Raw genomic sequence first — 137602 nt, 5'->3', positions numbered from 1 at the left:
CACAGCACTCTTTTCACTAACGAAATTATTCACGATTTTTGGATTACATGGTTAGCCCTCTATATGCAGAGATAAAGAAGAATTACACATTAGGTCATCTGAATGTGCTGTGATTATTTGTGTAAGATATCACAAACCATAAAGTCTAGTCACACCCTAGAGGGAGTGATGTTTGAAGAAGGACATCTCTTAGGACTTGAGGACTTGCAGATCACAATAGTTGATAGAGAAGTGGGAATACTTTACTTTTGATATCTTGTTCAAGACTTTTTCTCTATCACTTCGAGTGCCTTTGTTTCCTTGAGGCGAATGTTGAAATGGAGTTTCATCCCTGGAGAAAGGTGTGCCTATTTGGATTCTATGACAGATATGAGCCAGCGAGACTGAAATCTACTATAGCAAGATTAATAAAGGGCACAGGTTTTGGGTTAGATACAGTGTGGGCTTCCCAGCTGTGCCTCTTACTGAATTTACGACACTGGGTAAATTACTAGATTATGTTTAAGCCTTAGCATTCTCCTCTGGAGCAAAGGGCCTACCACTCTTTGTGAGGTATGGGCAGGAAACATATTCTGCAACCAGTAGTGAATAAGGAGCATCTGGACTCTCAGTACTGGAAGTCACGTCCCTGGTGAAGAGAAACAGTGGCTGGAGGCTCTGTTCCAAACAGCCATGTGGATGGATGCACTTTTGACTGCCTGGTCCCCATCTGTTTGCTTAGGACTGACAGTTGAGATAAGGGAGGATGATGACCTGTTCTCTCCTGAGCCTCACTTTAGGGCTTTATGCATAGATAAACCCGCTCTGAACAATGATGGGGAGTTGTTAGGGAGTATTTGGAAAGTGCTTTGTTGCCTCGCTAGCTGTGAGCGTTGCTGACTTGGGGATTTGTGGAAAGTAAGCCCGACCTTGTCACCATCATGAAACCTCTTCTGCCTCCACTGTCTTCCTATATAAAACTGTTTCTCATTCAAGTTTTGGCTCAAACCCTATGTCCTTAGTAAAGTATTCTGGCCATTCCAGAAAACCGGGGCATCCTGTGAATTCTTCCCCTACAGAAAGGCTGTCTTGAGTATTTCATGAAAGAACAGAGGCAGTGTGCAATGTGCAGCGTCTCCTCTTCCTACTCTTTGGGCCCCCAAGATGGGTGCTTCCTGGTCTTGATGAAATATTGTCTGCCGTAAAGAGTCACTCAGAATGACCCACTATTCGGACTAGTTCTCCATTCAGCTGCAATGTAGCAAGGGGTAAGGGCCACAGGTTGCCTTTCTTCATATTCTAAGACTAAGTACTACAGTAAATTGTAGGAAGATCTTTTTGTTGGACACTTTATACTATACGGCTGGCACTCTGATTGAGACGTTATGTATACAGTGTCTTCACCGGTGAGGGAGCAAAGGAGGCAGGAGAGAGAAAGAACTGGGTCTAAACACAGTCAAGCAGAAGCCTCTTCAGATTCCAAGAAGAGCCCTGGAGGTAAAATGATCCATTATAGAAGTACTGACTTCCCTTGGGAGGAAATGTCATTATCTTTATACTGGGGGTGGGGTGGGGGGCTAAAACAAAATGTCAAAAAATTTGGAACAAAATTCCTCACTTTCTCACAGTCAGATCCTAGGTGCCTAAAGCCTGACCCAGTGATGTGTGATGTCTTACACAAATAATCACAGCCTAAATTCTAATAACCTTCTCCAATAGCCAGGGAAGGATTAATCTAATAGTGCAATAAAATTTACTGTATAACAAGAGAGTGAGCTTTAGGCTTATCTACTCAAATTAAACTATGCAAACGGCCCAGAAGAGAAGGTCAGGCAGCTTCTTTAAAAAAAAAAAAAGAAGTTAAATTTATTCTTTGTGGAGTTCAGGCATGAATAAAATATAATTTGAACACACCTGCCTCCCACTCCCTGCTGCAAGTCTTAGCAGATACCAACCTTACTGCATCCTCCTCCCTATTGTCTGTGCTCTTTTTTATAACTCACGGAGTCAAATTAGTACTGCCCTTCTGCACACAGTTGTGGCGCCATCCCCTGGTGTATGAACAATGTACCAGGGCCGCATTTCGAAAGCAAAGTGTCTGTTCCTCTGCCAGTAGTCACCAACTGCCAATAGATTCTCAGCTGGGGGTGGGGCCTCCTGCGCCCCTCCTCCAACTCAGACTGGAACGGACTAACATGTTCTTGTGCATGTTTCTAACTTTCCTCAACTGCTATCAAAGGACTCTATTTCCCCTCAACAGTGTCGCTCTTTCATTCATTCATTTTCTCCCTCTCAGAATTTGCCCACTGTGTTCGTATGTACAGTGCCTATTCCGTATTAAAACTTTTTCATTAGCTGTAGTCTGGTAAACTCTTTTACTTTCACATCTTGAATTGTTCTTCCTGACACAATATTTTAGTGGCTCAGCCAGGGAGCTCTCTCCTTTTCTACTTTGGACTCTCCTCACCGTAGTGTTTTTATGGCAGTTAGTTAAAAATCTCATAGGTAAGTAAACATCTCTGGCTGGTACCACTTTCCAGTGAGATAGAAAAGCCTATGGGCTGAGACTCAGAACTTCTTGGCCACTATCTGAGGTGCGATTCCCCTCTGGATGTTGTGGATACCATTGGTTAATAAAGAAAACTGTCTTGAGCCTGCTCAGGGAATAGAGGTAGGTGGAGAAAACTAAACTGAATTCTGGGAGAACAAAGAAGGAGTTGAGGAGAAGCCTTGTAGCCCCACCGGAGCTGGACAGAACTTTACCCAGTACGCCACTGCCACGTGGCGATCCACAGACCAATAGAAATGGGTTAAATTCAGATGTAAGAGTTAGCCAATAAGAAGCTAGAGGTAATAGGCCAAGCAGTGATTTAAATAATATAGTGATTATTAATAAATATAGTGATTTAAATAATATAGTTCAGGTCTGAGCAGCCGGGAACAAACTAGCAGCCTCTTACAACTATCACCATAGGGTTACCAGCTACGGAGCTCATTTCCACTCCTCCCACAATAGTAAGTGGCTAATTTATTCTCTTTGGGAGCCAGTCTTAAAGCATGTGGCACAGGGACACAGATAGCTTGACCAAGGCAAATGATCTTCATACTAGACATGGAATACCTTCCTATGAGTCAGGACAGGGATACTCCTAAAACAATATAGGCTGTTACAATTGATCTTGGTTGCCCACCATAACTAGATACAAGATCTTATTCCTGAAAACATCACTCAGTTTGGGTACAGGGCTTATAGAAATTAACTTCAGCACACCAGAAAAACATCTTCCTGCTAGCTAGCTTACATGGTACCAGAAAGTACTATATAGGCTGCTGGGTGACAAAAATCTCTAATGGACTTATCCAGTGCCAGACCTTGCAAGTTGTAATACTGACCATCTGGCAAGATGTGCCCACTGGTGCAGTATTGGCATGATGGTAATCTGAGTAACCAGCTACTTTCTAAGAGGATATGGGGCCTGTTGCACAGGAAGAATTTCGTGCTGGTGCTGTAAATGATCAAAATCTCATGACTATGGAACATAGAGACCTTAAGGGGAAACTTGTTATTTTGCTAAAAGGTCATGCTCTCAAAATGTATTCTATTTACTTAATTTTTGTGTATAAATGTTTTGCCTGCATGTAGTATGTGTACCATATGTGTGGTGTCCTTGGAAGTCAGAATATGGCATCAGATCCCCTGAAACTGGAGTTATAGATTGTTGTGAGTTAACAAGTAGGTGCTGGGAACCGAACCCAGGTCCTTGTTGAAAAACGCAACAATTGCTCTTAACAGCTGATCTGTCTGTCTGTACTCTGCTTAAAATGTCCTATCAATACTTAGGTTTACAACCCTAAATATGTGCTGCTCTCAATTTAGGTCAGAGCGGCGTCTTTTTGTAGCGGGTAGTGGGTAATACAGAGACACATAACTGGGAAAATGGGTTACACGAGAGTAACTGAGTGCTCCACTGTGGCTGAGTCATCGGTGCCAACCTCCTATTAGCCAAGGCTCAGGAAACTCCATGGAAGACGACCTGGAATGATTGTGAGAGCCAATGGGTGAGGAGGAGAGCTGCTAAACACTGACTTCTGCACACAACACGGCCATTGCACACATCAACTCACAGCAGCTGTGGTTACCAGTAGGAAGACCCACACAAGGACAAGTCAGTCAACATCTTAGCTTAAATAAGGGAGGGGGCCTCTGAGCTTCCTGTCAGAGAAGCTGTTTGCAGTTGATGGCTTCTAAGGGAGGGGAAGTCACTTTGGTGATGTTGCTGTTGACAGAGTGTTCGTTCATGCCCTAGTGGGTGCCCCCAAACTTATGTGCATGCTAATTAGACTCAGGGGTTATTAATCATATAAAAAGAGGACATGAGGTTGGGAGTGAGGTGGGGTGCTGGGCAGCAGGAAGTAGTTGGAAGTAGTGGTGGATGGATATGATCAATATACGTGTATAAATGTATGGAACTTTCAGAGAATAAAAATGTTATTGAAATGGGAGTTTAAAGGCCCTGGTAAGGTATTTCAAATGACTGAAGCTTGAATGGCACCTTTGTAAAACTGCTAATTCATCAAGTCATCATCTGAACCAATAAAAATAAGAATCATGGTGGGGGACTGGTAGGACTTTACTTTGTAACGCTATTGTATTTGCTTGTATTTTCCTATTGTGTGTCAGTTTGCTTCCTATTGCTGTAAGAAACACCATGAACAAAAGCATCGAGGAGGAGAGTGTTCGTGTAACTACAGAGGTTAAATGCCCAGCACAAAGGGACGTAAGGTCAGAATTTCAAGGTAAGGAACCTGGTGACAGAAACCAAAGCAGAGACCATGGAGAAATGCTGCTTACTAGCTTGATCTCCATAGCTTCTCAGTCTCCTTTCTTATGCCAACTTCCAGACAGATTTCTAAGGTTGTTTCACTCGTTTATAGTTCAACAGTGTATAAGGGTTCCCCTTTCCCAGCATCCACACCATCACTTATGGTTATTTGTGCATCCCTGAAGAAAACTGACTCTTTGTCTCCCAGCAACCATCAACTGCCAATTTGATAATTTTAAAGTGTTTGTTAGCCATTTGTATTTCCTTTTTTTTCAGAATTTCTATTTATTTGTTTGTTTGCTTATTTTGCATTCTAACCGCAGTTTCTTCTCTCCTCTCCTCTCAGTTCTTCCCCCACCTCCCCTCTGCCTCTCCGTACACTCCTCCCCTGCTTCTATTCAGAAAAAAGCTGTTCTCCCATGAATATCAATAAAACATGGTATATCAAATTGCAGTTAAGTCTAAGCACCTCCCCTTGTCTTAAAGATGGACAAGGCAACCCAGTATGAGGAATAGGGTCTCAGGAGTCAATAGAAGAATCAGAGACAGTCCCTGCTCCCACTGTTAGGAGTCCTACAAGAAGACCAAGCTACACAATGGTAGCATATATGCAGAGGGCAAAGGTCAGTCCTATGAAGGCTCCCTGATTGTCGGTTGAGTCTCTATGAACCCCTAGGAGCCTGGGTTAGTTGAGTCTGTAAGGTTTTATGTGATGTCCTTGACTCCTCTGTCTCCTACCATTCTTCCCCCTCTCTTCCACAGGATTCTCTAATGTTTAACTGTTTCCATCAGTTGCTGGATAATGATGCCTTTTTGATGACAGTTGGGTTAGGTACCAATCTATGAGTATAGCATAATATTTTTAGGCATTGTTACAGTGACATTTTTTTCTCCAGCCAGGTTTGGTTCTTTCCTAAGTCTCCAGGCCATCCAGTCTCTGGGTCCTGATGTTCCAGGCAGTGTCAGGTGTGGGCTCCATCTTGTGGCATGGGTCTCAGGTTGGACCAGTCATTGGTTGTCCACTCCCACAATCTCAAGGCTACCCTTCCACCAGTACATCCCATAGACAAGTCAAAGGTTATATGGCTGGTTTGGTGCCCCAGTCTCTCCACTGGTAGTCTTGCCTGCTCACAGGAGGTGGCCAGTTTAGGCTATGTATCCACTACTGCTAGGACTCTTAGCGGGGTCATCCTTGTACCAGGTTGAGAAGTTTTTAATTCTATTCCATAGCTGACTTTTAATTGGATTGTTTGTTTGTGGGGCTTTTCAAGTTTCATTTTATAAAAGTTGTTTGTAAGAGTTATTCTAAACACCAGTCCTCTGTCAGATGTACAGCTAGCAAAGATTTCCTCCTCCTCTACAGGATTCTCTAGATTGACAATTTCCTTAGCCACACAGAAGCCTCTTCATGAGATTCATTTGTCAATTATTGGTCTCCACGTGCTATTAGAGCCCCTTTCAGAGCTTGCCTGTCCACCAACATTATGAATCCAGTTCCATACAGTACCCTACACCACTGCAGCTCTCAGGACAAATTGCTTGACATCAGTCCCCTGCCAACAACTCTGCCATGATGGAGAATTTTAATGAGTGCAGTAACATAAACGAATTATGAGGCAGAGACAAGATCCACATCAGTAAACATCAGCACGATGATGGTAAAATGTTTATAGGATGCTTCCGCTGAGACACAAGCAAGAAAGCTCTGGCCAAACATTCATCTCCATTTGGGAACATTGTAGACTACACAAATTTAAAAAGAACCAGTTACTGGAAGATCAAGAGGATATCAATCTGTGATTTTCAAAAATGCATGTCAGCCATCATCAAAATGATTGAAGTATTTTCTCATGAATTCTTACCAAGCTGTATTAAATTGTGTGGTATGAGTTCTTATGAAAACTTATACTATCAAGTCCCACTTTTAGTGTAATTAGTATATCAGCCGAGTAGTTTAAACATTTGCTTATTCAGACATAAGACAGGAGCAGTGAAAAAAAACAATGCTTAAGTCTTTGATTTGATAATGTTATTGTTACAGATATATTTAACTTTAAAATTATTTCCTCAGTGCTGAGTGAGACCTTTATTCTCTTTAAGATTTGTGTGTGATTTTTTGAAGAATTTAAGAATGAATGAGGATTTTAATCTATTATTTCTAGTGAGAGTTCACTACCACTAGATTTGAGAATACGTTTTAGAATCTAAATGTTAAGAATATAATGTTAATCATGATAAAATCTAGTTAGATATATTTAGCTTTGACTGACCTAGAGCTCACTAGGTAGACCAGGCTGCCCATGAACTCACAGAGATCCTACTACCTCTGCCTCTTGAGTTGTGAGGTTAAAGGTGTGTGTCACCAAGCCTGGATAAAAGCTAATGATATTTTATAGTGTTGAAATAGTCCTATTTCTCTTTATGTTCTGTGTTTGGCAACTGGCTTTGCCATATCTCCTTTCACCATTCCGTGGTGGTTTTATATAGAGCTGAATGCTTTGGCTTAAGTCTTATTGTTTCTAAGATGGAAGTGGGGATCTTCAGGGCTCAGTTTTACCCACAGAATACCTGGTAAGCAGCACCAACTTGATTAGTGCAGAAGCCATGTGGAGATTAGCACGGTCCATGATATAGTGGGCTTTTTGGTCTCATAAACCCAGGGATTATCTTTAGCCTAGCACAACCGAAGTCCTTTATACCCAAGCCTTTCTGAAAAGAAGGCAGCACTCTCAAAGTCTTACTGAAGTCCTGAAAGGGGGAAATGGGCACGTGCTCATAGCTAAAGAACATTTTAACGGGCACCTACTAATGAAGGCTGGGTGCCCACCTCAACAGTTGCTCATACCTGCTTCCCACATTTCTCCACCTAAGCTACCCCTGCCCTTCCTCCCACAGCAGTGACTCTCAACCTTCCTAATGCTGCAACCCTGTAATACGGTTCTTCATGCTGCGGTGACCCTCTACCATAAAATCATTTCCTTGCTACTTCATAACTGCAATTTTGCTACTGTTTAGAATCTTAATGTAAATATCTGATATGCAGGATGTCTGACATGTGATCCCCATGGGGTCACAACCGACATGTTGAGAGCTATTGGCCCAAAGCTTGCTGCAGTCTCACAGATACTGTGACCTCAGCACTCCCCTAGATCATTTGTCTCCAACGGTTTGGCTTCTTTGGATAGTGAGCATGGCTTCTTAGAATCTTCTTTCAGTCTTCACTATCTGTCAGCTACCTCACTGACAACCCGGGCTCCTTCCAGCTGCTTGTCCTAGAATTTATACCGGAATGTGTCCATGTCAGGAATTCTCAGATTAACAAAAATGAAGATATAATAGCTGGCTGAAGATACGATGACTCCAACCTTAACAACATGCCCCATCTTCAGTTACCATTTCACGCCTCTGCCTAGTGTTCATACACTGTGTTTCTCACCCCATTATCCCACAGGACCAATATAAGCATTTTAAAAATCACTAAGCATTAATGCTTTCCCATGGTTTGCTTTTCAGTGAACCACACCAATAGATTACAACTGCTCACTGACCAAATAATCACTGAAGCAAATAATCACACTTACTCAGATTCACATCCATCCTTCAACTCTATTACTTTTTTTCACTCTCGTTCAGTCTTATCTCTATCAGTCCCATTAGGCTTCAATCCATGTACCCACTGTGGGGTATATTAATGAATGTTCCTATTTCTATCCGGAATTTACAAGGGCAAAGCACCTATATCACCATCAGATTAATCTAATAAATGTGATGGTCATTTTCAATTGTCAACTTGCTTGGCTTAAAAGAAATTCTCAAACATGTACAGAAGACTCAAAGAACTAGTAATACTTAAAGATTTATTCATATTGTACTAGAACAAAAACAACATGAATATTGGCATTTAAATGAGGAGAAGAGTAAAACCAAGAAACCTTAGCTTCCTTAGTTACTTGCCCTTCTCATAACTTCACACAAAGGGCAAGATATGCATTTTCTGCTCAGCTCTGGATTCAAATTTTAAATTACTGAAGTTAAAAATCATCAACTTATAAAACAAAACACAGCTTCTTCTTCTTCTGGAAAACACCAATGGCGGATGACGCCGGTGCAGCAGGAGGGCCCGGAGGACCCGGGGGCCCAGGATTAGGAGGCCGTGGCGGCTTCTGCGGAGGATTCAGGGAGTGGTCTGAGGGGCCGAGGCCGTGGCCATGGCCATGGCCGAGGCCGCGGGGCTCGCGGGGGTAAAGCTGAAGACAAGGAGTGGATTCCCGTCACCAAGCTGGGCCGCCTGGTTAAGGACATGAAAATCAAGTCCCTAGAGGAGATCTACCTGTTCTCCCTGCCCATTAAGAAGTCCGAGATCATTGACTTTTTCCTGGGAGCATCCCTAAAGGATGAGGTTCTGAAGATCATGCCCGTGCAGAAGCAGACTAGGGCAGGCCAGCGGACCAGGTTCAAGGCTTTCGTCGCTATTGGGGACTACAATGGTCACGTAGGTCTCGGTGTTAAGTGCTCCAAGGAGGTAGCCACTGCCATCTGAGGGGCCATCATCTTGGCCAAGCTTTCCATTGTCCCTGTGCGGAGAGGCTACTGGGGGAACAAGATTGGCAAGCCCCACACTGTGCCTTTCAAAGTGGCAGGCCGCTGTGGTTCTGTGCTGGTGCGTCTCATTCCTGCCCCCAGAGGCACTGGCATAGTCTCCGCTCCTGTGCCCAAGAAGCTACTGATGATGGCTGGCATTGATGACTGCTACACATCAGCCAGGGGCTGCACTGCCACCCTGGGCAACTTTGCCAAGGCCACCTTTGATGCCATCTCTAAGACCTACAGCTACCTGACCCCCGACCTCTGGAAAGAGACTGTGTTCACCAAGTCTCCTTATCAGGAATTCACTGACCACCTAGTGAAAACCCACACCAGAGTCTCTGTTCAGAGGACTCAGGCTCCAACTGTGGCCACCACATAAGGGTTTTTATACAAGAAAAATAAAAGTGAATCAAGTCTGTTAAAAAAAAAAAAACACAGGCAAAGATTCACACACTGTATCTCACCAACCTCTAGGCTGAAACTCCCAGAAAGCCACAAGGATGACCCCAGCTAAGATTCCTAGCAATAGTGGAGAGGGTGCCTGAACGGCCCTTGCTCTTTAATCAGATTGATGACTACCTTAATTGTCATCATAGAATCTTCATCCAGTAACTGATGGAAGCAGATGCAGAAATGCACAGCTAAGCACTGGGCCGAGCTCCCAGGGTCCAATTGAAGAGAAGAAAGAGTGATAATATAAGAAAATGAGTCAAGACCATGATGGGGATACCTACAGAGACAGCTGACACAAGCTAATGGAAGCTCATGGACTCTGGACCAACAGTTTGGGAGCCTGCATGGGATCGACCTAGGTCCTATGCATGTGGATAACAGTTGTGTAGCTTTATCTGTTTGTGGAGCTTTTAGCAGTGGGATCAGGACCTGTCCCTGGCTTGAACTGGCTTTTGGGAACCTATTTCCCCATGCTAAGCTGCCTTGCCCAGACTTGATGCAGGGGAAGGAGCTCAGTCCTACTTCAACTTGATGTGCCATGCTTTGTTTAAGCCCATGGGAAGCCTGCCTCTTTCTGAATGGAGAAGGAGGTTGAATGGAAGGGGAGAGGGAGGGAGGCAAATGGGAAGGGGGGACTGGGAGGAGAAGAGGAAGGGGAAATGGTGGCTGGTATGTAAAATAAATGGAAAAAAGGTTAATTAGCCAAGTAATGGTGGCTCACGCCTTTAATCCCAGCACTTGGGAGGCAGAGGCAGGTGGATCTCTGTGAGTTCTAGGCCAGCCTGATCTACAGAGCTACTTCCAGGACAGTTAGGACTGTTACACAGAGAAACCCTATCTTAAAAAACCAAAAAAAAGTTAATTAAATAAAAAAATTAAAAATGAGTTAAATAATTTCTTAAAGAGGAAAGAATCAGGGTGCAGTCACACTCAAATCAAAGCAAAACCAAACTCCAAAAGTATAACTAACTCAATTCATTCACGATCTTCTGGGCTCCTCTAAGGGGCTTGGGTCACTTCTCTGGCTCTGCCCTCTGCTGCACAGACAGCTTGTCTTCTAGGCTCCAGCTGGCTCCGTTCTGCTGTTGCTGCTCTTCTTAGTGGTCATCCCATGGTACTGGAATCTCCAAAATGCTGGGGTCCCTTTCTGCAACTGGCCTGCACTTTCACTAACAGCCTCTCATCATGGAGTCAAACCTCCACTTCTCTGCATGACCCTTTCAAATCCTGGACCTTCAACTGCCATTGAGGCTGAACCTTCCCCAGTGGCCTCTCCTGGCCTCCCATAGTACCAAGCCACACACGCTTTTCATGAGCCCTTCATGCCTTCAAAACCAGTACCACCTGGGTGACTCTTGCACTACCAAGCTTGGTTGCCAACAGCAAGCTTGGCTACCTCTGGAACACGGCTTCTGTGTGCTGACTCTCAGGAAACACTTCCCAGAAGATTTCTCCTTAGTGATGCTGGTCTTTTCTTAATTACCACTAAATTCTCAGCTCCAGCTAACCAGCATCAATTGTCCCAGTAGAACAAAGGCTTCACTTTAATTGTTCTAGTCTCTTATTAATCACAGCAGCTTCTTTTGCTCTGGCTGACCAAACACCATAGATTCTTCATACACATGTCCTGGCAGAGTCTTTGCTTCCCTCTGAAACTCGTAAGCCAGGACCCCATCGTCTCCAGTGCTTTCAACATTCTTATCTTCCAAATTCCTATAGAATAGCCCACTGACATCTCGATACATTGTCCTTCCACCATTCTCTCCCCAAACACAATCAGGTCTGTCACAGCAATACGCTACTATCCTGGTACCAACTTGTCGTACTTCCAATGATGGATGAGTCCCATTCTTGGTTGTCCAATGTAGAGTTGTCAGCCTTGAGATCATATACACACAAACAGCAAAAGTGGACTCAATTCATGCACATACATACATGCATGCATACATACATACATACATATATAACAATAATAAAAAAGAGTCTATCAACTTGAGGCTCTGGGGTGGAGCATGGGAAAGGTTCAAGGCAGAGTAGCTGGGAGGAGCTAAAGGGAATAAAAAGGGGAAAAGTGATATGGTTCTTCTTCAATAAAAGACATATTTCAAAAAAGAGAATAGCATGTTTTCACAAATAAGTCCATGATATTTATAGTCTTCTGGGGAAGGCTGACGCCTCCATGAACTTTCCTTAGTACCTTTAGGAAATATGTAACAAAACTCTCTTTGTCTGGGGGCAGCAGTGAAGGCAGTGGTAGCAGAAGTGCCTTGTCTTCTAGTTGAGGTTTTCCAGCTAATCTTCTCAGGCTCTTGGGAAATAAGGACCTCTTCAGAAGATGCATCAAAGACTGGGTCAGCCGTCAGTCACGGCAATGCTAGTGGCTGTGAAGAACACGTCATAGTGACTGCTGAAGCATGGGACCCATCACTATTTGTGGCATTCCCCCATGTCAGGAGCCTAGTTAACATCTGACTGGATGCTATCTTGCAACAAGCTTGCCAGTAAGCTACCTAGGAGGTGCTTAAAGTGATTGATTGGTCCGTCAGCTCAGGAACAGCGCGGTTAGTCATGATAGAATCTCTTGAGGCATAGAACCATCCTGTTACCTTGAACGAAGGAAGGAAGTTTGGGGGGCTCAGTTGTTAAGAGCACTTGTGGCATAATCATGAGGATCAGAGCTGGGATTCCTAACTGGCCAGGAATCCTGCAAATCTCTGTAACTCTAGCTTAAAGGAATCCATTGCCCTCTTCTGGTCTCTGCATGTGCACACAGGAATGTACACTCCTATGCACATGAGTGTGTTTCTTCATACAGATACATACACACAAGCATAAAAAAAAATAAATCCTTAAAATCAAATAAAAGAAGTTGTGAAGATACCACAGGGAGCAAAAGAGTCTCTGGACAACATCAGCTCATGGATGGCATGCTCTGAGCTTTTGGGGAAAAAATAACCCTTACGGATAGTTCATAAGGTGTACATACCTCACCCACGATTCCTGGAAAAAATGTGACTGCAACATTCCAAATCCATAATCTCAGTGGCATATTTGGCCTGTTTATCTTTCTTTTCTATTATTTTTTTATTAATTTATAAAAGTTTCCACTTCCGCCCCTCCTCCCAACACCCTCCCATTCCCCCCACTCCCTCTCCTCCTCCCTCTCCAGTCCTAAGAGCAGTCAGGTTTTCCTGCCCTGTGGGAAGTCCAAGTTCCTCCCCTCTCCCTCCAGGTCCAGGAAGGTGAGTATCCAAACTGACTAGGATCCCAAAAATCCAGAGCATGCAGAGGAAACAAGTCCCAGTGCCATTATCAATGACTTCTCAGACAGTTCCCATGCCAGCCACATTCAGAGAATCCGGTTTGATCACGTGCTCGTTCAGTCCCAGTCCAACTGGCCTTGGTGAACTCTCATTAGATCAGTCCCCTTGTATCAGTGGGTGATCGCACCCCTCACAATCCTGATTTCCTTTTTCATATTCTCCCTCCTTCTGCTCCTCATTTGGACCTTGGGGGCTCAGTCCAGTGCTCCAGTGTGGGTCTCTGTCTCTATCTCCATCTATCGTCAGATGAAGGTTCCCTCTGATCTTGCCTTCCTTGCTCACGTTCTCCCTCCTTCTGCTTCTCATTTGGACCTAGGGAGTTAAGTCCAGTGTTCCAATGTGGGTCTCTGTCTCTATCTCCATCCATCGTCAGATGAAGGTTCTATGATGATATGCAAAATTATTATATTCCAAGAATAGTTCTCCCTGATCTAAACTTTATCTCACTGACATGTTCAGCATGTTCCTATTGGAACCAAAAGGCCCTGGGTATACACTTCTTGTGTCCATTGCCATTCAGGTGGCTGGGGGTTTTGGTTCTACCCAGATAAACATCATAAGTAAGGCAAAGAGAATCTTGTCATGGTAGGTATTTTCTTTTCCTCTCCTCTCCTCTCCTCGTCTCTCTCTTTCTCTCTCCTTTCTCTCTCTCTCTCTCTCTCTCTCTCTCTCTCTCTCTCTCTCTCTCTCTCCTCTCTCTCTTTCTTTCTCTAGACTTTCTGAGAATTTTATATATTCTGAAGTGTGTGTGTGTGTGTGTGTGTGTGTGTGTGCATGATTTGTCTGTGTGTGTGTAAGTACAGGTGTGTACATACACAGCACACCTGTGGAAGTCAGAGTCTTGTTTTAAAAAAATCTTATTTATTTGTTATTTGGGGATTTGGTTCAAATGGGGAGGTCAAAGGACTTTTGAGAGTTAGTTCACTTTTTCCATTGTGAATTCCAGAGATAAAAGTAAAAGATAAAAGAAAAAAACCCTGTAAGTCATCAGGCTTACATGGGAAGTGCTTTTAACTGCTGAGCCATCTCACTGGCTCCAGGGTCTCTGTTTTGTTGTTCACCTCTGTGTATATTGGGCTAACTGGCCAGAAAGCTCCTGGGATCCTCTGTCTTCGCTTCCATTTCAACATAGGAGCATAGCATTTGCAAATGTAGGCTACAGCACCCAGCTTTATTCGGGTTCTAGGGTTTCACATGGCTGTCTTCAGGCGTGCACAGCAAGCACTTTTCCCACTGAGCCAGCTCCCTAGCTCCCTGCTGTGTAGGGTTTTTTTTCCAAGGATGCCGTGTAGTACAACATTATTGACTGGTACAAGGGTAGCCTGTCTGGTTCTTTGACAATCCTTTTGCTCAAGACAATCAGGGCAGCAAGGAAGAGTCCAACAGCTGCCAATTCTGAAGTCGAGTTACTGTATCCCTCAACACTTTTGCTTTAGTTAAGGAAAATGAATACCAGTTGGAATGCTTACAGTAACAATTTAAAGAGCTTGTCATTAACAGTCGGGGATTCTAACAGATTCGACAATGCTTAAACCAATACTATACACTTCTTTCTTTTTGCCTCACTTCTAGATCTGATCAAAATCTTCACAAGGCAGAAACACAGGGAAAAGAATAAGGATGTTTTTGTAGATATTAAGAATTCTTAAACATCTGCCAAGTTTAAAACTAATTCCTTACAATATTTAGATGCTAGAGGTATTCTTAATGTTAGTGTGAGTGAAAAAGAGCTATTGGGAAAAACTAAAACCAACTTAATTCTCCATGAAACATTCTTAGAGAAAGTCAATCAAGTTAATGGGAAATATTTTCAAATTAAAAGGCTATCCTTCAAGCATGTATAATGATTAATACATTTTAAATAATTGTAAAAAATATGTAAGTAAGCCAAGCACGTGACACATGTCTGCAATTCTTCCACTCAGAAGATTAAAGCATCACAATTACGAGTTTGAGGCCAACCGGGGCAATGAAGTGACTACCTAGCTAGTGTTGGCCACACAGGGACCCTATCTCTAAAGAGGGGTATGTATGTCTGTGTGTGTGTGTGTGTGTGTGTGTGTGTGTGTGTGAGAGAGAGAGAGAGAGAGAGAGAGAGAGAGAGAGAGAGAATACCATGATTAAACCCATTACTTATGTGCTAACTTTTAAAAAATGATAATGGCATGACAGGAAAATAGAATTTGGAGCATAGAGAATGTAGGGATTAAGAATAATAAACTTTACTTTGTAAAGTTTAGGGATCTGAAACTAACTGGACAGATGGAAGCATCCAGTGAGCAGCCAAAGCTCCAAACTCCACTGACTTATCTAAAGAAGGACACTCAGCCCCTAGACCACAACTAGTAGCTCACACTTACGGGAGAGTGACTTAGCCTGAATCAGTAATTGTCTCCCTGGGTGTTCTGTCCCCAGAATGAGAAAGGGATTGGTGTTTGGCTTTGTTATTATTTGCTCTGTTTAGTTGTGACAAATTAAGAATATAAATTCAAAGTAGTGACTCCTATCTTTACCATCATATTAGGAGAATGATGGGAAATTATTACAAGAATTAGGTTGAAACTGCCATTCATTTTCTCAAGCTCTTTCATGGCAGTGCTCTATCTTCACTTTCAAGAATATTTGTATAACAAAATTCACCCACTGGAGTCATTACCCATCCCCAATGTGATTGGCATGGTTCATCACTCTACATAATAACTTTCCTCATTTATCATCCATTTCCACTAGAGTAAAGGGAAAATGAGTGTTGGATTAGTTGGGAGGGTGTGCAGAATGAGCTTGAATAAATGGCGGAATTAGTTACTTATCTCATCACTGGGACAATGCCTGACAAAAACAACTAGGAAGGATTTATTTTGGCACACGTTTCAGAGACTATAGTTCACCTTGACAAGGAAGGTATTTGTGGAGTCCATTCTGGCAACAGTGTGCAGTGGTAGCTCTTTATTTCTTAGCTATCCAGGAATCATGGCATCAAGCTGGCATTAGCCTATCTAAACAGCCACATTGAACTAATTCTGCTCTCCAGGTCCGACTTTCTCAAAGGCTGCGCGATCAGCGGGTCATTAAAAATTGAGAACATAAACCTGAAGGAGGTATTTCAGATTGGAACCATAAAAATATTTTTTCCAACCACCCCACCGCAAGGTTCAGGTACCATATTGGAAGAAGTGGTGGAAAGATTGTTAAGAATGAAAAGTTAGGGAAGACCAAAATAAACTAAGTGTCTTCTGGACATGATATGGGCTGTGTTTTGAATCACTGTAGCTGTGCTTTCCTGCACAAGAGCAAAAAAGTCAATATTCCAGTATGAGGGGTAAGAAGTTCACGGGCTTACCCCTAACTGAAGGGCTGTGGACAGTTGATGGCTTTCTGAGGTGGGTGGGGCTGTTTTCCTTAAGGGTGTGGGTACTGGCAGGTCAACCACACTCCAGGGTATGACATTTACTCTCAGGAGACTATGAGCAGCACAAATTGGATTCAGTAGACTATTAATGAAAAAAAAGTGCCGGGTAGTGGTGGCACCGCCTTTAATCCCAGTACTCGGGAGGCAGAGACAGGCGGATCTCTGTGAGTTCAAGGCCTGGTCTTCAAGAGCTAATCGTAGGAGAGCTAGGGCTGTTACGCAGAGAAACTCTGTCCCGTGAAAACAAACAAACAAACAAATAAATAAATTTTAAAGTGGCACAAATTTAGGGGGAAGAGGATGTAGGGCAGATTTTGGAGGAGTTAAAGGGGTGAATTTGATTAATGACCTGGAGGGGGTGGGGGGAATCAAGATCATGACAGGGAAACCCACAGAGACAGCTGACCCAAGCTTGTGGGAACTCATGGACTCTGGATCAACAGCTGAGGAGCTGGCTTGGGACTGAACTAGGCCCTCAGCATGAGGGTAGCAAGCAATTGTGTAACTTGGTCTGTTTGTGGGTCCCCTGTCAGTGGGACCAGGATCTATCCCTGGTGCATGAGCTGGCTTTTGTAGCCCATTCCCTGTGGTGGGATACCTTACTTAGCCTTGATGTAGGGGGGGAGAGGCCTGGTCCTCCTTCATCTTGATGTGCCAGGCTTTGTTGACTGGCCGATGGAGGCCTTCCTTACCCTTTGGGAGGAGTGAATAGGGGGTGGGGAGAGGTGTGGGGGGAGTGAGAAGGAGGGGAGGAAGGGGGAACTGTGGTTGGTGTGTAAAATGAATTTAAAAATTCAAAAAGAAGAATAAAAAAGTCTTTTAAAATTATTGTATATATTCTTGGATATTTTCACTTGACATGTCTAAATATTATATGTTGTGACTGAGTATAATTTTTAAAATATTGCATATTAATATACAACATAGTACAGAATGGTGCTGCTGTTCATTGAGAGAGGATCTCATGTAGCTGTAGCTAGTCTTGAGTTAATTTCTGCTCCTCTTGTGTCTACCTCCCAAGTACTGAGACTATAGTCATGAACTACCACAAATGGCAAAATTGTAGCTTTCATTGTGACAGTTTTAATCTATATACTACTCATGTATATACACATGAAGCACTTTGATCATATCCATTTCACTACCCCTTTGAGTATTTCTTATAGCATCCTTTTAAAAAAAAAAAAACTAGGAAACATATTCCAACTTATCACCCCGTATTTCCACTGTTAGCCAAATCATGAGGAGTAGCTCTCAGATATTTGTTTAATGGAAGATAAATGCAGAAACTGCATATGAAGGATAATATTGCTATTAATTGTCAGCTTGACTAGATTTAAATCGTCTAGGATACAGAGAAGCATCCTTTGGATGGATCTGTGAAAATGTTTCAAGGTATGGTGAAATGAGGGGAAAGAAAAGGAATGCGGTTGCACCATCTCATGCGCTGAAAGCTGGGACAGAATTGTAAGTCGAGAGCCAGGCCCCCAGCCCCCAGGCCTGAGAGTTGTATTGGTCTGGACTCCAAAGCCCAGCATGCCAGGTCCTGAACACTCCCACGGGGTATTTAAGATAGCTCCTGAAGGAGAATCACTTGGTCTCTTTTCCTTCCTCCTGGGGGTCCTGTTCGCGGCCCTCGGGGCCACCTGAGAGCACAGGAATCCCATCAAACCTGGATATTTTTTAATTGGCTTATTTTTATTTGGCTTGATTGGGATTTTGTGTCGGCAGAGAGCTCGCATTAGGAAAAATTCCTAACAGAATAAAAGGAATAAAGGAAAAAACCAAAGAAGCCCAGCATCTCTGCCATACTCTTCTGGTCATGACTGACTGAAACCCCCAAGACTGTGATCCAAAATAAATCTTCCCTCATTTAAGTTGTTTATGCCAGAAATTTTACAAGGCTAAATTCAAACATATTTCTACACTATGACACCAAGTCATATATTCCTCTAATTCTAGGGTGTTAGTAAAAATCGTTTTGCACTTTGGAGTGTTACGTGAGTTTCCTCTATTCCTTTTGCAAAGACATTTGAGATTATGCCTGAGGCTCTTAAATAAGATTTTTGACACTTCCAAAAGTACAGGGAGCATAACATAGTTTTGATGTATTTGGGGGGGTGTTCTTCTGATTAATATCTAATTTTTTAATTTTCACTCTTTTATATTTTAAATAGTCACCCATGCACACAGACAAAATAAAGGCATAAAAACACTGATCCCTAGCCAGGTAATGGTGGCTCATGCCTTTAATCCCAGCAGAGGCAGGTGGATCTTTGTGAGTTCGAGGCCAGCCAGGTCTACAAGAGCTAGTTCCAGGACAGCTAGGGCTGTTAAACAGAGGAACCCTGTCTCAAAAACAAAACAAAACAAAACAAAAAACAACAAAAAACCCAACAGCAACAACACACAAACAAACAAAAGAAACACTGATCCCTAATTTTCAAATGATATGAGATGAGAATTTCACACATTCCTTGTTCCTAACGACTTCAGGCTTCAAGAAATCTTATTGCTGTCAGTTTTGCAAATAACAGCTATACAGCCCTAACACAGGCAGCAGGCAGGTCTCCCTTTTGTTGGTAGGGCAAATGATTACAAGAATAGCCCAACATTGTGGCCAGGCGGTGGTGGCACATACCTTTAATCCAAGCACTCCGGAGGCAGAGGCAGGCGGATTTTTGTGAGTTCGAGGCCAACCTGGTCTACAAGAGCTAGTTCCAGGAAAGGCTCCAAAGCTACAAAGAAGAAACCTTGTCTTGAAAAACCGAGAGAGAGAGAGAGAGAGAGAGAGAGAGAGAGAGAGAGAGAGAGAGAGAGAGAGGAGGGATGGAGGTAGCCCAACATTGTGTATTCAATAACTTCATGGCAAAGCTATACTGGATAAGCTGTTGGCTTCCCCCATTTCATTACTACATTAGTATTCACTAAGCAGCTGCTTTTTCCCCTTTCTCATCTATTCCCACTTGGTTTGGCATGTGTTCTATCCAGGGTAGAATTACTACCTGAAATAAAGGGATAGTTATCAAATACAACGGAACACTAGACACTGTCATCTAACTCCAGCTCAACTGACAACGTTCCTGGTTCCTTTGACCTTCTTGAGTGTGAAGTGCAGAAACTGCTGAGTCTACCATGGGTGCATAGCATCATATACAATTTTCAAATAGCCTGTTGAAAGACTTTTTCAAATGTGCTGTGTGACTTAATCAGGATCTAGAAATTTAAAGAGTAAGCATATACAAATGTGGAGTCAGGATGGCTTCCCAACTGTGGAACTTGGGTCAAAGGATCTGAGAAGACTTTGAATATGGGTACAAACTTAACATCTCACTTCAAATTGATTATACTATGTGAGTTTCCAGTAAATAGCTCCCTAACTATTATATAGATGCTATAGGGAGCCAGGTTTGGGTACCGTACAAGCTTGTCACTGCAAAGGACCAAGTGACTCTGTGGAACACTGTTGCAGGCTAGGAGTATGGGTGACCAATATGGTTACTTCTAAGGTCCACATCCTCCAATCCCAGTACACTGTGCCTACTGTGATTGTATTACCACATTTGTACTTGGTCCTAGTCGTCCTTCTTAGTCTTTCACTTGGGGAATTTTATGATAACACACAAAATCACTTCTAGTTCTTGTGACCACAATTGTTATTTAGTGATGTAAGCCCCTCAAAAGGATAAAGCATATTAACATGTTAGGTTACAAATAGGTAACCTTTTAAAAAGAAGATATGTGAATTAGGATAACAGCCTGGCTAGTTATCCTGAGTGGCGGACATCTCTACTCAGTGATATTTAGGTGGTTAGCTTTATACATTTAAAGCAGTAAAGGTATTAAAGGTAAGGATTGAGGCATGGCTGTTTATGTGTTTTCCTAGGTATAGTAGTCAGTTCAAGCTGCTCTAACAAAATCACTGCAGACTAGGTGGTCTAGATAACTCAAATGTAACCTCACAGGTCTAGAGGTTGCAAGTCCAGACAGACCAAGGTCCAGCAGGATTGAATGCAGAACAGGTGCATTTCAGTTGTATAGGCACCTTTAGACTCAGCATCTTGCCAAGATCTCTGTCTCTCTCTGTCTCTCTGTCTCTGTTTCTCTCTGTATATATGTGTGTATGTGTCCTGCCTTCTTTCCCCACTCCCTCTTTTTATAAGGCTTCACTCTTAGAACCTTATTTAACTTTAACTACCCTTAAAAGATCCTACCACCATGCATAAGCATATTGGGAGCTAAACTATATGCATACGAACTGGGAGAACACATTTAAGTTAGTAACACTTATGTCACTGAAGATCAAAATGCTCGGTTTGCAAGAGAGTAAACCCTATTCAATGCAAGGACCAGAACAGAGAATAAGTAATACAAGTCATCAGCAGATATTAAATATCTCATTGTACACTCAGTAGAAGACCCTGTTGTATTTAATATGGTGTGTTTTAGCAAGTGTTTCCTGCTACCTCCCCATCCAACTCCAGGTTTGGGTGTTTCCATTAAGGTGAAAAAAAAAACACTTTCAAGAAGGCAAGGCTATCTTTTCACATCCTATACAGATCCTTTTAGGTTCTATGGTTCCATTTCTTCATTCCCAAATAAGGGCATTAGTTCTTACTACCACCTTAAACTTCACATATATGTAATCTGCTCAAGAGGTTTTCCTTCATTTATCTTTAATTGAAAACGTACCCTTATGTAATTTCATGTCTTAGGATACCCAGAATGTACCACAGGAAGTTTGTGGTTGTGTTTGTTACATCGGAAATGCAGATAAACTCGAGGAGCTGCAAATAGTTGTGAGTACGACTTCACAAAGATGATAAAGCATTTGAGGGCCCCACTCTAGGTTAAAATCAGCTTGTCTTGTAGCAAGTGAAAAACCACATGTACACACCAGTGGGCAGTTTACAACCAAATTTAATGATCATTGACAAATGGTGACCTTTCATCCAAGGCAGTAGAAGTGAGACTACATCAGTCACTACCTAAAATCTCTACAATCATAAAACCATTACTATCAGGCAAGGTTGGAGTAGGTCTTGAAAGGATGTCTTCATTTTATGATCTTTTAATATCATCTTTCTCCTGCTGGATAGCTAGGGAAAAAAGAAACATCGAAATATTGTTAGGAGAGACTTTTTCTAATATGTTTAGTTTCTTCCTAGAGTTCCTTGCTGCCAGACTGTGTGGTGGAGCTCAGTAGTACAGTGCTTGCCTAACATGAACTAGGACGTGGGGTTTGAAACCCAGCACCATTAAAAAGAATCTGTGCTAATTCTTTAAATAGTTATCATAATGCCCTAAATTCAGAATATCAAGGTACCACCCACAAAGCCTCACAAAGTGATATGAGAGTACACATCAACCATTTTAATACCTATTAAAGTTTAATATTAAATTAATATTAAGATTTAATATCTACTTAAACTATGGGTTTCACATTCCATTTGATTTATACAGTTGCCATTATTTGAGACGAAAAGGTAAAGGAAGCATTTCCCTCCAATACATCTATCAAAATACAATAAAGAAACTTTAAAACAGTTTCATCTAGTTTTGGGACTCTCAAACACTGTTGGTGTAACAAAAAGCATAGCACAGCATTTGTGAAAATTTTTTTGAAATTCTCCAGTAAGATGTAACTCTAGGAGTAACAATGATCCCCTGAGTCTGGGAGCATCAAGTATATTCAAGATCTGAATTTACTCCATTTTATTTGTCATTAAGCAGAACAGATCAGAAGAGCAGCGTCTGCAGAATTCATTAGCGGGACAGAATCTCAGGCTCAAATTGAAAGATTAAAAGAACACATAGGGTTTTCCCTAGTGATTAGTCAAAGATTCCAAAATTGATTTTAATGTGAATGTTGTAATTTTCAACAAGAAATTACTTTTTTATTTATACTACTGATGCCTATTACTACTATTATTGCTACTGGTTCCTATTAATGCAGAACACTTATGTAGCCCCAATAACGAAATCAGCTATTGGTTATTTTAAACTGTTAAGTATAATAGGATACTAATTATCATCATTTACTTTGTGGAAAATTTAATAGAGCATAGGTTTGTTAACTGACTCTGCCAACTTTCACCACTGTTCCTCTCAACTAGAAACCTCCATGACTTACTTTCCTTCGATGGAAGTGTATTTTTTTCTTCAGTAATGGTTTTCTTCAGTTTTGATCTGTCAAATCGTTCCACTTCAGATATGTCCAGTTTGTCACACATGTTTACTGAAATAAAGAACAAAAAAAGTTACCTACTAGAATTATGATCAGATTAGGAATAACAGTTAAAATTCATAAAAATATCAATGAATACTTTGCATGGTAATTTTCAACAAGGAAAAACAGATCTTAGAAAGTCATGTTTTCTTAGAGTGCTCTGATTACAAAGCATTAGTCCATTTCTGGTGGCAGCAAATGACAGCAGAAGAAGATGCTCCAGAAACTAAGATACTCTAGAAAGCCAGGGGAAAAGAAAAGCCTGACTTTTAAAATCCCAGCAAAGGTAAAAGGAGACTTTGAGCATCTTCACCTTCCAATCAGCTACTTTTAGGGGATTTGGGAATGGTGGTGAGCATCACACACTAAAAGAGAGGCACACAACACTGTACTAATTTCTACTGAATGTTCAAAGTCAGTATATTAGAACATTGCAATAAGACAGGGAAGGGTTTAACCTAGTCACTGCCAACTACAAGCCTCATAATAACCTTCTTGTAACCTTAGAGAATATGTAAAAAAAAAAAAAGAAAGAAAAGTCACTATTTATGATCAAGAATCAAAAGCTTTAGTAGAACGAGGAACGCTAAATACAGCCGAGTCCTATTTCCAGAGATAAGAAGGCAGAGCTCTTCAACCAGGGCCTGGTTCTATCTTAGCTTGGGGTAGAACACAATCTAGTGACCAGGATAGACTAGAGAGCCCTCCACCACACCCCACCCCCCAGCTCTGAAGATTTCACCTCTCAAACATTTTCAGTCAAGGGTATCCTAAGAACCTCCTTTACCTGGTGAACATTGCTGATCTCAAAGCTGGGGAAATTGGGATTCACACATTTATAACTGCAGGGCAGGGCAGAGGCATCTGTCTGAATTGTGTCATCTACAAATAACTTGTCACTGCCCAGTGCCCAGCTTAAGGGACAGAGGGGCGAAAGCCAAATCTAGAAGGCCGTTTCCCACCCACACCAACTCTCTTCCTAGCCTTCAGTACCTCCTCGGAGCAGCTCAGAACCCCTGGATCTCCCAAAGTGAGAACCCCCGAGGACTGCGCCCTGAATTCGCGAGAAACAAAGCCTCCGCGAACTCGGATGCGCAGACAGAGCCCGGTCCACCTGAAAGCGCGAAAGCGCTAGCCCTAGCGCACGCGCCAGCAGTTGCCACCGCACTGGCCCCACGGGGCCACTGGTTTTTACCTGTTGGCTTCAAAACTCCTGTCAGGTAAGTCTGCAGCAAGGAGACCAGTTTGGTGCTCCTCAGTGCAGCTCCGAGCTTATAAACTCTGTAATAGATTCCCCCCCCCCTCCATCCCGCCCACCTTTACGATTGGACAGCTATTTCTGACATAAGCCGTGCACAAGATGGGAAGTCCTGACTTGCCACGCCCACTCCCCAGGTCTAGTTTTCTGGGTGTCAGTCTCTGTTCAATTTAGTGCCTCAGCATACCTGCCATTACAAGGCTTGATGGAAGAAATCTGATGGCTGAGGGGCGAATTGTGGGCAAAGTTCAGTTCCCTTCCTCTTCTGCAGCTTTAGCCTGAGGTCCGTGATTCCTTCTTCACAAATACATTCATTCTGCAGTCAATTTAGGAGCCTGACATTAAACAGCTACATCTTACCCACTTAAATTTTAATACCTGGACTTCGAGGGTCAAACTGAATGAGTTGTATTCTGCATTCTTGGCTTTTTATAGCCTTTGGTAGGGACTATACTTTGATGACCAGTGAGTGGTTTTGAAACTATGCTCAGGGACCTCTCTTCTGATGCCTGACCTGCTAATAGTGCAGGTGGGAGGGCCAGTGGGTCAGGGCCACTCACCACTGAACATTTTCTACTTAAGTATGTGACATTTTAGACTTTTTGTGCCACCGAACATGAGAATAATTAATATGGTATAATCACAAGAGAATCTGACACAACCTTTCACCTAGCACTTTGCTTGTCCCGTAAGAGGCAGAAGATGAAAACCTATGTAGACTAAAGTCACCTCCTCCCAAGGCTCAGGAATTGTCACGGGAGGGGGCGGAAGGATTTGGAGATACAGAGTCAGTGGATTCGTACAGTGGAACTGTTTTCTGAACACAGCGGGGCGATTGTACCACATGAGCTGACAGTAGCTGTGACTATGTGTACACGATCTGCACACAATTAAATCAGACAAAATACCAGCATGGAGAGGGAAGGAGGTCAAGAATTCTTGCCCCGTCTGAGAACTCCTGACAGCTGATGTTGAGAAAGGGAGAACCAGCTTTCTTCAAAGATGAGGCTCCTGAGGGGCTACCTATGCTCCAGGAGATGGTCCTACTCCCATGTACATACTGGCAGCACTAAATGGAATCCTTGGGGTTTTTATTTGTTTTTAAAGTGGAAAATATATAAAGTAGGGAGGGAGTTGTAATTGGGGATAGATGAATTGGAAGGGAGAGAATGGGGTGGCATCCTTGTTCAAAGCATCATACACAAGTATGAATCTCTCAACCAACAGAAAAGACCACAACAGTAATTAATTATACTAATAAGTGGTAAAGCACAACTTTCGGACAATACCCTCCCCCAGTATCTACTGGGAGAGAACAGTGAAAATCTGATAGTTACTGTTGTGGAGTATCCACGAGGAAACTACTCAGACAAGAGCCTATAGAAAGCCTTTGCTAGCCACCCGACAACTACACTGGGTGGCCAGGATCCCAGTGTAGCACCAAACCTTTCTCAGGGTGAGCTTTTAAGCACAAAAACTGTATCCTGAATTGGCATACTTCAGTTAACGAGAACAGTAAGCTAGAAGCAGAATTACAGAAGCCAAAGGCAAGGTTAGTACATTTAGAGATGTTCTCAGAACTATGGACCTTGCTGGATTAGGTCTTTGTTATAGTGTTGGCAGACGGTGCTGTAACCTGTTGAGTTTCACAGCTTGACTATACTTCCACCATGGAGTCAGTTGTGCTAAAATCTGGGGGCATACTACGTTCTGGGGCCCTGTTACATTACCCACTTAGTGAATGAGTCAAGCCGTGGACTCATCCTGCTGTAAGGAGGTAGTTAGACCCAAGGACCATTAATTTTACTGAACTGATACATAACTGGCCATTTAGTTTAAGATGCAGGGCCCACAATTCATCCAATTAGAATGAGAATTAAAGGCCCAGCCGGTGCTGATAGCAGAGTAGTTAGCCAGGCAGACCAAGAGAGCAGAGACTGATACCAATTATATCTTGTTCTCTTTTTTTTGAAGCTTTCTCCAGCCATGGCAAGAACTTTTCTAATTACTCCTGATCAAGTAACATAGAAACAACAAGTTTCTCCCAAAGTCATGCATAGTCTCCTTTGCAGGAGCATTTCTGTAAAGGAATATGACTGTTGTTTTAATTCAGAAATGGAAACTTAGTATCTGTAGGTCCTAATCAACCTGACTATTTCGTTTGGAAAGTATTAGAAGAGGTATGTTTAGTCAAATCATTAGTACATGCCCACCAAGTAGTCTCAGGGGCTCAGTAATATCACTGTTATCCAGATGAATTAACCCAAAAGGCAGAAGAGCAGGCATCAGAATAAGGGGAAGTGCCCAGTTTAAGTCCTCTAACATTAATTTGGGGTGCCCCAGTCACAGTGAGTTTTGTCAGTCAATGGCTGACAGTCTGGTTAGTTCCTATCTGTCTGTAGTACAGCGAACAGGTGTTTAAGCATAACCAGCAATCAAGGCCTCTTTCTGGCTGGAAATGAGTAACTGAGTGGCAGACATTGTCAAGAGTAGAAAAGAGGAATGGGATCACTCAGCTACTAGGACAGAGGGGGTGGTCTTCCTGGGCAGTGGCTCTGGGTGTGTTAACTGCTTTGCAGGGGCAAGTTGGCCTGGGCCTGGCATGGAGAGATCTTTGTTAGGACCCAAGGGCCTGGGGATCTCGAGGAGTAGTTTAAATGTATTCAGAGGTCCCTTCCTGCGACATAAAGTTGGGTCCCTTCAGGTTATCCATGTTTCCCAAAACCCAGAATTGTTTGAAAGGATTGTTTTAGGAGTCCTCTGTTTCACAATGACAATTTTTGCGATGGAAACTCCCTTGTTCCTAGCAACTAAGGGGTCCAGCTGCCCAGCATGAAGAGAATTATAACTCTATATCCCTATCTCAAAAGACAAACTCCCATATATCTCCCCAATACAACTAGACACTTGAAGTGGGTATCAGTGAGCAATGGAATATGGGTTGCTGGTCTGTGGCCACATTAGCTATCTCCTACCTGTATCTGTCTTCCTCAGTTCCCAGGACCACGTCTGTGGGTGGTGGCTTTGGATCACGACCCTATATTCATACCCATAGGACAAAACATAAGACTCATAGAGAGGCAGGGAGTGGAAAGGCCTGTGGTCTGATGAAACCTTAATTTTAATGGGTCCATAGTCCAGGAGGCAGTTCATTTGACAGTGACATCCGTGGCTTCCACATTTTGACCTGGATGTGGTGGATCCTTGGTGGAATACCAGCTACCTTCATAGCTATAGCAGTGGAGAGAATCACTATGTATAGATTTCAGTGCTTCTTTGGATACCTGCTTGACCCAAACTGTCTCACCAGAAACAAGGGGAAACAGGTAAGTGATGGATCTGAGTTTGCCTGGGTCTCTCGGTCATCCAATGAGTAGCCTTTATGGAGGACTGGAGGGCCTGTAGTGACTTGAGGAAGGAGTGGTTAGACAGTTCTGCCAACTGCTGGTCTCTGAGCCTAGGAAGCAGTGTGGGAGGTCTTCCTAACATTATCTCATGGGGGCAAATCTCTTCTAGATGGGCTGCAGTGGCCCAAATCAAAGCAAAGGAAGGAGGCCTAGCCATCCTTTGTTGGACTCTAATGAGAGATTTGTTAGAGTTTATTTTGACGCCCTGTTTATTCTTTTTACCTGACCATAAATCTGTAGTCAATATACACAAGATGTTTTCATTCTCTGCCTAAAGCTTTAGCTATTAATTGAGGTTTTGGTTATAAAATTCAGACTACTGTCAGACCCCATGGCTAGGGGTAGGGCATATCAGGGGGCCAGTTCCGGGAAGAACTTTTTAAGCTACTATTTGAACAGTTTCGGTCCAGGTGGGGAATGCTTCTGTCCACTTGGAAAAAGTACATATAAGACTAGGAAGTACTTGTATCCTCCCCGGAAGGACAGATCTTGGTGAACTTAGTTTTCCCATCTCTTGGGTGTTGATTCCTTTGTAGGTATGGGCTCTCTCTTTTGGATTTACTTGAACACAAACTTGGCATCTGGCTAAGACATCCAGCACTAGACTGTCCAGGCTAAGTATAATATACTTTGGTCCGCAGAAAGTTCTGTGGACCCCAGATGAGTATCCTGGTGAAGGTCAGTTCCCAGAGTCCTGCCCGCTGTTTCTGTGAGAATGATCTTTCCCTCTGGTGTACTCCACAAACCTATGGATTCAAGCTGTGTAATTTTACATTTTGCATTCATCCTGGTCCAGAGTCTACTTGTTTTGTTTTGTTTTTCCATTAAACTGGCAATAGTCACCACAGCTCTTAAGTAGGTGGGCCATCCTGTGGCTGTAGGGTTCAATCATTTGGAAAGGTATAACACAGGGTGTTTCTATAGCCCCAAAGTTTGGGCCAAAATCCCCTTTGTAAAGTCTTTTCCTTTGTGGACAAACAGATGAAAAGGTTTTGAAGCATCTGAAGGTTCTAGGGCTAGAGCCAGATTAGAACTATTTGAAAAGCCTCAAATGTCTTTTATTCCGTCTCAGTCCAGATTAGGGACTCAGTGTACCTTTATGCTGGTACATAGAGGCCTTGCTATTTCCACAAATTCTGGAATCCATATGCAGCAATACCTAGCTGCCCCTAGGAACCCTTGAACCTGTCTCTTAGTCTTCAGTTGGAATCTGAGGAACGGCAGCAATCCCACTCTGAGCCAGGCTTCTTTTGCCTCCCCTCAGCTGGTAACCAAGATAGGTAGCCTCTGATATACAAAGGTGGGCGTTCTCAACTGTTGTTCTATATCCCAAGGTCTGTAACTCTTGAAGCAGCCCCTCGGTGGCCCTTTTATAATCTATTTTCCTGGGAAACCTCTCATGGAATGGCAGGAGGTCATCATTTATTGTCTCATCAAACAGGGTTGGAGAACTTTTAAATCTTTGAGGCAACCTGGTTCAGGTAAGTTGCCCGCTGTAACCTTCCTGTGGGTTCATCCATTTAAAAACAAAGATGGGTTGCCGCACTTCTGGCAATGAGAAGCTGAAGAATACATCTTTCAGGTCCAAGATACCTGTTTCTCTGAAGGATTTAGATTCATGAGCATGAAAGGTCCCAGGTTTCATTACAGGCAGGAGAGGTGTATTCCAATGTGACTGCAGGGCACCAGGATTCCTGTCTCTCTAAGCCATGGACTGCAAATTTTCCCCCTGGTTAATTGAGTATTGTTCAATCTGAATGGGAGTAGCTGAACTAGTTAGTTGAGTAATCAATCTGAGAGATAATCCAAGTACATCTTTGGTTCCAGGCAGTACACTCAGCTTGGTGATATTCTCGAAGTGGGTAAGACACAATATTTTGTGAGGTGTCTAAGCATGTCTCATCAACAGAAAAGGTGACAGTGACTTTCAGTTTATACAAAAGATATCATTCCAGTCAGTTCTCTGATGTTAAACACCTTGTGAACCTTCTTCATCAACTAGGACCTACTTTATATTTTCTAACTTTTATAATTTGTCTAATATTTGGGGCCAATGGGCTGACAAGGGAAGTCATTTTAGCAGTTGTCTTTAATTCTTCTAAAAAGGATCTAGCAAAAAATTGTTTAAATTCTCCTTGGTCAAGGGAAAATCTATTCTGTCCAGGTTGCATTGCCCATCACCTATCCCCTTATCTGGGCCCAGTGATATTTTTTTCTACTTTTTTCAGAGAATGATAGGTTTTGAGTTTTCTAGTTATACACATTACTAGTAGAAAAGCAGGCACAAATCATAAAAGAGGAAGAAATGGAATTTGCTCTTTTTCTTTCCTGGGGTGGCTTAGAGAAGGTGGTGAGTGGAGGGAGTGGGCACCTTGGGGAAATTTTTTTCTGCTTAGGTGGCAGGGGACTCTGGAGGAGAGGTTTGGCCCCTCTCTGACTCCACATTGGGACGCAGAAAATTGGGGACTGCCAGTGGGAGTCAAGTGAGGATACAAGGAAGAGTTGTTTGTTTCTCTGGGTGACCTGGCAGAGCTGAAAGGATCCGGGTCCCCAACAGAAGGGGGCACAGGTCTTAAGCTGTGTGTGTGTGTGTGTACTGGGTGGGGGAATGTCACACTAAAGAAAGCCATTGCTTAATAGAGTGAAATAGAACTGATAGAAATACATAGAAAAACACAGTGAGACGCACAATAAAGACAACCTAAAACAGACAGGATAAATCTAATGCCTGGATCAGCAGCGACATCTGACTTCATTTTCCTATTTGTCAAATTTCCAAATGTTTGCTATGTTTAATGTGATGGTTAGTATTAGTTCTCTAAAATCACTTGGGATTTTAATTTAGCTTCTGGGTATGCATCTGGATGATTGTCTTGTTTGTACCAATTAAGGGGGGGGGGGACTCACCCACTGTAGGTGGTACCATTCCCTGGACAAATGATCAATTATTCAAGATTGTATAAATGGAAAAAATTGAGCAGTGCCATGCATTCATTTCTCTCTTCTGACTGCAGATGTAATATGACCTACCAGCAGCATCACGTTCCTTCTGCCTTGATTTCCCTGCCACAGTGTGCTATAGATAGCCTTGAACTGTGAGCAAGCAAACAAACAATAGTAAAAAAAAAAAAACAAAAATTCCTTTCTCTCTTTCCTCTATTAAGTTGCTTTATTCATAGTATTTTATCACAACAGAAAAAATAATATATATATATATATATATAAATACAGGTAAACGGACCTACCTTAGGTATACATCTTAATGAATGTTTAAACTAAAGATATTTATCTAACTATTCCACAGATCAAATAACCCACCCTCACGAGGCCTCCCTTAGGCTCCCCTCTAATCCCTATACTGAAGGATGATAGCCTCCTTCCTCCTGACTTCTCTTGACTCCTTTCCCCTTCTCCATCTGTACTTCCTCTCCTCTCTTCTCCCTCCCCATTTCTCCTTTCCCTATTCTCTCTCTCCACTTCATGTCCACCCATCCTCCTCCCCACTCTTCCTTTCCCTCTCCCTTGTACCAAAATGCTAGGAATGAAACCCAGGCTATCAGACATTTTAGGTAAGCACTCTGAACTCCACCACCCCCTGTTTGGGACCACTATAGATTGTGGTGTTATGTACATATTTAATATGTCTTTCAGTTGTCAACTGAAATCCCCAGGGGAAAAGTTCACCTGTGATAAAGATTTAAAAAGGATGGTTCACTGATTGGAAGTTCTCTGATCGTGAATGCTGGCATATGGCATATGCAGAGCTGAACTATCTTTGGGTGTCTTTATCCCTTAAAGATACCCATTTATCTGCTGCCTCTGTGTTTGACCTAACATCCTTGTAATTATTGGGATAAATACTTTCTCTGCTGTATAAACAGACTCACAGCTTTCACCAACCCAACACCTAATAGTGATGTCATCGCATAGGCTCTAAGTGAGGCCTATAACACCCAATAGTGATGTCATCGCACAGGCTCTAAGTAAGGCCCATAACACCCAATAGTGATGTCATCGCACAGGCTCTAAGTGAGGCCTGTAACAGAAGCCTCCTCACGTTTCTGAAGCCACCTATGGGACGTTCCCACCTACGGGACATTCCCACCTACAGGACGTTCCCACTAATGCGCTTTGAAAATACCTTGATCTTTGTTTAGTTACCTTAAAAAAATCGTGACCTGTTTCCAGGTTGAAACATGCCTTTTCTAATTACCTGAATCTGTGTTCCCAGGCCATGTTTGCTAATACTTCTCTCCAGAATAAAATATCTTGTACCCTGTGAGGTAAGATCTCTGTTTTTGTGAAATAGAAACCTAGAGTGTGTTGAGAAGCAAATCTATAAAAGAGAAGAGAACGCTTGGCCTTTGTGTTTCTGCTTCCAGAAACATGCTTGCCACTGGAAACTTTCCCTTGTGCTCTTCAATTACTAAACTAAAAAGCTGAACCTACTCATGCCAGAAAATGTCAGAAATGACTCAAAATCACCTGTAATTGCTGGAAGAAACCCCTGAATGGGGCTCAGGCTTCAGAGGCTCCTGTCATGGATCTGTGCTAGCTGGAATAGTTTTGATTCTCCACTCAGTCTCTAGCGTCTGCTCTGAACATAACAATTCCTGTTCCTGTTTTCCCATAACATTGGCCAGGAAACCATGCTGTACACTAAGATAGAGTTAGCCCTGTTTTTTAAATTTTTCTTTTTTAAAAAAGTGTCTTCATACGTTTTTATCAATCAATATATCTTGATCATATCTTCTCCCTCCCCCAATTCCTCCATAATCCTTTTACCTTCCTATCTACCCAAGTCCATGTTCTTATTCTCTCTCTCTCTCTCTCTCTCTCTCTCTCTCTCTCTCTCTCTCTTTCTCTCTCTGTCTCTCAACAAAAGTGAAAGTCAAAAAAAACAACCAAAAGAACCCAATAAGACAAAAAATATGAAAACTGCACAAGAAAACATGGAGTCCATCTTCTGTTGACTCACTGTTCTTCGGCATGGTGCATGGAACTGTTTTCGGATGTGCTTTATATACCCAGTGACATTCTATTAGGGAAAACTGATTTTCCCTTTCTAAGCAGGTATCAGTTGAAAAGGCTTCTTGGTTAGGGATGAAACATTGTGTCTACTTCCCCTTCTGGGGTTTGCTCTGGTTTGAACCTGTAAGTCCTGGGCATGCTGCCACAGTCTCTGTGAGTTCATATGTGCATCAGCCCTGTTGTGTCTGGGAGACAACTCTTTTCTTGGAATCATCCACCACCTCTGACTCTTACAATCTTTCTATGTCCTGTTCCCCGCAGATCCCTGAGCCTTGAGAGAAAGGGCTTCATAAATACCTTCCATTTAGTATGAAATTCCCCCCCCCAAAGTCTCTCTTTCCCCATACATTGTTCATTTGTGGATCTCTGTTACCTACCATCTACTGCAAGAAGCCTCTCTGACGAGTGTTGAATAGTGTGTTAATCTGTGTGCAGCAATATGCCAGTAGGAGTTATTTTATTTCTATGTTCCTTTAGTTCAGTGGTTCTCCCCCATTCTCATGCTGTGACTCTTTAATACAGTTCCTTATGTTATGCTGACACCCCCAACCCTAAAATTATTTCATGCTACCTCACAACTGTAATTTTGCTACTGTTAGGAATAATGATGTAAATATCTGATATGCAGAATATCTGATATGTGGCCCCTGTGAAAGGGTTTTCAACCCCCAAAGGGGTCATGACCCACAGGTTGAAAACTGCTGCTTTAGCAGGATACTAGCACTAAGTTTTTCTCCAGGGTCCATGCCCTATCAAGTCGTAGATTATTGGTCACTTTTATAATGTCAGGTATGGATTCTATCTCATTTAGGGACCCTTAAAGCCAGTTTACAAAAGTGGTTGGTTACATCTGTAAGATATCTCAGTTGTAAGTGGAAGGATTTGTAGCTTGCTGTAATTGATTACTTTTCTCCTCTAGCAGAGTTCAGAATACCTTCCAGCACCATGAACATGAGTCAGTAGCAGTGAAACTTAGAGTTGGGCACTTGCTCGATTTTGCCATGTTTGATAACTAACTTAAGTGCTATCTTCAGTGTAAGATGAAGGGCCGGCTTGTTGGGGTTTCTGTCCCACCCGGTAACCCACAGTCAGCAAGTCCCAAAGAAAATCACACAGAGGACTCCATAAGATTATAAACTGATTGACCCATTAGCTCAGGCTACTTATTAGCTCTTGTAGCTTATATTAACCCATTATTCTTATCTATGTTAGCCACATGGCTCAGTACCTTTTTTGGCAGGGCAGGTCACATCCTGCTTCTGTGGTGTCTGGACAGGAATGGGGAGAAATGGGCTTCCTGTTTCCTAGAATACTCCTGTACTCATCACCCCGCCTCTACTTCCTGTCTGGTTGACCCGCCTATACTTCCTGCCTGGCCAATCAGCATTTATTTAAAACATGATTGACAGAATACAGACAATTATCCCACACCACTTCAGCAATAGAACTTTACTGTCAGATTACAGAGGATAACTAATAGCTTTGGCAAGAGCTCGTGATGTTTGGAAGAATCTATGGTACTCCAATGCTGATCTTTTGAACCACTGATGTTGGGGGGACTTTATCATGGCCAAGTGTAGCCCAAGACTCAGCAGAAGGTGCCACCTGGCCAGTTGCCCAGGATCCAGACTCCATATGCCACAGTCCATCTCATCAGGCCATGTTCCACTTGGTGAACTTGACAGAGGAAATGACACAATTGACCTGGACTTCAGGGAGTAGTAAGACACCTACCTCAGGGTGCCCAGCTAGACAGTGTCATATGGTTATTGAAAAAAGAAGCCTGAACACCTCCTACCAATTTTTATTGCTGTCTCCTTTAGGGTCTCACAGGGAGGTTCCTGTCTGAATTAGGTAGAAAGGGGAGTGTATATAGTGTAAAAGTGTGTGTGGCTTCATGGTCCTGGGACTACTAGAGTCTGATTGAGTACCAACCTGCAGTTCCATGATGACCTCATACACCTAAACATTGATGTCTGTCTCTGGAAAACTCCTTTTTTCCCAATGAATCTGGCCCTGGTCTGGGGGTTCTATTAGCCTGCATATTGCTAATAGGCATCTAAATGGCTGTGAGAGGAGCAGCAAAGCAAGAGAAACAATTTCTTTCCTGGACAGTCCCAGAAGTCATTGCTTCTGTTCTGTGACACAGATATGACAGGAGGCATATGAAGAGAGAATCTGTCTCAAAACCCATTGTTCTTGACTGTGTAATCAAAATGTCAAGAAAGGGTATTCAGGAAATTACGGTGTCAGGATATATCCAGGAGGACTGAAAACCTTCTGTGAACTAGAGTGGCATATTTTTGATGTGTTAAAGGCAGTGCACCAGGTGATAACTGGGAAATAAGGCCACACAAGACAACTTCTATATATAAAGTTTTAGCTACAAGTTGCATTGTTTTGCCCCCTTATATACAATTCTGCATTGGCAGGTAGTACCAATATTTAAAAGTCTTCCTAGTCAAAATATGATGTGGGATTCCCCTCTGTATGCTGTGAATACCATTGGTGAATAAAAAAACTGCTTTGAGCCAATTGCAGCGCAGGGCAGAACAGAGGTAGGTGGGGAAAACTAAACTGAATGCTGGGAGTAAGGAGGCAGAATCAGAGAGAAGTCATGGAGCAGCCGCCAGAGACAAACGTGCTAAAACTTGCCAGTAGGCCACAAACCTCATGGTAAAATACAAAATAATAGAGATGGATTAATTCTAGATATAAGAGCTAGATAGCAATACACTTAAGTAATTGACCAAGCAGTGATTTAATTGACATAGTTTCTGTATGGTTATTTCGGAAGTCTGAGCAGCCACCAAATGAACAAGCGGCCTCCATACTACAAATTGACACCTAATGTGAGGCAGCTGGGATGAACAAGCAACCCCTGGCTATAACATTAAAACCTTTCTTATTATTTAAACAGAAAAGGGAAGGTGATATGGTATTCCCCTCTGTATTCTGTGAATACCATTGGTTAATAAAGAAGCTGCTTTGGGCCTGTGATAGAGTAGAGCATAGCTAGGCAAGGAAAACTAAGCTGAATGCTGGGAGAAAGAAGGGCAGAGTCAGAGAGAAGCCATGTACTCCTGCCACAGCCAGACGGAACTTTACCTGGTAAGCCACAGCCACGTAGCCATATACAGATTACTAGAAATGGATTAAATTAATATGTAAGTTTTAGCCAATAAGAAGCTAGAGTTAATGGGCCAAGCTGTGATTTAGTTAATAGATTCTGTGTGATTGTTTTGGGAGTTTGGGCAGCTGGGTGGTCGGGAAGCAAACAAGAGGGCTCATACAACAAAAATACAATCTCAAGGGGGCTGGAGAGATGGCTCAGCGGTTAAGAGTACTGCCTGCTCTTCCAAAGGTCCTGAGTTCAATTCCCAGCAACCACATGGTGGCTCACTACCATCTGTAATGAGGTATGGTGCCCTCTTCTGGCCTTCAGGCATACACGCAGAAAGAATATTGTATACATAATAAATCAATAAATATTTAAAAAAAATACAAACTCAACCAAGAAGCAGAGGCCCATTGAAACCCCACTGATCCTCCAGGGAGACTCAGAGGAGCTGTTATTACCACTGTCCCCTTGCACCATTCTGCCTATACCAGAGACGCCTACCATTACCCAAGAGTCCGCCACATTGGTATCTCTGCCAAGGCCTGAGAAACCCAAATCACTGTGAAGGTGCCTCTGTTAAGTCCAGAACCAACATCCTGTCCTCCATATGTCACTCTGAGATCAGGGGCCCTCTCGGAGTGACATGGCATAAGACAGAAGCATCCAGGGAGGACAGTTATGTCTTACCAGCCTTTCTCCACTACCAACCTGCTCAATTGGAAGCACCATACTCCCTCATACTCTATGGAACTTTAGGCTATGACTGACCTAGTAGAGTTCATCTTTCCCCCACCTATAGATTTCCCAATCCAGAGTGGCTGCCACCAGTTCCCATTAACTCTTTCAACACCAAGGAGTGACAAACAATAATGACTGAGACCTGGAAATGGTGGTGGCTTGTGTTCTGTTAGGAAAGTTAAGGGCAGAGTCATGGGTCAGAGCCCCCTTTCCAGCACAAGATCCCCCAATAACAAACAAATTCAGATTATTATAGAGCCAGCTTGGAAAGATATTAATATACTCATCTAAAAGAACTGAAATGGGAACAAAGAAGCCTATTAACTTGTCAAAAATCACTGAGATTGTTGAAGAGTGGGAGGAGTGAGAATATGAGCAAAGAGGTCAAGACCATGATGGGGATACCCATTGAAATAGCTTACCTGAGCTGATGGGAGCTCACCAACTCTGGCCATACAGGGAAGGAACCAGTATAGGACCAAGCTAGGCCCTCTGAATGTGGGTGACAGTTTATGGCTGGGGCAGACGGCAGGGACACTGGCAGTGTCACCAGGACTTATCTCTACTGCTTGTACTGGCTTTTTGGGAACCCATTCTCTTTGGATGGATACCTTGCTCAGCCTAGATATAGTGGAAAGGGCCTTGGTCTTTCCTCAGAGCCATGTGTCTTTGATGGAGGAGGGTTATCTGTCTATTGTGTTATTTTCATTGGTCAATAAAGAGACTACCTTGGTCCTTTGATAGGACAGAAAATTAGGTAGGCGGAGTAAACAGAACAGAATGCTGGAAAGAGGGCTATGAGGCAGACGCCATGGAGCCAGCCACCAGGTCAGACATGCTGAATCTTTTCCGGTAAGCCACCGCCTCGTGGTGCTACACAGATTATTAGAAATGGATTAATCAAGATGTGAGAGTTAGCCAGTAACTAACTCTCTAGAGATAATGGGCCAGGCAGTGCTTAAATGAATACAATTTGTGTGTTGTTATTTCCGGGGCTAAGCTAGCTGTGCAGGAGCCGGGCAGGATGGAAAGCAGGCCTGCCCGCAGCTCCCTCACTCCATAGTTAGCCAACCCTCACACTACATGTCTTATCCTTTGTGAGGAGTGGATTGGGGGGAGGGGATAAAGGTGAAGGAATGGGAGGAGGGAAGGGAGTGGGAACTGGGATTAGTATGTAAAATGAAAAAAGACGGTTTGTTTTCTTTTTAAAAATAAAATAAAATAAAAAAGCAAGGAAAAAAATCACTGAGATCCTTCAAAATCCAGAAGAGATCCAATCTGATTTCTATGAGAGATGATGTGAGGCAATCTTCCTACATATTTGTTTTGACCCCTAGGCTTCTGAAATTAAATGAATGATGAACACTGCTTACTGGGCCTGGCACAAGGTAATGTTCTAGGAAAACTACAAAAACTTAGTGATATGCTGATATGAATAGCATCCAACTACTGGAGGTAGCCAATAAGGTGTTAATAAACTGGGAACAAACTACCAAAAAAAGACAAAAGGATGAAACAAAGAAGCCCTTCTGGTGACAGGTACATCTGAGCCCAGATCAGGGCAAAGCAGAGCAAGATCAAAGCCCCACAGTCCCTTACAGAAGTACCCGTGTGTTTATTGCAAGGAAATAATATACTTGAAGAATTAATTCTCCAATAACTTACACTATGGGTGAAAACAAAGGACTAGAGGCCAAAGAAGAACCATGCTCCATACCAGATTGCGTGCCACCCCCTCCCCACAGCAAACTTCACTGGGCTGGCCAAACTCAGATTGAGGCAGACTAGACTCAATAAGCCTGGCCTCCATAAGCCTATGGTCAAAATTAGAGTCAGGGGCTACCTAATTTAACTTTGTGTAGGCCACTGGTGCTGAATATTCAGTTGTTACTAGGCCTGCAGGTACCATGAAAAAGGGACAAGATAATGATAATTCTTTAGAGAATTATCTAGATGACTTAGTGCTAGAGAGATAACTTAGTGCTAAAGAACACTGGACCGCTCTTCCCAGCACCCACATAGTGGCTCACAGTCATCTACAAACTGTTCTAGGGGACCTGATGCCCTCTTCTGGTCTCTGCAGCCATTCGGCACCAAAGAGGTACACAGATATACATGTATGAAGAACACTCACACATATAAAATAAAATCATAACTAAATAAAAATAATAATGGGAGCTACTGGGCCCCAAACCAAGCATTTCTTCTGTGAATCTCACACTTGCACCAGGGCAGGGCACTGGTTGAAACATGAATTTTTTTTTTACCTAATCAAATGCCTGGTATCCTTGTTAGGAAGAGACCTGTTGTCCAAATTAGGGGTCTGCATCTCCTCTGTTGATGGTACTGACTGCCTTGGCTTGAAGAGAGCCAGTAGAAACACCTCTGTGATTCTGTCCATCATGAGAAATCATGAAGAATCCACTCAAAGCCTGCAGGAACAATTTGGTTATGAAAATGTGGAGCTCTCACTTTCCCAAGATGTGGGCTGAAAGGAGCCCACCTGGACTAGCCATCAGTCATATACCTATTCTGGATGAACTAATGCCTGGGACCCACCTGGTAATAGTATGACAGTATTCTTTACCTCAGGAGGCCAAGATTGGCTTTCAGGTTTATCTTCAGAGTCTACTAGTGATTGGGCTGCTCCAAAAACACCAATCTTCCTGGAATACTCCTCTGTTACCTGTGAAGAAACCAGGCACAAAAACTACTGACCTACCCAGGGCTTGTGAACCACCAACCAAGCCACAACAGCCATCCTACCAGTGGTCCCTAACTACTCATTACTGGGCCTCATATCTGCAGAGGCCCAATGGTTTAGCTGTCTAGCTCTGAAGGATGTCTTCTTCTTTTGCTTTCAAATGGTACCCATAATAAGCCAGCCAATATTTGCTTTTGACTAGAAAGGCCCAGTCACTGGCCAGACGGAGCAATGGACTTGGACCTGATTGCCCCGGGTGTTCAAAAACTCCCCTGCAAGATTTAGAGAAATCCTTAAAGATGATCTGCATGCACTCCGAGAGCAGATGTAAAATGTTCACTCATTCACTGGGTGGATGATCTGCTCCTGGCAAGCACCACCTTGAAGGGCTGCAGTAGGGAAACGGAGGCACTGTTATATCTGATACAAAGGGCTAGGTACAGGATATCCACAACAAGGCCCAACTCTGTCAAAGAGGTTAACTCCTTGGGGTTTCAGGTCTCAAAGGACATTGGGCTTTATTTCCTAAATGAAAGAAAACCATCTGTGCCCTTCCAACCCCAAGGATCCAAAGCCAAATTCAAGACTTCCCAGGGGCAACCAGCTTTTGTAAGATTTGTATCCTAAATGACTCACTGATAGTCAATGCTTTGAGACTCCCAGATGTAACCTGTCAAATCAATATGCTCATCCACAAAAAGAAATGCATGACCCTGATGATTACTTGTGGCACATTTATCCAAATAGTTAAGCATAGTGGCAACTGGATGGCTACCATGCCTGTGGTTTCTGGCTACCACTGTTGTCTTGGTGGAGAAAGTAAACAAACTGACTATGGAGTTGTAGACAGATTTTTCTTTGGACCACCAGCTCCCAAATAACTACACAGAGACTTATTATTAATTATGAAAGCTCAGCCTCAGTTTAAGCTTGTCCCACTAGCTCTTAAAATTTAAATTAACTCATTTATTTTAATCTACATTCTGTCACGGGACTCGTTACCTCATCTCTCCATACCACTCGTACTATTCCATGTCCCTGATATCTCTCAAGTGCCTAGATTCATCTACTACTTCCTTCCTCTCTCTCTGCCCAGAAGTCTGACCTTTACCTCCTGCCTAGCTATTGGGTGTTCAGCTTTTTCTTAGACCAATCACAGTGTTGGAGGAAGGCCCACTTGTTGGTTCCCAGCTGCGCGGCTAGCTCAGACCCAAAATAATCACACAGAAACTGTATTAATTAAATCACTGATTGGCCCATTAGCTCTAGCTTCTTATTGGCTAACTAGTACATATTAATTTAACCAGTTTCTATTCATCTGTATGTCACCACGAGGTCGTGACCTACCAGCCAAGTTTCAGCATGGCTATTTCCAGTGGCAGCTCCATGGCATCTCTCTGACTCCTCCTCCTTTCTCCCAGCATTCAGTCCAGTTTTCCCCACCTACCTAAGTTCTGCACTATCAACAGACCAAGCAGTTTTTTTATTCATTAACCAATAAAAGCAACACATAGACAGAAGGACCGGCCATACCATCAGAGCAAATACATCTTCACACAGTGTAAAAATAGTCCAAATTCCTCATGCAGTCACCACCTTTATGGACCACTGAAGGGAGCCATTGTCTCACCAACCCTGTATGAGCTATTGCCAGAGACTCCATTGAAGAATCTCCTGGGTACACCTGGAAATTGTCAGAGCATTAAGCCGGGTACTTTTCCCTCTATTGAGTCAGGACCTCCTTGCCATGACTGCATTGAAACAACAATCAGGATTTACTTGAGCTGCCCAGGCCTCACAGTTTAGTCTTTGGCCTTCCTGTACTACACCCTCTGGGGGAAGTAGCTTCATGCTGGATAGGAGGCATCTGGCAGAATATGCAGTCACACACACACACACACACACACACACACACACACACACGAAAAAGAAATATTTTAATCAGGGCCCTTCCAATGTGGCCGTCAGTACAATAAGCAGGGCTGCTGGCCTTAATCAGGATCCTGGAATTAAGTAAATGACAGAAGACAGATGTCAATACAAAATCAGTGTGTGCCTTCACTGCCTTTCTTATACATAGGGCCCTCTATATAGGAAGAGGGCTCCTCACCTAAGAAAGAAAGTCCATCAAGAATCAAACCTAGATCCTGTGTCTTCTGGAAACAGTCTGAGATCCTGTAACCACAGGCTATCAGAGGGTGGACATGGAAGCAAAATGAGCAGCCATGGCAGTGACTCCTTGGACCTCCCTTGACAAAATTGTAATGATCTTAGCCCTGTGTAAGTGCCCAAGCTGTACTCAGAAGGAAGGGGGATCGTGATGGCGTTGTCATGGGAGAGTTGATCCTACCCTTCATAGGAGAGCTGGCCCCTGCACTTGGGAAAACTGGCTCCATCCCTCACCTGAGGGAGGTGGTGCCAGCGACTGGACTGATCAACTCAGCTACCATACAGGCACATATCTAGGACTTTGAGTTGGCACTCCCAAACATCAGCTCCATCTATGACCTGCTGGAGTGCATGAAGAGACTGGTCCTAAAGAACCATATCTGCAGGATCTGCAAGACTTGGAGCAACAGCAGGATATCTGAGAAATTAGGTGAGGGTCCAGTATTGATGGTGTAGCAGAAGCCAGAGGCCTTGAACCTGACCAACAGCACACTACACAACGAACATTTGCCAAAGGGAATATTCTGCACAATATACAGCAGCTGCCAATGGCACTGAGATGAATGACAAGGCAATGGAGTGGCGGGAAAGATGGGGAGGGGGGCAAAGTAACTTTTTTTTTTGCTGTTTCATTTGTTTTTGTTTTTGGTTTACTTTTTCATTAATATCCTCGTTTTTATTTTTATTTCTTATTTTTTGTTGTTTCTTTTTAAGTTTTTCCTTTAGGAGAGGATGTAAGAAGAACGGAGTACAGATACAGAGGGACTGAGAAATGGATTGGATTGGGGAGCATGATGTGAAATTCCCAAAGTACCAATTAAGAAAGATGTTAAAGAAATAGACCTGCTGATAGCGTTTGTTAGGATCCTATTTGGTTTGTGGATTAATTTGAGAAAGGTTGACAATGTATTGTCATGACATATTCCTCATTGTGTATTCAGTTCATAATGGAGTATTGTGGAGAATGACAGCCTACTATGGGCACCGAGCATCCGTTCGTCTTATTACTGTGTATGCCAAAAATATAGGGCACTGATGAGTCTTTACCTTGACTATTTCCTATGGTCACATTTTCAGTGAGCAACCCTGAAGGATGAAAAACATCATCCAGACAAAGGGTGTTTTTATTTTCTGTAAAGGCTGCAAAATTTTCAGAGTTATAACTACCTTCTTGTAATGAAACCTGCTGGTTAATTTTACTTTTCACTCTCTCCTTTGTTTTGTCTTTTTGTGCAAAGCAGAGAATGTGGCCTTGTTGAGAAGAGGAACAAATGAGGGAGACTAGTGTGTGTCAAGTTGACATAAAACTAGCCAGGGCAGTGAGTTCTAGGTTTAAATGGAGGGACCATTGGAATTTCAATCTCCTGGTCAAGGCATAAAGCTGCCTATAATTATCTCACCCCTTTTCTCACAAGGTGGCTTTAAAATGTCCTCTTTGCTTCAGGGGAGAGGAGGTTGTTGCCTTAGTTACTGTTCTATTGCGGTGAAGAGACACCGTAACCAAGGCAACTTATAAAAGAACACGTTTAATTAGGAGCTTGCTTACAGCTTTGTCCGTGACCATCGTGGTGGGCAGCATGCGGGAGAAGTAGATGAGAGCTTCTACCTGATCCACAAGCAGGGGCCAGAGAGAGGGATAATTTCTCTCATCAGGGTGGTTTGTCATGGCTGCCTACGCTCTTCTCGTAATCCAAAGTCAAGGCTAAGGTCAACCATTTCTTTCTGTGCCTTCAGCAGCATAAAGGAGGCAGATAAACCAAATGGAGGCAGAAATACTGGGCTTTCATCCTGCTTTTAGTTCCCTCATGGGCCTCAGTGAGACGTCAATGCTTGCTTGGCATGAGCACCTTCCGAGCGCCTATCACACTTTCATCTGTGCAGTATTAGGTAAAGGCTTGTTGTCTGCCGTGGCTCACACCTGGAATCCCAGTATGCAGGAGGCTGATCTAGGTGGATGATGAGCTCCAAACCAGCTTGGGCTGTATGGGGAGACCTTAGATGTCTGATCTGCATTCAGTTACAAAACTAGGTTGGGTCCCAGACTGGCGGGTGTGTCAGCTATCTCGTGCTTTAAAGAAGTAACCTCCTCTTTAGTGTGGCTCTGTACATCTTAGCTCACTCGCATAGGCTGATGAGAGCTGTAGTCACTGGAGCTAAAGGAGAGGTAAATGGTCAAAGGTTTCTATGCTGATTGATGTGACTTATTATGATGTCACATTTTTCCTTTGATTACTTTTGATTCTGTGACACATATTTTTTTTCTTAAAGTGAAAGAGAAATGCTTTATTCGTAAAAAACATAACTCTTTATTTGTAAGAAACATAATTCTTTCATGAGAATGTCATTTGTTGTTAATAAATTATAAAAAACACAAGCGGCTAGGGCTGAGAAGATCTCTCACTGCTCTCACTGGGTGAAGTTCTTGCTGTGTAAGACTGAGAAGCTAATCTCGGGTCCTGAGCACCATGTGGAAGGGGGGAAAGGGAAAGCTGCAGTAGGGATGTAAAATAAATGAAAATGCTATTTAAATAAAATAAAAAGTGAAAGAAAAATATTTAAAACGTCATATGAGGCAATTCGCATCGGTCATACCGGGGTTGGTAGATACAGAACAATCCTGAAGGTTTGTTAGGAAAGCCGCTCTGTCCAAATTGGACAGTTCCAGGTTTAGCGAGAGATTCTGTCTCAAAAAGTAAGGTGGGGATCAATAAGGAAGACATTTAGTCTTAACCACCTGTCATGCACACACCACAGAGGGGGTAGAGGAGAGGAAAAACATAATCAACGGATAAAACCATTTTTTATTGTGAGGCGATGCTCATTGCTGGACAAGCATGAGGATCGGAGTTTAATTCCTAAAAGCTACATATAAAAAAGCCAGTTGCAGTGGCACACACCTGTCATCTTGGCACCAGACAGGCTGATCCCTCAGGCTCACTGGCCAGCCAGCCAGCCTAGGCTACTTGATAAGCGCTGGACAACATGAGCCCTTGTCTTAGAAATAAAAGCAAGGTGGACGGCATTTGCTGTCCTCTGGTCTCCACACGTGTATACTGCCTATGCATAGCACACGAGCACATAAGACATGCATACATTCAGCTATATTTTGCTAGGTGTGCCATGCCCACACATATAATAGGAAACTATGAGAAACATTAAAATTAGATTCTCAAACATATTTACACTAAAATACAAGTTTTCTGTTTCTTTTTCATGGTATTGAAGATTGAACGGGGGTCTTATTGAGTGTTCGATGATGGCTGTTTTCCACTGAACTGCATCAGAGCCCTTAAATAAAGCTACTTAAGGTAAAATAAAGTCTCAGCATCTTTTGGAGAAAAGGAAATCTCTGTGCTTGTTTTTGTAGATAGTGAGAATAGTTAAACTTGGGGGGACAAGAATAATGTGGGAAGACTTTCCCTATTAGACCCCAAACCTTTTCAAAGCTGCAGTAATAAGGCAATGGCATGGTGGCACAAACTTAGACGTGCAAAGCAGTGGAATAGAACAGCAAGCCTGGAAGTTGTCCTAAGAATATACAACTGCTTTGTGTTTAATAGGATTTCATCATAAATGAGTCTGGAGAGAAATGCTTTTCAACACATGATATTAGGATACCTGTATATTTGTCAAGAAAATATGAAGATGGACTTCTAGCCTCAAGTGTTTCCATGCTAGGCCTTGAACATGTTAGGAAAGCAATCTATCTCCAGCCAGTGTCCTTACATTTTACACACAAATAATTCCAAGTACATTGGAGAAATAAATATCAACAGAAAAACTAAGAATATATATCCAAAGAAGGATTTCTTTGGGGAAACACACACACACACACACACACACACACACACACACACACACACACACATCACTGCAAAGAGAACAGACTAACAATGTGTCATAGTATAGTGATCAAAAGAAAACACAAAGGCAACGGAAAAGTAAGTGACCCAGTGAGGAAGGTTGTATACGACATACTTACATGACAAAGGACTGAAGTTAGAACAAATAACTCTCATTAATAAATTTGAAAAAGTGACAAAATCCAACAGGAGAAATTGCCAAATTCCTTGAATAAATGATTCACAAAAGAATAAATCCTAATGTCCAACAGGCATTTGAAAACCTGCTCAACGGTATTAATAATCAGAATTGTCAAAGCAGGTGACGTCATTTTTACCTTCGCTGGGTTGGAAAAATAATGTCAGGTAATACCAAGTATTGGCCTGCAGGTGGCGAAACAGATACTGTTGAACGTGGATTGTAAGGTTAGAAACTCACAGTTACTGTTAGACAATGTTAGGCAGTATTCAGTTACATTGAATGTGCGCCCATTCCACAAACCAGTAATTCCATTCTTATAAAGATATCCCAGAGACACCTGTGCTTATGTACACATGCTGCAATTCTTTATGACCAAATCATATTTTGTATATTTTTGCCTATTTTTAGCCCATTTGTATGTTGCTGTTAAACTCTAGATTCGATAAGTCTTTAAACCCCTGTTTATTAACTCCTTATTTTGTTGATCAAAGTCCTAAAAGTAATTTTTCAAATATCATAGAAAACAACTAGATTATCATCACAAAAAGAAATACTTAGTGTTGACATTTAAATTCACAACACACTAATTGCAGTCTTAAATTTCACTGAAAAGATTTGTGGGAAAAACTGGTAGGCCTATGTAATTTTACAACACTGCCAAGGTTTCATGTGAACCAAATTTTTAAAGTATATCAATTATGTCACATTCTGGTTGGAAATCTTTGTTTAAAATTCCATAGCTTCAAATTTCAGTATACATTTAAAACTTAAGTGTGTGTCAAACGATTGGAGTAAATTTAAACAATTACATATTGTGTGAGTTTTCATCTTATAATATTTTGCAATCAGGACGGGGCTGTAGCTCAGTTAAAGTGCTTGCTAAGCATATTTAAGGCTTTGGGTTTTATCTTCAGCACCACAAAAATGGTGCATGGTGGTGCATACCTGCAATCTAGAATTTGGGAGATGGAGGCAGGAAGATCAGAAGTTTAAGGTCATCCTTGTCAATAGAAGGAGTTCAATCTTGGCCTGGGCTAGAGATCCTGGGTCAAAAATTATTTGTCAATAGCTGCATTTTTACGCATTTATTTATTTTGTGGTGCTGGAGGATGTTAGGTAAGGGCTCTACCACAGAGCTATAGCTCTGTAGACACGCATAGAGATAATAGATGGTCTTTTAAAAAATGATATATGAATATAATATCCAGAAACGTTGAAAATGAATTATAGTCTGGGCATTGTGGTGCAGTCCCTTAATCCCAGCACTTGGGAGCATAGGCAGACTGATCTCCTGAGTTCAAGGCCAACCTGATCTATAGAGCTAGTGTCAGGACAGCCAGGGCTACACAGAGAAACCCTGTCTCAAAAAAACAAAAGAAAAGTGAATCTATGCAGTTCTCAGCCTAGGGAAGATATTTCTCTGTGTATAGACAGAATGCATGCTCATATAATATAGCAAATGAGATAAAGTGCTAATATGTTGATCTGAGTGATCTGAGTGAAGGATATATAGGTGTTCTTTAATTATTGGAATTATAATTATTATAATTATAGAATTATAATTATTCATAAAAATTATCTAAAGCTCAAATTTCTTTCTGATAAATTGTTAGAGAGAAAAGGGGGATACAGACTGACACAGTGACCAGTGAACTCACAGTGTACTTGGAGGCAAATGCATCTTTTGGATAAAAATATGAGAGAATAGTGCTCACTATTGCTCTTCAGGCAGTTACACGTCTTTGTGAACAAATTTTCTCCTGGAAGTTAAACATAAGCATAACTAGCTGCTATTCGACTTTTCCTTTCTTTGTCTGAGTATGTATTGTCCTTTGAGTGGACAGCATTGACATCAGTAACCATGGGGATTCGGTTCCAGGACACTCTGGGAATAGCAAAACCAGTCATGGCTGAAGTCCTATATTTTCAAAAACTTCATAATTCTATTTGCATGAAACTTTTCACCCAATACATTTTATTGTTTTATTTTTTATTTAGGCTCATTTTTTTTTACTTTATGGGGAGGGAGGAGGACTTATCAAAATCTTAGGCATCTCAAGCTGTTCTGAACTATGTAGCCTAGGGTGCCCTTGAACTCCTTATTCTCCTACACCCCCTCCACACATCCCTAGTAAGGATTACAGATATGTGCCACCATGCTCTATTCCGTATATCTTAAATCATTTATCGTTAATTTATAATGCTTAATACAAGGTTAAGTGTTCTGTAAATGATAGCTATACTGTGTTGTTTGAACGAATAATAATAAGCCAGAGTTACACGTGTCCAATACATACATAACCCCTCCAAAAAATATTTTTGGCCATAATTGTTGAACACAAGGTTGCAGAATCTGCAGGAATTAAATTCTAGCAACAGTGTCCCAATCCACTCACATCTACTGTGTGGAAGTTCATCTACAGCAGTTCAGAAAGGTCATTTTCTGTTGACCTTCTTGGCAAAGGATTCTTATGGCCTAACAATCTTGTCTTTAATGCCTGCAGTCTGATGAATTTCATCCCCAGACAAAAGTGTCATTATAAAGGACATCTTTGATTCAGTGAGGGGCTGCAGCTGGGGGAATTTATCATGACATCATGTATAAAACAAAACCCGCAACACATGTCACCTTGGAAATACTAAAAATTCTAGAGACAAAAGGAGGAGGACAGCTGTCCAGTGTGATTCTGTTTGTGAAATTTTGGTGCTAAAATTGTTATAATAGCTAGCATGCTGGTAAAAACACAAAGGCACCAAACATTCTAGTTGATCATAATTTTATTATTATTGTTATTGTTATCATTGGCATCATCATTAGCACAAAACTAAATCCACTATCAAAAGAAAACAAACACATTGCAAAGGCATGTGTCTTGTTGACAATGTGTCGGTAACATTATCTTCAGTAATAGGGATAGCACCCTGAGGCTATTGGCCGTACCACAGCTTGAGAATCAGTTCAATAATTCACCAACTTTATTGAGCACCTAGGCACAATGGAGGATTTTAAAACTGCATACAAGAATCCCTGCTTTCAAGAAGTTTACAATCTAGTAGGAGGTATCGAAGAACAGCAAGAACATGGGGCCACATGGGTTCTGTGACATAATGGAAGCAGTGTTTGTTGAGGAACGGTTGGAAGGAGGTATCACAAAGCTACTGCCACATTCAGGTGGAGGAATATAGAGAAGGGGCTCCATACAGACAGTAGCACTGGAGCTGGACTTTTGGAAATCAGGGGCCTTTTAGTGCGGTGGAGGGCAGTGCAAGTGGAGAGACAGTGTGCGCCAGAGAATGGTCTCGAGTAAGATCGTGGAATGTTTGCGGAGAGAAAAGCACTGCATTTGACTGGCCTATGCAGTCCATGCACATGGTGTGGTAATATGCAGAGAGTTATACGGGGGCCAAACTGGCAATGGCTCCGAATGACAGGCTAAGGGCATTATGCTGTAGCTACTCTATAGTTGTCTGCATCAACAAAATTAGCAATTAATTGTGAAGAAATAAGGTCATGTTAGTTCCAGGTTCCTTATGGAAACACAAATGGTTTGTAGGCAATGTAATCACTTTACTACATATATAAAAAATAGTCCTAACAGGTAACAACAAATCACCTATAGCAATATTTCTCCTCTATTTGGCATGTAATTAAATTAATTAAATCTTTTGCTTCAAAGCCTTTATTCTTTTTATCCAGGCACCAGATCTCTTCTCACTCCCATTTCCAGTATCATCATCAGTTCTTGTGGTACCCGATGGGTTGAAGTGAGCCTAATCTAGGACTTGAAAACAGAGTAGGTGCCCTGAAAGTAGGACCCATAGCTTGAAGTGAGTGTGGCTGTGGTAGAGGCAGTGAGCAATGTCAGGAAAATATAGGCATCTCTAAAGTTTTCCTTAAAGTCTAATACAGTTCGTTGAAAATGGAGTTCTACTCGGCTTGGTCAGGAGGACACATAGAAGGATCTCAGGCTCACAGTACCCGAGTAGAGTCTTCTTTTAAAGTTTCCTCTTACAAAAATGATTCCTTAAAGGAATTGTATTTAATCTGGGCTACAGCTAATTCAAAGGCTCCAGGTTCAGAGGCTACTGAAACTGTGTATAGATGAGGGAGACGTTCTTTCTGTGACTACGGAATCCTGATAGGCTTTGTCTGTGACTAACAGGTGAAAAGTTAGGAGCGTCTCCCATGCAGTGACAGTTTACAGACACTAAATGATGGTTGTCGTGTTAGGTAACCAAGCCAAAGAAATATACTATACACAACCAGTGTGTGAAGACTTTGAACAAAGATGCCATGGTCACACGGCATTTCATCAGTCTTTCATCTCTTTCTTGGTGTGAGCCTTTCTCTGCAAGAAGTCATGGATAGCAGTAGTGAGGCCCCATGTCACACTGGACCTGAGAATGATTAGAGAACCCCCTCTATAAATCAGGAGTATTTTTCGACCTCTAGTGTCCCACACATCTTGAGCAGAGGCCCACAGGCTTGGCATTCTCTGCCAGCCAATATGAGACTGCATATTGGCAACCAGCACAATCAGAGGATACAGAACCAAGCAGGTGATCGTCCCATTGACACTACCAGACACCAAAGCAGGAACCCAATGGGGCAGGCCTTGGCTTGCCAAGCCATCCTGGATAGGATCCTTGAAGGAGAAATAGAGAGCACTTCCCAGGCTGTTTCTGACAAGAACTGGCCAGAAACCACGATAATAGCCCAGTGACAGCCGCCCCCAAAGCCCATAAGAATTGAATTCCTTGAGGATGCTGAAAGTGCTAGGGAAACAAGTTTGCTTGCGAGCATCCTGAAGCACGTTTTGTACTCTTTCAAAGGGGCTGAGTGCCACAGCTTCTACCACACCGGACATGAGCCCTGCCATCCAGCGCTGTCCAAGGGAGTGTGGCCCATCAGGGGAGAGAAAGCCCAGCAGACTATCATAAGTGCCAAACAACAAAGTCCCTTGCAGGGTCTTGGAGAGAAGAGGCGGGTAGATACCCCGGTAGAAGTACTGAGGGCCTTCATGCCAAAGCTGTCTCACCGCCTCTGACACTGCCATAGCATGGATCTGCTGCCGAAACACAACCTTATAGATAGGAAAGGTCAGAAAAGTAGACAGGAAGTTGGAAATGGCCCCCAGGGTGTAGGCCTGTGAGTGCCAGCTTTTCTTTCCTGGAACTTCTGCTCTTGTCCTGTGTTGAAGCTCCTTCCCAACAGAGTTGTTCTGCTCCTCCATGCTGAGGACAACTGGATGCTGACGGAAGGAACTAGCAAAAGAAGACAAGATGTTAGACTAACCATTTCAACGACTCAGCAAGCGTTTTCCTGGTTTTGCCTGACATAGAACCAAGACAAAGTTACATGTCAGGAAACACTTTTGACAGTTTCTAAGAACAGACATGCCCTTAGGTAGTTAATAATTTATCAACTTTAAATCAAAATTTTAATTTATTTCCCTTCATAGTTACCTCTGTGGTACTTTGGTGACATCGTAAAATTCAAACATTCAAAAAAATTATGACTAAAAATCATAGAAATGGGGGAAAAGGCTTAAAAACCTATTGTATTAAATTCTTAGCACAAAACTTCATGTTTTAAAAATGTACATTTGTGAGGTGCCAGCTCAGCCACATTCCTGACCAGCAGGGGCCCTGACTTCTAGCAGAGGGCCATCAGAGGGGTGAATTTGCTTCGGGCTGTGGCAGGGTCCCGGTGAGGAGGAGCTTGGGCGTTCCCCGACCCCATAGACGCCCAGGTCGCCCTACAGTGCTGGCTACCCCCTCCCGCCTGCCATCCCAGCTCCCATCCAGATCCTTCATCTGGCGAAGGACGGCGACACAGACGGAGACCCAAATTGGAGCACTAGACTGAGCCCCCCAAGGTCTAAATGAGGAGCAGAAGGAAAGAGAATGTGAGCAAGGAAGGCAAGATCAGAGGGAACCTTCATCCAACAATGGATGGCGATACAGATGGAGACCCACATTGGAGCACCGGACTGAGCCCCCCAAGGTCCAAATGAGGAGCAGAAGGAGGAAGAACATGAAAAAGGAAATCAGGACTGCCAGGGATGCTATCACCCACTGATACAAGGGGACTGATCTAATGAGAGTTCACCAAGGCCAGTTGGACTGGGACTGAACGAGGACGTGATCTAACCAGATTCTCGGAATTTGGACGGATTCTCTGAATGTGGCTGGCCCGAAGTCTTTCTGAAAAGCCATTGACTATGACACTGGGACTTGTTTCCTCTGCATATACTGGATTTTGGGGATCCAGTCTGTTTGGATACTCACCTTCCTGGACCTGGAGGGAGGGGGGAGGAACTTGAACTTCCCACAGGGCAGTAAACCCTGACTGCCCTAAGGGATGAAGAGGGAGGAGGAGAGGGAATGGGGGGAGTGGGAGGGTGTTGGGAAGAGGGGCAGAAATGGAAACTTTTATAATTTAATAAAATTACTTTCAAAAAAATGTACATTTGTAAACTGGCTCTTTGGAGCCTGTTCCCTATGGGCAGATACCTTGCTCAGCCTTGATACGGAGGGAGGGACTTGGTACAGCCTCGACTTGGTATGCCAGGCTTGTTGACTCCCCATGGGAGGCCTCCCCTCCTCTGAAGAGTGGTGGGGTGAGCAGAAGGGCAGGGAAGGGGAACTGGGGCTAGTATGTAAAATTTTTAAAAATTAAATTAAAAAAATGTGCATTCGTGTGTGTGTGCGTGCATGTGCACACGCACCCAGAGGTCAGAGGAGGACCCTGGATCTTCTGGAGTTTGAGTCACCTGATGTGGGGAGAGGAACTGAACCTTGGTCTTCTGCTGAGCTGTTGATTCATCCCAAACTTTGCATTTTATTACCTACTAGATAAGTTGTTTCTCTCTTTACAAAACTACTTTTTGCTATGCTACAGGTTGAAACCAGGGAAGTGTATGGATGCCAGGTGAGTGTACAACTGGATTCACGGGCTCCACCCCACAATTTTGTGTGTCTATGTGTGGTATGTTAGTGTTCATTTTTATATGTGTAGAGGCAGAAATTGATGCTGGTTGTCTTCTACAGGTCTCCAATTTTTTTTTTTTTTTTGAAATGGGTATGTCATGGATCCTGGAGTGCACCAATTTGGCAAGAATAGCTCACCAGAGACCATTCTGTTATTGCCCTCTCAGTGTTAGGATTATGCGCATGTGCCACCATTTCTGGCATGTTTATGCCGGTGCTAGGGATGGATCCAAGCTTGGATCCTCACTTCTCAGAACAATCCCTTTACTGATTCAGCCCTCTTTCCATCAAAACATTTTTAAGGTGGTAAAAAGTTGCAGTACAGAGCTTTCTTTGAAAGTCAGCTGTAAATTTGGGAGTAAGAACCTTCTGCCACCTACCTCTGTAGATTCCTGCCCAAACTATAGCTGTCTTATGACAACACCCTACTCCTCCCTAATTGAAGGAAGGAACGAGCAGCTGCTCCTGGAAGTTCCATGTGATGTGGCAATTTTCAGACTTTTTCTTTTATATGTATAGCTACACAATACAGCACAGCTTCTCATTTTGTGCTCCACTGACATTTGGGAGAAGGGGATTTTTATATTAGTGTCTGTTTTGGCTACTGAAGGACATTTATCAGTGTGCCTGGCTTCTGGTGCCAGTCATGATCCACATATGTGATGATCAAAACAGCACCCAAAGAGGGTGTAGCTCTGTTGGCAGGTACTTTACTACTCCTCATGAAGGCCTGTGTTTGATCGCCATCACGACATAAACTGTGTGTAATGGTGCATACATGTAACCCATCACTTAGGAAGAAAAGACAGGAGGATGAGGAGTTCAAGGCCATCATCCTCAACTACTTATCAAGTTCAAGGTCAACCAAGGACACATAAGACCTGACTTAAGAAATTTTAAAGCATGGAGAAGTAGTATTAGAGGCAATTTGGGTGCCAAGACACAGAAGGAACTTTACAATCAAGAACGAAACAAGAACTAGATGCAGCAGCACATTCCTGTAGTCTGAACTACATGGGAGGAGGAGGTAGGAGGATCACTTGGATCTGAGTTTCAAAAGCTGCCTCAGCAACAAGTGAAACCCTGTCATGAAGGACAGAAAGAAAGAGTGTGGAAGGAAAGCAGGAAAGGAGGGAAGGACGGGGGGGGGATAGGGAAGGAGTACACTCCTGAAAAGAGAGAGCTGGAGCAGTGGCAGCAGGCATGTCAGGGAGAAGAAACATACAGCTGGCCAGGTAGAAACAAGGATGGAGCGATCACATCCTGACCAGGGTGGAAGGCAGAGAGAAACAGGAAGTCTGGCAACAACTGTAGATAGCAAGTTTCACACAGAACCTGGGACACTGTGGTCTGTGGTCAAGACTCTCTGGTTACGTTAACAGACTCTATGACCCGCTTGATAGGAACAATGGGAGCTCAGACTGAGACCCTGAGTGAGGAGTAGAGGCCAGGAGCTGCATGCAACCTATGCAGGCTTCTCTGGGATGCTGCACTCACAACTTGCCTTACAGCGCTTCTGCTAGAATCACCCTACGTGACTCTGCTTGGGCCTGGCTTCTGGTCCTGTTCTGTTCCATCCCTCCCCATATCCCCCCATATCATTTTGCACCATTCCCTTTTTTGAAGTCACACTCATTTCTTGGTGATGGGAGGAGGGTCAGCCTTCTATGCTCTGCCCATTACCTCCTCCCCTGCTCCCAGCACTTCATGAAGAAGAGTAGAAGTGCTTGTGTTCCTGGGATCCTGAGGCTGAGTACTCACCAGGGGCAAAGGTTCAAGGGGACCACTTATTACATCCTTCTGGAATAGCTCTGGGATTCCTGCATTCACTTCCATATCTCAGGAGCTAAAGGAGGTCCTCCCCTACCTCTTCCTGCCTTGGTCGCTCAGACCTCCAAAGCTACAGGAGTCTGGAACATTCCACAGCTCTTTCTTCCAAATCCTACCTTGGCCTTAACAATGATAAGTGATGAGATAAAGGGTTTTCATATTTTCTAAGTCTCAGTTCAATAACATTTCAGTTCCTGCCCACCTTTTTATAAAGATCTGTCCATAAACTCCATAAGGTAGTCCAGCTTAGTAGAAAGGAAATGGTTTGCCACAACCATATTGTAAGCCTTGGTTCTGTTATTAACATTTTATATAACTTCAGAAATTTAATGACCTCTTGGAGTCTCTTTTACTTTTGTTATAAAATTATCAGGCAGGGAACATTGTTCTGTAGTCATCCCCAAAGCTGTATTCTATCACAAGGACTTGGGTATTGGCGATATTTTTAACCTCTAGCTGATAATGAGGTCGCACCTTTGTACCCCCTATTCCTTTTACCATTTCTGCAAACACTTTTGCGGGATTAAAAGTGAACAGTAATTTAGAAGCTCCTTACCTTAAGTATCTCATACATCATTTTGTAAATCGATTTACCTGTATTTTACACAGGGAAGAAAATTCCATTTTTTCTTGTGGATTTTTCTTTGAAGAAAACTTGGGGGACAGACAGCTGCAGCGCTGAGTTCTGTCCCCACCGCTGTCTTAGCTGCAGCGCTGAGTTCTGTCCCCACCGCTGTCTTAGCTGCAGCGCTGAGTTCTGTCCCCACCGCTGTCTTACTGCACAATCGGGAGAAAGGCAGGAATTGCACTGTCTCCCATTTTTCTGCTACAAAGTGGCGATAATAAGGGCTAACACAGAAGGCTGTCGTAAAGATTAGGGCTATAAAATAAGACAAAGTTGCTAAAAATCTATGTCTTTATGGCTTCAATGTCTAAAATATCAGAAAAGATTGTTCTCAGCCTCGTTATCTGTCTTCACAGAGCACATGTTTCTGAAGACCAGCTAGAGTCAGAGGAAATGGCATGCTGGAACATATCCACTGGTCCTATGGGAGCCAGGGAAGATCTTCAATGAATTCAAAGGCTTGACATAATCCTCCAGGAGAACCTGGCACCCTAACAATAATTTCAAAGTATGGGATGGAGAATGGGTTTGGAGCCTGCCTTGAGCAGTTATCATCTAAGCCCTATGATCTGGCTCCTATGTCTGCAAACCTAATCAAATGAGCATATGGGAACCCAGACTTTCCAGGCTAGTCTAGTGAAAATGGGTATCATCAGTCCTACATCCGTCTGTTCATTTGGGGGAATTCTCAGCCAGTTCTTTGTTCAGCTAAAAACACATATTGATCATCTTTCAAAGTCATTGTTAAATCACTATGGAGCTAAAGATAAATAGGATTTAGTGCCTGTCTTCAAAGGCATGGGAGTTCTGTGGGGTAGACATTCATCAGTAGACTAAACCACATTGGAAAACAAAATAAACATAATCACAGTCAAAGGAGAAAGACAAGAACAATTTATTTTGCCCAGGACAGGGAAAGCTCAGGTGTTGGCAAGATTATGGAGAAAAGACAGCCATTATACACTGTTTATGCGAATATGAGTTAGCATAGAAACTATGGATATCAGTATGAAGGCTCATCAAAAAAGTCAAAATAGATAAAGCCAATGGTTCAGCTATTCCACTCCTGATATATACCTGGAAAACATAAGACAGGCCTACAAAAGAGACACCTGAATTGTCCATTTGTTGCCACACTATGCACAATGATCATTACAGAATCGATCAAAGTGCTCATTAGCAAGTGAGGAGATCATGAAAATGAGGTCTGTAGATTAGAACAGTGGAGCATTATTCAGCCAAAAGTATGAAACCTATCATTTACAGCAGATTGGGAGGAACTGGATGCCACTGTTAAGTGAAATTCGTCAGGAACAGGAAGTCAAAGCTCTTTTTATATGTGGAAACTTAAAAGCTGTAGACCTGTAAGTAGAACGGCAGTTGTTAGGATTGGGCAGGTCTGGGGCTGTAAGAAGGATGGCTCCATATGCCTGTATCGATCATACTGAATGCAACATTACAATGAACCACACTCAAATGCTAGAGATCTGCAGAAGCCAGGAGTCACTCTCCCCACAGGGTTTTTCAAGACTTCCCAGAGCACTGAAATTTGCAATTAATATGTATTAATAACGATTTTTCTCAGGAAAAATGGGACACAGTCCTTAAGTAAGTCACCTCTTGTTAGGGTGGAGGAGTGGAAGCAGGAGTTTTAGGCTGAGGACGAGACCTAAAGGAGAGGAATTAATGTTGATGGGGCAGGTTGTCCTAGAACATTGTGTCCATTTTAGGCTTTGCATTCATAGAAGAAAGACCTTCCCTGGCTCCCATAAGAATGCTGGATATATGTCTGCATGCCACTTCATCTGGTTCTGACTGATCTTCAGGACTATACACTTTGTAGAGACAGAACAGTCCATGGTGGTGGTAGTAGTGAAAAAAACAAAGCAAATCAACAGAGAAAAACCAGACATAGCAGAAACTAACCAAACGGAGTCATAATGATGACCACAATTCTTTTCCCCAATGATGGATGTCGTAGAGAACAAAACACTAGAGTCAGACAACACCCCAATCTTGTGCCGCCACTCCTTAGCTTTACGACTTGACTAATTCTCTTCAACACTCTGAACCTTACTATCATTATTGTTTTATATTTCTTTATTATGTTGGGGGAATGTGGTAGCAGCTAAGGTCAAATTATGACAAAATTGCTACCTTGTTGCAATGGTTGCATTGGGATCTTGATTTAGAGTGGCTGCTTTTATCCTCTTTTTTTTAAGTATTAGGAATCAAAATCAGGGCTTTTTGTTGTTGTTTTTCCTTTCTTTTTGTTGTTTTTGTTTTGTTTTGTTTATGGGTTTTGGTCTTTCAAGACAGGGTTTCCCAGTAGCTATGGAACCAGTCTTGGAACTCATTCTATAGACCAGGCTAGCCTCAAATTCACAGAGATCCACCTGCCTCTGCCTCCCTGGTGAGATTAAAGGCATGTGCCACTGGCACCCCAACAAAATCAGTTTGTTTTAGATACTAAGAAAATACTTTCCCACTGAGCTGCATAACCAGCCCTACAAGAAGCATTTATGTTTTTCTCCTCAAAACGAAAAAAGAATGTATTCATGGGTTCCAGAGTTTGGTAGCCCTGGGCTAGCATCCCAGTGGTTCTAACCCAAGAAGTACGTGGCCTTACAGAAGCTACTTCACCTCCTTGAAACTCGCAGTTTTCTTCTCTGAAATAAAAGGTCTGCAATGCAGGGCTGCCGAGAAGTTTAAATGAGATAACAGATGGAAAGTTCCTGGCACAGAGGAGGCCTGCTGCCAAAAGGCGCCACTGTCATTTCATCTGAAAGCGTCACCTCCTAAACCTGCAAGCTTTTAAGGTTCATTTGTCAAAATTGGAAAATGTGACCTCATTAGAGCCATCCTTTGGTGGGCACTCTCACACATGTGGCCAGAGATAAGAGGTCTTCTGAATCCCAATGGACCTTGCTGGTAACTTCGCTCTAAAATGTTCTTGCTTCAACCTCTAAACAAATCCATTCTTTTCATTTCTTTTTAATTGAAACTGTCAGGTCTACCCTCAGTTCCTTGATCCTATCCAGCAGGTCCAACATAATATCTGCTTGGGTGACGAAGCCCATGGAAGCACAGACCAAGTGTCCGCTGTGGGCTTGTGGTCTAACATAGTGGTACTAGGGAACAGAAGCAAGAGTATGTGAAAAGCCACCAGGTACCCCCAGACCCACCCCTAACTCTACAAGGTGGGCCACCTGCCTCTTACGTGCCTCCGCCACTCTTACCTTCCACCACCTCGACCTACTGTTCCATCCCCAAGAGCAGGACGACAGTGGAGGTTGTACTACACTGAGGGTGCTTCCTTCCACATTTCGATTGCTTATACAAGTCCAGTCATTGCAGTTGTAAATAAGAAGGCAGACCGGAATAGGTGAATACCTTAGCAGGTTGAAGAAGCCAACAGCAACTGCAGGATTTCAAATCGTTCCTGTGCTTTCAAGCATCAGAAGTCCAGAGCAAGCCCTGCCTGGGGGCCTCCTAACCACCCACCATCTACACAGGGAAGTGGTACCTGCTGTCTAAGAACCGAAGGCAGGGGAAATGAAGCAGGTTTTCTAGCCTCTGGCTTCACGGCCCATTCGCTCTGGACAGCCCTGCATGCCGTTTCCATGGAGTTGCTCCTTCTCTGGGGCTAGTGATGCCAAAGCCAGCAAAGAAGAAGTCCCCTGAAGAGCTTGCAGAAGGGCAGCCTAGCAACCTATCCTTGAGCCAGGAAATGAAAGCACTACATCAGCTGTCGAGAGCTGTGGTGTGGGCTAGGTCAAATGGTGTTTTGTTTCTAACACTTCTTCCTTCAAGCAGGTGTTGAAAGAAGAGGATGTTTTGAAGAGTATAGGGTAGCGGTTCTTAACTGTTTTGAGGTCATGGGCCCATCTGAAAAATTCACAGAGCAATGGTATCAGAAAGATACCATTCTAATCTTTTGCATGCAATTTCAAGAAGGACTTGAGGTAGAAACTTCTGCTCTGGGATTTTGTGACAAACAGGCTGTGGACGAACATTTAAGTGGCAGACCCATTTGCTGACAGCCTTCAACATGGTGTGGTGTTTCAAACAGTGGTTCACAGATCTTCACAATCCAGAATCACTTACAGCAACAGGCAAAATACAAATGCCAGTTTCCATCCCCAGACCCAGTAAAGCCAGAGCCCCAGAGCTGGAGCCTGGGAAGGTGCATTCCTAACAAGCCCTCAGATACCATTCTGTGATAGGCAGCTGGGCAGCCATACTTTAGTTTGTCGCAGGAATTCTGGATTGAAAGCTCTGGCTTCACCCTGTCATTTTAGACAAGTCATCTCTGTGTCTCTGAGTCTGGTTTCCTTCAGGGCCATAGGGAAATGCTGATATTTTTATAAACAGGTGGTTTATGTTCGTGTAAAAAATGTGAGCAGTAAAAAGCCTCGGCTTCCCCCTTGGTATAACGCAGACCACGAGGATCGCCTTCCTTCTCTTGTTTTTCGTCTCTCTCCTCACTCCCCTCCTCAGCACAGCCGTCACCTTAGCAAAGCTGCTGAGATAGTTTGTGAATGTGTATGTAAGTGAATATGCTTTCTCTGGGCAGCTAGGCAGAGCAAAGTGTTGGCATCAACACAGAGGAAAACGCTGGCATCGACAGAACAACAGCCCGGGGTACAAAATCCGATGCTATTAGCTTATGTGCTGTATGATACAGGACCAAGATGCCCAAGCTCATGGTGGCTCAATTTTCTCATCGGTACATTGCGAACAGCAGTTCGTTTATTTTATATAGCCCTAAACTGTTCCTCTCATCCTCGTTTTGCTTTTTCTCCACTAACTCTTAATCTGCCACTAAAGAGGGGTATTTAAAAGGAGTACCCTTTGAGGTTAAATGCCAGGGCTGGAGTGTGAGCTGTGAATTCTGTGCTTCCTACCCATACTGCCTAGGTGCTTACATCCCCCTCTCTGTTAAATGGGCACGCTGCTGCGTTTTATCACAAGACTGGAGAGAAGAATAAGTGGGATGTCCGTGCAAGCGCGCTGGCACACAGAAAGCGCTCAGCAAATGCTCCCCCCTTCCCCGCTATACAAAGGTGAAGAACTCTCATTGTTCACTTGCTTTCGGTCCCACCTCGTGTTTAAGGCATCCGGTCGCAAAGCGGCAGCCAAGGAGAGCCAAGGTAGAAGGCGATAAGAAGAAGGGAAGAGAGGGGAAGCTGCAAACTCACGAGTGAAATGTAAATGGGCCAGGTCCGTGAGTCCGAGCTGCACTTGACGCCGCGCCCGCTCCCGCACCAGTCTGCCGCAGCCCCCTCTAGCAGGTTCCCCCCCCTCTGGCAGGCATTAGCATCCTGGCCCAGGCTTTGCAGGGAGGCCGCCCCCGCGCACCGCTGATTGGCCACGCCACTCCTCTCGTCACGCTCTTTTGTCTCAATGGGCAGGGGCTAAAAGCAGTCGCCACTGTTCTGCAGGCAGAACTGGAGGGCGGGGGCAGCTGCAGCTGCCTTGGAAACCGCCGCAGTGACTGCGTTACCTCTGGCTGGGCAGCCCAGCTCTATTGGATAGCCCAGACAGCTGAGGCGCCATTCTTTCCCTGCAGAGCCTAGGAGACAAGACAGCTATTCGCGGCTCCTGACCATCCATCCTCTGTCCACTACGAAGTCCAGGTAAAGAAAGGGAGGTGCAACCGCATAACGCGGAGATGGAAGGATGAAACCTTACCATTTGGGGCTTCAGAATTGGCAACTTTGAGGCAAAGATGTGAATACCCCAGTGGTTGGGCTTCATGGTGGGAGGGGGTGAGCTTCACCTGGATGTTTCTTAAGAGTATGACTTCACTGGATTGGAGAGGGAACATCCCCTCCCCCACCCCAGGAAATTAGCAAAGGGCAGAGGGAAAATTCACTGTCAGTCTGTCCTGAAGTCCCTTTTCTCCCATTTCTTCGTGGGTAGTAACGGAGGTGGGAGGGCGGCCGACTTCTCTTTTTTTTCTTCGTGACAGCCCATCGAAGCCGATTCCAAACTTGAATTGTGTGTGACTGCTTGTGGAGCTGGTAGGCCGCTGGTTTCCCGGGTGAGAGTATTGGGGGAGGGGTGGGCCCTTTGGCTTTTATTCTGAAGGTAGGGTTTTTCCTCCTGGTCACAAGGGGGCTGGTGAAGGAACGATGAGACTGCTTCTGACAGCTCAGACCCTTCTCTTCCCTTCCCTTTGCTATGGCGCAGTTTAAATTAGCGATTCGGAGCACCCGGATCTGAGAAGCCTGTGGACAGAGATCAACCCTACTACCCAGGACCTGAACTCTCACGGCAAGCCCCTGTTGCAGAGGCTGGATTTAATAAAGACGAAGGCCAGTTTCTGAGCTCTGGTAAGAAACAGAAAAAAAAAAAAGGAGAAAAGAAACAAAGGAGGGGGACGTTGTGACCTATTATCTTTCAGGCCTTTACGCATTAACATTTCTATGAGGTCTATTCTATTGCCCTCTATTTTGAGAGCCTAGTATGGACTCCAAAGGCTTTGCAACTAGAATTCCAAGCAACAAGCTGCCTCTCCTGGAGAACAGGCCGGAAATGAGGCGGGGTACAGTGGGGAGGGAGTAAATGTGACCCCGACAAATGCGTCACTGGCACAGAGAAATCGTATTGCTCCTCAAGATTGTAAGGTGCCCGTTTCCTGCGGAGTAGGGACACTGGGCAAATAGACAAGCCTGTAGAAAATGTGACTAGAAGCTTCTTTCCAAGTCCACTGTGGTTTTGACCTTTCTTTTTTCTTTTATAGTTCCTACCCAAAACGCAAGGAAGATACTGCCCAGGAACGAAGGTTCTTTGGAGGTTTCTGCCGAGTGGACCCGTTTCCTTCCCCGAAAGCCAAAGCATCTTGTATTCAGATACCCAATTGTTGTCAGCCATGGCTAGCATCCTTGCTCGGATGGGTAACAGCCGAAGGCAGAATGCAGCTTTTCTGCCTTTGGCCCATTCCATGCTGAGGGCCCTGGGGAGGAGTCTTGGTCCTTTGATGGCCAATATAGCAGAGAGAAACATGAAGTTGTTCTCTGGGAGGGCAGAGCTGATCCAGGGGGAAGAAACCTTTGAGAACTGGCTATGCCAAGTTCACGAGGTCCTGCCAGACTGGCATATGTCTGAGGAGGAAAAGCTGAAACGCCTGATGAGAACCCTTAGGGGCCCTGCCAGGGAAGTCATGCGTTTGCTCCAGGCTGCCAATCCCAATCTAAGTGTGGCAGAATTCCTGCGGGCAATGAAGTTGGTGTTTGGGGAGTCTGAGAGCAGTGTAACAGTACATGGTAAATTTTTAAACACCTTGCAGGCACATGGAGAGAAACCATCCCTGTATATGATCCGTTTAGAGGTGCAGCTGCAAAATGCTATCCAGGCAGGGGTCCTTGCTGAGAGAGATGCAAACAGAATTCGCCTGCACCAGCTCCTTGTAGGGGCAGAGCTCAGTAGGGACCTGCGCATCAAGCTTAAGGGTCTCCTGCAAATGCATGCGCACGACGAGCAGGAAGTCCTTCCTGACTTCCTGGAGTTAATCAGGATGGTAAGGGAGGAAGAAGACTGGGATGACACTTTTCTTAAGCACAAGAGGGCCAGACGAGCAGAGACAATAATGGAGAGGGCACCCAGCCCTGTAGTATTTCAGGGCTCCCTTCCTATAGTGATAGGCAGTGCTGACGGCAATGTAATAGAGATCGATGATTCCCCAGATGACTCAGATGAAGATGTGATCCTGGTGGAACCTGAGGACCCTCCACTGCCATCCCCAGGTGTCCCAACCCTCAGAGTCAGAGCCACTGCTCAGGATCAAATGCTAGCTATTGAACCCTCCAACAATTTTGATGATGAGGCTCCTTCCACTAGCAGTGGTTCTTCTGGGCAAGGGGATAATGGGCCCGAGGATTTCTATAGACCCAGAAAGCGAAAGTACCCAATCCGCTGTCCCCACTGTGGTGAAGAGGGCCATGCAAAAGAAACCTGTGACAACACCAGCAGCAAGGGCCCTGTTTTTGAGAATCTGATAGTCACTCTGCAGGAGCTGACTCAAATGTAGACATCAAAGCCCTCTGCACCATACTAAGGGGTGAGATTCAGCCGCAGATCAATGTTTAATTCTCAGAAGCTGATTCTGGAGGAAACGGTTGGGGTGGGCCTCAGAAGGAATTAATTTAAAGAATCAGTTTTCTTTGGGGGAAGAAAAAGCAGATTTGTACACCACATAATGGAGAAGGATGACCCCCACATCATTCATTGCTTAAGCATCTTCTGACAGCTTAGTGGTTGTTTCTCTGTGTGTCTTTCTCTGGTGACTTTAATCTGTTCGTGAAGTGGGACCTTTCTGTACCTTCCAAATGAAATCTGAAAAAAACCCCGAAATTCTCACCCTGATACAATCATTGTGAGCCCTTTGGTGAACGTCCTTCTGTATATTTCCCTGTACCTGTGTGCCTAGATATATAGGTAGAGACAAAAGTGATCAAATAGAAGTGCTGTTCTATATGTATTTTTTCATCAAGCAGTATATATTGTGGAGTTCTAAATAAATAAATATATAAGCATCTAACTTAGTGTCGTGCATATTACATCTTTGGGGAAGACAAAAGCTGAAACTAATTGTAACAGCTATAGCAGAGGTATTTGACTTAAAGGGAAGCTGAGATGAGCTAAAAGTCTCTTCAAAGCCTCTTGTAACTGGCCTGCCTCCTAGTTCACAGGGCCATCTGCACCAACTAGTTAATGTCTCCATGGCCTCAAATGTATCATGTGAAATCTGACCATGGGCCAAAGAGGCCATTCCTGTCCATCTGTTTCTGCCTCACCTCTTGGCCTGTGATCAGAGGCTGAAGATATTTGATATCTTTGAGCATCTTCCCTACGGGTACATTAGTCTTTATACTAAGACTAATGGAGGGTGATTTCATACAAGGCTGATAGGAGAGTGTAATAGATGCTGATCCAAGGATCTGAAGCATTTGTAAAAGATTTATTTTTATTTGACATGTAGAACTTTTTGCCTACATATATTATGAGCCTACGGAGGCCAGAGGAGGGTGTCAGAGCTCCTGGAACTGGAGTTTTTAAGGGGTAGGTACTGGTAAAATAAATGTAGGTCTTCAAGGGCATAAAGTGCTCTTAACTGCTGAGATATCTGTGCAGCCCCAATCTGGATCATTTTATCCCAATATAATAGGGTTTGCAGAGGTCTAAGAGAGAGCTGGAGCAGTGGCAGCAGGCATGTCAGGGAGAAGAAGCATATAGCTGGCCAGGTAGAAACAAGGATGGAGCGATCACATCCTGACCAGGGTGGAAGGCATAGAGAAACAGGAAGTCAGGAAACAACTGTAGATAGCAAGTTTCACACAGAACCTGGGACACTGTGGTCTGTGGTTGAGACTCTGGTTACGTTAACAGACTCTATGGCCCACTCGATAGGGACAGTGGGAGCTCAGACTGAGACCCTGAGTGAGGAGTAGAGGCCAGGAGCTGCCTGCAACCTATGCAGGCTTCTCTGGGATGCTGCACTCACAACTTGCCTTACAGCGCTTCTGCTAGAATCACCCTACGTGTGACTCTGCTCGGGCCTGGCCTCTGGTCCTGTTCTGTTCCATCCCTCCCCATATCATTTTGCACCATTCCCTTTTTTGAAGTCACACTCATTTCTTGGTGATGGGAGGAGGGTCAGCCTTCTATGCTCTGCCCATTACCTCCTCCCCTGCTCCCAGCACTTCATGAAGAAGAGTAGAAGTGCTTGTGTTCCTGGGATCCTGAGGCTGAGTACTCACCAGGGGCAAAGGTTCAAGGGGACCACTTATTACATCCTTCTGGAATAGCTCTGGGATTCTTGCATTCACTTCCATATCTCAGGAGCTAAAGGAGGAGGCTACCTCTTCCTGCCTTGGTCACTCAGACCTCCAAAGCTACAGGATCTTCAACCCTCTTCCATGTTTATAACTTTTTCCTCTGTCACTCTCAAATCTATCCTGGATCCCAGGTTATAAGATCATTTCTGCCTTGGCAGCTTGTTGCTGGATGCTGCTTGTTCATCCTCGGCTGCTCAGACCCAGAATAATCACACAGAAACTGTATTATTTGCAATATTGTTTGGCCAATAGCTTAAGCATATTTTCTAGGTAGCTCTTATGTCCTAAACTAACCCATCTCCATTAAATTGTGCATCACCATGAGGTCGTGGCCTACCTGCAAAGTTTTGGTGGGTTACGGTGGAGGCATCTGTCTCCTGTGGTGGCTACATGGTGTCTCCCTGATTCCACCTTCTTTCCTCCTCTATCTGATTGGAATTTCCACCTTGCCCTATTCTGCTAAGCCACTGGCCGAAACAAATTTATTCATTAACCAATAAAAACAACAAATATACAGAAGTACTTCCCACACCATTTCCTCTTTTCTGTTCAAATAAAATGGAAGGCTTTAACTTTAACACAGCAAGATTACATACAACAAAACAGTTATCAAACAAGAATTATAGTTACAATATTTATATCTATTTTATCTTTTAGCATAACTAAGAAAAACTATAACTATCTATTCTTAAACTCCATCAAAGACTCCAGAAGGATATAATATTATCTAAGTAAACAGGAAGTCCACTGTAAGCAACTTCCAAAACTCTAGAAATGACAGAGATATCTCACTGCCTGGATAGTCACCCAAAGTTCTTCTGTATCATTGAAGCATCCATCTTCAGCCTACAGGCCCATACTATCTGGCAGCCTTTTCTATGAAACAGGAAATTTCAAAGACAGTTCCACCTATATTGGCAGTTTGTCAGTCACTTTCTTCTGTGTCCTGAAGAATGTCTGGCTCTTACATGAAGCAGGAACCCTGAAGGACCGTCTCACCTTTGGGAAACTTCAGCAGTCATTTTTCTGTGGGTCCTGCATGTCCAGTTCATACAGCATAACATCAAGCAGTCCAAGCAAGAGCAGTTTCTTGCCCAAATGGTTAACTAACTCCATAAGGAGCCTCTTCAATGTCCATTATCCTCTTGAAGTAGTTGGTGTTACCAGGAGCAGATGTGTCTTATGTCATGAAAAGTCCTAAGTTCTTAAAACACTTTAAATGCCATATTTCATAGGTCTTTAAAAGGTTTGAAGATTATCTTTCTAACTGAAATATATCTCTATATATCTAGAAAATACAACTAACACGACTACAAACTTGACTATTATAGATGACTCTCTATTAATCTGTATTTCTTAATTATACATTTCATTTTTAAATGAGATACACAAACACAATAGCTTAATCAAGAGCAGAAATATACATATAGCAAAATTGACCTTAAATTTGTATCAATAAGCTAAGATCCACAACAATGCAAATCTTTATAGCATATCCCCCTTTAATTGTAAACAAACATTTATAAACAATATTTGGGAATTTGGGCATAGTTCTCTCCAAACTCCTTCCTGCCTTTTGTTGGGTGAAGTATTTTTTTGGGGGGGGGGGTTTCACAGAGACCTTTTGGATGGTCTTGGTCCATCAAACCACATTAGACTGCAAGGAATCCACAGGTTCTCATCCTCTGTGGAAACAAAAGAAGAATCTCTTTTCCAATGCAACAAATCCTTAGACCCAAATTTTGAATTCAAGGTACCTTTAAAATACATATGTTACTTTAGCTTAGCAGTTCATACAATGAAATGTCTCTTTGTACTTAGATCCTTCACAGTCAAAATTTAAAGAAAACACAATAGTATACATAATCCAGACTCTGCGTATATTCCATCTTTAAGTGGCTTATTTTTCTTTATTCCTTTAATCTATGATTGTCTGCATTCTCCCTCTTTAAAGACTTTTTTTTTAAAAAAAACTATTAATTTCCATTTATAACTATCTGTATTCTTTTTCTTCTCTCTCCCAAGCCTACATACAGTTATCCACCCCTGTGACCCATATAGAGGTCTTTTTAAATCTGAATCTGTCTTTATTGCATATCTGTAATTATTTTTTGATCAAAAGCCCCCCTTTTTTAGTGCTAAGTGGGCATGGCTAGGATCATCTTGGCCCTGCCTATTGGCTCCCCCCAGTCCAACCTGGTAAAGGCATGTTCACTGCCTCTGAGACTGCTGAGTGGGAGCCATCCTCACCATCTCAACTCTGAGAAGCACTATGTGGCATAGAAACCCTTTATATCTGAGTAAAAGCTAAATCTGCCATGCAGTGCACTGCGTGGCTTAAAAATACCTGTGTATGGCAGCGGGAATCTGCCATGCTCTACTGCCTGTGCACACCTAACAGACCCAGTCCCGCCACCTGCCCAGGCAGAAAAGTGCTGAGCCCTGGCCATGGTCTCAGTCACTTTCCTCCCAGCCCCAAGTAGGCACATAAGCATCTGGACTCAAAGTGGATGGTGGGCATCACCCCTCCTCAAAGAGCCAGAGCTGTTCCTGTAATTAACATGAATCAGGAGGCCTTCCCTTAAAGAAACAGCACAGTTCTTGACACTAAAGCTGAGTCAGGAAACCTCTTAAAGGAGCAGTATCTCTGCTTACCACCAGCAAACAGAGCAAGAAGCTGCCTTAAACTTTGTTTTTTTTTTTTGTGTGTGTGTGTGTCTAGAATTCCTTCCTAAGCTGCCTAAGGTTTTAGGTGGATTTAGTTGGCCACACTGGGTGCCAATCTGTTGCCAGAGGCTCCTTGTTCGTTCCCAGCCACTCAGACCTGAAATAATCACACAGAAACTATATTATTTGCAATACTGTTTGGCCAATAACATAAGTATATTTTTCTAGCTAGTTCTTATATTCTAAGATAATCCATCTCCATTAATCCACGAGGTTGTAGCCTACTGGCAAAGTTTCAGCAGGCTCCGGCAGAGGTGTTTGCCTCCTGTGGCAGCTACATGGCTCCTCCCTGACTCCACCTTCTTTCTTCCTCTATCTGTTTGGAATTCCTGCCTTGCTCTATTTTATTAAGTCACTGGCTAAAACAGATTTATTCATTAACCAATAAAAGCAACACATAGAAGGACTTACCACACCAGCTGCTCACCTTTTTCTCAGTCTTATGCTATGATTTTGGGTAAGTTTCTCAGGTTTACACCATATGCAGACATAATTTCACTCAGAAAGTAGATAATTTTAGAAAGAAACACACGCTATTTTTCTATTGCCACTATTGTCATTCTTTTCATTGCAGTTACCTGGGACATTCAGTGTAGATCACTGATTTGAAAATCTACTCTGTAACTCATCTTGCCTTACTTCTCCATCCTTTTAACTACACAAATCTAAAAGCGTGTGAATTTTCATTTTGGCAAATATGATGCAAAGCTGATCATTTTCATTTTACTTTGTGTGACACTGAATTATCATTTATTTAAGAAATGTGTACTAACTGAGTGTAGTCGGGTGTGCTTTTATCCCAGCACTCTGGAGGCAGAGACAGGCAAGTTCAAGGCCAGCCTGGTCTATATAGAGAATTCAAGGACAGCTACATAGGGCTACATAGCTACATGGGCTACATAATCTCAAAATAATTAAAAGAAAATTGTACCTTCTTTAACAGGAAGATACCAAGAGGAGAAAATCTGGAATTTTAGCCTTCATTTTATGTCTGTCTCCTTTTCCTTTGGGTTACCTGTTAACCTCTTCACATAGGCATGTTAATCACTCAAGGATTGCCTCCATGCCCTCACCCCTCTTCAAGGCTAAATGCACAGAGACAAGTCAGTGTCCTAAACATAAAGTCACCATGGGTTCTAAGAACAGCAGAACTTCACAGGAAAGATGATTCCTCAGATGAGGGAATTCTCCATGATAGCAAAGATGTATGCTAATACAGAAATAACCAACTTCAGTGAACCAGATTGAGTTTCTCAAGCAGTTACAGCAAAAAGGACTTCTTCAGACCACCCTGCCGAACCAGAATTGAAGCAATATGGACACATTTAGAGGAGACCCGATTAATTATGTACACCTCCTGTTCCTTGCCCCATTCTTCCTCTATTTAAACCTAAAACTCATGTGAATGCCAAAGAGATAGATAGACTTGAGGATATCTATTCCTCCTCCCAATATGGTCACATTGAATAAATCTCTCTGCATTTACTATTACATGTTTAATTAGTATTTTAGGGATAGATAGCCTACCCTATTGAGAAAATGCAGCAATGCCTGTCCTGTTCAGTTTCCTCTCAGCTTCTCTGAGCAGCACAGATCCCTCTGGAATTAGGAGAATCTTATGACTTACTATAGGTAAAAGGTAACCAGAGAGTTTCTTCTGTAGGTAGACTGTTTGTTCATTTCCCAATCGCCTGGACATGAATAATAACACAGAAACTGTATTAATTACAACACTGTTTGGCAAATAGCTTAGTCATATGCCTGGCTAACTCTTATATCTTAAATTAACCCATTTTATTAATCTGTGTATCAGCACAAGGCTGTGGCTTATTGGTAAGGGTTCAGCAGGCGTTTTTTTCTCCTTAGGCAGCTACACGGCATCTGATTCCGCCTACTCTCTCTAAATATTTCTTCCAGCCTGACTATATTCTGTACTGTCATAAGCCAAAACCACTTTATTCATCAACCAATAAAAGCAACATATATACAGAAGGACTACCCACATCATTCTTGACAGAAAGTCAGGGAAAGATTGGTGTTTCTATGAACCAATTTGGAAATGAAAAATTTTAGTTTTCTAGGCATGGTATGGGGAAAGAATTATGAACAATGAACTATGGATGAAATACGTGTATGTGTGTGTGTGGTGTTTGTGTGTTGAAAAATACAGTTCTCAACTCAAACAGAAATAGGTAGTTTATTTGGAGCCAAATTTGAGTAACTATGGCCTAGAAAAAAGGATTTAGGTGCCCTCAAATCCATGTTCTAATGTTAATGTGATTTCATGGAGTCTTTATGGTTACAGAACAAATAGGTTTTTGTTGTTGCTGCTGCTTTTTATTTTTTTTACAAATGTGTGCAGGCAGATTCTTCTGTCTCTCTTGCCAGCTCCCAAATCATGACACAGAGACTTCTAATTAAGTATAAAAGCTCAGCCTATAGCTTAGGTTTGTTTTCTAACTAGCTCTTACAACTTAAATTAACCCATTTCTATTCGTCTATGCATTGTCACATGACTTGTGATTTTTATGTCCTTTCTCTCATGTCTGCTTCCTCTTGTCTGCCCCTTTTCTACTCAGAGTTATCTCTCTTACTTTTCCACCTACATCTCCTGCTTCAGAATGACCATTTAGCTTTTTATTAAACCAATCAAGATGGCACCTTGGTAAAGACACATGTTCACAGTGTGCAAAAAAACTATTCTACAACATTTCCCCATTTTTATCTAAATAAAAAGGAAAGATTTTACTTTAACATGGTAAACTATACACAATAAGAACAATTATCAGGTAAGAATTATATTTACAATGTTCAATTCATTTGTATTTGGCAATTTTGGAGAAAATATTGTAGTATTTAGTCCAAAGTTCTGTATCTAATTTACCTTCTATCATAACTAAGGAAAACTATAATTATGACTATCTAAACTTCAATTCCATCAAAGACTCCAGAAGGATATTATATTACCTGAGTAAACAGGAAGTGCATTGAAAACAATTTCCAAACTAGAAGAAATGATAGAAACAGTTGACTGCCTGAGCAGTCACCCAAGGTTCCTCTGCAACATGCGGTATCTATCATTAGCCTATAGGCCTAGAATATCTGACAGACTTTTCTGTGAATAACATCCATAACCTACTGAATGACCAAAAACCATCCATCCCATCTCCTGAGAATGTTGGTGTCATGTTTTCTAGACTGTTTCCTGTTGTCTGGGGGCACTGATATCTTTAGGGTACCCTGGGAAAATTGTGATAATGGTCAAGTCCTGGGAGAGTTAGCTGTATTACTTGTCCAATCTCTGTGTAATGTGAAAGTGTAAGGCTTATCTGAAGTCCTGGCTGGAGTAGTCTGTGAGGCTAGGCATCTCAGTCAGCAGCCTTGAAGCTGTTCTGGTTGCAGAACTATGAGGAAACTGCAACAGAGATGCTCTGAGATGTTGGATCACCTGGGCTATCCATTTTCATCAACGTTTGATACCCTTGTTTTGAAAACACACAAACTTTTAAAAGTATATGTATTAATACATATCTGTATTAATACAAGTATGGAATATGTCCAAGTCAGTTAAAGATGATTTTTTTGTTTTATGTTTGAGCAGGTAAAATAAAAATCATCTGTCTCAGTAGAGAGGAGAGGGAGGCAGTCCTTGGCATGTACTTAGATAGCACTGCTTCACTCTTTCTCATTTCCTAACTTGTCTTTAATATTCTTTTACCTCTGAGCTACTAGAGACATTAATATGTAAGAATTAATTCAGTTTTACAAAATCCTCCAAATTTCAAGTTTTCAAATGATTATACAAATTACTTTTCATGTTCAAGCACACAAAGGTTTAGAGAATAGTGTAAGGATATTTCATCTATTCATCAACCAGCTTCAAGACTTGCATGTTTTATTTTATTTATTTATGTATTAACTAATTAATTAATTACTTTGTTTTTCAAGACAGGGTTTCTCTGTGTAGCCCTGGTTGTCCTGGAACTCACTCTGTAGACCAGACCTGTCTCTGTCCATGTTTTAACACTGTGGTGTACAGCTTTAATCCCAGCACTTGGGAGGCAGAGGCAGGTCCATCTCTGAGAGTTTGAGGCCAGTCTGGTCTGTATTATAAGCTCTAGGCCAGCTAAAGCTACATAGTGAGACATAGCCTCAAGCCACCCCCAAACAACAACAAAAAAGAATTGTTCGGTTTTAAATATGTTGGATTAATTTTCTTTGGAAATAATTTATTTTTATTTTATGTGCATTATTGTTTTGCCTGCATGTATGTCTGTGTTGAGGATGCTATATCCCATAGAATTGGAGTTATAGACAATTGTGAGCTGCTCTGTGAGTGCTGGGAATTGAACCCAGGTCCTCTGGAAGAGCAACCAGTTCTCTTAACTATTATTGCATACGGGTTCACAGATGAGGACTCAAGAGCCCAACAAGGAAGTATGGGTGAAAAGTTAAGAGTGAAGTAAACATGTCAGAGACAGGGCTCAAACCTGAATTGTTCCTTTAAATCTTCACAATGACCTAATAAGTGAGCAATCATCACAAATGAGGGGGTGCTGCAGCATTCAAAGACCAAGCAGCATTTCTGCTCTATTCTGAGATGAAGTTACTTAGGTTTCTTTTCTAAGTGTAACCGTTCCTATAAAATCCTGATGAAAGTAAATAAGCAATGATTATTTTTAATGGAGAGACATACATTATTCATTCACTAGAATACTCAATAACTCAAAGTAAAGGAGACAGATACAAAATGACAGCAAAGATGCCACACTTGTATCCTGCTTTTGTATAGCATGGTGGCACACACCTATAATTCCAGAACTCAGGAGACTAAGGCAGGTCTGCCATTAGCTCAAGGTCACCCTGTGTTACACAGCACATTAGAAGACTGTCTGAATATGACTCAAGAGAGAATAGTTAACATAGTAAAGGTGTAATTTTTTCTCAAAATGATCCCTATATAATTATATAAGTACATATAGTGTAATATCATTACCATCAAAAATTCATGAGATTTCTCATAGATATATCCAAGTTTCTTCCACAACATATAAGGAAAAGTAAAGACATGAGAATAGCCAAAACATATTTGAATGAATAAACTAGGAATAATAATTCTATCAGATATTAAAATTTATTATATAGGCAGCATCTAAGGAGATTGTGCTACTGGGGTTGCATAAGACACACACTAGAAATGAATAGAAAACCAGTAAACAGACAAACAGATACACCCGCCTGATGTAAACAGGAGAAGGAGACAAAGGGATGGATGCTGATGCTCCTCTCAGTTTCTCCTTTTAATCCGGTCTGGGACTCCAGCTCACAGCTCATATTTTTTTGTTTATTACATTTGAATTCAGCTTCAATCAGGTTCTCTGAACATGGGCAGAATGAGGTCATGATTTTTTAAATTAGAGTTAAACAGAATTAACTCCTTGTTCTAGAAAAGGCTAAGAACAAAAATCTAAGCTATAGACTGGGAGAACATATTAGACTTTATTTAAGGAAAATTTTTCCTTCTAAGGGAAATCTCTCTAGAATTGCATTTGCACACAAGCACAGAGATGTCTCATAGGTGATTCTAAATTCTATTAAATTGGCAATGAAAATTAATCACTTCAATTCTACTCCTGCCAACCCAACAAGCAAACATAATACCTTACCCCAGTTTCTAAAGTCTCATGCTAATATCAGAATGCATTTGGTCTATCTCTAAAAGCTCCCATAGCCTTTAATAGCTACAGTTCTGCTCAAAAACTCAAATTCTCTTCTGAGACTCAAGCCTACCCTTTAACTATGAGCACCTATAAAATCAAAATACAAGTTGAATACTTCTAATATATAATAACAAAGAAATAAACATCCCTATCCCAAAGGGGAAATAATGGGAGAATAGCAAGAAAAGGTTGGATTAAAGCTAAAGAAAAACGCAGCAGAACAAACACCTAATCCTACAGCTCCATGTCTAGCATGTAGAACTCATGATGGAATCGTCTGAGCTCTAAATGTGAGCAGCACCAGCACCAGTTCTGTCACCTACAGCACAGGGGACTGCTATCTTGGGCCTGTTCCACTTTCTGCTTGCAAGCTTTCCTCGGTGGATAAGCACAGTTCTAGAATTTCCAACATCCTGGTCTCTGCTATCATTTAGACGTCACCTTCCCAGCTCCATGAAATGGCTTCTCTGGGTCTCTTTCCACAGAATTCAACCATACTGCACAGTGCCAGGATTCTGGAACCTTGGAGCAGCAAGTCTTCATGACTCAGCTGCACTTGCGTCTTCTATGCCTGCAAAAGCAGAACTTCAGTGAATGATTATGCAGAATTCTGCTTCCAGTTTGAGACATAGCCTGGTCCTATGAGACCACAGTTTGAGTGGCTTTCGTGTGCCTTTGATGCTGACCCTGGGGAAACCTTTCCCTCTGCATCCATTCTGGAGCAAGGAATCACTGTGATGCATCCTAGGTTTAGGTACTCTTTTCTTCGTCAAACTGCACATTTTTCTGTCTTTCTGCTTCACTTGTTGCTTCTTCTCACTACAAGGGCCCTCCAGCCTCAATGCTATCCTGCCTTGAAACTCCCTCTGCTGCACAAATTAGTTCATATTTTTTTGTTTATTACTTTTGGATTCAGCTTCAATCAGGTTCTCTGAACATGGGCAGAATGAAGTCATGATTTTTTAAATTAGAGTTAAACAGAATTAGCTCCTTGTTCTAGAAAAGGCTAAGAACAAAAATCTAAGCTATAGACTGGGAGAACATATTTGAAAATCAGATCTATAACATCATATTGGTATTTAAATTATCATACTTATAAAGAGTCAATACAATTCCCATAAAAATTCCAACAATGTTCTCCACAGTAGAAAAAAATATCCTAAAATTCTTAAGAAAGCACCAAAGACCTTGAATTAGCCAAAGCATTTTTAAGCAGAATGCACATTGCTAGAAGTATCCCAATATCTAATTTCAAATTCTGCTACAAGGTCACAGCAACAAAAACAGTACAACAGACATGGACTAGAAGAGGAAACCCATAAATAAAGCCATGCAGCTACAACCACTTGATTTTCAACAAAAGAGCAAAACACACACAAATAGCGCTGGGGAAACTATAAATTAAATAAAGTAGATTTGTGACTCGCACACTGAACAAAAACTAATTCAGCTGGATCAAATTATGAAGCTGCTGGAGAAAAATATAGGGTCCACATTTCAAGAGATACCCATAAATTCCAGCAGGGTAAGCTCCTTGCCTGTATTGCATCAAGTCTGAGCTCAGTGTGATAGAGCAAATGGCTATGTAGTACAGGGCAAGGAGCAGCTGAGGAAGATCAAGGCCCAGAAAGTCAAATAAACCATCTCTGGAGTTCATGGAATAAAGGTGTTCGTTGTTCTGTGTTTCTTTAAGATATAGACATAGGCAGAAACTTTCTGAAAGAGATTCAAGTATCACAGGAAATAATCCCAAGAAATTGCAAGTGAAAGCGGTCGTGCTTTGGCGCCTAATGCGGCTTGGGGGCCTGGCGGTCTCCACAGGGAGCGGTGGTCGCAGGGAGGTAGCTTCAGGTGTCCCTCCTTCGGGCAGCACCTAGCCCAGAGCCCTAAACATCTTCGACAGGGAATTGAAGAGGAAGCAGAAAAACTGGGCAGCCCGACAGCCTGAGCCCATGAAATTTGACTACCTGAAGGAGGAGGATTTGTAAAGAAAGTTGCTGTGGGAAAATAGAAAATGGGATTACAAAGTACTTATCATTTTGAAACGTTGGCAGTCGGATTGCAGACCGTGCATATGACATAGCCAGAGATTTTCCCCTTGCACTGGACGTGGGATGTGGAAGAGGCTACATAGCACAACATTTGAATAAGGAGACTGTGGGAAAGATTTTCCAAACAGACATTGCAGAACATGCTTTGAAAAATTCCTCAGAAACAGATATACCTACTGTGAATATTTTAGCTGATGAAGAATTCCTTCCCTTTCAAGAAAACACATTTGACCTGGTGGTTAGCAGCTTAAGTTTGTACTGGGTGAATGACCTTCCTAGAGCACTTGAACAGATTCATTATGTCTTAAAACCAGATGGGGTGTTTGTTGGTGCGATGTTTGGCGGTGACACGCTCTATGAACTTCAGTGTTCGTTGCAGTTAGCAGAAACAGAACGGGAAGGAGGGTTTTCCCCACACATTTCTCCCTTCACTGCTGTCAATGACCTAGGACATCTGCTTGGGAGAGCAGGTTTCAATACCCTGACTGTGGATACTGATGAAATTCAAGTTAACTATCCTGGAATGTTTGAATTGATGGAAGACTTAAAAGAAAAAAGTCCAGAATATTGACCTAATTTTACAAACAAGTTGCATTACCAGCTGATGAATACATGAGAAATTTTCAAGGCTTTCACAGTGGTTTTAAGGTATGGGTGAGAGCAACTGTTCTTGGAACAGAAAAGCCCTGCTGCACCGAGACACGATGCTGGCAGCTGCAGCTGTTTACAGAGAAATGTACAGAAATGGGGATGGTTCCATACCTGCCACTTACCAAATCTACCACATGATAGGATGGAAATACCATGACTCTCAGGCAAGGCCAGCTGAAAGAGGATCTGCAACTGTGTCATTTGGAGAACTAGCAAAACTAAATGATGTGTCACAGGGAAAAAAGGAATAAATAATTTATTCAATTATAATGAATTTTAGAATTTTCATCAGAAATGAATACTTTCACATCTAAATTATTGCAGTTTGAAGCAAGAAGCAATGTATTAAGCTATTTCCTAGCAACCTAATACTGATCCATACTTAGTAACTATTCCAGGTTCTCATTGTTTCTATTTATGTGAGGATGTTTTGGGCATCTTTGCAGATTCAGCCTGAAAGCAAAGGAAATGTTTTCCTGTGGTGGAGGGGAGGGAGTGGTTTGAGGTAAAACTAGAAATATGTGCATTTGATAGGAAAACATTACTCATACTAGCATTCTGTACCTTTCTGCCTTCTGGTCTTTTGTTATTTCTGTGGGCGGATCACAGCTCTGAAGGTGAGAGGAGGGGTAAATTGCTAGGTTCTGGAGAGTTCTTGTGCGGTGCAATGAAAGCACTTTTCATAGTGACTGCCGTAGGCACTGAAGGCAAAAATATTTCTTACACTTTTTTTGTTTATTTGATTTTGGAGACTGGTCTTACTGTGTAACCTTAGCTGGTCTGGAACTCACTGTGAAAACTAGGCTGGACTCAAACACAGATATCCATCTGCCTTTAGTGTTTAGATTACAGGCATGCGCTACCACATGTAGGTGTTTGTAGCACATTTGTCTTGTCTAGATGGCCAGAGGATTCTGTACATTCTGCAAAGCTACTATATGATTATGGATTTTGAAAGAACATCTCTTTACCAGACTCACCTCCTTTCCCTGAGTGTGTTATTTTTGTTGCTGTTAGTTTTGATATTGTTTTAAGGTTTTTAAAGTTTTATTTTATGTGTATGTGTATTTTGCCTGCATGTTTGTACCATGTGTATGCTTGGTACCTTCAGAGACCAGAAGAGGGTGTTGGATCCCCGGGAACGATGTTGAGGGTGATTGTGAGCCACCACGTGAGTGCTGGGAACCAAACCTGGATCCTCTGCAAGAGCTGCCAGTGCTCTAAACATTGAGCCATCTCCCCAGTTCCTCTTCTCTTATTATAAGAGCATCTGAATTCTGCTCCTTTTTTTTACTTCTATGGTCTAGATAGGATTACCATGATTTCTACACTACTTTATCTTAAGAGAAGGAACATTTTAAAGAATTGCAGAGGCAAAATCTCATGTAAACATTCTGGTGTAGTGATTAAACAAACTGTTTACAGTCAGACTTTCCTTGTTAATTTTAGATCTGTTGCTATCCTAATCCAAGTCCACTGTCTCGTCATCTCAGGGTCAGAAAATTTGGAAGCAGTGAAATGTGCCCACAGGGCTCTGTGTTGGAGCATTTGGTGCCTAACTACTGCTCCTGTTTAAGGAGTTTGTAGAACCTTACGAGATTAGGCCGATGTAGAGGAAGTGGACAATAGGGGCCACGTGTGTGTTTGCGTGCACACGTGTATGTGGAACTCGAGTTACAAGTAGTTGTGAGCAGCCACATGAGTGCTGGGAACAGAACCTAGGCCCTCTATAAGAGTAATAAGTACTCCTAACCACTAAGCCAGCTTTCCAGCCTAAAATAAACATTTTTTAAAAAATTATTATTTAAAAAACAAAAAAACAAAAAAAAAAAAGAAATTGCAAGTGAGACATCATGAAATTATGAAGCTTTTACACAACAGGGGAAAAACTCAACAGAGATAGCCTACGGAGTGGGAGAAAAATTGTTGCCAGCTAGACATAGAAAAGGCAGCTGATTACCTAGAACTCCAGCTCTAGAAATACAAGGCAAATGACTCGAACAGACAGTTACCAAAAGAAGAAAATAACATTTTTGTGGGTCTATGGGTACAGGTCATAAAACTGGAAACAGGACCATGACTTTACCCCTTCCTGAGGATTTAAATGTAGGTAATGTTGACAGAGGAGGGAAAGATTTTTTTTTCAGTCATGTAGTCACGCTCCTGTAAACAAACCTCACCAATGTTCCTATCAACAACCCTAATTACACTCATCGAGTCACAGATAAAATATGAAAGTGGGAAGAAGGCTGGAGTAGAGTGGGACAAAAGAACATACCAGGGTAGATATGATCAAAACACAGGGACATTATGAAAATGCTCATAATGAGACCCATTATTATGTATAAATAGCATATAATAATAACAACACTTTAAAGAGATCATTAATGAGAAAAAGAGGTTTGAAGGAAGGAAAATGAGGACAATACCAGAATCCATGAGACATGAGAGTTAAAACCGGAAGACCAGATAGAAGGTACAAGGTGGGGACGAGGGAGAAGACTGGGCAGAGAAAGTCAACAAAAACAAGCTGTTCTAAAATGCCCTAATGAAACTGTTACTTTATACACAAATTTAAAAACGAAATTAAGGGGCTAGAAAGATGGCTCAGCAGGTAAAGGCACTTGCTGCCAAACCTAATGATCTGAATTCAGTCTCATAAGTTATCCTCTGACCTCCGCATACATGCAATACACACATGCAATACATACATGCACGTATACACAAACTCACTGACACACAGTACACAAATAAACTAAGAAATACATTGTTTTTTTGGTTTTTTTTTTTGAGACAGAGGTTCTCTGTGTAACAGCTCTGGCTGTCCCAGAACTCCCTCTGTAGACCAGGCTGGCCTCGAACTCACAGAGATCTGCCAGCCTCTGCCTCCTGATTGCTGGGATTAAAGGCATGTGCCGCCACCACCACCTGGCTCAACAAATATATTTTAAAAATTAATTGACTGAAAAGTTCAATATCCTTAGCAATCAGAAATGCAAATTAGAACTGTACTGAGGCTGGGGTGATATAGTTCAGTCAGCAAAGTGAACGCGACAACCTGAGCTCCCTAGGACCCATGCCAAACAACCTGAGCCCTGCGGAGGCAGAAACAGAAGGACCACTGGGGTCCAATTGAGAGCTGCAGGTTCACTGAGAGTTCCCATCTCAAAAAATAAGATGGAAAGTATGATAGTTTGTCGGGGTCTGGGACCAGCCCGGGCCAGAAATTATTTCTCAGACCAGTGGGGAGGCGTAGAATAAAGACGCAACTCATATCTTTTTATCAGGACGGAGTTTTTAGTGATCCCTCATGAAATCCTGAGTTTACATCCTAAAAATTTACCCGCATTTATTTTTCAAACAGCTTTTATACCAAAATGTAAAGTGAGGGGGAATTTATTAGCATTTTGTTTCCTAGGTAGCCAGGCTGACTGTGGTCACGTCCACACCTTTCTATGCCCACTCTGTCACGTCTTCCGATTCATGCCTGCTCTGTCAGATAGAGTAAATTAACACCTCTTCCCCAGGTGATCTCCCAGAATCACAAAGAAGGAGCAGAACGACTTTAGCATATTCTGACCCTTTGTTTAGGACGGTGTCAGTTTGTCTGGAAAGGCCAGGTGACCACCTTCTGTGTGGTCAGGTGCAAACTATGGCCTAAAAGTCTGGCCACCATATAATGTAAAAATATGGGCCTGTATAATATGGCCCTACAATAGTTTGAATGAGAATGGCCCTCACAGGCTCATCTATTCAAATGCTTGACCCCTAGTTAGTTGGTGGAACAGTTTGGGGAGGAATTAGGAAGTGTGGCCCTGTTGGAAGAAGTCTGTCACTGGCTTTGAGGTTTCAAAAAGCTATGGCAAGCCCAGTCTCTCTCTTGCCCTGATTCTTGTGAAAAATACGTAAACTCTAGCTACTGCTCCAGTGCCTGCCTTCCTGTGCTACCATGCTCCCCACTACGATGGCTATGGACTCACCCTCTTAAACTATAAGCAAGTCCCCAATTAAATGATTTATTTTACATGATGTCTTGCTCATGGTACCTCTTCACAGAAATAGAGCAGTAACTAAGACATTCAATGTCAACCTCTGGCCTACACACACACACACACACACACACACACACACACACACACACACTACCTCCCCCCGAAACCATTTTCACTTATCTGAGCAGTCTCATGCATAGGTTGGCAACTTTCTTCTTTCTTTTTCTAGAAGTACATGATTGCTGATTCTCATAGCCAATAACATTACATAGCTCATGCCAGAGTGAACCTTATCTAATCATACATAGTCTCCATAAGATACAGCACACCTCTCTGGGGTTAACATTAGTATCAGTGGCTTCTTTAAGCAGTGAAATTGCCAACAAAAGGCATAAAACATAGCATTAAAAAGAACGTGAAAAGGACACAGTGAAACACCAGATAGGAGAAAAGCAGTGTGTTCCCTATTCAACCTCAGCTGAGAACATTGAGTGCCTGGCCCTCTGTGCAGGTCCATGAACCACCATTAGAGTACCACAGGTACTAACTACGGGAGCAGAGACAAACTCCAGCAAACAAGCCAAGACATAAATATAAAAGTTTGAAATAATGAGGATCATCTATGGATATAATAAGATATGTGTATCATTTAAATAACGGGCAAAAATTGCTAATTATTTCTTATCTTTATATTTCTATAGACATGTTCTCCTTATATCTCAGGCTTACCTCATCATGTAGTCCAGGCTGGCCTTGCAATTATCCTGTCTCACCCTCTCTAATACTGAATTTATAGGTCTTAGCTTCGGACTTCTTTGCTGTTTTTAAGAAATTAATAACTATTGAAGGTGGATAATACATATATGTGGGTTCATTGTGCTAGTTTGTCTAATTTTACATATGGTTATAATTTTCTAAAATAGATGATTTAAAAGAGATTGTTATACAAAGTTGCTTTTCCACTTTCTCTGCACATACTTTTTTCTTATTAGTGTGTGAAGTTTGTGGCTATCAAAGGCGAAGCCAAGGTGTTTATATGATAGTTATATACCACAACCTAAACTAAAAGCCTCTATTATTAAGAAAGGCCATTGAGTCCAGACCAGCTCAACTATGTGGAGGTGTGGCTTTAATGTTCACAAATGGAACAGAAGGGAACCCAGTTTCTAGTCCAAATACAATCACATACATACATACACACACACACACACACACACACACACACACACACACACACACACACATCAGTTACTTTCTACCTTGTAAGTAATTCTGGTAAGGAACATGCTGACCATTCCTGGGATACTAATAAATTTCTACCTAACCTTTATATATTCTCTTTACTCTACTACACGGGGCAGCCTCACATTTTTATAGATTCATGAGAGAGAAAGTATCTTTCTTTAGAAGCTTAAGTGTACCACCATTCTTATGCCCAGAGTTTGGATCTCATCTTCCCTTCTAAGCTCTCTCCTCCCTCTTCTACATCTCTAGGTTTTCTTTCTCCTAGCTTTTCCCTGTTAACATATATACATTCCCAATGACCTACCATCATTATAGAGAAGCTCCCTATTCACATGTGCACATTCCCACGTATCTATCATCATTATAAAAAAGTTCCCTTGGGGGCTGCAGAGATAGCTCAACAGTTAAGAGGATCATCTGCTCTTCCAGAGGACCCAGATTCAATTCCTAGCACCCACATGATAGTGCACAAATATCTGTAACTCTAATGCTTTTTGAGCCTCTGCAGGCACCAGGCACGCATGTGGTACACATAGAGGCAAAACATCTATTATGCCAAACTGCTATTAAGAAAAACACTTCCACCAGCAATGGCTATGCTGTTTCCGGTTGCTATCCCTGGGAGACCTGCTCTTTTATGAAGGGAAATGAAGGGGGTATAGATCTGGGGCAGAGAGGTGTGAGGAGCAGTGGAGGAAGTGGTTATAATTATGGGAGGATAATTTTTAAAAAGAAAAGCAAAAGAAAAATACTCTTGTCGTTGTATGTGACCTTTGAGCTGCTACTGTAACATCCAATGTCCTAGTTCTACATTGTTGATGAATAAACCACTCCCTAAGTTGTGTCTTAAAACAGTAACTATCTTATTGTACTCATGACTATGTAGGTGAGAAATCTGGGTGAGACTTACTGTAAAATTACTCGGCTTCCTATCTACTGGGCCACTCTAGGATACCCAGCTAGTTGACCAAGTGGCCTGGAAGAACTCAGGTGACCTCATTCAAATGCCTGTCATCTCAGGGCCCCTCCACTTGTCCTGATTAGCAAGGTAGTTAGCCTTACATGGGTGTTCATGGCACCAAAAGGCCAAAGCAAAAGTTGTAAGGCATCTTACAACATACTGTTTTTTTACGTTTTTGGAAACTTTTGTACGTGAGTACTGCTTGTACATCACTCCCTCTCTTCCCTCTTCCCCTTCTGTTCCCCCTCCCTAACTCACAGCCTGTCCTTTAATTGCTGTTACTACAGGTATATTCCTCTGTATGTCTGTACATACATGTTTATCTGACCTAAGTACATTTATCTTTGTTTGTTTGTATGTGACTAAGACTGATCACTTGGGTTTGGACAACCTCTGTGAAAGCTCATCCCTAGAGCAAACTGCTTCTCCCTATCTCAGCAGCCATTGACGACTTGTAGCTTGTGATCTGGGGGTAGGACCAGGCAGGACACCCCCTATTGGTGGCGGCGTGCCAACTGGTGGTGTCATTATGCTGGTCGTGTTCAGGTCGCTCATCCGTCTTCACGCTTGTCTGTCCATCCACCCCTTCCTAGCATAGACACCATATCTGGCAGAGGCTGGTGTGGGAGTCTTGCTCTGTCCATCTGACCTACAGACTGCAGAGAAATTAGTTTACTACAAGCTTAACACTGCTTTTTAAAATTCAGAGATATTAGGACAGGGAATACTTGATCCTTGAAGCTGCTCGTGGGAGAGGTACTCGCTTGCTTGCAGAGGAACGCCACCTGTTTATGGGCGATTATCAAACTTCCTACTCTTTAAGCATGCCAGTTGAAAATGCCATCACCTTTATCTTTTTTTCTTTTTTTATTGATTTTATTGAGCTCTACATTTTTCTCTGCTCCTTTCCCTGCCTCTTCCCTTCCCTTCAACCCTCCCCCAAGGTCCCCATGCTCCCAATTTACTCAGGAGATCTTGTCTTTTTCTACTTCCCATGTAGATGAGATCTATGTACGTCTCTCTTAGGGTCCTCATTGTTGTCTAGGTTCTCTGGGATTGCACCACCTTTATCTTACGTGGTTACAAAGTCTGTCGTAACAGGTCCTACTATCCGAGTCAAACACGTAGATCCTAGGCATGCATTTTTGCTGCACTACTGGAGTGCTCACGCTATACGTGCCACAGGCTGTAACGCAGCCCACACGGGTTGTGATCTCAGTTAGTGCCCAAGGAGCTCCTAGGAAACTGACCTTGGATCAGCTAGAACAACTGTCTAACAACTGTGTGCTCTGGAGAAAAATATTTTCTTAAAAACTGCATACACGAATTGACAAGTAACCTGAAGCAGTAAGAAATTGAAAGAAAACTGGCATTTCAAAGAAGAGCTCAGAACTAGATGAGATTCCTAGTTTTAAGGCTTTTAGCCACAGCAGAGCCCTAAGTCAATGTTCCTGAGTGGTGGCTTAAATTGAACCTTCCTGGCTTGAAGATCAGAGGAGAGAGTTCAGGATTTTCATATCATACCAGTGGAGGGTAAAATTCTGGACTGGGGAGGGGGCTGATAGGGAGGGCCCAAATTCTGCATACACACTGCCCATGTTTCTTGCTGACCTTTGAATTATGCAGATGTAGCACCATCTCTAAACATCCCAGATAAGGCTGAACAAACTCAAGTCCACTTGTTCTTTGCAGAGGCTGAGGACGCTGTCTGAGTTCAGTCCACTTGACTACCTGCTAAAACATAAACAAAATATCAACACTCTTCATAGGGACAGAATAGTATCCACAGTCTGTAGAAGGGCTTATACAATGTCCATGAGACAAGCCAGAATGATTGGATTTACACAGGGAACATGGCCCTTGTAGAAATTCCTCTCGGATATGCTGTTGTTGCCCTGAGTCATGGAGATCCTGTGGTTATTCTACAGGACCTTTCGCACACTCTAGCAGGTCACAAATGGGGTAGATGTTAGGGTGGGCCAACCCAAGGCCTGTGAAGTGGGTTTGAGTGGTAGCGGAGCTGGTTGGTCTGGGCCTTTGGGACCACCCCTTAGGTGAGGGGAGAGTCAGTTCTCCTAGGCCCATGCCATGAGACCAGTTCTCCCATGCCAGGGGTGGGGCCAGCTCTCCTGCTGCAGTGTCTAGTGAAGAGCAGAGCCAGCTATCCTGGGGCCAGTGAGGGACAGGGCTGGATCAGTACAGCCCTCAGATTTCAACATGCATGATTACTATGAGTTCCTGTGGGAAAATGAGCTGTGGACATTATCCCAGACCCTGGCTGCTGTTGGGGCCACAGACCCAGACATGGCCTACAGCAACAGCCTGGGCCAGGCCCATGTGGCTGTCCGGGCCACTCTAATTGGCATGGCTCCCATGGCAGAAAGGCCTATGGATACCAACATAGCCACAGGTGTGGGAAGTCCTTCTGTATATGTGTTGCTTTTATTGGTTAATGAATAAAGAAGCTGACTTGGCCTGATAGGGCAAAGTAGAGCTAGGTGGGAAAACTAAACCGAATGCTGGGAGAAAAAAGGTAGAGTCAAAGAGACGTCAAGTAGCCACCAGAAGGGAAAGACATGAGCTGCCAGCTGGAACCTTGCTGGTAGGCCATGGCCTCATGGGAAAATTATAAAATAATAGAAATGGGTTAACCAAAGATATAAGAGTTAGCAGCAATACACTTACGTGATTGGTCAAGCAGTGATATTATAGTTTCTGTGTGATTATTTCAGAGTTTGGGCAGACAGGAAACAAACAAGCAGCCTCCTACAACAAGGTAGTGGCCCAGAGCCGCCTAGCATCTGAAATGGATTTGCTGCGGGTCCTCAGAAGCTTGCTTGCTGTGAGGTTGAGAACATGCAGCAGGTCCCCAAACCAAGGTGGCTGGTCCTCAGCCATGTGGCAGCTGGCTGGTCCCGGGCAAGCAGTGTGGGCAGGCGACGGGTGGGAGGCACAGAGTCTCCGGGACTGACGGGGACCCGAAAGCAACCAGTCCCAGAGACCTCGCGGCAGGGAAGGTGGCTGGTTCCTGGAGGCGACAAACGGATAGGCGACAGTTGAGAGACACAGAGACAGGTACACCATACAGAATGGAATTGGACATTTACTTGGTGTTATGGAGGGAAAGGAAAAGGAGAGAAGGGAGGGGAGAGAAAGGGGGGGGAGAGAAAGGGGGGGGAGAGGGGACAGGAAGAGAGTGGGGCTGAGACTGCAAGCAGGTAGTGGGCGTGGCTTGTCTCTTAAAGAGACAGAACATTACATTCCCATCTCTTTTTTATAATAAAAAGTGGGAGATTAAACATCACAGTTTGAAGGAATTGGGGTGGTGAATTCTCAAGATTGCTTCCGGATTATTTGTGGGCGTTGTCTTGCAGGAGGGGGGGGTACTTGAGAAAGCTGGGTGCATGGTCACATCCTAGCGTAGCTGATCTCTTTGCTCCTGTCCAGCGTTTGTGGTATGGAAATGTCTGGTGTCTCTTATACCTGTTTAAGGTATTGGCAGAACAGAGGACATAGTTAAATTAAGAAAAAAAAATTTAGGATCAGGAATTGGGGGGGGGGGTGTATCTGACCTGTTTAAGGTGGATCCTTCAATTCGGCTCCCTGGAACTCATAAGAATTCTTTGGGTTTGTGAAAACAGAAGTTTTAGACATATGTATTGTATAAACAGTAGCATATTTATGTCAGAATGACTGTGACAGATGTTTTTGCACAATGAAAAGTATTTTTAAGACTATGAAAGGCATCATGAGAGAAAAATTTGATCTGAAATTTGTTTGGTGAAGTTGTCCTTTTAAAATGACAAAACCTCTTAGCTGTCAAACTGCATCACAGATCTTTGAGAAGTATAAAATTTTACTTGAGTTACTGATTTAAAAAATGACAGAGAACTTACTTGGTTGGCACCCAGAGCTACTCTTCAGGGTCCTCCATGGTCGCTGAAGGTCACATTTGCCTTTTGCTGTTTAGTGCAGGGCCTGCCAGGTTCCAGAAGATCCTGTGGGCTGAGAAATCTGTAGGAAGACAGGCCTACCTTGACCTGAGCAGCTAGGCTGTCAATTCTAGCGATTCTGTCTACATCAGGAGATCTTCAGCTTAGACGAAAGTCAGTTTTGCCCAGTGATCAGCACTCGGCAGTTGAAGCAAACTGCAAATGGACGTTGTTGTGTGCCCATTTGTCTTCTGTCTTCTCTGGAGGAAGCAGAGTGCTGCTGCTAGGAGCCAACCTGTCTCTTTTTGTTATGAAAAGTTTTTTAATAATCAGATATTTAAATATCACACTCTGAGCAGTTGATGGCTGTTTATCAGGTATAACTACAGTATAGAATCCACCTGGAGAGCTGAGTCTGAGCTTGACCGCACTGGCTCTCAACTTAACAGGTAAGATTTACACTCATAAAAAGGCAGAAAGAAGAAACTTCTTGCAATAGGTTAATGGCAGAACTGACAATAGTAGAGAACAGCTTAATATATTTTAAATGAGGATTGGATTAAATATAAGGTATTTTTGTAAGAGACTTAAAAGTACATACCAGTTTAAAACATGAGACTTACTGTTCTTGTACTCTGAAATGAGATGTAATGAACAATTATAACAGTAAGTATAGGTGCATTTAAGTTACATGTAGGAACACACACACGGAGAGTGAAAAGGAATTGGGGAAAGTGGATGCTCTTGGTGGGCCCTACCAAAGGCATGTCACTGTTCAGAACAGACATGTAACAGAGTCAACAAGAGGAATTTAGTGAAAAAAAAACATAAGTAAACCAGGGGACAAGGCAGGGTACACTTCAGTAAAGATGGGAGAACCTGGTCACCTGACTGGCTCAGTAGTAAGGTAATAAAGTTAACAGTGGAGAAGCAGGCAGGGAATACCTCAGTAAAGATGGTGGAACTTGGTCACCTGACCTGGCTCTCAGCCAAGATGGCGGCAAAGTCACTTGACCCCAATCAAAATGGCGGCAGTCACATGTTATATGAAAAAGCCACAATTTTTGAGCTGCCGGGATTTTAAGCTTAATAAGAGCTAGAAGTGTGATCTTCCCTGTGGCTGAGCAGTCATGCCACAAGCTGCAGGGGGAGTAAAAGGCTGGAACCGAAAAAAACTGCACCATGCCACAGCTGGAATTGAAAAAGCCGGGGAATAGACATGGATGGTTGCTACCCACAGCTGAAATTGTGAAAACCCATGAAACACCACTAGGCACACTGTGAGATGTCTCTCGACTGTGGTGGGGTGTGAATCAGTGTGTGACCTTTGCAAGACTCATGGGGGAGCGTCCCCCCAGGTCATGAGTGGGAAGGTAAGGCCGGGCTGGATCCAGTCGCAACTAGAACCCAGAGAGGCCAGAGGCCGCTCCCAGCAGCCTTTTACAGAGAGGAAAAAAAAGAAAAGGGAAGAAATGGAAAAAAAAAAAAAGAGGAAGAATCTGAGGGACCTTGGGTCCCCAGTAGAATGCACCACACAGAGTGTGCAGTGCTAGAGTGGGCTGACTAACCCCAGGTCAGTCCAAACACAATTTTAGTTAAGGGAAGCAACCATAGCAGACCGGAGGGGGGGGGGGGAGAAGACACGACCACCTCACCAATTGAAGCCGAGAAGCCGGTGGTGGGAGTAGAAAAAAAACCTGGTTCAGGAGTCTCATCACGGCACCAACAAAATGGATTTGCTGCAGGTCCCCGGGACTGCTGGGTTGAGACCATGCATGGCAGGTCCCCAAACGAAGGTGGCTGGTCCCCAGCCATGTGGTGGCTGGCTGGTCCCCGGCAAGTGGTGTGGGCAGGGTGGGAGGCACAGATGCTGCAAGTCTCCAGGACTGCTGGCGACCCAAAAGCAGTCAACACTGGCAGCTTCCCTGGCCCAGATGACACCATGGCAGCCCAGATGACAGTGGCAGCACAGCCCTTGGATGCCAACATGGCCACAGGACATGGCTAGACTCTGGATATCCATGTGGCCTTTGGTGGCACCAAGGGCTACAGACATCACAGACTCTGATTATGGTCCCAGGCAGCAGCCCAGGCTCAGATGTCACTGTGGCCCCAGGGGGCAGTGTAGGCCACCTAGATCGTCAAGGCCCCTGCAGCAGAGTAATCCTTGGACACCAACATGGCCCCAGATGGCAGCCCAGAACCCTGACATCAGCATGGTCTTCAAAAGTACCTGGAGCCACAGCCATCGACTTAGACCCTGACTGTAGTAAGGCCATAGGCACAGACAGGGCGCTTGGCAGCAATCCTGACCTGGATGACACCATGGCCCCAGGTGGTAGCATAGGCTCTCAGGTTCCAGCATGGTCTGGGCTTAGATGTCACCTTGACCTGAGGTGGCAGCGTAGGCCACTCTGATCAGTAAGACTCCAGAGACAATGTAGCACTTGGATACCAACATGGCTCCAGGTGGCAGACCAGACCCCTAGCATCAGCAAGGCCCTCAACGGTATCATGAACCATAGACATCCACACAGACCCTCGCTGCTATAAGGCCCCAGACCGAGTCAAGGCCCTCAGCTGCAGCCTGGGTCCGGATGCCACCATGGCACACTGTGGCAGTTCAGGTCACTCAGATCTGTATGGCCCCGTAACCTCAGATTCTCACCTGGCTTCAGGTGACAGCCCAGACCCCAGGCATTTGCATGGCCTTTGGTGGTATCAGAAATCAAGGATATCAACACAGACCCTGGCTGTAGTAATACCACAAACCCAAACATGGCCCCTCATCACAGCCTGGGCCTGGATGTCACCAGGGTCTGGGGTGACAGCACAGGCCCCAGTGGAAGCCTGGCCCTAGAAGACCAATATGGACTTGCATGTTTGATCAGATCCCAGTCATCTGCCCAGCCTTTAGTGGTTACTGAAGACATTGACATTAACACAGACCCTGGGTGTTACAGTGTCATAGACAGGGACATACGCCTCCCCTCCCCCAGCCCCAGCAGCAGTCCAGGCCCAGATGTCATCATGCTTCCCAGTGGTAGCACCGACTACTCAGATCAACATGGCCACAGTAGCAGCATAGCCCTTGGCCATCAAAATGGCTACAGATGATATCCCATACTCCAGGCAACTCCATGGCCTTGGTGGCAACTTGGGTCATGGACATCAACATGGACCCTGGCTGTCAGAGAACCAGATAGGGCTGTAGGCAGCAGCCCAGGCCCGGACATCACCCTGGTCCCAGGTGGCAAGGAGGCTGCCAACATCAGCTCATTCCTCACTGCCCTCCCTCTTCAGACCTGCTTCTTACTGTACCACATGAACCACTCTGCCTCTCTTTCTCTCCCGTTTCTCCACCATATACTTGCTCATCATATTGACACCCAACCACCCAGTGCCTGCATGAGGATGCTTCAGGCAGCCCAGGCCACAAGGACCCAGGCTGCTCCGTTGGTCAGACAAGGGTTTTTAAGCAGCTTTGTAACTATGCCAAATGATAGAAAGGAAAATATACTCATTCGAATAGTGAACAGTAATCCTGCAACAACACAAATATGACCAGCCTGTAGATGTGGGAAGCTGCTTAAACATTTAGAAGAGTGGGCACAGTGAACCTAGCCAGAGCTACAGTAGCCTTGGATTTGTGTGTGTGTGTGTGTGTGTGTGTGTGTGTGTGTGTGTGTGTGAGAGAGAGAGAGAGAGAGAGAGAGAGAGAGAGAGAGATATTACTTAGATGTGTAATATAACACTGGAACACACACTATTTCTCCCCAGTTAAACCAGAGAAAAACAATGAAAAAGAAGAATTCTGACTGCCCATCCAGTCTAGTTCACATAGCCATACATTAACCAATCAAATCCACTGTGGCTTGGGAGGCAATGTAGAGGGCTGGTTTTGAACTGCATAGAAACTGTGCAAGGGAGACTTGAGGTAGCATTCTTGCTGATAGGCTTGGCAAACCAAGTCAGGAGGAGGCAAACCTCTCCCATCAGTAGGGTGCCTTGCCAATGGTCAGTCCTTGAGAACACAGATGTGCTCTGTAGTTCAAAGGCTCTGATTAGGTTGTGGTTTGTCTTCTGATGAAGTGTTTTTACATATTATATCACAACAAGAGTTTTTCCCATGACACCGAGCTTTTTGTTTAGAATAGTTAGGGCATGAAGCTCTTGAAATTAGTCGCAACCAAGTGACTAGTCTATGAAACTATTTTCATGTATTATGGGAACCTAGTTTGAATTGTGATTTGAGTATTATAAAAAGAGCACTGGTTTTGCAATAAAGTATGCAGTTGTATCTCCTACTCTGCATCCCCTGTGTCCTGATTTCTGCGGCACTACCCAGGGCCATCCATAACTGAGGAGGTTGGGGAAGGGCCCCTAACAAGGCAAGACACTGAATGGAAGATCCCACTAGAACTGCATGGCTGGAGAGAAAAATGGCAGGACAACAAACAGAACAGCCGATTTCTAGTCCCTGAGATTGCTCAGTGGGTAGAGGTACCTACCCCAAGCCTGATCACACAGTGGAAGCAAAGAGACAACTGCAATGGTAAAAGGAAATCACCAACTTCCACAAGATGTACTCTGACCTCCACATGTGTACACACACACATCAATAAAATAGAACAAAAATATGGAGTCTAACTGGCGTCCTGTGTTTTCAGCTTTAATCGGGGACAATTACATACTCCAGGCAATCATCCAGATAATGTCAGAGCCCTGGATTGTCTTTTACAACAGAGATAGCTAGCTATCCCTGCCCTGATATCTGTTCTTCTTTGTCTCCATCTTGCATTTTCATGCATACAGTATGAATTTGCAGGCTGCAGTTGTCTCTAAGATGCTGAGGACCATTAGGAATAAGGAGTACAATCCTGTTCAACTCACTGTGATTTGGATGTCTGGAAACTTACACCCGAGCCTGCTAACTCTTAACATTCTCATTTCCCACAGCTAATCAAGGCAAAACAATGAAGTCCTTCATATGCTCAACTATGTTCATAGCAGCTTTGTTTGTCATAGCCAGAACCTGGAAACAACCTAAATGCCCCTCGACCGAAGAATGGGTAAGGAAAATGTGGTACATTTGCACAATGGAGTACAACACAGCAGAAAAAAAATAACGACAGCTTGAATTTTGCAGGTAAATGGACGGAGCTAGAAAACATTATTTTGAGTGAGGTCACCCAGACACAGAAAGACAATTATCACATGTACTCACTCATAGGTGGTTTTTAAATATAAAGCAAAGAAAGTCATCCTACAAACCACAATCCCAGAGAACCTAGACACTAAAAGAGACTTACATAGATCTAATCTACATAGGAAGTAGAAAGTAGAAAAAGACAAGATCTCCTGAGTAAATTGGGAGGATGGGGACCTTGGGGGAAGATTGAAGAGGGGAGGAGAGAGGCAGGGAGGGGAGCAGAGAAAAAATGTTGAGCTCAATAAATATCAATAAAAAAAGGGTCACCAATGATCTCCGCTGCTAAGCTCTGCTGTAAACGCTGTCACAGGTGTGAGAGCAGAGAAGAGAACCACATTATTTAAAAAAAAGTTCAATTAACTGACATCTAAAGCAGAAAAAAAAAACCTATTGTCAACAACAGCAAAAGTGAGTGGCAACACTCCTCAGGGGCTACTTATTCAGGGTGCTGTAGGACTAAATCCACGTCTTCCATGTGTATTTTGGACATTTATTCGTGTAATCTGCAATGACCACCCAGGACATATCCAGGACTGAAGACGCTCCCTTTGTGCTTTCCCACTTGGCAGACCCCTGGTAAGAGTGACCACCACTCTGATGGTCACTGGCACTTGATGCCAACACCACTGGGTACCACTGCAGTAGAGTTTAGGAGCCAATGTGCTGCAATACATGTTTTCCAACTAAAACAACAAAATAACAACAACAACAAAAACAATAAAGTCCTTAAGAATGGATGTTAAGAATGGATGTTAGAGCCAGGCCTGGGAGTACAGGCCTGTAATTTCAGCTACTTGGAGGGCTGAGGCAGGAGGATAGCAAGCTGAAGACCTGCTTAGGGTTAAAGGTCAGCCTTTGGTAGGTAATGGGATTGTTTAGATATGGTCAGTAGTAGAGTGCTTGTGAAAAGCCATAGGTTTAATCTATGGAGGGGAGTGGGGAGGTGATGGTTAGCCAAAACACCAGAGTTTAGAAACTAGGTTCTTCCAATTACCAATTCTGCTCAGCAAATGTCTTTATCTCTATGTTCCTGTTTTATCATGCAGAAATGACATTAATGATGCTTATCTCAGGCTTGCTGTGAGGACTTAACAAGATAACAATAATGCTTACTCTATGGTTCAGAGTGTTCCTATTGCTTGTAGGGCTTGCTAGTTTTATCTGCTAAGGATCTTCAAAGACGGTACTGTTCCCCACAACTTAAGTGTCCCTTTACTTCATTTTGATGGGTTTCTGTCTCCAGTCCCATTCCTCCATAGGAGTCCCTATGCTGCTCCAGCTTGATCTTTGTAACCCTTGCTCTGAACAGGTCCTTCTTATCTGAAAATTACTGACGACTCTCCATCATTTACAAAATATAGTTCCGAGTCCTTTGGCCTGATAACCAAGCTCCATTAGGACAGGACTGTCTTAGTTACGGTTTACAGCTGAAACAAAATACCATGACCAAAAAGCAAGTTGGGGATGAAAGGTTTTATTTGACTTAGACTTCTACATTTCCGTTCATAATCAAAAGAAGTCAGGACAGGAACTCAAGCAGGGGAGGAACCCAGAGGCAGGAGCTGATGCAGAGGTCATGGAGGGAGCTGTTTATTGGCTTGATTCACAGGGTTTGCTCGGCCTACTTTCTTACAGAACCCAGTCCAGGAATGGCAGCACCTATCACAGGCTGGGCCCTCCCCTATTGATCACTAATTGAGAAAATGCCTCACAACTGGATCTCACCGAGGCATTTCCTCAAGTAAGGCACCTTCCTCTCTGATGACTCTAGATTATGTCAAGTTGACACACGAAACCAGACAGTACAAGGACCTAACTAGTCTTTCTGGGCTCACCTCCTGCCAAAACACTGTACATCTCAGCCACATGGAACTCTTCCTTACCAACACCCTCTAGCTGCGTATAAGGGGCTCCTGGTCAGGCCTTCCTGAAGTCTCTCCTCCTTTGGCTGCAATGACAACACACTGTCTTGGTTTCCCTCTAACCTCTGTAGCTATTCCTTTCCTATCTTCCTCCAGAGCTTCTCATTTTTTAATTACTTGCTAAAATCTGTAAGGGTTTCTTAACACTTCCCTTCCTGTTCACTACATATTCTGTCCGTGAAGGATGCCATCTAATTTTAAGCACCACCTATGTACTTAGGACTCTCTGGTTTTCACTCCCGACTTCTCTCTTATGTTTTGATCTCCCAAATCCTGACAGACGGCAAATTCCTAGCAGTCACCTCAACCTCAGCATGGTCAAAACTGAATCCATCTCCCCTACCTCAAACCAGCCTCCCCATTTTGCTCTGAATCTTCAAGGGGCATCACTGTTCCCCAAGCCTGAAGCTCCTCATTCTCCACATAGGAAAGGTTCCCAAACCGTGCTAACTTGCCATCTCTGCAACTCTCCACTCGTCTTTTCTTCGTACCTACTGCCTTCACCCTAGTTCTCATCTGCATCCTCTCTAGTGTGAACTGCAATAGACTCCTCCCTGCTTCCAATCATCCATGTTTTCAAAACAACTAGCAACCTTTATCTACCTCCAATGAAAACCTTACCATGGCACAGCCATGCTATAAAAATCTCATTGGCTCCCAATGCAAAGTTAGACAAAAGGACACTGCTTCCTACTGCATACCAGTAACTGAGCTGTGTATAAGAAATGCAGTGTTGAAGACGAAATGCTCCCTGCTTTTAAATGACGACAGATGCAGAAAAACTAATACCATAAGGCTTGTGATGGATATTCTCATAGAGCGTTATAGGAACACGAGACAGAAGTCCTTGAGGACAAAGACTATGGCTTCCTAAAATCTGGAACCCCAACAGGACTAACTGATTCAGCAGGGAATGTTACCTGAAGCCTGAACATATGCTCTTCTCTGGTCCAGAGCTTCCCTGTACATAAAATGTCTCACAGTGCACACTTCAAGTGAATCCAATGTATAAAGTTTGTCTGGATTGTGATTTAAATAACACAACCAAGTAAGTCTGAACACGGGCCAGATATCCGATTGGATTTTAGGTTTCCTATCAGTACTGCCATTTTCAACTTCCTTACCTTCTAGAGGTGTGGAAGAAAGTATTCTAAAATGAATGTCACCGCCAAGGTGCCTGAAAAATTACACAAGGCTGTGGAGTTAGGGGAGTCACACTTGAAACAATGCCGGCAATGCCTAGTAAAGAATTGCTAAATCAAATTGATAGACACAACGACAAATTGATCTTTCAGGGGCTCATATTTTTCATAGCAATTTAGCTAAACTAAAATATATTTCTGATTAGAACAGCTGATGTCTCAAAAACTGTTAGTTTTGCTTTTCTCCCCATCCTAAAGGATGTAAACATCCAGCCCTATGGTGGCAAATCCAGGGAGGACCAGTGGTGTGGGAACTAGAATCTCAACAGCTGAAGAACTATCCCGTGCACCACGTCTCTCTTCTACCTGGTAAAGTCACAGCAGGTACAGCACCACAGGGCTCCCAAAGCAGCCTCGGACATGAATGGAAGTGTTCTAAAACAAACGGAAAACAAAGAAATAAAATCACCACTTGAACTTCTGTAGCAAGGACAGAAAACCTGATGTAGGCACAAATATGGCGTCTAGGCAGGAACGAGGCCTGTCTTGGCCTATGCTGCTTAAATCCATATGCAATTTCGCCACCTGGCGGCTACTTGGCATTATTGCATCAAGTTGCGTTATACATTCTGTTCTGAGAACTCTAGTTGTAATTAAAAATTCTGGAAAGGGCATAAAGCCTCTGAGTGAAATGTTAAGTGAGGCATTTAAAGGTAATCATACACTTCCTCATATCTTACAGAGTTTCTCTGAGGATCAAAAAATGGCACTTATAATTGAGGGTTGAAATTATTTATTTATGGGGTTTGTGGAACGGCTTAGCTATTATTCCATGCCCATGGAAAAAGAAATTATCTGTTAGAAGCAAAACCCACATGGATTCATTCATTGCCAATGATACTCATCCTGTAGCCTGCTCATGAACACAATTCAGCCTTGCTCTAAGACAGTACTGTAGAAATTTCAAGACACAAAAAGAAGCCACACTGTTCTTTTTTTTTTATCAGTTTAAATCCTTACTACTGCTAAGGAGTTCTGACTCAAACATCTACACATAGCAAAATTATTATTGCAAGCAGAGATTGATTGTGCTCTAAATAGAATAAAATCTATGCATAGGAGCTTTCTGAACGGCAGAATAATAACCTTCCCCAAACAGAATGACTGAGTTGAAGATGTATGTTGGTAATGAAGCACTTGCCAAGCAAGCACTATGGACTGAGTTAATTTTTAGTACTGTGTACACGCGCGCGCGCGCGCGCACACACACACACACACACACACACGGGCATGCACACACAGTCACAATATTAGCAAAAGTGTTGAAATCAACATTTTCAATGTTCTAGAAAATATTAAAATTATAATCGAGAAAACAATTTAAAAAAAAACACCAATCTTTGTGGCCTTTTACCGTTCCTTAGTCTAATACTTCAATCTCCTGCTTAGTCCAATACTTCATTCTCCTGGTCACTCTTGAAAACCTTATAAGCTTTCAGTTCTACCACAAGAAATGAACTGTGGTGACTTATGTAGACTTGGGCCCTTGGAATGGATAAGCACCTAGAGTAATTTCCACCACAGAACTGCCAAGCACCACAGACTACGCTGCCGTCCCTGGCCAGAATCCCAGGCGCAGTATCAGACACACACTCAACTGCTCAGCAGGCACAGACCCTCGTGGCTCTGGGCAGTCTAGTGAAAACGGCTTCTGTTTATTTTACCGGGCAGTCAGGATTTGGTGCTTACTATCTGATTCAATTCCACCTTAACTCTACAAGCATCCGCAGCTGCATTCATTCACAAACTGAAAGGCCGTGTTTAGGTAACTTGTCTGATTCTCCACAGACAGAAGAAGTCATGGGGATAGGAGCTGCTGTCCGGCTCCAAAGCTTTCCCCACCATGTTGGATTCTGCCAGGCCAGCTTGGCAGCACTCTTGGCAGCACCAATGGTCCTGGACGTCCTTGCATGCCAGGAACTGTCTTCCTGGAAAGGACTTCTGGTACAAGGTAGAGCTGTAGATGTAGGTAGAGCTGTAGGTGGCATTTCCATCTCCTAAACTCCCCCAGTGACCCAGAGATCCCAGGAACAATTCAAGGGAGCACGTGGGAACCCGGAAGGCTTGAAGACTCTCGACCCAGGGAGGCCAAAACCCAAGCTTTGTTCTCTCATTTTAAACATTGGGTTCTTTCAAAGAATAGAGATTTATTTTGCTCTCATCTTACATAGGAAGAAACTTGAGTCTTGATGACATTCGTACAGTGGTAATTTGACAGAACTGGGTTTTGACCTAAAGCTAGCTGGTTTCCTAACTCATCACTGTGACTGCCTCAATTATGCCTTCAATATCCGCTGAAAGTATCTGCTAAGACTTCAATGTCCACTTAATAATTAGGATCCTAGAGATCACAGGTGGGTACCTACAGTTTGGTCCACATCATTCTCTTTATTTGAACCTTTTGTCGGTGCAAGGAAATAGGAACGGCTAAGTAAGAGGCTAATGCAAAAAAGCCAAGGCAGAGTTGGATCTGAACCCAGATCTGGCCATTTCCAACAGTTAGACACCCCCATAAATGGTAATTTTATATCCACTATTCCTTGGACTCTTATTTCTAACCAATAAACTTTGTTGTTTTTTTTTTTTTTTAAAGAAAACCTTATAAGCTGTGGAAACTAGATGCTGACACCACTGGATATGTACCTGGAAAAGAAGGAAGTAAAAGTGCAAATCTCTGTAAGATTAGAGATTGACACGGACTTTTACAATGAATGAAACAAGAGACACTCTGTGTCCATCATGGCGAGGTCAATTGGTAGTGCTACTCTAGAGCCAATATCTTCGAGTGCTCATTAACAAAACAATTCCAACAACAACACTTGGAATCTATTCTTATTAACAGAAATGATGACATACCCACAAAAGCTAATGATATATATATATATATACAAAATAAAATAATTTAAAAGGGAACTAAAATCAAGTATGGTGGCACATGCCTATAATTTCAGCACTGGGGAGGCAGAAGCAGGAATATAGTGAGTTCAGGCCAGGCTGGGATACATTGAAAAATCTTATATCCAACACACACACACACACACACACACACACACACACAATCTAAATTCTACCACATTAAAGGAATGAAACTCCCATCCTCACTATAGGAAATTTTATTATATTATTATTTTCCTCACAAATAATGATAAAAATAAGCAAACACCCCCTTCTAACTTCTAGTAAATATACTTCTAGCAAATAAGCACTGTGACCGAAGAAAATTGAAGCACTAAATGTTTTCACAGATGTGTTCCCTGAGACATATGCTCCCATAAGATTCAATCATTCCTACCTGACAGTCACTTTAAGGACAAGGTGTTGTAAAGTCAAAACTTACGCCAAGTTTGCTTTATCTCCTCACACAGACAGTCTATGGGAGTAGGTGTGCATCAGGACAAGGACTAGGACAGAGAGAAGAGATCAATGTCAGAGGAAAAGGGCAATAACTCATCGTGAGAAATCACTCGCTTTCCAAATGTGTGCGTGTGCACGCACATGCACGTGCTTGCCTGCCTGTCTGTCTTGCTGACTGGTTATTCCGCATGCTAGAATCTAAACCCTCCAAGGTACTATCCATCCAGCTGACGCATTCAGCTATAAAGCCTGGCTTTGGGGCCAAATGCTTGCTTGTATTAATAAAAAACAATCTATGTAAAACAAGCAAATTAATTTATTTAGAATTTTGACCAAATCTGAGGAAAAAGAAATTCTCGATTTCTCTGCCTTGCCCTTACTGCTACAACTTACAGAAGAGATTAAACCATAGTTGGTTTACCATACCACAGTGGAAAAAATACCACTACAACTTTGTGGTGGAGTGTTTACCTAGCAGGTATGAGACCCTAAATTAAATACATTACCTGAAAATTTTTTTTTAAAAAAATGATGAAGCAAAAATTGGGAACTATGCAAGTGAAGATTTAGTCCAGGGACCTCCAGTTACCTGAAGAGGAAAATATCCATACTTCTCCTGGTGCTAAATACTAGCGCTCTTCTACGGGGCCTTTTTCACTCCCAAGCTGGCATTTCTGGGGAGGTTCTCAGTTCTTGAAGCATGGTTTCAATCTTAGAATCTTCCTGCTCCATAGACAGAGCAGAAGAGACCACCGAGGCCAGTGTGGATGTTCTGGGTTTTGTTCTTTTGTTGTTGCTGATTTGGTTTGCTTGTTTTGTGTGTATCGGTGTTTTGGGGCTGAATTTCATTTGTTTCGCCATCTGTCCGGGGAGAGATTTGGCGGGGAGCCGATGGAAGTCTACAATTAATGAAAATGTCCCCTGGTGGGAAGGTTCCAGAGGCTGGTGTAATTGTGGGCTGCCTCCTTCTAGGACACTGGTTAAGGCCAATCTGTGAAAGGAGATGCCAAATAAAGATCAGCTGCAATTGCATTTCTGATTCCGTGTCCCTGAGTTAAAAAAAAAATGATTATATCTTCTGAGGAGAGAGTTTATTGTAGGTAGGAAAAACACTGTCTGCCGCATTTCTCTATTCTTCCTTTTTATAATTAACCTTTCCGTCAATTAGTCTGTCACAAATTTATTTTCCTACATAATTTACCAGAAATTAGAAATACCACTTTCATGTTGTTGATGACTTAACTGGGAACAAGTCCTGCTGTAAATGACAACCAAGAAAGGGATTTTAATTGAAAATGGAAAATTGGTCATCTTAAACTTGTCTGGTACAGGCAAACCTGAAGGAAAACTCGTTTCTTTAATTTAAGAAGATCATCTTTGTTCCACAATCCAAGCATACACAAGGACGTCACAAACAATTCCATTTTTAGTACAGTCAAACAAATACCAGGAACTGAAAAAAGAGACCTAAAATTGTCGGAGAAAAGCATGACATTATTTTAGGGGGAGGATTTAATAAAAACAAAACCAAAAAAGCAATAAACTGACCAAGAAGTCGCAGAGAAAAATGGGAGCGCAGCAAAGGAAGAACCCTACTACACAGCAAAGCAGGGTAAAAAAGACAACAGCATCCGGGTCAGGAGGAAATGTCTGCAAGCCACACATCACATAAGAAGCTGGTGCAGAAAATCTATAAAGAACCCAGTTGCACAGGGCGGTGGTGATGCACACCTTTAATCCCAGCTCTCCGGAGGCAGAGGCAGGCGGGTCTCTGTGAGTTCCAGGACACCAGGGCTGTTACACAAAGAAACCCTGTCTCAAAAAAGCAAGAGAAAAAAAAAGAACGCAGTTGCAGGAAAAAAGGAATACATACATGTAGCCAAGAGACATATGAAGAATTGCCCATAAATGATACTGATATATATCTTCCTGTGACACTGGTTAATTACCGAAATCAGTTCAAATTATTACCACAGATTGTCTATGTGAAGAGATAAAGCAAACTCGTGAGAATTTTTGACTTGCAGTGAACTCTAGATAGATGGCTCAGGATCATTTCTACCTTGTCAGGGAGAAGCGCTCCCCCTGGTGGTCTAGCTAGGGACTGCTGCCACCAATGTCTGCCTATCAAAGAGAAATGAACATCAGCAGGAGTGCTCATAATCAGAGCTTACTATAGCCTGGTGTGGTAACACGTCCAGCCAGTCCGGCACTCACGAGGCTGAGGCAATAGCTTCGTGAATTCCGGAATAGCCAGATAAGTTCCAGGCCAGCCTGATCCAAATAGCAAGGCCTCTCAAAACAAAAAGGTAAGAAAACTACAAAAGTAAATCAGCATTAGCAGTGGTAATAATTTGAACTGATTTTGATTAACCAGTGTCCCAGGGAGATATATATGTGAGGAGATAAAGCAAACTTTTTGCCTTGCAGTGAACTGTATCTAGATGGCTCAGGATCACTTCCACCTTGTCCGGGAGAAGCACTCCCCCTGGTGGTCCAGCTAGGGACTGCTGTGACTAATATTAAAGACACATGGTATCAGGACGGGACCCTCTGCTCTGCAAGTGATACTGCTTTTGTTTACGCCTGGGAAGCAAGGAATTCCTTAGCGCTTGGCAGCAGCTTGCACTATAGCTTTTCAGCTGGCCTGTGTATCAACATCAGTCAGACCTTGACATTGACCAGTGTTCCAGTTTGAGGCTTAGTGTGTCTGGGGTTTGACACCTCGCGGGAACTCTTCTAGCAACCAGCACCTTCGGTTTTTCTCTGAATCTTTACAGCTTTCTATCTGTCTTCAGCCTCAGCTCCCCGCCCTTCCTACGTCCATAACCCATTTTTTCCTGCCTTTCCGGACGTCTAAGCATCTCATCCTTTAGCTGTCACGCAGCCTTGCCACTTTTGTACCTTGGCCTGCTAACCTCATAGTCCCGCGTCTTCAGCTATCAGCGGGCGCCTTGCAACTCTGACAGCACCAGCTTCTGGACGAGCTGTTCCCGAGGCTGCGGCTCTGCTGCTGCTTCCGTGTTACCAGTGCAGAGCTGGATTTTTCCTTGGGCCACCAGCTCCTAAATAATGACACGGAGACGTCTTATTAATTATGAAAGTTTGGCCTTAGCTTAGGCTTTTTTCTAACTAATTCTTTTAACTTAATTAACCCATATTCCTAATCTACATTCTGCCACGTGACTCATATCTCTCATCCATACTGCATGTCCAAGTTTGGCTGCGACTCTGCCTTTCTTCTTCCCAGAGCGCGCTCTCTCTCTGCCCAGAAGTTCCACCTGTACTTCCTGCCTAGCTATTGGCCATTCAGCTTTATAGTAATCACAGCAATACGTCTTCATACAGTGTACAAATATCCCACAACACCATGTTACTCTAAGCAGAATACAAATAACCCCTTGGGGAAAGCTTTTTATTAGCTCTACCGTTACAGCACCAGGGGAAACAGGCCAGGAGACTGTCTCCCAAGCTGACTCACCAGGAGAGCCAAAGAGCTTGCTTATATGGTTCAAAGTGGGGTGATTTCTCCAATCATAGTAAATACGCACAATGAAGGATTGTGCTTGTTTGTATCCATGTGTTGGCATGGCTAGCATCAAAAAGAGAGGCTAGAGTTGCAGCACAATGATGTAGTGCCTGGCCCGCATGCCAGGACCCTGGGTTTTAGCAATACCGCAGAGGGGCTGCTGAGATGGCTCAGAGAGCAAAGGTATCTACCATCGAACCTGACAACCTGAGTTCAATCCTCAGGACCCACACGGTGGAAAGAGAGCACCAACTTCTGCAAGTTGTCTTCTGACCTCTACATGGCTGCTATGGCACACAGTATACATATACACACACACATGTACAAACACATATATGCACACAATAAATAAAAGAAATTAGCACACAAAAAGTTGAGTGTTGGGAAAGATATGGAGAAGGGGAACATGTATTATTAGTGACAATGTAAATTTGTAGTGTCGTTATGGAAAACTACATGCACTTCCTAGAAATTAAAAACAGAAGAACCCAAACTTACCATATAATGCTTCAAACCTAAATTTTGGGTGGTGCAAAGGACCACACCAAGGACCTTTCACTGTTAGGTAAGTGTTCCACCACAGACTGCTCCTCAACCCCACTTTTTGTACACTCAAATTTGAAATCAGTATAAGGAAGAAATACATGCAGCCCTATATCCATTGCTGTATTAGTGACAATAACTACATTAGTCAACCTCAGTGTCCGGTAATAGACAGATAAAGTAGGGCACATCTACAGAATAAAACACTTTTCTCCTTATAAAAAGTTCTCTCCCTTTCAGCAACACAGATGAAACCTCGCATGAAATGTGATAGGTGTTTAAAGAGCAACGAATACTGGGTTGGCAGAGGTGCTAGGGAGTTAGTAGCACCTGCTGCTCTTTAGAGGACCAGAGTCCAGCTCCCAAGACCCATAGCAGTGGCTTACAACCACATATAACTCCAGCTCCAGGAGATCCAATACTTCTTCTGACCTCTGTAGGCATCTGCATATATCCCTCGTCTCTCTCTCTCTCTCCGTGTCTGTCTGTCTGTCTGTCTGTGTGTGTCTCTCTCTCTTACCCACACACAGACACAAAGCAGAGAGTGTGGCAAACATTGCATAATATTTGAGGAATCTAAAAACTATCATGTTCTTGGAAACAGATGAAGAATGGTGGTGACATTTATTTGTAAATAATAATAATAATATCCTAAGCCTGGATGGAGGGAGAGGGCCTTGGACTTCCCACAGGGCAGGGTACCCTGACTTCCCTTAGGACTGGAGGAGTAGGGTTAGTGGAGGAGTGGGACGGAAATGGGAGGAGGGGAGGTGTAATGCCCTGTCTTCCCTGTTCCTCGAGGCAAAGCACGGGATGCAAGAAATGTTTACTTATGCTAACCAGCTTAGCTCCCCCTGTTAGATTCCGCAAGTCGGAGGGGATTAGTTCAGAACCTTGTTTCTGTCTTTGCTACGGTAATTTCATCTGCTAAGGAGGGTTCTCACAGGCACCCTGAATCTCCTCCTATCTGTCTGTCAGGGTTCCCAGCTTGGTACCCCCTGCTGAAAGCTCCTGCCACTGGTGCCAGGCACTTAACACCTTGATCTCACACCTGGCTGGGAGGGTCTCCTTCTCTCCTCTGGGGAAAAGTATTTAACCTGACAAATTCTAAATAAAATTGGGCATTCTCCTCTTGAGAATGACTTGAACTCTGTATCTGTGTGTGTGTGTCTGTGTTTTAACCCCTAGGACATTAGAGCTCGTGAGAAGTATGGAGTCAAGGTCCATACCGGTTGGGTGGTGATGCAGACCCCGTGGCGTGGAACGACCGCCACAGGGAGGAAGTGGAAATTTTGAATGTTATTATTTACAAAGCAATAAAAAATAATAAAAGCAAGCAAACAAAGAAAAAACCAAAAGCTTTCACTGGAGAGTGATTAAAATAGGAAGATGGTAGTCAAAATGTGGGAAGACAGCCGGGCGGTGGTGGTGCACACCTTTAATCCCAGCACTCAGGAGGCAGAGGCAGGTGGATCTCTGTGAGTTTGAGGCTAGCCTGGTCTACAAGAGCTAGTTCCAGGACAGCTAGGACTGTTACACAGAGAAACCCTGTGTCGAAAAAAAATGTGGGAAGATTCAGATATAGGAGTAAGTTTTGAGACCTATTGCTTAGCATGAAAACTATGCATTTCAAAACTGCTAACAGTATATTACAAATGTTCCCACTACAAAAATAGTATTCTGGGTGATTGTCATATTACCTTGATTTATTCAAAGTTGTATGCAGAAATTCAAATGTCACTTTTGACCACTAGCTATGTGTGGTTTATTGATAAAATAACACAACTAAAATCAACAAGATATTTTCTATTCAGTATGTAAAAAAATAAAAATTAATAAAAGCAGCCAAGCAAACAAACAAAAACCCAATTTCATACCCATGATTTAGTTCAGAGCTGACCACTGAGCATGAGTTAGCCTTTCTTACAGTTGCAATTTTGCAAAACACACCAGGAATTGAAGTCCTCCATGAAATTCCATGCTAGAGTGAAAAAGCCTGGTGCCAGGAGAAAATGTAACTTCCCAGGACCCATAACTTGATATACAGCTAAATCCAGGGATGTGTCTTGATTCCACTTGACCTATTGTATGCTGTAACATTGCTATGTGCATGGCAGAGAAAAACAGGTGAGTTTTCTCTACCCTCTGATTTAGGAAAGAAAACTGTAAAAATCTTCATTTGTTCTACATACTTTTATTTTTAAGACTTTAAGATTTATTGGTGTATTTATTTATATGTGTATACATGTTTTGAGTCCATGTCTATCATCTGGGCATGCCTGGTCCCCACCAAGGTCAGAACAGGGTGTCAGATCCACTGGAAGCAGAGTTACAGGTGGCTGTGCGGCACTATGTGGGATCTGGGAATCCTACTTAGTGCTTTTCGAGAGCAACGAGTGCTCTTAACTGCTGAGACCTCTCTCCAGCTCCTATCTTTACTTCTTAATGTGGGCATACATTTAGTCTCAGAACAAATTCCTATGGCCTGGGACTCTACTTTTCTTTTTGTTCTGAGACAGGGTCTCATGCAGCCCTGCCCTGCCTCCACCTCCCAAGTGCCCTCAGTTAACACAGTTCTGGCAATGGGAATACTCAGGGCTTCCTGCAGATTAAACAAATTCTCTACCAACTGAGCTACATCTACAGACTTCTAGTTTAGTGGTCTTATGTCAGCCTTAAGCGTGGTGGCGCATGCCTTAATCCCAGCACAAGGGAGGCAGAGACAGGTGGATCTCTGTGAGTTCAAGGCCAGCCTGGTCTACAAATCGAGTTACAGGATAGTCAGAGCTGTTACACAGAGAAAGCCTGTCTCAAAAAACAAACAAACAAAATGTTTTTCTTGTCCTCTCTATTCAGACCACCAGTTCTCTAGTTATAGCCCACAAAGCAACATATTAACCCATGGTATTTGCACATTAAATTCAGGGCCCATCACAGGACAGCAGAAAGGAACTCTATGAATGGAAACCAGTGTCGAGGCAAAACTACAAAATTTGTGTCAATGGGAGTAAGAGACAGTTTGTCCTGGAGCTAAGTTTGAGTGACCCAGGAGCATACGCTCAGGTTGCCCTGAATATCATGTTCCAACATGACGACAGGTTATGAAGTTATCATAATGATAAAACAACTGAAAGTCACAGAGCAAGGCAATTTTCTGGTAGACAGGCTAAAGCAAGGTGGAGGAATCTATTATATGCTTCGAATGCTATGTGATGACATCATTAGGGCTTTGAACTGGTGGAAGCTAGTGGTCTGTTAGGAAATCCTAAAAGGAGTTTTACCTAAACGTCACAAAGCTATTAGGCTGAGCACAGACGTGGACAATGGATGGCTATTAATGAGGCTGAAAGCAGGGTGTGGTGACACCCATCTTTAATCCCAGCACTTGGCAGGCAGAGGTGGGCAGATCTCCATGAGTTTGAGGCCAGCCTGGTCTACAGAGAGAGTTCTAGAACAGTGAGGACTACACAGAGAATCCCTGTCTTGAAAAACTCAAATCCAAAACAAAGAACAAGAGGCTAAAATAGCCCGGGATAATTTGGCTCCAAATTTGCACTACTCAGAAAGCACAGAAGTTCTAACCAGTGAGCCTTCCAGAATCTTTAACAAACGTGCAGCCTTTTTCTGAGAACTCCAACCTGTATTTTAATAAGTCATCCAGATGATTCAGACACAGAGTTTGAGATTGTCTGCTATCCTGTTGCTTCTCTGGCTAACAGCAGCAGGTTTCGGGGACTCCAAATCACTAGAAGACTGCTTGCTTGGTGGGTACACAGTTCCCTGCTGTGAAGTCAGTTTCCAACACCCAATAATTAGCACAGAAGTATTCCACATATTCCGGCCTGTGAGGTGGTGAACCCTGTACCACGTGAAATTACAGGCTCCACAGTGGACTGAGCTCCCAAGGTCCTAATAAGGAGCAGAAGGAGGGAGAACATGAGCAAGGAAGTCAGGACCACGAGGGGTGCGTCCACCCACTGAGACGGTGGTACTGATCTAATGGGAGCTCACCAAGGCCAGCTGGACTGGGACTGATGGAGCATGTGATCAAACTGACTCTCTGAAAGTGGCTGACAATGAGGGCTGACTGAGAAGCCAAGGACAATGCACTGGGTTTTGATTATACTGCATGGACTGACTTTGTGGGAGCCTGGTTTGTTTGGATGCTCACCTTTCTAGACCTGGATAAAGGGGGGAGGACGTTGGACTTCCCACAGGGCAGGGAACCCTGACTGCTCTTAGGACTGGAGAGGGGGGGTGGTGTGTGGGGGGAGTGGGAGGGAAATGGGAGGAGGTGGAAATTTTTAATAAATAAATAAATAAAAATGTAAGAAAAAAATTACAGGCTCCATGGGAAAATGGAGTGCTTGCCAGGTTAAGAATCATTCTCCAGGAGGGTGCTTCTGTTGCACAGGAAAATGATCTGACCACCAATTAACTACTTTGGGCCTTACGTAATACTTAGTCCTCCAACAAGTGGTACCCAGAGATAAAACCAGGAAGAAACACGAAAGCATTTTACCCTCCAGTGTTTCCTCCAGCTTTCGCTTGGCCTTCTTTTCCTTCCATCTTCGTGCGTGTGTGTGTGTGTGTGTGTGGGGAGAGAGAGAGAGAGAGAGAGAGAGAGAGAGAGAGAGAGAGAGACTGAGACAGGGTTTTGCTATGGAGCCCTGGTCGGCACTCACTATCTAGCAAAGGATGACCTCCCACTCTTGGAAACCCCCCTACATCAGCATACCACACAATGGGGCTTCTCTTCAAAACCTTCCTTTTCAACTGTGTGTATGTGTGTGGAAGACAGAACCTGTTCCACACACATGGAGGCCAGAGGAGGATTTAGGCTATTCTCCGTCTCTGGACATTATTTTCTTGAACTGGAGTGTCTCACTGAATCTGTTGCTAGGCTGGCTGGCAACAGATCCCATGGCTCTCCCTGTCTGTGATGGCACTTCCAGCTAACTATGTGGGTGCTAGGGATTTGAACACAGGTCCTCATGTTTGCACATCAACAATTCTTTTTTTTCATTTTTAATAGCCTCACATCAACAATTCTTATCCCAAGACTGATGCAGAAGACTTTCAAAGTGACAGAATTAATGTCTTAAAGGCCCTATTAATAGATTTGCTTAGGAGACATTAAGTCACACAAAGTAGAACTTAGCTAAGGGAACGCTGCCTCCATAGCACCACAAAGATACAGTGTGCTAGCCACGCCTGTTTGAGATAAGCAGTTACCATGTTAGGATGTACATTACTGTTTGCCAGGACTCACCAGACATTAGGTCCGCCGCCCCCAGAGAACAAGTCTCCAACAGGCATCTTGAGGGGGCCATGCAGGGTCACAAACACCACTAAGTCCTGGGCTGCAATTAGGTGCCCCGGGCTTCTGCCAGGAAAAGCATAATTCAGACAGGTGGGCAAGATGAACCTGGGTAACAAGTATTTAAAAAGAACAGAACAGGGGTACTTTAAAACAATTCTGGCAGCATCTTTGCTATGCAAATCTTCCTAAGTGGCCAGACTTGCAGTCTCCTGCCTCTTAAACGGTTTGAAGTGTAAACCGGGTCCTGCACATGAAAGAAATTTAAATATTACAGAGAATATAAAGTGAATAAGGCGTAGGAAAGTTAGTAAAGTCTTCTATTGGGGGCCTACTCTTCTTTGGACATTACCAACAGCTGGCCAGGCTTTTCCTTTATTAATCTCTAAGTGGGTGGGGTCATTTCTCACTGTGAAGGCCTATTATTTTTATAAGAGGCCAAGTCCCCAAACCCTTTCAAAGTATCTTAAAACACCACTCAGACCCATTTCCAGAGCAGCTTGGTGTCTACCATAGGTTTTTCTAACAGAAGACAGATCACCCTCTAAGTTTTGTCAGTGCCTGAGCGCCAAATGGGACGGAACTAGCAGGTCGTAAAAAGTCAGTATCAAGAGCCGCAAAAATTGGTACTCAGAACAGGTTTGGTTCTAAGAAGAAACTTCCCGCCAGGAGTTGGAATCTGAAACGAAACGCCTAGGACACTGCACGAACGAAATTCATCCTACCGGGATCCCCCGGAGTGTGGATTCCGGCCTGCAACAACATCCCCTCAGAAACTCAAGTTCCTTACAAATTCGCCGCTATCCTCCTACCAAAACAACTCCAAGATGCTCGGTACCCAAGCCCCGGAAACAGCGATGCGGCCTGAGAATACGTCATCAATGGTGGCCGAGTTAGATCCCGCTCTTATTTCCTCCTCTCCTGGTCCCTCCTCCATTTCCTTCCCCTAGCTACGCGTCCCTAGTAGCTTGCCGCAGTAGCGCTGGCACTGGCCACACTGACGTTGTTCCCGCCGGGGGAAGGCTTAAGACAAGTTCGCCACTAATTCCAAGTATGCTTCAGACACAGGATGAAGGAGCCACCTCCCCCTTCTTCAGCCAGCTCGAAACTCTAGCCAGGGTTTGACTTCTGGGAGTTCCTGAGCACTAGCGAACCAACTCGTTCTTACACCCAAGCATCTTTTCTGCTAAAACAAAATGCTGAACCTGCCCGCCCCGCCCCAAATTTATGTTCTAGGTTGCTTTGGAAGCTTATCAAGCATTCTGATGTGAGAATTAATTTCCTCTCTCTCTCTCTCTCTTTTAAAAAAGATTCATTCGTTTGTTCGTTTTTTTATTGTGTATACACTGTTCTGCCTGCAGGCCAGAAGAGGGCACAAGATCTCATTATGGGTGGTTGTGAGTCACCATATGGTTAAGCTAATGGAAATTGAACTCAGGACCTCTGGAAGAACAGCCAGTGCTCCCAAATGCTGAGCCATCCCTAAAATGGATTAAATAAAAACGCTGCAGGATCCCCAGTGGCTGCAGCTGCAGAAACGCTGCAGGTCCCCGAGTGGCGGCAGGTCCAGAGAGCAGCCAGTCCCAGGAAGGGACCGTGCATTTTCCCAGTGGCTGCAGCAGGCCACGAGGAGGGGCAGGCAGATTGGCACACCAGGAGACCACATGGCAGGTCTCCCAAGGGGCTGGTCTCAGGCAGGGAGCCTCGCGGTGGGGGGCAAGAGAGAGACATGGCTAGGCACACCATGCAGAGTGAGGTTGGATATTTATTCAGTGGGTTATGGAGGGGGAAGGGGAGAAGAACAGAGAGAGCGAGAGAGAAGGGAGAGATGGAAGCTGCTTCTTGGAGAGGGAGAAAAAGGGAGAGACTCAGGTTGCAAGCAGGAAGGAAGCTCTGCCTGCCTCAGTGGAGGGGGGAGTGGGCGTGGCTTGTCTCTTAATGAGATAGAAGAGATTGGTTTTGGTTTTTCAACAGCATTTCTCTGTAGCTTTGGAACCTGTCCTCAAACTAGCTCCTGTAAACCAGGCTGACCTCGAACTTGGAGATCCGCCTGCCTCTGCCTCCCAAAAGCTGGGATTAAAGGCGTGCACCACCACCACCCGGCAAGAATTAATTTTCTTATATGAACAGTTGATTGTGATTTATTTAAGCTGTTGGACCAGTCCTGACTTGGAATGTGCCATTTCTGATGTGTTCATCTTGAATATGAAACTTGCCCATTTTTGTATCTCATACCTAACTCTCCCTGTATGCCTGAAGCACAGGGCCTTTTTGAAACCACAATTTCTAGGTTGGACTCTCCACTCATTTCTTTTTATCTAAACCATGACATATTGAGAAAAAAAATTGAAGTATGTTATTCCATTGTTTCCTCTTCTGAAGTATAGACGTAATAGCGATGCATACCTCCAACAGGATAATGAAAAGAGAAACAATATACTGAACTAGAAATATAATTCATTAAATTATCTTCTCACGGAATATGCTATTGGAGTAAATAATAAATGATAACAGCTAAATTCCGAGTTGTGTGTAACAAAACAGTGCTTACACATTCACTTTTTATTTAATTCCTAATAACATTTTGTTGGTTGTTAAATACACTCGTCTCACTTCTTGTTTATGTTTTGGTGGTAGTTTAAAGGCAGCCAGACCTCCTGTGTCACCACTCCCAACCCCAACGTTCAAACATTAGGACTTCCTCAAAGGCTTGCTCTTTGTTCTACAATAATACATCTTGCTATCCAAAGAATGGTTTGCCAGCGTTAACATTTTTACTTAGACAGATTCCACAAATCTCTGATCTTAACCCACACACTTAGTTAAGGAAATGAAAAAATGCTTCAGAATTGTGTCAAAAAAGCAGGTGTGATTACCCAAAGTGAATAAACTGGATAACTTCCCCTTCCAATAGTTCCACAACTGTCCACTTCTGCTCATTCTGTATTCTGTGGATTTAAAAAGGCCACTCAGCAGCAGCAAAAATAAACATCTTCTCTACTAGTCTATCTTATACAAACCACTTGCCACCTTGTTAATTTTAGTCCACCTTTTATTAACTCAGCTTCCTATGTTTTGGTTTTCTTATTGCTTCATAATAAGTCTAAAACACAGTGGTGTAAAACCTTCTATTTGTTTTGGAATCATAGTCTGTGCTTCTAGAGTTGAAATAGAGCTGGGTATGGTTGTGCAGGGCTTTAATCCCAGCATTTGGGAGGCAGAGGCAGAAGGATATCTGTGAATTAGAGACAAACCTGCTCTCCATAGACAATTCCAGGTCATTCAGGACTACATAGTAGGATTCTGTATCAAAGGTAAAAGGAGTTGACACAAGGTACAACATTTATATATGCCTCCTACAGGAGGTGAAACTGGCCAGGCTTTTAGAGAAATGCAGATACTGTGTGTTCTCACCTTTGTGTAATCTAAATCCATCGCAGTCACAGGCAGAAAATAAAGTAGTGGTGACTGGGAACTGGAAGGTGGGCTGAGTGGAGAGATGGTGGTCAAATATGGAAGTTTCAATAAATAGGAGGAATATTTTTTAAATCATTTTCATTTAATAATTTTGTGTATGGATGTTTGACTTCCTGTACATCTGTGCACCCCATGTGCACCTGGCACCTGCAAAGGCCAGAAGAAGGCATTAGATTCCCTAGGACTAGAATTATAGACAGTTGTGAGCTGCCTTGTGGGTGCTGGGAATTGAACCCGAGTCCTCTGCAAGAACAACCAGCTCTCCCAACTGCTGAGCTATCTCTGCAGTCCTAGGGGGCTAATTTTTGAGGTCTCTCATCAGCATGATCACTATGGGAATAAGAGGGCATTGATCTTTGAAAATTACTATGAGTATATTTCTAATGTTCATATCAGATGAGTTAAGTTTGACAGGCAATGGTTATATTAATATGACTGAATCATTCTGAGACAAGTTTAAAACCAGAGAGAAAAGTATGGAGATATGTAACCAAGGAAGAAGAACCTCACCCCCAAAATCTGAGAGTAAGAAACTTCAGCATAACTGAGGAAATTCAAGTTGCCTGCAAAAACAATGCCTCCTTTCCCAAAGGTATCTCAAGCAAGGTTGATAAAAACAACAAATAAACTGTTTACTCAAAGCCTTAATGTGTGTGATCTTGAATTTAACTATATTAGCCCTTGTCAATGTGAATCCTGAACAAAAGAACTGATAAAACACCTTAACGGTTACATTTAGAAAAGGAAATTAAGGGCTGGAGAGATGGCTCAGAGGTTAGCACTGGCTATTCTTCTCCCAGCAACTACATGGTGGCTCACAGCCATCTGTAATAAGATCTGGTGCCCTCTGTATATATAATTAATAAATAAATCTTTTAAAAAGGAAATTAAGTAAAATAAGCAAACCAGTTCATACTTTTTCTTATTTAATTTTAATCTTAACTTTTAAATATTTCTTAAATCTTTAACCCACTATAAATTATATCCTCTGAGCAGTTTAAAAGAAACAAAAAACATATGTATACCTAGTGATAAGAGTCTAAAGGAAAGAGGAAGGAGACAAGAGAGGGTAATGGGTGGTAATAGCAAAATAGGTTGTGTATTATGTATGAAAATCACTGTTCTTATAATTAATACATGCTAATAAAACTTTAGTATACCTCTCCCTTGTGAAATGCTCAGAACCATGCCTTATGTGTATACCACCCCCTTAATGCCCACATTAAATTTGCAGTGTGTGCTACTTACTATCCCTACTTCATAAGATCCCTAACATGCTTCATTAAAGCTCATCATAAAACAGTTTTTATTAGCATAACCAGGTATCTGGGATGAATCTCACTGCCTACACTGACAATTCTACATTGTATACATGTAATAACTTCACATTGAACCTCATTAACATACTTGTTAACATTCATGAAGATACAAATAAAAATAGATGAAAAGTTTTCTATGTAGTGTGCAACAAAATTCATCTTTGTCTCTGAGCTAAATTCACACAGATCTGACCACTGGCAATATGCCTAGCAATCCAGACGTCCTTTAGGAAGGAGCCCCAAGAAATGCCAGACTTGTCAGTGAAATGATCCATGGCAAGAATCTTCCTGCTTGGCACCAGGAGAAAGACCTGTTTGGTAACTTGGGTCTGAGGCAGAATAAAAAGCCAAGGAAAATTATGGGGACATGAAAAGGTAAAGAAGAGGCTGGAGAGATGAGTCAGTGGTTAAAAGCTCTTGCTGATTTTCCAAAGGTCCTGAGTTCAGTCCCTAGTACCCACGTGGTGGTGGAAAGGGGTAACTATTTTCAAAGGTTTCAAAATGACATTTATTGTGTATGCCACTGTGATGGCTTTATGTTGGGCTCATTTGCCAAGGAGTAAAGGCATATAAATACCAAGAACAAACAAACAAACCAACAAAGACAGCCATTTTAAAGACCCATAATGGCCTTTACTCTTGAGAAGCCCATACACATGTCTCAGGGTTATATACTGTCTTTCCCCCCATGATTTCCTATCTACACACTTATTAAATAAGCTCACTACCTTTGCTTCACTTTGGCTTGTCATGAAATTATTTCTATGACATAATCAAGGAACTGCCTGCCTTTACCTGAGCAGAAGTCCTATGGAGAAAGGGTGACTTCCCAGTTTACTAGAAGTTCGTATTCTGTGTCTCCCTCCTAGTCTGCAACTAAATATGCAGGTGCACATAATCTCTTCTATGAGTTGTAACAGTGATGCTGGCAAGGTCAAGAAATACTGAGAAATTTTTGCTTCCCAATTTTGGATACAACTCTAAATAAACTCAGTTTTCATTTGAAAAAGATTTCCATTAACGGCCTGCAAAATAGCCTAGTCCCATATCTACAGAAAGAAGAGAGCTAGAGAAATGGCCGAGAGATTCTGTGCACTGCTGCACTTGGAGATGACCCAGGTACTATTCCAAGTACCCACACGGTGACTCACAAACAGTTCTAATTCCAATACCAGGGGATCCAATGTCCTCTTCTGGCTTCTCAGGCATTCACACAGTGTACAAATATATATGCAGGCAAAATGCCCATACACATTAAATTTCAATGTATATTTGTAACCACTTGCATTCCCAGTGCCCACAGATGCCAGAATCCAGCATTAGATTCTCTGGACCTGGAACTACAGATGGTTATGAGCCACCATTCAGATGCTAAGAATTGAACTCAGGTCCTCCGCAAGAATATTAAGTACTCTTAACTGCTGAGCAATTTTTCCAGGCCCAAGTAACTCTTGAAGGTAGAACTGAGCCCACAAAGATGCCTTCTGACTACGACATGTGGCAACAAATGAATTATGAATATTCATTCATGTACACAAGTATGTACTCTTGTGTGTGTGCGCATGCACACATATACACACTAGTAAGTAATTTTTAAATTCTGTTAAAGAAGCGGAGCATTGTTGGAAAGCTCCACCCAGTCTCACTCCTCCCATTCCAAACCCCGCCCCTGAGAAAGCCTGTTATCTGCAGCTCCTCCCCTGGAACTGCTTAAGACAGCCCACAGGTTATTTAAGACCCCACCCAAAAATCTGTCATGTGTTCTCCTGCCTTCCTGAGAGTCACTGGGGAGTGCTCTGCTTTGCTGTTTATAAAATCCAGACTTATTGATTCCATTTGATTTGGCTTATTACTTCAGCAGAAGAACCCAATAACCGGGGATCCAATACTTATCAAGCATTACAGTCAGGGGCTTTGGTTAGATATTAATGTTCACTTAGGTCAGACTGGTTTAGATAATAACATCTCTTTTTGTTTGTTTGTTTGCTTTTGAGACAGGGTTTCTCTGTGTAACAACTCTGGCTGTCCTGGAACTAGCGCTTGTAGACCAGGGTGGCCTCAAACTCATGGAGATCTGCCTGCCTCTGCTCCCAAGTGCTGGGATTAAAGGCATGCACCACCATCACCCACTGATAACAACATCTCTTAGTGTGATCCTAAGCTTATTAATCACCATACTCAGGATAATACTCAATAACTTACTTTAAAAAATGGTGAGGCTGAAGAGATGGCTCAGTATTTAAGAGCACTGGCTGCTCTTCCAGAGGACATGGGTTTGATTCCCAGCACTACTTCTGGTTGCTCACACATCCTATAATTCAGACTCCCACGTATCAGGCAACTTCTTCTGAGTCCAAAGGGCATTGTATACAAGTTGGTATGCAGGCAAATTACCCAAAGACATAAAAATAAACAAGAAAACATTTTAACGGGACTTTTTGGGTTTTTTTTTAGAGAGTGTATGTGTTATTCGATCCTCTGGAGCTTGGGTTGTAGGTCCTTGTGATCCATCAGAAGTAGGTGCTATAATTTAATGCCTGGGGGTTGGTGGTGTTCATGTGCATGGGGGTGAACAGGTTTACCAGTGTCTGAGGACACAAGCAAACCCCAGTGCTATCCTCGAGGCTGTTCACATCCTTTGAAACAGAATCTTTCATTGGTCAGGAGTTTGTTAATTAGGCTAAACTGACTGGCCAGGGAAACCTCATAATTTTTCTATCTGTATCTGCTTTAGTGAGAGCTCTGCATGCTTCCAAGAGCAGGCAGGAAGTGCCAAGAGGCGCACTACCTGGATCCCAGCCTAACTAATCTCCAGCCAGTTTGATCCCCAAAGTTTGGGTTACTACCAGATTTTCAGTGCATACCTAATGAGCACAGACAGATTCTGGAACTGAGTGAGTGGCCAATCCGTCACAAAGCAAGCATGTGAACTGGGAGGAGAATATGTGCTACAGAGCAGCTCACTGTTTCGCTCTAGCAACCCTGGAATCCATGCTGTAGCCTAGGGCTGAACTCAAAACAGCTATCCAAGGGCTGAAGTAGCAGGCATATGCCACAACCCTTTGGAATTGCTTTAGTTTTATTGTTTTGGTAACTCCCTGGCTTTTCTCTTTTTATGCTGTCTCATTTATTCTATTTTAAATTTTGCACATTATCACTCCTCACTGAACTGATCATTTTTTAGCAGTCCATGAGGACCTGCTCCTTCCGAGAGTTTGGATTACTCCACTGTACCCCTATGTCGGTTTCAGTGGATTTCTTTGCTTTTATTGTTGTGCATCTGTTGTGTAACTTGCCTGGACAATGATCTGGAAGGCAGCATGAAAGGAAGGCAGCTTAATGAAATTCCTAACAATATGTTCTGACCATTTCCAGGTTGGCAACAGGATGTAAAAGGCAGATGTAATTATCTGCCATTTTCCAGGCGACTATCAAGACCAGTCTCTAAAAGGCTGCTTTAAATGAAGGTTGACCATATTTCTGATGTGCTTTTACAGTGACAATGTCTTCTGTGGTAGGGGAGATCATTACCAAGGGTGAAGACAAAGCTATATTGTTTTCTAAATATTGATTCCTGATATGCTTTCTCTGCCAATTAGTCTGTCCTTCTGATGCTTACTTCACATTTAGTTTATTACCAGAAAATAGACAATACCCTTTTTCCTTGATGATGGATTGAGTATAAGTTCTACTGTAAAGAGAAATTTGCAGGGGATGAAAACAGGTATTTTGTGTTAAATACTTTGTGTACAAACCACCAAAGAAATCCATAATAGTGGGACTGGAGAGATGACTCAGAGGTTAAGATCACTGCCTGCTCTTCCAAAGGTCATGAGTTCAATTCCCAGCAACTACATGGTGGCTCACAACCATCTATAGTGACATATGGTGCCCTCTTCTGGCATGCAGGCATATATGCAGGCAGAACACTGTATACATAGTAAATAAACCTTAAAAAAAGAAATCTATAATGGCAGAAAAACACCTTTTCCTAATTTAATTTAGGAAGACCACCTTAGTAGTACAATACATACAACAGTAATACAACAATGAAAAACATGAACAAATATACTTTGTTATAGTCTCATATAAGAACTGCGATGTAAAAATTCTAGATATAAATAATCAAAAAATTATAGACCACTGGTCTTTGTAATGAGTTTTTGACCTTATCCAAAAGAAATGAATGAAAACACTAATATATGGAGTTCTATCAAATCAAAATTCCTCTGAACAGCCAGAGATGTGGCAGCTGAACAGCTTGAGAGAGAAAAAAATCAAAAATGTTGTGGGATATTTGTACACTGTGTGAACATGTGTCTGTGACTGGTGTAATAAAAAGCTGGATGGTCAATAGCTAGGCAGGAGGTGTAGGTGGAGAGGGAACTCTGGGGAGAAGAAAGGCTGAGTCATTAGTCAGACACAGAGGAAGCAGGATGGGCAGTAGGGAGATTAGGTAACTAACCGTGTGTCAGAAAGTAGTCTAAAAAGTATGGGTTAATTTAAGTTATAAAAAGTAGTTAGGAACAAGCCTGAGCTAAGGCTGAGCTTTCATAATTAATAATAAGTCTCCGGTGAGCTGGCGGTTCCAACAAGAAAGTACGACTACACAAGGGCACAGGTAAATGCTGGAGTATTTATGGGCTAGGGAACTCAATGCAGATTGGAGGGGAAATTAGTACTTCCCTTACTAATTATGTCATTGAAAACTCAAAAAAGGAAAAGATTTCAACATTATATACACGTTAATTCTACTTCCATTATGGGTCTTATGAATAGAATACAGATCCAGTCACACGTCAGATAGGAGGAGCTCATCACTGAGTTATGCTGCCAGCCAGAAATGTTTCATATGAAAATGCTAAGAATTGGTAACTGGAAGGAAGAGATACATGCCAATACTGAATGAATTAAGCATTATCAAAATGGCAAAATTAATCATTTGTCAACTGAAGGGTGGATAAAAAATTGCATATATATACACAATTGAACACTTGATAGCCTTCAAAAAGAAGTAAATTCTGAGACTGGGTGATAGCTCAGTTGCTGAAGTGATAAAAATCTATAAAATACTTGCCATGCAAGAACAAGCACCTTAATGCCATCCTCAGAACCCTAGTACAAAATACTGGGTCAGGGGACTACGGAGAAGTCTCTGTCTGTAAAGTGCTCATCCCCTAAGCATTATGATCTGAAATCAACCTCCCAAATTCACATAAAAACTCCTGGAGAGGTAACTTGTAATCCTACCCCTGGGCAGGCAGGGAAACAGAAGCCCCAGCAGGTGCTGGCCAGCCAGACTAAGTGAATCATGACTCCTCATTCAGTGTGTGATTCTGTGTCAAAAAATATGACATTGAAGATACCCAAAATCAATCTCTGACCGCCATACGGTACATATATATGTGAATGTGTGTACACCCACATACAAGTTCATACGCACGCACGCACATACAGCCTGAACACAGTCCAGGAGTGTGAGGAGAATTCTGAGTATTTATGAGAACACTCCAAGAAAACAAGAGTCTTGTGACCTGAGTTCCTTCAAAACATGGAATTGTTCCTGGAATGTGTTTTCCTACTTCTCCCAGGTTGACAGATAGGAGTGCATTTACTTCAGATTATTCTTGCTGGCTGCTGTTATTCAACTAAATGTTTAAACTATTCTTGATATGCCGCTATGGAAATACATGTGGCTTGTTCTTGTGATTGTATACAGCTTGAGCTCGTTGGAACTTTATTCATGTGATTCTTCGTACCCTCAGTGTATAAATTGTCTGATGCTTTGTTTGAATAAAGCTGGCTACTGCATGAGACTTTAGTCTGCTTCATTTATTGATCTATTCTCCCAGGTCCTGCTAACTCTAGAGTGAACACACACACACACACACACACACACACACACACACACACAATGCTACCCATGGGGCTGGAGAGATGGTTCAGCAGTTAAGAGCATTTGTTCAGCACCTGCATGGTGACTCACAACTATCCATAACCCCAGTTTCAGGGGACGGAAACCCTCCTTCCTGATCTCCAGGCATGCACACAGTGCGCCGATATACATGTGAGCAGAAAATTCATACACATAAAATAAAACAAATAAATCTATTTTTTAAATGTTGGCACAGGGCTAGGGAAATAGAGACAGGCAGATCCCTAGGCCTCACACCTACATGAGCGGTCCCAGGCCAAGGAGAGACCCTAGCTAAAGAAAAAAATTGTATGTATGGCCTGAAGAATGATGTGGAAAATTACCCTCTATAAGGAGTCACCTGAAGAAAGAAATCGCCATTATAAGATGGCACAGGTGGTCCTGCAGCTTGGAGGTAAACAAATTCTTTGATGTTGCTGGGTGGGGCTGAGCACCCTTTGCTTAACTTTGCCCCTGGCCAAACTCGAGGCCCTGGGCACCAGCAGAATGGTATTAACCAATCAGGACAGTATCCGAGCCTCTCCACCCTAGAAAAGCAGCTGCCGCTTGGGCTTTTTTCTCTCTTGCTTCCTGCTCTCTCTGGCTTTCTGCTTTCTCTCTCTCTCTCTCCCTCTCTCTCTCTTTCGTCCCCCATTCCCCCTTCAACCAAGAGGCTCCAAATAAAGTTGTGATTTGGGAAGGATTCTCGATTTTGTGGTCGTCCCTGCTTGCTGGTCAAGAGGTGCGTCTCACAACTCTCCAGCCAGACATTTGCTGGGGAGACAACCAACAAGACACACATCTACTGACCTCAGAAAGGGAACCCACAACCGTCTAAAGTAACAACTGGACCAAAGTCTGACTTGGTGAAGCAGTGACTTTTCACTGGAGTTACTAACAGGAGTTATGGGGGAGGGCTCACTTTACGAGCACGGCTAACTCAAAAGCAGCCACACCACCAAAGCCCTTCTCATCACGGGCGATGTTCACAAAGGGTTGCTTGACAGTCTGAGAATCTCTTCTCTCTGAAGCTGGGTTTCCCGGTCTCCAAACCCAGCAGCTGTTTACTCCTTATACTGCTAGTGAGGCCCTCAGAAATACTCTAATTCTCTGTTCTCCCAGACATTTGCTCACAAGATTTCCTGATCCCTCCTGGACAGAATGTTTCAATTGGAGGAAGCCACCATCCAAAAGCAGGCAGTGAACATGTGCCTACATTAAAACATGCCCCCCACACACACACACACTTACCATGCCACACCCAAGAGAGTGAATTCTTTCATTTGCAACAGCACAGATGAAATTTGTATGGCGTGACAACAGCCAGGCCTGCCCAGGCCCAATTCTCTACCTTCTCACATGCTGTAGAAATCTCAGCCAATCAGATTCATGGGAGCAGAGTTGAACTACGAACCTGAAGGGTATAGAGAATGGAGAAATAGTAAAGTGAGTTGAAGTGTTTTTTCTTCTGTTTTTAATGTGTTTTTCGTTACTTTTTTTTTTCGAGACAGGATCTCCCAGAACTAGCTCATGTAGACCAGGCTGGCCTCGAACTCACAGAGAGCCACCTGCCTCTGTCTCCTGAGTGCTGGGATTAAAGGCATGCACCACTGTAGAGGGCCGCAGCTACATTCTCCATTACAAGATGGCGCTGACATCCGGCTTCACCGCCAGGTGAACGCACATGTGCTCGGTAATTTCCCACTGCAATCCCCGCCTACTCCTGAGACATCATCTGGGATAATGGACAGTTGACCTATCCAAGAGTGACACGTCCGAAGCAAGGACTGTTTTCCTATATAAGAGATGGGTTCCTTCATATCTGAGTCTCTGCCATGTTGGCTGATGCTCGCTCTCCCAAGGGGCATTAAAGCTATTTCTGCAGAAGGATCCTGTGTCCCGCATGGTTCTTGCTGGCGAGACGGGGCATGGGACACACCACTACCGTCCAGCCCTAATTACTTATATTTTTTTTAAAAAAAAACAATCTTTTCTCATTTTACATACCAATTCCAGTTCCCACTCCCTTCCTTCCTCCTGCTCCCCCTACCTCCCCCCCATCCCACCTCCCCATCCACTCCTCAGAGCAGGTAAGGCTTCCCATAGGAAGTCAACAATGTCTACCACATCACTTTGAGGCAGGAGCAGAACCCTCTCCCATTATATCTAGGCTGAGCAAGGTATCCCTCCAAAGAGGATAGTATCCCAAAAAGCCAGAACAAGCAGTACGGATAAATCCTGGTCCCACTGCAGTGGCCCCGCAGTCTACCCCAGTCATACAACTGTTACCCACATTCAAAGGGCCTAGTTTGGTCCTGTTAGTTCCCCTGCTGTCAGTCCAGAGTCCGATTAGCTCAGGTGAGCTGTCCTGTGGGTTTCCCCATCATGGTCTTGATACCTTTGCTCATATTATCGCTCCTCCCTCTCTTCAACTGGAGCTTGGCTAACATGGTGCCTTCAACACTCAGCCAGTGGCTGTGTATCTCTGCATCTGTTTCCATCAGTTGCTAGATGAAGGCTCTACAATGAAAATTAAAGTAATCATCAATTTGATTGCAGGGGAAAGACAGTTAGGGCACCCTCTTTAGCTGGGGTCATCTTTGTGGATTCCTGGGGATTTCCCTAGCGCCAGGATTCTCACTAGCCCCAGGATTCTCACTAGCCCCATGATGGCTCCCTCAATCAAGATATCTCCTTCCTCGCTCTCCCCCTCTCTGTCCTTGCCCCATCTCAACTACCCCATTCTTCCATTTTCTCCTCCCCCTTCCCCTCCACCACTCTCCCTCTCCTTCAGCTCTCCCTTCTCCCCCCCCCCCCCCAGGCTCCCAATTTTCTTAAAATATTTAGCTCAGTGGTAGAGCACTTGCCTAGCAAGTGCAAGGCCCTGGGTTCAGTCCTCAGCTCTGGGGTTGGCAGAGAGGCGGGGGAGACAAAATATCAAAAAAGACAAAAAAAAAAAAACCCCAAGAAAACCGAGGTAACTGGCACACACAGTTTTATTTTTAAACTTCATTTCACATTCCAATCACAGTTCACTGTCCCACCCTCCTCTTGCTCCTCCCTTCACCTACCCCCCCACCCCAAGCCTATTCCCCATTCACTCCTCCCAAGGGGTAAATAAGGTCTCCCATGGGGAGTCAACAAAGTCTGGTGTATAACTTGAAGGCAGGACCAAGCCCTTCCCTCCAGTATCTAGGTTGAACACAGCAGCCCACCACAGGGAATGGGCTCCAACAAGTTCTAGTTCATGTACCAGGGATAGATCCTGGTCCCACTGTACTCACTCATAAGTGAAATACTAGATGTTAAGCAAAGGATGACCAGGTTACAATCCACAGCTCCAGAGAAGCTAGGTAACAAGTAGGATCCTAAGAGGGATGCATGAATTGGCCTGGGAAGGGGAATTAGATGAACTCATGACTTTAATTTTCAAATAGATAGGAGGGATTTTTTTTTTAGATTACTGCAATTGATGGGGACTACTATTAATACCAGGGAGCTATATGTTTCCAAATCACTAAGGAACCATTTCAAATGTTCATATCAGAAAACACCACTATTTTAGGTGTCAGATAAGTCGGTTCTTTTGATTTCATCATTCCATATTACATACAAATAATATGCATATACAACTTCTCAATGTACAAGAAAATAGGGTGCTAAATGCTGGTAGCTCATGCCTTGAATCTCAACACTAAGGAGGCAGAAACAGGCAGATCTCTGTGAGTTTGAGGCCAGTCTGGTCTACAGAACAAATTCCAGGACAGCCAGGTCTACACAGAGAAACTCTGTCTCAGAAAAAAAATAAACAAATAAACAATCCCCCCAGAAGAAATAAAAGGATAATATACACCAGTTGGTGGTGTGGTGTGGGACAATTCTGTATTCTGTCAATTATGTTTTAAATAAATGCTGATTGGCCAGTAGCCAGGCAGGAAGTATAGGCGGGACAACCAGACAGGAAATAGAGGCAGGACAATGAGAACAGGAGAATTCTAGGAAGAAGGAAGATCTTTCCCCAGTACTGTCCAGACATGGCAGAAGCAATATGTGATCTGCCCTGCTGAAAAAGATACTGAGCCATGTGGCTAACATATACTATAATAATGAGCTAACAATATAAGTTATAAGAGCTAATATGAAGCCTGAGCTAATGGGCCAATCAGTTTATAAATTATGGAGACCTCTGTGTGATTTTCTTTGGGGCTAAATAGCTGTGGAACCTGGTGGGAGGACAGAAACCCCCAACAAGCAGGCCCTCATGTTACAGTGGGCCTTTAATCCCAGTACTTAGGAGGCAGAGATAGACGGACTTCTGTGAGTTCAAGGCCAGCCTGGTCTACAGAGAGTGAGTCCCAGAGCAGGATCCAAAGCTACAGAGAAACCTTGCCTGAAAAATAAAAGAAAGAAAATAGTGTAAATAAAATATCAAGAGTTTATATGCATTGTGAAACAAGATGTATTTGCCTTCGTCTCTAATTTACTATCATTCATATCTATCCTTCCAAAGAGAAGTCCTGTGTAAGGGGAGCTAGGAATGAAAACTTCTGAAGGAAATGTCATGCTGGGAGCACAAATAAATCACAGCTAATAGCCCCTTTCCCCTGGCACCAGGAACAATGTTAATTTCCTAGTCCTGAGCAGTAAATTCACAGCTTATTACACAAGTGCCTATTTTCTTGAACTTTGTTTTCACTTTTTTTTCTCTTTTAACACCAGTAAGGAAAATGGGGAGACAAACTGACAATTTCTGGTTCCCCAAATTCTGCCAAAACTATAGATAGGTCGATTAAGATTCACGGGAGCTGGAGAAATGGCTCAGCATTTAAAAAGCACTTGCTGCTCTCCCAAAGGACTTGAGTTTAGGTCCCAGCACCCATATCAGGTGACTCACAATCACCTGCAACTTCAGTTCCAAGGGATCCAAGACCCTCTTTTTGGTCTCTGTAGGCATCTGCATACATGTTACATACAGACAGCCACAAACACCTATGCATATAATTTTAAAAATAATAAAAATGCAATCTTTTAAAACTCATGTTCATATATGTTCACACTGTGGTTTTACCAATTTATTTATATTCACGTGGAAGACCATTCTCACCTAGGCCCGGTCTTATGGCTGTGAGCTCCTATAACACTTTCAGATTCCCCCATTTCAGTTCTGTATTAGGCATCAGGAGAATAGTAGTTGCATCTCCAGGGAATTTATTTCAGATTTACATTTGGTTGCCCAGTCCCCAACTCTCTTTGCTAAGCACTCCTTTCGTTGGTTTAGAGGCACAGAGAAATCTGAGAAACACAAACTATGACTGCCAACACTTGACAGTTGTTTCTCTGATAAACAAAGCAGCTGATAGGATTATTCAAGATAATTTAAAATGCTGGCTGGGGGGAAATGTGAATTTCAAATGCTCATGAGAGTTAAGCCCATCCCTGTGTTCCTGTATTACTGACCTAACTAGAGATTACAGGCTCTATGTGGAGTGGGAAACCCTATCTACCATCAAGTAAGATTCTTTTCCAGGTATCCCGCTACTGAATGGGCAAATAGTCTGACCAGGATTAAGCTGTTTGGGGACAAGAGTTACACCCTGTCAGTCCAAGTTGGTGCACAGAAACATAAATTAATCAGAAACATGCCTGAAAGGAAGTTTTACTGTATTTTATTTCCAAAGTATGTTTATGCACCAAAATTTTAACACCGAAGTTCCTGTCCCAGACTCCTACAGGGCAGTCTTGTGATTCCAGATGTGTTTTCCTAACACAATATGGATCAGCCTCCAAACCATTAATCTTATAATAAGTGTCCATGTTGCAAAACAGATGCCAACTGGCAGGCTGCACAGGGCAAAAATAAAGGGTCACTCCTTTTGCTCATCCAGAGCTTCAAAGGCAGTACTCACAAAAGCAACCAATCTGGCACTGTGTACTTTTAAAAAAGAATCGACTTGCCTACCAGCAGCAAAACTCATTCTGTCCAGACACAACACAGATACGCGTATTCTGGCCAGCAACATCTTACTGATCTTACCTTCCCTTAGTCTGTCCACTGCTGCCCTCCCTCAGATCCTGCCAGTTGCTCACCAATAATAACTGGAGGATGCTCCACTCTTACCAACACACTAGAAACAGCAATATGCTTCCTCATGAGACTTCATCACTGGTTTGACCCCATGGAGTCCCTAAGCAGCAGAGACATTTTATAATCTTAATTCCTGGTATAGGATCCCCATTGTCCCACTATTCCAAATTAAGGCACTTCTGCACAGCAAAGAAAACAAAAGTACAGAGACAACACTCAAATTGTAAGACAACTGAAAGGTAACTATTAGGAGGTTTGGTATCAATCAGTACCTATAAGGAATTCAACTCTATATACAGCAGGAGAAAAAACTCAATTTAAAAAACACTAAAAACCTAATAGACTTCTAACAGACTTTAGCACAACTGACACCATGTTAGAGATACCATTCTGACCTTAAAACCCAGTAAGTAGGCCCCAATACCTGTCAAAATGGGTACAAGGATCTAGTCCACCAAAAACCTAATCTGTAGTTCCAAGAAAACCCCCTGTAAACCTTGCTTTCTGGCTTCTGTAATTCTGCTTCTTGCTATCTGAAGTTTGATGACCAGGATGTGGTTTTTGTGCATAAAATACAGAAGGCCATAAGGCTCGGGGCTGTATGATTTGACCAAGTTCCTTGTGCAGCTGCCAGCTGGCAACAAACACCTTCTTTTGGTGGTGGCACATATCTTTAATCTCAGCACCTGGGAGACAGAAGCAGGCGGGATTTCTGAGTTTGAGGCCAGCCTGGTCTACAGAGTGAGTTCCATAACAGCCAGAATTGTTACATTAAAAAACCCTGTCTTGAAAAAAACAAACAAACAAACAAAAATCCAGGTGGTGGTGGTAGCACACACCTTTAACCCCAGCACTCAGGAGGCAGAGGCAGGTGGATCTCTGTGAGTTCGAGGCCAGTCTGGTCTACAAGAGCTAGTTCCAGGACAGGCTACAAAGCTACAGAGAAACCCTGTCTCAAACCGCCCCTCCCCCCCAAAAAAGAGCTAGTTCCAGGACAGGCTTTAAAACTACAGTAAAACTCTGTCTCGAAAAAAAACCAAACAAAACAAAAACAAAAAAAAAAGTGTCTGTCTCTGGTGAGCTTACCTTGCATGATGTAGAAGGAACGGCAGGCTGCATCCTGCTGCCCAGCTAGCTTAACCCCTGAAATAAGCACACAGAAATTGTATTAATTAAATTACTGCCTGGTCCATTATATCTAGCCTCTTATTGGCTAACTCTCACATCTTGATTAACCCATTTCTATTAAATCTGTGTATCACCACGTGACTGTGACTTATCGGCAAAATTCTAACCTACATCCATCTCAGGCTGCAGATTCATGGCGTCTGCCACATTTCCCTTCTTCCCAGCATTCTGTTCTGTCTGCTCCACCCACTGAAGGGCTGGCTGCCCTATCTAAAGGCCAAGGCAGTTTTCTTTATTCAACCAATGAAAGCAACACACAAACAGAAGACCCTCCTACACCATTTGCAAGTATTGGTGCTAATTATAAACAGTTGGTTTCTTTGTTTTTTCCAGACAAGGTCTCCTTATATAGGTCAGGGTTGCCTTTAAATTGTAATTTTCCTTCCTCTGCTTCCCAAGTGCTGAAATTACAGGCATACTAGACTAGGCTCTACTAATGATAAGCTGTTTCTATTATGCTAGGGAGATAACTCACTCAGTAAAGTGCTTGCCATGCAGGCATGAGTCTAGGGTAAAAGGGATAACTGGAGCAAGAGACCAACCAATTACTGAGCACCCTGACTCTGAACCCAGAACCAGGGAAAGAAACACACCCTGGATCTAAGACCTGAGCCAGGAAAACAACATCTTTATCCCTGAACTCAGGACCAAAGAAACAGGTCCTGAGTCTGAAACCAGTGCCAAAGAAACACACTTTGTCCCTGGAACCAGAATCAGTGAAAAAAATATGTCCTGGCTCTAAGATTAGAGCCTAAAGGCCGAAAAAGACCAGTGAAGGAAACACAGCTTGGTCCTGAGATCACAGCCACCTCTGCTCCTGACCAACTACACTAACCAATCCCTGAGCTGGGAAAACTGACCAATCCCCCTTCATCTTGGGAAAACTCCGCCCCTAAGGAGCCCTATATAAGCCTCTGCAGCTTCAGTTAAAAGGAGCCACTCTCCTGGACTCCTCCTTCCCAAATAAATCTCTTTCTCAAAAGAGTTTTGGGTGAAGACCTTCATTTGCCGGTGCAGAGAGGAAGATCCTGGCTGGGACGTCCCTTGGGGACCGAGCTGAAAAACCTTGCTGTGACGCTCCTTAGAGGGCTGAGCGAGGCGGTGGAGCACAAGAGAAGAACCTTGCTAGGATGCTCCTTAGGGGGCTGAGCGAGGGGGCGGAGCACAACAGAAGAATCTTGCTAGGACGCTCCTTAAGGGGCTGAGCGAGGGAGCTGAGCACAACAGAAGAACCTTGCTAGGATGCTCCTTAGGGGGCTGAGCGAGGCGGCGGAGCAGAGCAGAAGATCCTTGCTGAGACGCCCCTTAGGGGGCTGAGCGAGGCGGCGGAGCAGAGCAGAAGATCCTCGCTGAGACGCCCCTTAGGGGGCTGAGCGAGGCGGCGGAGCAGAGCAGAAGATCCTCGCTGAGAAGCCCCTTAGGGGGCTGAGCGAGGAGGCGGAGCAGAGCAGAAGATCCTTGCTGAGACGCCCCTTAGGGGGCTGAGCGAGGCGGCGGAGCAGAGCAGAAGATCCTCGCTAGGATGCCCCTTAGGGGGCTGAGCGAGGCGGCGGAGCAGAGCAGAAGATCCTCGCTGAGACGCCCCTTAGGGGTCTGAGCGAGGCGAGGCGGCGGAGCAGAGCAGAAGATCCTCGCTGAGAAGCCCCTTAGGGGGCTGAGCGAGGCGGCGGAGCAGAGCAGAAGATCCTCGCTGAGAAGCCCCTTAGGGGGCTGAGCGAGGAGGCGGAGCAGAGCAGAAGATCCTCGCTGAGAAGCCCCTTAGGGGGCTGAGCGAGGAGGCGAAGCAGAACAGAAGATCCTCGCTGAGACGCCCCTTAGGGGTCTGAGCGAGGCGAGGCGGCGGAGCAGAACAGAAGATCCTCGCTGAGACGCCCCTTAGGGGGCTGAGCGAGGCGGCGGAGCAGAGCAGAAGATCCTCGCTGAGAAGCCCCTTAGGGGACTGAGCGAGGAGGCGGAGCAGAACAGAAGATCCTCGCTGAGACGCCCCTTAGGGGTCTGAGCGAGGCGAGGCGGCGGAGCAGAGCAGAAGATCCTCGCTGAGACGCCCCTTAGGGGTCTGAGCGAGGCGAGGCGGCAGAGCAGAGCAGAAGATCCTCGCTGAGAAGCCCCTTAGGGGGCTGAGCGAGGCGGCGGAGCAGAGCAGAAGATCCTCGCTGAGACGCCCCTTAGGGGTCTGAGCGAGGCGAGGCGGCGGAGCAGAACAGAAGATCCTCGCTGAGACGCCCCTTAGGGGGCTGAGCGAGGCGGCGGAGCAGAGCAGAAGATCCTCGCTGAGAAGCCCCTTAGGGGACTGAGCGAGGAGGCGGAGCAGAACAGAAGATCCTCGCTGAGACGCCCCTTAGGGGTCTGAGCGAGGCGAGGCGGCGGAGCAGAGCAGAAGATCCTCGCTGAGACGCCCCTTAGGGGTCTGAGCGAGGCGAGGCGGCAGAGCAGAGCAGAAGATCCTCGCTGAGAAGCCCCTTAGGGGGCTGAGCGAGGCGGCGGAGCAGAGCAGAAGATCCTCGCTGAGACGCCCCTTAGGGGTCTGAGCGAGGCGAGGCGGCGGAGCAGAGCAGAAGATCCTCGCTGAGAAGCCCCTTAGGGGGCTGAGCGAGGCGGCGGAGCAGAGCAGAAGATCCTTGCTGAGACGCCCCTTAGGGGGCTGAGCGAGGCGAGGCGGCGGAGCAGAACAGAAGATCCTCGCTGAGACGACCCTTAGGGGGCTGAGCGAGGCGGCGGAGCAGAGCAGAAGATCCTCGCTGAGACGACCCTTAGGGGGCTGAGCGAGGCGGCGGAGCAGAGCAGAAGATCCTCGCTAGGATGCCCCTTAGGGGGCTGAGCTAGGCGGCGGAGCAGAGCAGAAGATCCTCGCTGAGAAGCCCCTTAGGGGGCTGAGCGAGGCGGCGGAGCAGAGCAGAAGATCCTCGCTGAGACGCCCCTTAGGGGGCTGAGCGAGGCGGCGGAGCAGAGCAGAAGATCCTCGCTAGGATGCCCCTTAGGGGGCTGAGCGAGGCGGCGGAGCAGAGCAGAAGATCCTCGCTGAGAAGCCCCTTAGGGGGCTGAGCGAGGCGGCGGAGCAGAGCAGAAGATCCTCGCTAGGATGCCCCTTAGGGGGCTGAGCGAGGCGGCGGAGCAGAGCAGAAGATCCTCGCTGAGAAGCCCCTTAGGGGGCTGAGCGAGGCGGCGGAGCAGAGCAGAAGATCCTCGCTGAGAAGCCCCTTAGGGGGCTGAGCGAGGCGGCGGAGCAGAGCAGAAGATCCTCGCTGAGAAGCCCCTTAGGGGGCTGAGCGAGGCGGCGGAGCAGAGCAGAAGATCCTCGCTGAGAAGCCCCTTAGGGGGCTGAGCGAGGCGAGGCGGCGGAGCAGAGCAGAAGATCCTCGCTAGGATGCCCCTTAGGGGGCTGAGCGAGGCGAGGCGGCGGAGCAGAGCAGAAGATCCTCGCTGAGACGCCCCTTAGGGGGCTGAGCGAGGCGAGGCGGCGGAGCAGAACAGAAGATCCTCGCTGAGACGCCCCTTAGGGGGCTGAGCGAGGCGAGGCGGCGGAGCAGAGCAGAAGATCCTCGCTAGGATGCCCCTTAGGGGGCTGAGCGAGGCAGCGGAGCAGAGCAGAAGATCCTCGCTGAGAAGCCCCTTAGGGGGCTGAGCGAGGCGGGCGGAGCAGAGCAGAAGATCCTTGCTGAGGCCTCCTCAGGGGGCTGAGCAGGGCGGGGTAGAAAAGTAACAACTTCTCTGCAGGAGTGGGAGGAGAAGATAGCTACATTTCTGCGGGGTGGGGGGGGGGATTCCCCTAGCAGAGTGTTAGCAGAAGAAACATCTTGGGCAGGAGAAGAAGCAGACAGCTCTGCTAGGACGCTGCCGTAAGGGAACAGAGCAGAGTTCAGCTGTAGCGGCTCTCCAGGAGAAGAGCAGGATCCCTATATCCATCCCCCACTGCACCCCACCTTCAGGCAGCCTGGCTGTCCTAGTCAGGACATCTTTTGTTCAGGGCTGAGCTGTCCCCTGGCGGCTTGAGCCTCCAAAGCTGTCCCATTGCAGCTCTAAGTATTATATCCTGGCTTCCCGAGAAGTCAGGATATCTTCCCAAGAAATCAGAGCTGGAACACTCATTCCCCCACAATGAGGGCCTGAGTTCATTCCCTAAAACGCCTAAAAATGTAGTTGTGTGTGTGTGTGTGTGTGTGTGTGTGTGTGTGGTGGCTGTTAATATGTCTAAAGTTTATTTCTTTTCAAACATTTTTTATAAGTTCCAGGGAGCCAATTTGACCTACCTAAACAGACCAGACTCGCCGATAAGTATCATTTAATTCTTTTCTTGTCATTCCTGGTATGGGGAACCCCTAAACCCCCTCCCCCTCCGTCTTCCATCTTGGGACTCTCCTCTATTAATCACTAGGATCTAATTTTTTTCATCCCAAACATAATTTTTGTCTTTCCAGCATCTTGCAACGTCTAAGCTACCAGCCGACCCAGTTCCTCAGAGCCTGGAAAATACAGCCGTGATCAGCCACCCTAGGACATGGTCAAACATTCCAACTCCTCGACACCTACAAAGTCAGCGTGAAGCAGTCGTGAGAGACCTTACGGTGCCCCATGGCCACCCCCCCCCAAATTTTTATAATAAACAAATGGGCTTGCGTGACCCACGTGTGCACATGCGTGGTTACTTCCACGTGTGACTCAACTAAAGCCCTTGTGCGCATACGTGGGTTGTCTGCCATCTGCATCATCAGCCCCCACGTCTTCCCCCTGTGCGCCTGTGCTAGGCGGCCTTTAAAAGCTGGACGCGCCATCTTTGCCCTCTTCCCCCCCCCTACACGTTTCCTCAGGCCTGTGAGCACCCCTCTCTTCTAATAAACTCCTAAGTGGGTTTGTTTGCATCTCGTGTCTTCTCACTCGCGTCGGAAATTTTAGTGGCCCTACCACTATTTGGCAGAGATAAACAAACTCCTGGACCCTGTGTCTAAAAACCAACTGAACCTGAGTGGGGTGGTGCACACTTTTAGTCCCAGGACTCAGTAAGCAGAGGCAGGCAGATCTTCTTGAGTGACAGTTGCAACATGAACCTGTCTCAAAAAAACAGTGGATGGTGCTGAGTTGAGAGCATAGCCCCCAGCCCCTGGCATTCATCCCAGCTTCCCTGACCTGGGAGTTGCTTTGGTCTGGACTCCAAATCCCAGCATGCCAGGTCCTGACCCCTCCCTGGAGAAGAAACATGTCGTTTTTGGGTCTGCATGGGCTCCCTATTGTCATGTCTCCCCATCATGCGCTCAGCCATTCTGAATAAAACAATGGGCATTTTGATTTGGTTTGATTTGGCCTAATTGGATTTCTCGTGCCAGTGGAGTTGCCCTTTTTCTTATTTACTTAACAGATGGTACACAAGGTGGAGCATTGGCACACACAGGCATCAGTATGCATGCATATACACACACACACATTTTCCTAGGTAACATGTAAACAAACTCCATTTGGGAGACAAACTCCATTTGGGAGTGTTTTAGGCTTCCTAGAGTTCCCAAATGGTATGAGTGCCCAGGAATTAGGAATCCCATAAGAAATACCATTTGGTAGTAGGAATGGATCAACCTAAAGGTCCTGGTATGTAGAGGAAGAACTAGTTCCCAGTTCTTTTAACCCAATTCCATAGCTCAAACTATAGTCACTGATTTCCTAATATTTGCTTCATTTTTTTCTATAACACTGCCAAGGGCAAGGCAGAGAGAGAAAGGTCTTTCCTTAGTTTCAACAAAATAAATATTTTTCTTGCTGCTAGGAGAGAGCACTGTAGGCCAGGTCAGCAGGAACACTACTTGGTAACTTGCACTGAAGCCCTCTAGTAACACTTTGATGTTTACATGTGAGCTCTGTTCCAGGATGTGTTCAAATGTTTGGCATTATAAAGTTGTGGCCTAGAAATGTGTTGGGCCACATCCAAAGTTACGTTGATACACATGTAAGACACAGGAACAGCAGTTCAACAGTTTTCCAAGAGTGGGCTTATGGTGAATGCTTTTTCCTGGAAATTGTTAGAAATCTAAAATCTGGAAAACATCCCTCAAAAACTGATGGAAGAATTCTATTAGTGAAGCCCATTCGTCCGTGTCTTAACAAGTCTCTCAGATAAATACGATGCACAGACAAATTTAAGACTCAGTAACTTGCATTACCTACTACACTCTAGTCTCTCCTTAACAAAGCAGAAGGTTGGGCCATTCAAACTCATTAAAAGTTTGCTTCAAGGCGGATCCCTGTGAGTTCGAGGTCAGCCTGGTCTACAAGAGCTAGTTCCAGGACAGGCACCAAAAACTACAGAGAAACCCTGTCTCGAAAAAAAAAAAGTTTGCTTCAGATTTTGATGAGTGCAGGGTTTCATGATGTCAACTGATTGCTTATTAAACAAACAACTAGCGCAGAAGAACTTCAGATGCTTGGAGTGTTGCTATGTCCTAATCAGACTACAGACAGATCCAAGTGCAAGGGTAGACTTTGACCTCAGCTAAGACTGATTTTCCCAGAGGGGGCCTTCTCTTCAGTATAGTATCAAATTCTCTTGCCAACAATAAAACACTTTGGGCCTTAAGTATTACTTGACCTCCTCCACACCCACTTCAGACAAACAACAACACAGGGGGAATGCCTGGAGCAAAGTTTTGCTTTATTTGCTTCCCAAAAGATGTGAAAGCGGTTCAATCAAAGAAAGCACTCTGCCAATCCTTCCCCCAGGGCAGTCTCCTGGTCCCTAACTCTTTGTGCTGTGATTGCTCCAATTCAAAAATAAATGACAACTTCAGAATGTAAAGTGCAGCGAAAATAAAACCTAATTTCCTCCCTGCACACAGCCTACAGGGAAGCCACAGAATGCACCAGGAGCAGCAGTCAATAATTTGTACCAAAAAACAACCATCCCACCTAAGGCTAAATGAATTTGAAACCAAGGGCCCAATGAGTACCGGCCATCAACACTTTCTTCCGAGATCTTTTCTCCGCTTTATCTTTCAGCGTCCATCCTTGCATACGGCTGCTCGCGGACCACCAACAACCTAAATAAAACAAAATCAAAAACAAAAAAACAAAAACCAAATACCGAGATCAGCACACCGGAAACAGCGATACACCCCGGTGTGGCGTCATCAACAGTCGCCGTGAGTTCGTTCAGTCTCTTATTCCCACCTCACTTCAGTTCCCGTCTCTTTGAGCCTCCTGTGGCTGTACGTTTCTAGCCTTTGTTCAGAAAGACGCACCGCGACATCCCGCCCTGCCCCCCCCCCCCGCCCCGAGGCCGATTGGCCCAGACCTGCGGCCTCCAGGGAGTAGCGGCAGCCTCAGTAGCCACACCGGACCGGGTTCCAAAAGCCTTTGCGAAGGTCGCAGCCCCTGAGAAGCTCGCGGCATCCTTCCGGTGTCACCTAGGACACGGTTCCGCCAACGTCCGCAGCCGCTCTAAGCTCCAGCCCTGAGAGTTGCTAGGCGTTGGCGGGCTAGCTCACTGTTACAGCCGAGCATCTTTTATGCCAAAGCATGTAAAATGACTGGTGTTCAGGTGGAAACTCTACATTGTTCCCCCCTCCCTCCCGCCATCTCTCTTCAAACCCTTTCAGGCATGAGAAAACCCGCCCTTTGGCAGCTCCTCCCCCAGAGATGCTCAAGACCACACCTACAGGGCATTTAAACTGCCCCCTCCCACCGGCCATGTGGTTTATTGGTCTCTTTTTCCCTTCTCTCTGGTGGCCGAGAAATCATCTGGGAGCTTGTACTCATTAAATCTGGACTTTTCACCTTTAATTCAGTTTGATTGGTATTACTACATCGGCTGAGAGGATCAATATCTGCGTGCATAGATCTTTCAACTGTCCCTCCCTTTTCTCATTTGTTGGAGGTTGATTCACAAGGTTACCAATCACTGTGAAGTTGAAATTCATTTTATGTGATAGTTGATCGTGACCCATTTAAGCTTCTGGAGTTGAAAAGTTTTTACACCCCGTTAAGCCTCTCAGCCGATCCAAATCAGACCAAATCAAACCGAACTAGAAAAAGCCCAGGGTTTTGTTTTGTTTTATTTTCCCTAAAAGATATCACGGAAGAAAAAGCCCAGGTTTAATGGAAGCCAGCGCTCCTGGCAGAAAGAACGGAAAAATCACTGAGAGAGAAAAGGAAGACTGGAAAGACCACGTGTTTGGTTTTTTTTTGGGGGGGGGGGTAGTTTAAATACCCTGTGGGCGTGGTCTTGAGTCTCTCTGGGGAGGGGTCACTTTTTGGCTGCTTTCTCGGAGGTGGAGTCTGGACTGAGGCAACTCACAGAGGAGGGGGCCTGGGATGCATTTTAGACTCCCAGGCCACGTGGATGCCAGCGGCTGGGGTGAAACCCCAACCTAAACATTCCAGACTCTTTGGATGTAAGGATGTCAGCAGCTGAGGTGACACTTCCAACCAAACACATTAGAAGAGCTTCCCTGCCTATAAGAGTGTCATTATCACATTACCAACCTGTGCACTTGTGTCCAATGTCTGCCTGATGGTGAGGGTTCAAGGTACAATGATTTTTTTTTTTTGCCTTAAGAATAACCAATTCGGGGGGCTGGAGAGTTGGCTCAGAGGTTAAGAGCATTGCCTGTTCTTCCAAAGGTCCTGAGTTCAATTCCCAGCAACCACATGATGACTCACAACCATCTGTGATGAGGTCTGGTGCCCTCTTCTGGCCTTCAGGCATATACGCAGACTGAATATTGTATACATAATAAATAAATATTTAAAAAAGAATAACCAATTCATGCTGCATAATCTATTCCAGAGCCTCTCTTCAAAAAATGGCAAAAGCAGTTTGTTTGCCTTAATCTCTTTCCCTCCCCTCCTATCCTGTTTTACTCATTGTCCTGCACTTACCAGCATGCCCTCCATAAATCACTTGCTCCTGGTCCTGCTCTGCTCAGTTTCTATTTTCAGATAATCATACGGGTGATTCCGATATTTCCCATATTTTTCAGAGACTGTGTAAAGCAGGCCTGTGTGGTCTCCCTGTGTTGGCAGAAAAGCTATCCACAGGAGTCAGGAGCGTGATAAAGTACAAGTGTAAAAGCCTCTCAAATCAGACTTGAACATGTGGCCTAACTTTAAAATGAGGCACACTTTGTTCCTAACATCTCCTGTTTTGCTGAGACCTACATACCATATTCTGTCAAACTGGAAAAGATGATATGTATGTATATGTATAGGTGTGTAATTTCATTGTAATTCCTTGCCACTATAGGACATGAAAAATGCTTACAATAAGCATTTTTATTACTTATTACAAAAATATTTACAAAATATTTACAAAAATATTACAATAAGCAAAAATGCTTATTAGACGGAGGTGTTTATTAAATGTTTTAATTAGATTACAATTATTTTGTGTTAGCTGTTCTTGTTATGATAGAAATGATCAGAAACTGATTTAGTAACTATTTTTTGTCATTTATTTGTAAACCCCAATATGAAAATGAAGGAGGAACTCTGACTCAGTGACTAAAGCCTGGTCTAGGGATGTAGCTCAGTGATAGAACAACACTTGCCTAGTATGTGCAAGACACTGGGTTCAATCCACTGTAACAACAAAACACCTGAAACCCCAAACCCTTCATCGAAATTGTGGACTCATTCCTTGTCTCTGTAGCCCTCATAATCTCATAGCTTACAAGAGGACTCATAAGTAGACAAACCCTATGTGTTATGGTACAAAGAATAAACAGTGATTGGTTGATTCATTTTGTTTTTTTGAGACAGGGCTTCTCTGTAGATCACAGAGACCTGCCCGTGTCTGTCTCCCGAGGGCTGGGATTAAAGATGTGTACCACCACCGCCCGGATAGACCCAGTGATTTAAACCATACTCTGTGGTAAGTTGAATAGCAGCTCATTCAAAACATATATCTACTTCTTACTTAATATGTGGAGCCTGTGAATATTACTGTAGATGACAAAAATAATAGATTCAGTTAAGGATTTTGAATTGAGGACTATATACTGAAGTAGATCATTATGCCTGAAGCCTTGTGACAGTGTGGTTACAGACATAAGGCAAAGCTGCACAAAGGTAAATGTTGTCAGGACTAAGATGCAATGTAAAGATGAAGTCACAAGTACCGGAAGGTATGTGCAGCTGCCGGAAAGTGAAAGAGAAGGAGCTATTTCTCCTCCTTGCAACTCTGGAGTGAGTGTGGCCTTCCCAGACCTTGGACTTTCAGCCTCCAGAACTGCCTGAAAAGAAATTGAAATTTTCGTTGTCTTAAGTTACCAGGTTTGTGAAGCTGTTTACATTAACTTCAGAAATCCAAAATAGCACTCAAGACTAAAGAATTTCTTGCCCTAGGTCATGAAACTGAAAAGGCCTTGGCCTTGGTTCAGAATAGTTATTTCAGGATATGAGATTGATTCTTGAAGGAGAATTTGTCTTTGTTAAAAACAGAAAGGAAGGAAGGAAGGAAGGAAGGAAGGAAGGAAGGAAGGAAGGAAGGAAGGAAGGGGAAAGGAAAGGAAAGGAAAGGAAAGGAAAGGAAAGGAAAGGAAAGGAAAGGAAAGGAAAGGAAAGGAAAGGGATAAATACAAACCAGACTCTCTGAATGTGGCTGACAATGGGGGCTGACTGAGAAGCCAATGATAATGGCACTGGAATTTGTCTCTACTGCATGTACTGGCTTTTTGGGATCCTAGTCTGTTTGGATGCTCACCTTCCTAAGCCTGGACGGAAGGGGCAGGGCCTAGGACTTCCCATAGGGCAGGGCACCCTGCCCTCTCTTAAGGAGAGAGGGGGAGGGAGGAGGGTGAGTGGGGGAGTGGGAGGGGAATGGGAGGAGGGGAGGAAGTATAGATTTTGAATGGCATTATTTACAAAGCAAAAAATTAAATAAAATAAAATGTTTGAAAAAAAGAAATGAATGAATGAATAAATAAGAGGTAATGCTTTGGCCCCTGGAGATTACACCTTACCATGGATAGTTGGACAATTATAGCTATTTCTGCAGACTTTTGTCTGGGCATGGACCCTATTCCCTTGCTTTGAGCAGCATTCTTAGCCATAACTTCTATCATGGTCATTACAAAATTTTGTCTGGCTCTCACTTTTAGATGTGTGATTTCCCATCACATTCACTGTTCCATGTAATGTTTCAACAAATTGTCGTATGGCAAGAAGTACAAGGAAATCTGACATGCAAATTTTGACAAAACTCAAAACATGGAGGTTCAAATAACCATCGATGAGAGGTTGATGCGTCCTTGTGACACCTTGAATAGTGAAGAAATGGAATGAGTACACCATGCTATTTTAATTTATATGCAGGGCCCTACAGGGCAGTCCAGGCTGGACTTAAACTTTGTCAATCTCCCTGCCTCGGCCTCCTGAGTGCAGAGATTACTGGTACGAGTCATATACCTGGCTTACACCCTGAGTTATTAATAGTTTCTTCTTTTATGTAGGCAAAAATCTACAGTCCCCAGGAGGGACTGAGAACAAAAACTGCCTAGCTGCACACTCAGCTTCTTATATAAATTCAATATGAAAGTAAACTTACAAACTGAGTGCAAGATTTTTTGGACCTTAATATGGCTCATAATATTTGCTGAAATAAAACGTTCCTGGGAAATGTAAACATACTAGTTATTGGATAGAGCATGCTCCTAGGCCTCAGGATGCTGCCTAAGGGGTCTCCACTTGCCCAACACTTATTTTCAAAATGCTGCACAACTTCCTTTGTATATGCTATCACTCATTCAACCTCACGAGTCCCAGACAGACCTCTGTGGATTGCTGCACTGGGGACTATAGACAAAACACCATCATTTGTACAGTTTTAAAACTGGCCAACTCAATTAGATCTTAAGGGATGATAATTTTGAAAGCTACATTCTCAATGCAATACATTTTCTTACAATCTAAATAAAGCAGCCACATTCATCTGGCATGTCAATACCGACATCCAGAACATAGGGCTGGCTAGCCACATCTCTGAAATTCCCATTCTTGGATTGAATTCATCACTTTGGGGGAAATATTGGTGGGGGAAAAGGGTGGAGGGTGCAGTTCTGTGGTTGAACAGTGGTGAGGCATGCACAAGGTCCTAGGTTCACTTCCCACTATAGAGTGATGCGCACGTGTTTAAAACTTGCAAATTTTGGCTATCCTTTGAACAAATTACCATAACTTCGTATCATTTATACACTCTAGAGATGATTTAAAGTCTTTTGGAAAATGTGTGTAGATTATGTAAGCATTGCAGCTCAGATGGAAAGGGATCCTGGCAGTCGGGAGCCAAGGAATATGTGCTACAGCTCAGAAGGAAAAGTATACTGGCAGTCAGGGGCCAGGGAATGCTGAGTGTTACAGCTTGGATGGAAGCATATTCTGGAAGTCGGGGACCAGGGAATAACACAGGTCACAGACGCTTACAGCCTGGCTCCGGGGAAAGGTTTGTCCAATGTAACAACTGCTCTGTAGGAGAAGACTTCCTGAACCATAGATGTAACAGTTCTGCTGGTGCCCCAGCATGTATTTCTCCATTCTGCCACGGGAAGGTTCCCCCAGCGAACGTGTTACAAGCCCTGCCCCGTTTTTCCTCTGCTCTGGAGTCTTCACCCAAACCTCATTCAAGAGGAAGAATGCAGGAGAGTGGCTGCCTCTGCCAGGGTGGAAAAGGAGCAAGAGCAACACCAAACTTAACAGACGCAGGATTTTTTTTTAAAT

At 43.6% G+C, this 137602-nt stretch overlaps 5 protein-coding genes and 1 pseudogene across 17 annotated transcripts; 3 read left to right on the top strand and 3 right to left on the bottom strand.

Annotated features, from left to right (window-relative positions):
• The first annotated feature begins 8891 nt into the window (after positions 1 to 8891).
• On the top strand, positions 8892 to 9783 carry LOC148117302 (small ribosomal subunit protein uS5 pseudogene; annotated as a pseudogene).
• Positions 9784 to 21476: 11693 nt separating this feature from the next.
• LOC125415682 (thymosin beta-15A homolog) lies at positions 21477 to 24073 on the bottom strand. The gene is made up of 3 exons (XM_048458121.3): positions 23999 to 24073; positions 22708 to 22812; positions 21477 to 21673 (listed from the first exon to the last, which is right to left on the bottom strand). Exons 2-3 carry the CDS (start codon positions 22805 to 22807, stop codon positions 21636 to 21638), a joined length of 138 nt encoding a protein of 45 aa, XP_048314078.2. The 5' UTR covers positions 22808 to 22812; positions 23999 to 24073; the 3' UTR covers positions 21477 to 21635.
• Positions 24074 to 48035: 23962 nt separating this feature from the next.
• Positions 48036 to 60074, bottom strand: Slc25a53 (solute carrier family 25 member 53). 2 transcript variants are annotated; one of them, XM_085685007.2, is made up of 2 exons: positions 59925 to 60074; positions 48036 to 50540 (listed from the first exon to the last, which is right to left on the bottom strand). In XM_085685007.2, the coding sequence occupies exon 2, from the start codon at positions 50507 to 50509 to the stop codon at positions 49589 to 49591; it is 921 nt and encodes a 306-aa protein (XP_085541133.2). In that variant the 5' UTR covers positions 50510 to 50540; positions 59925 to 60074; the 3' UTR covers positions 48036 to 49588. The 2 variants fall into 2 exon arrangements, with proteins under 2 accessions (XP_085541133.2, XP_085541134.2); XM_085685008.2 differs by lacking the exon at positions 59925 to 60074 and adding an exon at positions 58250 to 58537.
• Positions 60075 to 60150: 76 nt separating this feature from the next.
• Positions 60151 to 63268, top strand: Zcchc18 (zinc finger CCHC-type containing 18). 3 transcript variants are annotated; one of them, XM_085685004.2, is made up of 4 exons: positions 60151 to 60362; positions 60698 to 60749; positions 60919 to 61061; positions 61472 to 63268. In XM_085685004.2, the coding sequence occupies exon 4, from the start codon at positions 61601 to 61603 to the stop codon at positions 62756 to 62758; it is 1158 nt and encodes a 385-aa protein (XP_085541130.1). In that variant the 5' UTR covers positions 60151 to 60362; positions 60698 to 60749; positions 60919 to 61061; positions 61472 to 61600; the 3' UTR covers positions 62759 to 63268. The 3 variants fall into 3 exon arrangements, with proteins under 3 accessions (XP_085541130.1, XP_085541131.1, XP_085541132.1); XM_085685005.2 differs by having other exon boundaries at positions 60698 to 60769; XM_085685006.2 differs by lacking the exon at positions 60698 to 60749.
• A 7089-nt stretch (positions 63269 to 70357) lies between these two features.
• Positions 70358 to 76136, top strand: LOC125415756 (arginine-hydroxylase NDUFAF5, mitochondrial-like). The gene is given in 4 exon segments (XM_087902545.1): positions 70358 to 70362; positions 74706 to 74991; positions 75059 to 75620; positions 75712 to 76136. Coding segments are annotated over 4 exon segments (1107 nt in total). The 3' UTR covers positions 75966 to 76136.
• A 16378-nt stretch (positions 76137 to 92514) lies between these two features.
• LOC125415624 (uncharacterized) lies at positions 92515 to 132475 on the bottom strand. Of its 10 annotated transcripts, none has more exons than XR_015737095.1 (10): positions 132183 to 132475; positions 131839 to 131928; positions 124808 to 124864; positions 119930 to 120156; positions 118888 to 119050; positions 106879 to 107034; positions 100453 to 100599; positions 98124 to 98525; positions 97518 to 97581; positions 92515 to 94555 (listed from the first exon to the last, which is right to left on the bottom strand). XR_015737095.1 is itself a non-coding variant. In XM_087903219.1 (10 exons), exons 5-7 carry the CDS (start codon positions 118917 to 118919, stop codon positions 100470 to 100472), a joined length of 318 nt encoding a protein of 105 aa, XP_087759345.1. In that variant the 5' UTR covers positions 118920 to 119050; positions 120035 to 120156; positions 124808 to 124864; positions 131839 to 131928; positions 132183 to 132473; the 3' UTR covers positions 92515 to 94555; positions 97518 to 97581; positions 98124 to 98525; positions 100439 to 100469. The 10 variants fall into 10 exon arrangements, 4 of the variants coding, with proteins under 4 accessions (XP_087759345.1, XP_087759344.1, XP_087759347.1 ...); XR_015737099.1 differs by having other exon boundaries at positions 120035 to 120156; positions 131798 to 131928; positions 132183 to 132474; XR_015737096.1 differs by having other exon boundaries at positions 106879 to 106992; positions 120035 to 120156; positions 132183 to 132473.
• Positions 132476 to 137602: the final 5127 nt, after the last annotated feature.

The sequence above is a fragment of the Myodes glareolus genome, chromosome X (assembly GCF_982192425.1).
Source record: "Myodes glareolus chromosome X, mMyoGla1.1, whole genome shotgun sequence".
Lineage (NCBI taxonomy): Eukaryota > Metazoa > Chordata > Mammalia > Rodentia > Cricetidae > Myodes > Myodes glareolus.
This window is presented reverse-complemented; position numbering and strand designations above follow the sequence as displayed.

Bases quoted from the DNA above. Each gene is read 5' to 3' on its own strand.
- LOC125415624 (XM_087903221.1), bottom strand. From the start codon at position 118,919: ATGAAAGAATTCACTCTCTTGGGTGTGGCATG. The intron at 107,035-118,887 runs GTAAGTGTGTGT...CTTGTTACCCAG, and splicing joins ACTCTCTTGGGTGTGGCATG to GTTCATCTTGCCCACCTGTC. The intron at 100,600-106,878 runs GTGAGTCCTGGC...GTCATTATTTAG, and splicing joins GGCGGCGGACCTAATGTCTG to GAGCTGGTGGCCCAAGGAAA.
- LOC125415682 (XM_048458121.3), bottom strand. From the start codon at position 22,807: ATGTGTGACAAACTGGACATATCTGAAGTGGAACGATTTGACAGATCA. The intron at 21,674-22,707 runs GTAAGTCATGGA...TTTTTTCCCTAG, and splicing joins TACACTTCCATCGAAGGAAA to CTATCCAGCAGGAGAAAGAT.
- Zcchc18 (XM_085685006.2), top strand. From the start codon at position 61,601: ATGGCTAGCATCCTTGCTCGGATGGGTAACAGCCGAAGGCAGAATGCA.
- Slc25a53 (XM_085685007.2), bottom strand. From the start codon at position 50,509: ATGGAGGAGCAGAACAACTCTGTTGGGAAGGAGCTTCAACACAGGACA.